Below are 144,179 nucleotides of genomic sequence, written 5' to 3' on the forward strand. Positions count from 1 at the left end.
AGATGTAGGGGGAAATGCTGGGATATTAGAGAGACGAAGGAGAAAGCCATAGTCACTTTACCTACTCAACTTTTTGGTGTAAAAGAGACTGAGCTCCTGTCTCCTCCTGCTTTATCACTTCCGGTCTGTCTGTACAGACCTCCATACCTCTGTGGTGAGCTAGTGGCTAGCTCAGCCCTCTGATCTTCAGGCAAGCTTTATTTGTACAAACAAGCTATCACCACGTGTATGTGTGTGGGGTGTTCGTGTGTGTGCCACAAGGTGCACGCACAGCACATGTGCAGAGGCCAGAGCACAAATCTGCAGTGTTGGTTGTCCTTTCACTTTTATGTGGTATCCAGGAATTGACCTTAGGTAGTCAGGTTTGAGTGGCAAGTGCCTTTACCTACTTAGCCATCTTACCAGCCAAAGAATATAATTTTTTAATCTATGATTTGTTGAATCCATGGATGTGGAACCTGTAGATATAGTGGGTTGATTATAGTTAATCTTCTAAAGAAGGTAAAATCTACCTCATTAATTTAATAAATATCATTTACAAATATAAACATTAAAATTTTAAGTAAATATCACAAATTATATCTAGCTGTGTATGAATGGAATAATTCATCGTGACCAAACAAAAACTGAGGAATAAAGATGATATAATAACAAGAAATATCTTTACATATACATTTCTTCGATCCCACCTGGTAGAGAGAGAACTAACTCACACAAGCTGTCCTTTCCACGTGTGAGGTATGGCATATTCACACCCAAACATACAGACACACAAAATAAATATGTGTAAAAATTACATTTATAAAACAATGTGAGCGGGTTCTTCTGACCTTCCTGCCTTCACCTCCCAGGCACTTGTAACTGGGACTGGATTTTCTGAAACAGGAGAGAGCCCTGAGGACTGAAGTGAGCCTGTGGAATAAGAGGCGATGTGTGGAGTCCATGTCTTGTCTGGAAATGGAAGTACACACAGCAAAGCCAGAATGGCCACTTCCTTCTTGGGAAGAAGAAAATAAAAGTGTTCTCATATCAAGACTCTAGTAAGTAGAAGCTGCAGATGCTGGGTATTGAAGTGTGGTTTGTGGCCAAAGCAAGAGCCCTTTTCCATTTAACCTACCCCCACTGCCATGTTTGGCTTGGCTTTGGCAGTGGTGCAGCTCCTGGACTAAGTCAATTATGGCCTGGCTCCCCTTGGCCAGTAACTAGTCTAGCGTGGGAGTCTGACCTCATCTTGGCCACAGAAACAATGGATGGATGTGGAGAAATTTCTGATAAGTAGTTCTTATCCATAAAGCCATAGGTGATGAAAGGAGTCACTGTGGCCCACTGCCTTTCTTCATGCGCAGAACACTGAAGGTCTACAGACATGGCTGCATCACTCATGTTAGAGATGGAACACTGGTCTTTCTCTCAGCCACCCTGTCTTCCTCCTGCAAGTAAACTCCAGGGCCCAGGAATCTCTACCTCATCTTAGTCCTTTGCCTGTAGATGTCAAGATCACCGCTGGGGCAGGGGAGAGGGACTTTCAGCAAAAGCTGCACTTGCTTGGGTGCTGGGAAGCCACTATGATTTAGCACAAGGCAGTTAGGATGTCCACTTTAGCATCAGGGCCTTGGAGGACATTAACCCCAAGCTAACCTGTTTCTACCACCATTTAGGGGTTCTTGTGATTACAACCCCAGAACAGAACCAACTTCAGATCTCTCATTCATACATTCCCTCACCCCAACCCAACCACTGACTTCCTTCCCAGGCCATAGTATTCCTGCTTTCCTAATACAAACCCCAGTCAGACCTGGCTCTTGTTCTCTTCTCATGAGGGAAGACCTCGGTGGTAAACTGCATTAATCAAGGTACTCATCAGCCCTCCCCACGACACATACGGCACCACAGAAATACTTTACATCCCCAACTAAAATTTCTGCTCAGGAACAGTCACGTGACTTGTTTTGGCCACTAAACCGCAGGCAGAAATGACTGGGACTTGTGAGTAGAGACTTGAGGGCAGCTCATGGTTCTGTCTCTTCTCCCGTCAGTGAGGACACAGGGATGGGAGCTGGGGTATAGACGGTGTGAGGAGAACTACAGCCGATGCAGTGGATGAGTGGCAAACATGGCGGGGTCACATACTTAGCCTAAGTAGCTGAGGTTAGCTCATCATGAGTTGCTCCGTCCCCACACTTCACCCTGGAGCTGGAACATGAGGCCAATGGAACAGACCTGCCTATCTGTTTCTGTCCTGGAATGTCTGAAGCTGGAGTTTGCTCCTAATTCTACCATGGCCGGCCCTCTGGATGTGCTGGGTGTTCAATACAATTGTTCCACTCCCCCAGAGGACTTGGCTTGGGATGATGTCACTCCAGAACTTCCCACTGTACAGTAAAGACACAACTCACTTGAGGGTGAGAAACAGTTTCGATCTGAATGTCCACATTACCTGGAAATACACATGATCATATAAAATTACTTTTATTAAAATAGAGAAGCTTTCTAGCATATTGCTGAATACTATATATAGTATATTATAATATACTATATATAGAATATATATACAATATAGTCTAGTATGTTGAAGACATTAGACAGAAATAGGCAATTGCAACAGAGGCTACATTAACATCAGCACTGAGGTCCTCTGAAAGCTTTAAGTGCCTACTTTTCAACAACATTTTGGTATAATAAGCATATTGCTGTATTTCAGAGGGTACATGTAACACTGAAAAATACTTCATGTAAAAATCTAAGTTCAGGTGCATACAAACAAGAAGTATTACATTAATAGCTTATTTCAAACTGTGAAACATTCAAAGTATCCAATTCCTTAGACAACATGCAAACATTTTAATACTTAGTCTGACATTTTAAATATACAAACCACATTCTTTATAATTCTATATAAAAAGAAAGTCAGACAGACATTAATCCATACTGTGCACACCACAAAAAGCAAATGTGTCTTCATGAACGGAAAGTATAGGGCTAACACATATGATTGTCATTTTACAAATATGGCTATTCACCTTCTTCATAATAAAATTAAGAAATCATGTACTATTTACATGAACTACTAATTATCTTACTTTTTGGCAATTATATAGCAGCAGCAGTTGGTTTAAAGTCTCTGAACTTGGTGAGTAATGACAAGTGGCTAATATAAAACTGCATGACACAATATACTTGGATGAGTGGGGCTGCCCCCATTCACAGGCACAAACTGGCAATGACTGAGAGGACCACCTGCAAGACAGGTACGTGAGTGCTACTTGGTTGCCTTTGCTAAGCACATTAGAGTCCTGCCTTAACTTTCCATGGAATCAGCCTGTGATCATGTCAAAGAAGCTCTCTCCCCTTCCGTACCGTCCCAGAAGTGGCTTTCCACTAAGCCCTCAGCTTCTAGACACAGAGACAAGCACAGCATAGCCTCAACCCTTACAGAACACGAAAAGGGGGCCTCCTTCCATAAAGTGACCGTCTCATTGACCAGTGACGGTAACTTTCCTTTGGAGAAGCGGACTCATCTACTGAGCAAAATGTAAACTGTAACCCAGTGGCCCACCAGCAAGAGATTTCCATTATACTGGGAGAGCCTAGTTTATCATTTCAGAATCAAGGCAAAACCCCTAACATTGGCAGATAAAAAAAAAAATACTGTGTAGGGCTAAGAGGTGACACGTGCTCTTGCTCGGCCACCAGCTAGCAGTCCTGACGTCTTTCACAAGGTGGGACAGCCGAGTCAAGGAAGGCAGTCAGGGACGTGTCCAGAGCATGTACACAGTGAGGCCCAGGCTAAAGAGGAGCAGGGAGGGGCAGGGAGACCTGCCCCCAGCAGCAGAGGATGGAAGGCTTCTGGAGACCTGCACCTGGGAAATGATAAGGGCAGAGAGGGGGACATGGGACGCCAGAGTGGGGCTGTCAGAGTTGATGAGGGACTCGATTTTCTCTGCTTCCTTATTGCAGGCCTCAATCTGCAAGAGAAAGATCCTTTCACTAGAAAACCTCAGAAAAGGTCCAGTCAAGCAAATTCCATGCACATGTCAAAAGGAGAGCGACCACAGAGACAGCTTCTTTTCTTTCTGCCTTTACCGTGCAGTCAGGTTAAGTCCAGGCCTTAACTTACTACAACATGTAAGGGCATTAATGGAAATCAGAAACTGCATGTCCACTACCCCAGTCAGTCAACAATTTTTGGTTTTGCACAGTGCTATAGCATCCACTGCCTACTTATAGACAGTGACCAGTTAGACACAGCCATAGGGATGCTTTCACTGCAGCTCTACAGCAGGGGATGGAGACAGGGTTGGGATGAGGCAGATGGAACTGCTCCCATTCACCCTTCCCATGAGTCCTCACTACCTTTACTGAAACTTGGGCCTACAGAGTGAGGTTCCAGAGTGAGAGGAAGAAGGACTTAGGGCCCTGGAGACTGCCTCTGATGGATCCTCCTCCAGACAGACCGGAGGCTTTGGCTTGGCCCATGCCAGTGTCCTACTCCTCAGGCCTTGGCTGCCTCATTTGCACAAGGGTGGGGTGGACTTAGTGTGCCTAGCCTCAGGCCCCAGAACAGACGGGCCATAGAGGCTGCCTTGCTCTTTCCAAAGTGCTCCCGTTTCCTCACTCTCGGTCCTCTCCCAGCCCTGCTTTGGGTCCCCCCACCCTCACTGTAAGTTCACCAACTCTAGATTGACAAATGGCTGCAGAATGTGCGCCGAGCCCCACCTGCAACGCTTTCGGAGAGTGGTCGACAGGAATAATCAGGATCACAATTTCTGATTCGATGCTCAGGTATCCAAACACATCACACTGTGGGACAGACACGTGCATGCGGATCTTCTGAAGAATCTCCAGAACTGTTACTGGCTTCTTGTTGGTCACCTAGGAGATATTTCCAGGACCTGAAGAGGAACCCTCTTGCTGCCTAGGCTACTCCGTCTGCTTCAGCTGCAGCTGGAGAGGCTCTTTGACCAGCGCTTGGCACCAAGTTCGGCTCTGCTGGTCAGAATCCTGCCACCCAGTGTCCAGTGAATGGGGTTTGGGCTGTCTACAGAGGTGTGCAGCCAAAATTAACCCCCATCAGAAGTACTCTGGTTTGAGCAGGGTCTTGCTGTATAGACCAGGCTAGCTTTAAACTCATAATCCTCTTGCCTCAGCCTTGCTAGCTCCATGGTAATCCTGTACCAGCATATGCAGCTCAGAAATGCTGTTTATTTATTTAGGCTCTTTCTGTGTTTGAAATAGGGTCCTAAGTAACTGACGACAGCCTTGAATTCTCTCTATGCTAGTGGTGGTAGTAGCGCACACCTTTAATCCCAGCACCTGGGAGGCAGAGAATCTCTGTGAGCTCGAGGCAGCCAGGACTACACGGGTAAAACCTGTCTCAAAAAAATTTAAAAAATTACTTATTTGTAGGTATATCTTGTATGGGTCCATGTGCATGTGTGCTGGTACCACAGAGGCTGGAGCTACAGGTGGCCGTGAGCTGCCTGACGTGGGTGCTGGGAACTGAGTCTTCAGAAGGGGCAGAAGTGCTCTGCATGAGCGCTGCACCATGGAGCCATCTTCTTGTTCTTCTAAGACAAGGTCTGTCATTGGCTAGGAGCTTGCCAAGGACCTGGGTCTGAATCTCAGAATGCACATGAAAATGTAAGAATTCTGCATGTGGTGGGACACGCTTACAATCTCAGCGCTGAGGAGGCAGAGACAGGAAGACCTGGGGGCCTGCTTGCCAGGCATTCTGGCTGGTGAGAGAGGTCCTGTCTCTAAACACAGGCAGAAGTGACAGAGGAAAACACCCAACTGAGCTGTCTCTCCAGTCCCGTAAGCACTTCTCAAAAAGCGCCTGCTCTCAACTGGAGGGAAGCAAAGTCCCGTGGAAACAGGTCACAACAGACAGGAAGGGTCCTCTAGGTAGCGGCAAGTTTCTGCCTATTACATCACTAAAGTCTTGGCTCCCAAAAGGGTGCAACAGGGAAAGGGAAAGAGAGATAGGGGAGGTAGCTCCTAGGGGGAATGGGTGCTGGGATGATGATGGGTGCAGAGACCATCTGGATTTCTACTACTGCTGGCCTCTTGGCCGTGACCATGCTCTTTGAGCTGGCAGAGACTTTTCCTAAGAAAGCGCGTGGCAGGGAGGAGCAGAGGTCAGTTACCCTGGGTGTCAACCCTTGTTCTGTTATGATCTGTATGGCCTCAGGTTCTTTATCTATGCACAGGGACAATACATTCTACTCTCCAGGATTCCTGAGTTTAGCAATGTGCTTTCAACAGTACCTGGCATATGGAGCAATTTACCTTAGCAATGGTGTCCAGTTTTACTTTGTCAAATAAAACCCGTAACATCCCAGCACACAATGGGCAACAAGCACCTGTAATGGAAATCACTTTTGTGAGTTCAGAATTAAAGCAAGGAGAATCCAAATGACTGGTGAGGTGGCCTTCATCTGTTCTTCCTGATGATTTATCTGCAGCTGTGCTCAACACCAGCCCAGGATCTTAAAGCCATCCCTCCATCCTGACACCTTCTCTGGAGGGCAATGCTCAGGGTAAGGAGGCTGAGGGCAACAGCACACCAGACCAATCTCATCTCATGCTCTGGTCCTGCTCAGAAACTTGTGCTGGGCCTTCGATGTTCTGTCTGCACAAGGGAGCTTCAGGAGTTCCGAGTGTTTGCTCACTTGAGATTTTTCAAACTACATAGCAAGGGATGAGACAGTCAGGTCTCATGCCACATTTAACAGAGTTCACCATCTCTTCACTCCATCAGGCAGTTCTGACTTGGCAGTTTGGATCTGCATGGAGCCTTATGTTCCTTCCATGGAATGTGGTCTCCAGGAGGGAATAGGCTTTGTTTGTTAACTGCTGGTCCCTGGTGCTTAAAAGAATGTCCTGAACATAGCAGAGGCTCAGCGAATCCTTGGTGAGCTACAGAGGGAGACTTGGAAGACCAGGGTAGCCTATGTGCAGGTCTGGAATGAAGGCTCTTCCACTGCCTGTCTCACTGATGAGCATAATTCACTGTCCACTGTCTACAACACTATGCTCACAGCTGTCTGTGTGAACAGAGCCTTCTGGCTGCACAATTAAGTCAACTCTCTTTGCTTCTCTCAATTACAAATGTTTGTGTTCATCAAAATACTTCCACTATCCATTCAACTACTAGTTAATTGTTCAGGTATTTTAAAATAAGTAAACCCAGCATTTAACCCAGTAATCCTAATTTTTTTTATTTAAATGCTACTTTTCCTGCTTATATATTGATGCCTGATGTAGAAAAAAACTGTTGCTTTTTTTTAATTTAAAAATAGATCCATTCATTTTATTTCTTTTTTTTTTTCATTCATTTTATTTCATGTGAATGTTTTGCCTGCATGTATGTATGTGTGCCATGTGTGCACTTGGTGCCAGAGGAGGTCAGAAGAAGACATAGGGTCCCCTAGAACTGTAGTACAGATGGCTGTGAGCCACTGTATCGGTGCTAGGATTTGAACCCAAGTCTCTCAGAGGCAGTTCTCCCCTATGCTGTTCTGATGTCAGCAGAGCAAACACTAAGGCAGTCCATAGCTTTGGAGTTAGTTCAGAATAACTGGCATGTGGGTCTCTTTAACATTTTGTTTTTCTGGACAGGGTCTTATACTGTACCGCAGGTGCCTATATCTTCCTGTCTCAGCCCCAAGTGCTGGGATTACGACTTTTCCAGGTTTACAGGCTGCTGAACTCTCTTCTCAGGGCTCATGTTCTAGGGGTGGGTCAGCAAATCTTTCTGGCCCCACCCCTGCCCCCGAATACCTCCAGCTTACCAGGTGGAATGATGGGGTTGCAGCCTATAGCTGAGAGTGAAGGGCACTTCACTGCAGCGCACTCAGCCACAGCACTGTGTTCAGAGAGGACCCCGACAGCCTGGCAGGGCCCATAGTAGTCCACTGCCACACGGTCCGAGTAGGCGGCACACACACTGCTGTAGGTCTCGCCGTTGTGCCCACAGACAGGCTCGGTGGCTCTGCAGAAGGGCTGAGGAAAGACAAGTAACTCTTAGCCGGGAAACTCCTGTGAGCACAGAGTGACCTCACTGTGGTTAGGAAGTGAAAAGACACAGGTCTAAGTTGTGGGGAGCCTCTAAAGCCCTGGAGGTGGAATTCATAATGGGCTGTCTCAGGTTGGAAAGACTTTGAAACTTGGGTGCTCATTCTGAAACATAAACAAGACAAAATATCTCCTTGCTACTCCTTCCCCCAGATTCTCTTAGTAGTCACAGAGGACTGAATAAAAAGATTGCTCTTCTCTCCTGAGTAAACTGGGAACATGGTGACCATGGGAGACGGCTGAAGGGGAGGGGAGAGAAAGGGAGGGGAACAGAGAAAAATGTAGAGCCCAATAAAATCAACTAAAAAAAAAGATGGCTCTTCATGCTGGGTGTAGAAAGGGAGGGACGGTAGAGCGATGAGCAGAGCAGATGCACTCTGTACCTATTAGACCTCAGAAACACCCCAGAGCTGAGAAGACTGAGCAAGGATGAAGAGAAGGGGGCAGTCAGAGCAGATGGTGTCTGTAAGCCGGACACCAGCTCCAAGGGGAAACAGTAGCCAGACAAGCTGAAGGGGCTTTCTCTACCATGGATGGAGAGCATGTCCAGTATTAGTGGCTTGCAGGCAAGTGATGCTGGGCCCAAAGACGGGAGTCTCCCAGCAGAGTGGTCAGCAAGAACCAGAAAGGTGGTGAGGGGCTCCAAGGAGGCTGTCCTGGAAGCTAGATTTCACAAGCCTAAAAGACTGAGGTAGGCCTGTATGAAACAAGTCTTAGAGATTTGCATCCCAATTCAACACAGCGGGAGGTAGAAGATGGGAAGCAGGAAGTAGGGGCACAAGTGGGGAGATCACTTTTCTTCCTGATTTGTTTTCTATGGCAGCCCACAAAACGGTGAACAAATGAATGGCAGTGACCAAACCAGGTGCGAAGCCTTAGTCTTTCCCTAGGAGTGACTCGAAGCCAGGGTCCACTTGCTTCTGTCCTCCTCCGCAGAGCCACACTACTCCCTTCTCAGCAGAGGACGGCACTCTGTGGTCTGGAAAGGGCATGGCATACGTGGCTTGGCAGCGACTGACATACCTGGCAGGGGCCTCTGTAAGAGAGGCTCTTTCCTCTTTGGTACAGCGTGCAGAGATTGCTGTGCTCCACGTGTTCCGTGTCACATACAGGATCTCGGATCTGCTCACAGGTGAGCTGTCTGTGCACACACTCATACTGGCTACAGCCAAATGTATCAAAGGTTGTCAGGCAAACTTGCGGTTTTGGCACACATCTGAAAAACGATGAAAGCCAGCTGGTGAAGAGAAGCATGGAGGATTGTGGTGGGGGCAACAGAGTCCTGGATGTGGGTGGCACAGGAAGCCAGGGAGAGAGACAGGGTCAATGGAGTGTATGAAAAGGGCAGTCAGACTAGAACATGGCAGACACACTGCTCAGAGGGAACAAATGGGAACACACAGAGAAGGTGTTCTAACTGGAGCCTGGTGGGTAAGGAGGAAACAAGCAGGCTATGCTGAGGGAACAGCCACAGCCAGGATGTGGAGTGGGGGAGGGGTATGTGGGGTGAGGGTGGAGTGGTAAAATAGAGGGTAAAAGCTGGGGATGTGAGTTCAACAGTGGGTGGGGTCCAGCACTGAGGTCATAGTCAGTAACAACAGATCACTTCCAGATGCTTCAGTTCTTTAGGCAAGGTCTCCTGAAACTTCCTATACTTACCAGGCTGACCTTGAACTCACAAAGATCTGCCTGCCTTCTGAATGTGGATTTAGAGGAGTATGACACCACACTTGGCGAGGTACCTAATTTTTAGCTTGATTAGCAGGAGTCTATTTTAAGAAAGGCTTCACGTTTCATACAAAAAATTCAGGCTCCTGTGCCTCCTGGATAGGAGGATTGATGCTGGGTGCTTCTGCACTGAGAGGGTACCACAGAAGCAAGTCCTTTCTAGAATGGCACCTGACAACGAAGGTATGAGAGCCAAGGGTTTTGGAGAACACTTTGTACTCTAGAGAGAAAAAACTGATCAAGTTGAGTATATAGAAATAGAGGGCTGGGGCTGATGCGGGTGCTCGGGGGGCAGAAGCACGTGCTGCACAAGCCTGATGGCCTGGCCTTGACCCCAGAGCCCACACAAAAGACAGCTGTGGCAGCCACACCTGCAGGCCCAGCCCTCCTACAGACACATGGAGGTGTGGCAGCACACACACACACACACACACACACACACACACACACACACACCTGCAGGCCCAGCCCTCCTACAGACACATGGAGGTGTGGCAGCACACACACACACACACACACACACACACACACACACACACACCTGCAGGCCCAGCCCTCCTACAGACACATGGAGGTGTGGCAGCACACACACACACACACACACACACACCTGCAGGCCCAGCCCTCCTACAGACTCATGGGAGGCAGAAACAGGAGGCCTTCCCAGAGCACCTGAAGTACACAATATAGTCGCAGAAGCAATGAGAGACCTCATCTCAAACAAGATAGAATAAAAACCAACTCCTGAAAGTCTCCTGTGGCATGCATGTCCACACTCACAAGCACACATATATACATATCATACATATATACCATACACACACCAAGAACTTTCTTACAGAAAGAGGATCACAGGAAAAATCTTGGGGGGCAAATTTAAGTAAAATGAACAAAGTAGTGATAGTCTGTCTTGATTCATGCTGTGTCCTAATGTTTAGAAAAATGTGTGGTGTTTCAGTAGATATCTGAGGGAATATAAACTTTTCTTTAAAAAAAAACCCAAACCAAAATTATTGCTTTGAACAGAGAGCACAAACCCGTGGACAAAAAGAAAAGGTGTGATGGCATTGTGCAAATAAGCTTCCTCTCCACACCCAGGTCCCACACCGGCTCCCTTTCCTAGAGGCAGCCATTCTCAGCTATGCCTTCCTTTTTCTTCAGAGATATTTCACACAGGTAAGAACCTTTGCAGACAGTGATCCAAAGGGAAGGGGGAATGTGTTTTTTCCTTTTCCTTCTTCCTTCCTTCCTTCCTTCCTTCCTTCCTTCCTTCCTTCCTTCCTTCCTTCCTTCCTTCCTTCCTTCCTTTTCGTTTTTGATGCTGGGAACTGAACTCAGAGTCTTACTCGTGCTAGGAAAGGGCTCTTCCACTCATTTACATTCTGAGCCCAATCTGTGCATTGAAAACTGGCTCAGAGGCTGAAGAGCTGGCTCAGTGGTTAGAGACACCTCTTCAGAGGAACCTTGTCCAATTCCCAGCACCTACATGGCAACCCACAAGAGCCTATAATTCCAGTTCCAGATCTGAAGCCCTCCTCTGGCATCTGAGGGCACTGTATACACATGATACATAGATCTCTCCAGCTTCAGTGCCCCAGGTGCTGGGACTACACACGTGAGCCAGACTGCTTCATCCCCTTTTGCATTCTCATCGTGTGGGGCATGAACAGCAGAGACTTGAGAAGCACTAGTCTTTGGCTGAAGAAAAGCATTTAACTTACCTTTGGCTTTTTGGGCAGGGGTTAGGATTACAGGGATCCTTGGAGACACAAGGTCCAAACTCAAACTGATGGTCTTGGAGACCCACACAGCGGGCGATGCAGGCACTGGGGTAAGTGCGTCCATTCTGTGCACACACTGGGACAAACTGATCGTCACAGTTACAGGGCAGACCTGAAGGGAGGGAACAGACTCAAATGAGCACACACACCCCTTTCTATATGTCTTGATGAAGGCAAACCACTAACAAATCATGTTAAAATGGAATTGTACATAAACTCAGGAAAAAACAAAAGCAAAACAAGACAAATCTCTCCCACAATCCTTGAACCCTGAAATAGTTTTTTTTTTTTTTTGACAGGGTCTCACCATGTGGACCAGGTTGGCCTCAAACTCAGAGATCCACCTGTCTCAGCCTCTCCAGTGCTGGGGTCTAAGGTGTGTGCCACCATATCTGGTTCTGATAGAGACTTTAAAGAGAGTTAAGTTCTATATTTATTACAGATAGTTATTTCTCTGCAAGATGGCATTGCTTTTGTCCTTTTCACTGCTACTTAATGGTTGTCTCCGACACTGACCCGGGCAGAGAGGTGGGTGTCTCCAACACTGACCCGGGCAGAGAGGTGGGTGTCTCCAACACTGACCCAGGCAGAGAGAAGGGTGTCTCCAACACTGACCCAGGCAGAGAGAAGGGTGTCTCCGACACTGACCCAGGCAGAGAGAAGGGTGTCTCCAACACTGACCCAGGCAGAGAGAAGGGTGTCTCCAACACTGACCCAGGCAGAGAGAAGGGTGTCTCCGACACTGACCCAGGCAGAGAGAAGGGTGTCTCCAACACTGACCCAGGCAGAGAGAAGGGTGTCTCCAACACTGACCCAAGCAGAGAGATGGGTGTCTCCAACACTGACCCAAGCAGAGAGAAGGGTGTCTCTGACACTGACTCAGGCAGAGAGAAGGGTGTCTCCAACACTGACTCAGGCAGAGAGAAGGGTGTCTCTGACACTGACTCAGGCAGAGAGAAGGGTGTCTCCGACACTGACTCAGGCAGAGAGATGGGTGTCTCCAACACTGACCCAGGCAGAGAGAAGGGTGTCTCCGACACTGACCCAGGCAGAGAGGCTACAGGCAGAAATGATAAGGTTCATTTTCCTGATCTGCCACTTTCCTGATCATACTTGGAAATCAAATAACTGAAGTCTAGCTTGGGAATTTCCTGAATGTTAAAAGATAATACCAAAATAATACAAAATTTTATGACTGCCTCTTTCCAAGTCATGTTTAGACTGGGACACTAAGTCACAAAAATCTCTGGTACAGTTTTGGGCTAGTGGAATCCCTTAGACTCTGCCAGTTAAACTGGCATTGTCTGAGTTACTGCAGAATGGCAGGGACCACGGGAAACATGGGTCCTTGCAGAAACACTTTTAGATGTTATTTATAATAAATAGTAAATTACTTCCAAGACTTTAGTCCACTCCTTAATCCCCACATCCTACTGTGGCTTCTCCAAACAGAATGAACAGCAGACAAGGAGCATCTGAGAGGCAACAGCTGTGGGAGCAAGGCGCTTATGCTTACGGGGCTCAGGGCAGCAGGGGGTGGGGCACACTGCATGTCTACTTCTGATGTTGCCCTCACCACTCTGCAGGGCTTTTTCCTTTTTATTTCTGATGGGCTGGCACAAGGCTAGTAAATCCTCTTCTTGTCTTTCTTCCCCACAGTGTTCTATCAACCTCAGAGAAGGAAACGAGCTGCCACTACACTGGTGAGAATGGGGACAAGCAGAGCTACCTAATACCAATGTCATTTTACTGGGAACCAAAGGTATGCCAGTTCTTGGAAAGGCAGACACTAGGAGACTAGAGAACAGTGCTGCTACCACTGCAGCGGCAGCTTCAGAGGAGAAAAGGTCCATCAGAGCGCCAGGTTTGCATCTGTAGGCGCTGGTGTCAGCACAACACCATATTCTCAAGTACTGTAAAGTCGAGAAAGCAGTGCCGGGTATTGTTTGTGGGAACCTATGCAAACAGTGTATGAGGAAGGCTGGAGAGAACCCGATGAGAAACAAACTTAGAAAGTACACGGACACCTTAGACTGCCTCAATAGGGCTGCATATGGGCTCCTTTATAAACGGGGGGAAGCAGAGAGTCAGAGAGGATGGTGTATTGTACCCAGATTTAATACTGATATTACTATGTACATTTGCAGTTAGGGCAATGCCTAGAAGAAAGATGAGTGCAAGGAATGATGGCCCCTGGAGGACGGGCTCTGGATGCCCATGGCTACCTGTGAAGGTGCTACGGTCATCATCTGAACTGTGCTCACTGAGGCACGGCCGGCCGAAACACACTAAATTGCCAGCAAAACAAGAACAGATGTTGCAGTCAATATTGAAGGATGTTCCATGACCTGAAAGAAAGAAAACACCAATCATATTATATACCAAGAAACAGACTACAGGAATGTGAGATGGCTCTGTGGATAGAGAAGCTTGCTGACAAGCCTGAAGACAATCCCCAGGACCTATGGTGGAGGAGAGAACCAATTCCCCCAGGTTGCTCTCTGACGTCCACAGATAGGCTGTGGCACGGGCACACACACACAGACACACACACTAAAAAACAACATAAATTTGTTTCAAACTTAAAAAAATCTTAAGTCTATTATATGCATGGATGCACGTGTGTGTCACAGTATGGATGTGCATGTCAGAGCACAAATTTTCAGAGTTTGTTCCTGCCTCCCAGCACTAGATTAGATTACACGTTTGCCACCATGCCCAGCATTTTTACATGGGTTATAGGGAAATCAAGTTTAAGTTGTCTCAAAGTGCTTTGCCAAATGAACCATCCCCCAAGTACCTCAAAAAGTTTTAGATCAATTCTTAAAGATGACTTCTTCTTATGAATACATAAACTAGGGACTTAAATCTAAGATACTTATTTTGAGACAAGGTCTCATTGTGTAGCCCTGGCTGTCCTGGAGCTTGCTATGTAGACCAGGCTGGCCTCAAACTCACATAGATCTCACATCTAAAAGGCAGCAGTATATTCTTAGAAACTATCTTTATTGTCTGCAGATTGTCCCTTCCCAATCCAAGTTTCCCTATATATATCAGGTTGGCCTGGAGTTCACTCTGCCACCTAGGGTGGCCTGACTCAGAGCAATCCTCTCAGTCTCTCAAGTACTGGGATTGTAGGCATGAGCCCCAGTGTCTAGCAGGGCAACTGTATGAGCATCAGCTGTCAAGTAGGGGTAGCAATGCTACTACATAAAGAGGAACTCAGCTAATTAAGAGATAATGTGGGTCAAGACTTGGCCTTGTGCAACCTGCTTAGGAGTTTAAAAAAAATGCTGGGCGATGGTGGCGCACACCTTTAATCCCAGCACTCGGGAGGCAGAGGCAGGAGGATCTCTATGAGTTTGAGGCCAGCCTGGTCTACAAGAGCTAGTTCCAGGATAGCCACAGCTACAGAGAGAAACCCTGTCTCGAAAAACAAAACAAAAAAGACGTGGCATTATGCTTGGCACACAGTCAGAGTTCACTGAGATTAACCAGCAGGCTCTTCTTGGGAGGACTTCTTTAGAAGTCCTAGTCCTTGCTGGTTGTGGTGGTGCCTGCCTGGAATCGCATCACTCAGGAGACAGAGGTCAGAGAATTATTGTAGGTTCAAAGTCAATCTAGGCTATGTGGTGAGCTCCAGGCTAATCTAGGTTAGATAATAAGATCCTGTTTCAAATAAAATACCCTCCCACCCCTCTGCCCCCCACAGAGTGTTCTGTACAATTTGAAAAGTCCTGTCCTGGAATATATGATGCATAGATTGTTCTCTTTAGCAAGAACTAATCTAATATTCTTTGTGCAAAGTGAAGATAACCAGTCTCCGACTGTAGTAAGACCAAATATGAGTATGCTTAAGACTCACTTTTTCTTTTTCCTCCAACAATACAAGACTTCTGGAGATCGATACAGTGCATCTCCATACAGTTTTCCAAGAGGCCACTTTGTCCACAGGAACAGATCTTGTAACAACCAACTTCCCCTGCAGAGGACGGCACCTGGATCAGTGTCCCCTGACGGACAATGAAGTCAGAAGCTTCTCCCAATTTGCAACCTGTATAAAAATATAGACAAAACCAAAACCGAGCTGACAGTGTTGTTCTATGACAATGCTTCACATCACACACACTAGAAGTCTTTTAGGTGTGTGTATCTCCTAAAGACTGTAAGATCAGGTTACAGAGCTAGAGAGATGGCTCAGCAGTTAAGAGCACTAGCTGCTCTGTCAGGGGACCCAGGCTCAATTTCCAGCACCCACATGGTGGCTCACAACCATTTTAACTCCAGTTGACCCAACACCCTCTTCTGGCCTCTCTGGGCACTGAGTTCTCATGGTCCACATACATAGATGCAGATAAAATACTCCAACATATAAAAATGAATAATTTTGAAAGATTACGTTTATAGAACTTTTACCAAATTAAGGAACTGCTTTTGCTCACTGACAAAAAAATATATCATCTCAAATAAAATTCTATGTTCTATGGGTGATTAAGGACTTGTACTCCGAAGTTAACTACAGTTTAGTACAAAAACCATTAGGAAGCTACATAGCTTTGGCCAAGCATAGTAGTACATACCTGCTCCCAGAACTAGGAAGGCTGAGGCAGAATAATGGCTTGGGCTACTATGTAGTGAGATCTTATCAAAAAATAAACAAATAAGCAAACAACAAAAACATGGCTTTTTACTTCTTTGGGTCAAACATATTTGAAAAATGATAAAATGTTTTAAATTAAGTATATAAACTGACTATTTCTTAGAGTACTTTTGACCAGGACAATTTTTAGTGATGGAATACAAATATACAACTATAAATTCAAAGAATAATTGAGTATTTAGATGGGCTTAAGGAAAACCCATTTTCTAGATAATGCATTTTTAATTTATCATAAAATGGACTTTCTGAGATTAACAAACAATCTGGAAGTCTGGCATGTCATATAATACAGAACAGAGACACTGCCATTGTCACTATGTCCATCTTCTAGGTAAAGAAGACACTGGCTAAGCTCTAACACAGTGTCCGTGGACACTGTGAGGTTTAGAACGCCCACCCTCTCCTTTCAGCTAGACTCATGAGTCTTAGTAACTGGCACGCTATCGTGTTATTCAAGCAGATGTCATTTAGACACCACACTTAGTTCATTTTTTGCTCCTTTTAACTTCTAAGATTTTAAAATGTTGATTCTAACATGATAAACATCTTCAACACAGAAATAGATAAGAAAGAATCACAACATTACTACAACTAAATCTGGAACAAGTGACAGAGGTAAAGACTATCAAAATTCTATGAACTATATTTTTCAGGGGCTAAATATGTGATTCAGTAGTCAAGCACATCCCTTGTAGTGTGCAATATGTAATACGTAACAAAACAATTACTTGTCTGCATTTCTTATGATTTTGTTTGTTTTGTTGTTGTTTTTTGTTTTTTGAGACAAGGTCTCATTATGTAGCCCTGGCTGTCCTGGAACTCACTCTGTAGACCAGGCTGTCCTAGAACTCACAGATCTACCTGCCTCTGCCTCCTGAGTGCTGGGATTAAAGGCTGCACCACCACAGCCAGCTGTTTGTATGCATTTCAACATAACATTAATCTTTTTGTTTTTATTGAAATAGGCTCTCCTGTTGCTCAGGCAGACTTCAAATCCCTTCTGCAGCTGGGGGTAACCTTGAACTCTGGAAACTTTAGCATCTACCTCCCAAGCACTGGGATTATAGGAATGCACGTGCTCACCAAGACTGTTCTGTTTTTGTGGAGCTGGGGAATGAGTTTCCAAGGTTTTGCACATTAGGCAAACAACTTTCCTGCAGAGCTCCAGTCACGGACACGTGAGCCTTTACAGAGAGGTCAGTGTCACAGTGAGTACAGCATTCCTCCATGTGCTGCAGAGAAGAAAAGAACTCCGGGAACAATGGATAGTCTGTTTTTCAAAAACTTCTGGCATGGATGAGAAGGTACAAAGTACTGGCTCAAGCTTCTCTTTTCTTCTGTAGTCGAGACCCTATAACCTGCATTGACAGCATCAGCTTACAATTGAAACGACAACTTCTATGTGTCTTTGTTTGAATAAATACATTTTTCATGGGAAATGCTTAAACATTACAGGAAAATACAGAAAAAGTCCCTGTAACCTGGGTGTAATGACAACTCTAATAAGAAAATACCAGCAGCATGTCCCATGCCCACCCCACTCCTATAGCCTCCATCCCTTACCTTGAACACAAGAATACGGAAGGCATGGATCTCCAGATGGACACCCTTTTCGGTTCACTTCACAGAGCTCATTGGCTGGGCAAGGATTTGGGTTACAGGGATGAGTCACTTCTTCTATGATGTTACCTAAAGCACTTGGCCCTGAAAAACCCCAAACAGATCAGTGGACCAATCTAAAAGAATAAATACCAAGTCTCCGTGTTATCTGGCTTCCTTGTGGCTGAATAAATGGAGGGCTCCCAGGCACAGAGCAAGGCCTGATTTTGACAAGCTCTAACTAAACCCTGGATTTCCTCATCATTCATCAGTTTATCACAACACAGCCAACCACTTATTTATTAGCGGGACACCTACAATACACTAGATAGTAGTGGACAAAACAGAGATGCTAACATGGGCTAATATCTGGAAGAGAATAAGGTAATTCATGTAACTTAAGTGGTAAGCAGTTCAGAGATGAGACATATTTGGGATATGGCAATCAAGCATGTATTTATGTGTAAGAGGGATACTTTTGCACTGTGAAGGACACCAAATGATAATTACATCATCACGAACCCCAGAACATAATTCTATTTACCTTCTGAAACCCTGTGAAGGAAGAGAAACACTCAAGCGCTTGTGATTTAAAGAGTGCTGCTGTTCAAACTAGAGCACCCTTTGCTTCCCTCCTGATGAATCAGCCTCCTCTGCAGACCCACTGCTCTAAGCAGCTAGGGCTTTGCTTCCTTGATGCTCAGCCCCACTCAGATTCAGCAGAACTGTGGGCGTGGTTCACCGGCCCCACCACTTTGTACAGGTTTCCGGGGAACTTCCTAGACCACAAGGGGTTCCCATCTAGCATGCTCTTTTTTCAGTACTGGTCACAAAAGTTAGGGGACATGGTCTTTTTATCTTGAGAGAACCTAACAGATACTGCCGGCTAAAAATTCGCCACCCTCTCTTCTCTTTTGTTAATAGATTCTTATTTTATTTTTATTCAGGGTGCTTATGGGTCCAAAGCTAAAAAAGATGACCCATCTGAGTTTTTCATACAATTACAGGTGTCCCCTGAGGTTAAGAAGTTGCTTCTCATCTTTCTTCCCATTTATCAACTACAGTAAGCTGGGTAAAACGCCAGTAGCCATGGTGTGACTGTAAAGTCCATGAAGTAAATCTGAGCAGAGCGAAGAAGGGCGAAAGGCCTGATTCCTGGTGTTAACGCCACCAGAAACATCCTGGACTGCTCGCTCTGGGCTTTCTGTGCTTCCATCTGTTATGTTACCAGCAGCTGGGCTTAATCATAAGGGGGAAAGGCAGCAAGCAGGCTTCTTGTTGGCCAGCCAGCTTACGGCACTGCTGCCCCCTGGTGGCAGTCCAAACACTAATTTATCCCGCTGCTCCCACTGCTGTCTAGGAGCTCCTGGAATACCTCCATGAGGGACCAGGCTCTCTGGCAGAAGCATCAGGCAGGAAGAAGCTCAAGTAGTGAGGCAAGCTCCGCTTCCCGTAGAAACTCAGCGGGCTCAGCTCCTGATGACAAAAGCTGACAGCTTCCTAGGGGAAGTTTCATGTTCTGGTGACATCATGGTCTTTAGAACTCTTGACTTGTAAAAAGTTCATACTTCCTCCAAAAGATAAAATACAACTTCTGCTTACAAATTTTAAGATGACAGTGCTAACTTGACAGGATCTAATCACCTAGGAGACAAACCTCTGGACTCCTGAGAGAGAGAGAGAGATTAGACCCGCCCTATCGGACAGCCCCATGCCATGAGCTGGGGCCCTGGACTGAAGAAGGGAAGTGAGCTAAGCACCACCTCTCTGCTTCCCAATCAGATCTCCTGCCTCATACCCCTGCCACCATGCTGCCCCCGTATCCTCAGACTGTGAGCCAGATACACCCTCTTCCTTTAAAATGCTTTGGATGAGTATTTCTGCCACAGCAACAAGAGAAGTACCTAACAGGGCTGGCAGCACCACACACAGGGTCTCATCCAAGGCAAAGGGCAAGGGCAGGGTGAGAGAAGCCCCTGGGCTGTAAGAGCAGCTGCACACACTACTTACTGAGGTATGTATCCAGAGGGATGCAGTTCTCCAGGTCATCTGCAGGGGACAGAAACTCACAGATACTTTCAGCCGTGTGGTCTTCAGGGAATTTGTTCTGGTCTCCACATTTCTTGAGAATCTCTACACAATCTGATCTTAAAAGAAAAACGCATGTGCATTGTGGGTTCACAGCGCTGCCTCCTGCCTCTGGTCAGACTGTTTCTGAAACTTCTCCGGAGGAGTTTTCCTTTAGCAAGCCCTCCCAGCTGGTTAGGAGTGAGGATGGTGAACTTCCAGCTGCACAGCAAGTTCAAAGCTAACTTCCTGTAATCTGAGATCAAAGGCCTTGTTCAAAAATTAGTTACTGCTCCAAGCATGGTATAGCTTTTCCCACCTTTAAGAGGAAACCAAGCTAGACTAGTGTGCTTCAAAGACGGCCCTAGTCTCGGGCCCTGTCAGCTGCTTCTGCTCCTTTCACTCGAACACCTTCTAGTCACCAACATCAAGGTGCTCGGCTTTAACAACCGGCTTTAAAACTCTTCTTAGTCTAGGGGCTAGAAAGATAGTTCCACAGTTAAGAGTACTTGTCGCTCTTACAGAGGACAGACTTTCAGTTCCTGGTGCCTACATGGTGGTTCAAAACCATCTGCAATCCCAGTTCTAGGGGATCCCATGTCTTCTTCTGATGTATGTTTCCAGAGGTATACAGTTCTGTGAGCACCTGACATGCATGTGGTGCATATACATATATGTAGGCAAAATATTCACACACATTAAATAAATAACCCTTTACTATTTTCCTTTAGTCTTAAGTAAGGGTCTGGTCCCCTGGTGGAAGGTTTTCTAAGAGTACATACTTCTGCCTGGGCCTTTGACTTCTCAGAGTTACACCTCAGCCTCTCTCTTACTTGGCTCATTCTCAAGTCATGTCAGAAAACTGATCAGGAGCCAGGCATGATAGCTCAGGTCTGTACTCTCAGAGCGCAGGAGGCCGAGGCAAGGAATTGCCATGAGTCCAAGGCCAGCCTGGACCACAGAGTGACACAGTAAGACTCCAAAATCAAAACTAAACCAAGTAAGAAAAAACAAGTGATGTGGACCCTGTTAATCTGAACTGTCTAGAAAACAGACTCTCAGAGAGCAGCTGAGGTCATCGTGTAGTTAGTGCGCTGCTTTCCCCAGCGGGCAGCTGTCGTCTTGGCTGTGCTGAGATTTCCAAACCATTACCAGGACCAGGACCTAATGCTACTCACTAACCCTCTCACTCATCGAGCATTTACAGGATAGCTACTGTGTGCCAGGATAATAATAATATACAGTAGGAGCTGCAAAGGACTGGAGTGGCATTTCATTTGTACTTTAATAAATAAAGCTTGCCTGAGGATCAGAAAAGTAAAACAGCCCCACTGGCCAGCCTTACAGACCAGGATATGGTAACACACACCTTTAATCCCAGCAGCCATACTAGTTTGCCATAGAAACCAGACGGTGCACGCCTTTAATCCCAGCCCTAGAGAGGAATATAAAGTGGGAGGAGACAGCTCATAGACACAGTCTCATTCTGAGATTCCTGGAGGCAGGATCACATTTCGGACTGAGGCATAGGTAAGAGCAGTGGGTGGCTGATTTGCCTTTCTGACCTTCAGGCTGAAACCCCAATTTCTGTCTCTAGGTTTTTATTAATCATGCTACAAAGGAGAAAGAACAAAGAGGAAAAAAGACAATGGTCCAGAAAGTAAATTCCTACGACAAACAGACAAGAACACAATTAAAACTATAGAGAGCCTGAGATAGCTGAGTGGGTAGAGGGGCTGTGCACCAAGCCTGAAGAACAACTTGAGCTTGATCCCTGGAAGCTACCACACTCTCACCCAGGTATCTTATTCTTTCAGAGTCTCCCTCACTCTGTAAAAGTGCTTTAAAAAGTATAAATACAGGGCCAGCAAGATGGCTTGCCATAAAGGTGCCTGCTGTGAAGGCTGAATTCAATCCCTGGGACCCTCGAATTGTCCTCTGATGTCCGTACACTCTGTGACAGGTATACAAATGAACACATACCAAATAAATAAATATAGTAAAGATGTAAAGCATAAAGCATAACTGTGCACTGAAGGTATTTAGAAACTGTTTCTTAAGCTCAATTCCATAATAAAGTACACATGGAGTTCTATGGGAATTTGCACTAAGGATAAGTTAGTATCAGCCAACGGAATGTGGGAAGGCACCATAGGAATGTCTGGTATTTGACAGGAGCCAAGAAGGAGCCTCAGGCAAGAAGGTGCGGGAGCATATTTCAAGCAGAGCAGAGTGTGAAAGCATTGCCCTGGGGGAGGGGCAGAGGCACAGAGGAGAAAGTTCTAAAGAGAGGCTCTGCCAGAGATCAGGGAGGTCGGAGCCCAAACCGCGTCACCAGAGAAAGACCCACTTACTTGCAGATAATGCTTCCTCGGGATTTACTATGGCAAGGCTTAATCTGCAGCGAACACGCAATGGCTTTCCACATTTCTGGCAGGCACTTTTTGATGTCGAGAACAGGGATGCTGATGAAGGGCATCTTTATGCTGCCTTTCTCCCACAGCTTCATGTCATTCATGGCTCCCTGGTCAGACTGAGCATTGCAGCTCCTGAAAAGTTCTGTTGGCCTGAGAAAGGAATTCAGAAGGAACTGAGACAAATTATTTCCTAGATAGAAGCAATGAATAAAATCTTCATACATTCACACATTAAGAAAAATTGATTTTCTTAAAGAGAGAGTGCATGAAATTAATCATAGGCTTCTGGCCGCAAGCACCTGAAGCTCAACGTGGCATCAAGTCACTGACTGCATATTTTAATTTAACTTGGGTTCTTAGGAAGCGGTTTAAAACTTCAAGGTGCTTTAGAAAGGACTAACATTCCCAGACCATCTCATTTTATTTCACAAAATAAATGAGTCTATGTCTTTAAAACTGAGGTATAATAAAAAACAAAATGCACATATTATAAATGCAATGTGACTTGCCAAATGTATAGCTGCTCCTAGAAAGGCATGTGAACTTGTACTGGAACATTTGTACCACAGCAGACAGTTCCCTGTGTGCCCTGTCAAATCAGCCCATGGTTTACACTCCTCATACAAAGAACATCACAATTACTTTAGCCTGTTTTAGAATTTCATATAAGTGAACTCATACTCTATTTGAGGGGCCTGGAACAGTCATCAAACCATAATCTTTTTGACCCATGTTGTTGTATATACAAGTATTTTATTCCTTTTTATTGTTAGCTATGATCTATTAATAAATGTTAATTTTTTTAGATTTTATTTATTAAGTATACAGTGTTCCTCCAGAAGAGGGTACCAGATCCCATTATAGATGGTTGTGAACCACCATATGGTTGCTGGGGATTGAACTCAGGACCTCTGGAATAGCAGCCAGTGCTCTTTAATAGCAGCCCCAATAAATGTTACTTTGTGTGAAATGCTTTTTTCTGGCCCTTTTAAAAAGTTGAGGGCTGCACTCTAACACCTACCTCATCTATGACCTACTGGAGCATGTGAAGGGTACCAACAGGATCTCATGACTGGGACCGTGGGATAGCCAAGAGGGGTTTCAGAGAGGCTCTGGTGATGATGGTGTACCAGACACCAAAGGCCTTGAGCCAGACCAGTGACTCAGAAATTTGCAAGTAAAGCAGATAGGACTAAAGGGTCTACTGAACACCACACAGTGGCTCCCAAGTAAAGCAGAGAGGACTAAAGGGTCTACTGAACACCACACAGTGGCTCCCAACGCCACTAAGACAAGTGGAGAGGCAGGAAAGATGGAGGAGCAAAATAAGTATTTTTGTTTGTTTGTTTGGTTTGGTTTTAAATTGGGAAATTCCCAAAGAATCAATAAAGAAATTATGTTTAAAATAAAGCGGAGAGCTGGAGAGATGGCTCAGTGATGTGAGAACTGGCTGCTCTTGCAGAGAACCCAGGCTCAGTTCCCAGCATCCATGGAGTGGCTCAAAACCATCTGTAACTTTAGTTCCAGGAGCTCTGATGCCCTCTTCTGGCCTACCTCAGGCACTGCATGTATGTGGTACTCAGATACAGGCAGGCAAAGCACTCATACACATAAAAAAAAATCTGAAAAAAAAGTTGAAACTGATGAAAGGGGTCTTCATGCATTACAGGCATGTCCTTTTTCAGACACGTGTCGCATAAATACTTTCTGCTAGGTTCTGTTTTTTTCTCTTTAGTGTCTGGTAGTACCTTTTGATGAGGAAAAAAATTAATTAAATTAATATAAAATACTACTTTAAAGCCAGCCATGATAGGTGCATTCCTGTAATTCTCATATTTGGAGGGAGAGGCAAGAGGATGAGGAGTTCAAGTCCAGACTCAGATGTATAGCTAGTTTGAGGCCAGCCTGGGCTACATGAGACCTTGTTTCAAACAAATAAAAGAACAACAAAAACTTGCTGGAGTTTAATCATACGCATTATAATGTATAGGTTGAGAATCTAGTTCAATGTTTGAAGACTGTACCCAGCTATGTGACTAAAACCCTACACAAGTTGGGTGTGGTGGATGGTATGTGTCTCTAATCCCAACACTGAGGATCAGAGACAGGTGATCTCTGTGAGTTTGAAGCCAATCTGGTCTATATACGGAGTTCCAGAATAACCAGGGTTATGCACTGAGTTCCTGTCTCAAAAACAAACACCCCCCCCCAAAAGCAAGAACTGTGTACAATACAGAACATTTCTACCACGCTGATGTTCGCTGATGCCCCTGGTTTTCTGGTTCTTATCCCCACAGACTACTTTTTCTTATTCTTAGACTTCATGTGTCTGAAAGCACAGAGAATATTGGGCTTCCTCTGCTGGATGTAAGCCCATTCATATTTGAGTGTCTTAGGAGTTTGCTGTCCTTCTGTAAGCCACTCCACTTTTGGAACTATTGTCATTTTTTTTCATCCCCCTGAGGATGTTTTGGAGTCCTCTCCCAGAATGGGAGATTACAGATAATGCTGGCACAGAGACTTTCCTGGACATGTGCCTTCATGTCTCCTGGGTGAATAAACACTTCAGAACAGAGCTGACAGGCCACAGATTTAACCCAGCAGGAAAGAGTGAGAACCCACACACTCTGCACACCTGCCAGGCTTTTAGTCTAGCCATTCTAATGGGTCTGAGGAAGTATTCACAGACGTTCTAATTCATATTTCTTAGGACTAACTTCTTCATATATATTCTTTTTTAAAAAGCACTTTTAACTGCTATGATGTTTTGAATTATGTATATATTGTGGAGTGGCTATATCAAACTAATACATACTAACACAAATACTTTGTCCTGTTTTTGTGGAAAACATATCAAATCTATTCCCTTAGCAATTCCACATATGTGGCGTACTTATTAACTGGAATCATCGTCCCTTTTTTCAAGACAGAAGCTCACTATGTAGCTCTATCTGTCCTTGACTTCACTATGTAGACCAGGCTGGTGCAATCACCATCCGCTCAGTGAGTCACTTGTTTAATTTAAAGAGATTACTTACAGAACAATTCAAATCAGAGTATCCTGAGATATCAAGGATAGTAAGAGGAGGAAAGGGGGCCAAGATCAGAGCCTGGAACATATCTCAGTGACTGAAGAGAACAGAAAAGAGCGTCCAGAGCACAGAAATGATCTGTTCTGCAGTTTCCACTAGTGCAGAGAGGAAAAGGAACAGAAGGCCCTAAACAGTCTCTGAGTCCCAGAAACTTGGGGCATCTTTAGGTTAGAAGAGATTTTGCAATCATATTTCCTTTCTAGGGGCCACACTAAAGGGACAGAGCATTTCAAGAAAAGAAATACAGCTTTTGCCAGATGGTGGTGGTGCACACCTTTAATCCCAGCACTCGGGAGGCAGAGGCAGGCGGATCTCTGTGAGTCTGAGGCCAGCCTGGTCTACAAGAGCTAGTTCCAGGACAGGCTCCAAAGCTACAGAGAAAACCCATCTTGAAACACCAAAAAAAAAGAAAGAAAAGAAATACAGCTTTCTTTTACCCCAGAAGGGCACAACAGAAAGTGGTATTTACTGAAAACAAGTAAATGAATGATAGTGCATCTCCATCTTCATATATAACACTTTTCTACCTGTTGTTAAAGTTCGTACAGTAAGTGAGGTTCCGACAGCCCAACTGGCAAGGTTCCCGGACATCAGCGAGACATGTCAGCATGGACACCTCCACCGGATTGTATTCACAGATGCGGTCAAACTCCTGCCAACTCTGCGTGTTCCCCCAGCTCATGCTATAAAGTTTCATGCATAGTTCCCTGGAAGAAAAGAATAAATGCAGAACGTTAGAGAGAAGCCCAATGCGTATTTGAGCTGTGCAAAACTCCAATTCTATAATCTTCATCTTTATGGACACAAAGAGAAAAGGACAACTAACTAGCTCCTGGAATTTGGAAGCAGAAAAGGCAATCTTCTCCACAAAAAATGGCCTTTAAAAAACCATCCATGCATGGTGGCTGGAGCAGTGGCTCATCAATTAAGAGCTCTTCCAGGGGGCCCAGATTTGATCCCCAGTACCCACATGGCAGCTCATAACTGCCTGTGCTCCAATTCCAGGGGACCCAACACACTCTTCTGGCCTCTGAGGGCCCTTAAACTTGCATGTGGTGCACAGACATGCATGCAGGTAAAACAGCCATCCAAGCAAAAAATGCAACCCAATGTGTATATTAAAATAAAATCATCCATGGGACAGAATGGTACTTAGAGATGGTGGAGTGGGTAAAGGAGCTTACCACATAAGCCTGGTGACCTGAATTTGACCCCCAATACCCACATAAAGGTGGAAGGAGAGAATAAACTGCAAAGTTGACCTCTGACCTCTACACAGATTCCATGGCATGTGTGCTCACCCTACCCCACCCCAGCAATAAATAAACTTCAATAAATAAATAAATTAAAAAAAACCCAAACCATTCAACCCGCTTTGCCATAACTGATAGAAAGCTAAATACTACATTTTACAGTCCCTTAAGGTGTTTCATACACTCTTAGTTCTGGTACAATTATTTTTTCTCATGTCTTTCTTATCCTCCTTCTTTTTCCAGTATATACTTACAGTAAAGCACATGGTTTTACCTCCACAAAAGTATGCTAACCTAGGTATGTTCCCCTAGTTATGCTAACCAGAGGAGGCAGAATTCTCCTCTAAAGAAGCATTTTAATGGTTTGGGATGTAACTCAGTGTGAGACTATGTGTCTAGGGTATTTAAGACCTTAGGTTCAATCCGTAGAACCAGAAACTATGGGGGTGGAGTTTACAATTAGAGTTTGTTTTGACCACTTATATTCCTTAAGATACTCAAATCTTCTACACACTACTGCAATTGATACCTGACATTCTGATCTTCAGGATTTGACAACTGCAAAGCAGTATAAGTGTTTCTACAATAAAGCAATACTGGTAGGTCATTAAAATGGTCTTATACATTGGACTTATTAGTTTAATTTTTATAAAAGTAATATATGTTCACTATAAAAATTTGACATCATTGAAATATACAAAATTGTAGCCGGGTGAGGGTGGCGCACACCTTTAATCCCAGCACTCGGGAGGCAGAGGCAGGCGGATCTCTGTGAGTTCTTTACCAGCCTGGTCTACAGAGCTAGTTCCAGGGCAGGCTCCAAAGCCACAGAGAAACCCTGTCTCGAAAAACCAAAAAAAAAAAAAAAAACCAAAACCAAAATTGTAAGTATTTCTACTGTCCCCACAGCTATTTGACTCTCATAAATACCCCTATGAAGAAGTTTTGTGTCTGTTTTATTTTTTAGTGTGTATGAATGCTTGCCTGCATGGTCTGTACACCATGTGTATGCTTGATACTAATGTTGGCAGGAAAAGTACATCAGATCTGCTGGAACTGGAGTTACAGAGAGTTGTGAATTGTCATGTGGGTGCTGGGAATTGAACCTGGGTCCTCTGGAAGAGCAGTCAGTGCTCTTAACCGCTGACCCATCTCTCCAGTCCCAAAGAAGGCATCTCTGTCCACTCTCCCTGTGTTATCTGCGTGCCTGTTCAAGGCCCTGGAGGTGCAGTATCACAGACCAGACCTGGCTCATAGGGGAGCTTGCACATTTGGAGAAGGAAGCCAGTACTTTCTCTCCCCTTTAACTTCCCATATTTGCCATGAGCAGATTATTCAACATTTCAGAGTTAGTTTCTAACATTTAAAATAGAAATTACACAAATTTCCCCAATTATCTCACAAGGTTTCAGAAAGATCACGTCTGACGAAATGGAAAGCGTTCGGCAATCTGTAAGCCCTATCCCTGAGTTGTTAAGATGGCTCAGCAGGCGGAAGGGCCTGCTGCCAAGCCTGCAGCCTGGGATTCACATGGTGGAAAGAGAGAACTGACTCTCATGTTGTCCTTTGACCTCCACATGAACCATAGCAGACCCCTCCTAAACAAATGTTTAAAAAACAAAACTCTTCAAAACCAAAACCAAGCTGGACATGGTGGCACACATTCCAGCACTTGTGAGGTAGAGGCAGGCAGATCTCTGAGTTTGAGGCCAGCCTGGTCTACAGAGTAAATTTTAGAACAGCCAAGGCTGCACAGAAAAACACTCTTAAAAAACCAAAACAAAAAACAGACAGACAAAGGATAAACAGCAACAAAAACCACCCCAAGCTCTAGCAACTCAATGCAGAAATAAACTTATTTTTGTGGGCATTCAAAAACAACTCAATGTCCCTCTCATTAATACCTTTATTAACTTCTGTACAGAATCCATTTCTGTAATCACAGGGCCAGCTTTACTTCAATTAAGCCTTTTAATTGTCTTTGTTTAGACTTTCTGTATCCTTGGTAAAATCTGATGGATTATCCTAGACATAATTTCTTTTTGTAATGGTCCATCCAATTTAAAAAAAAAGTTGTTTTATGTATGGTGTCTTTTTTCCCTTCAGAATATCTTGGTAATGTTTGGCCCCTTTCTGTACAAAATACCTCTACTAACACAAACTTCTGTTACATCCTTGTGGTGGTTTGAATGAGAATGGCCCCCATAGGCTCATAGATTTGAACATTTGGTCCTCAGATGGTGGAACTATTGGGAAGGATTAGAAGGTGTGGCCTTGTTAGAGGGGGTGTGGCATGGGAAGTCCTTCTGTATATGTGTTGCTTTTATTGGTTAATGAATAAAGAAACTTCCTTGGCCTATAGACAGGACAGAATGGAGCTAGGTGGAAAAAACTAAATTGAATGCTGGGAGAAAGAAGGCGGAGTCTGGAGAAACCATGTAACCCCACTGGAGACAGACGCTGGACAGAACTTTACCCAGTAAGCCACAGCCACATGACGACATACAGATTAATAGACATGGGTTAGTTTAGGATATCAGAGTTAGCCAGAAATAAGCTTAAGCTATTGGCCAAACAGTATTGTAAATAATACAATTTCTGAGTGATTATTTTGTGGTCTGGGTAGCCAGGAACAAACAAGCGGCCTCCACTAACAGGGGTGTGTCACTGGGGAGAGGGACTTATGCCATTCTTTCTCTGTGTTTATAACAGTGTTTCACATGAGAGCTCCCAGCTCCAGCTCCAGCACCATGCCTGCCTGCCTGTTGCCATGCTCCCCACCATGACAGTTATGGGTTCTAACCCTCTGAAACTCTTTCTTCTGTAAGGTCCTTGGCAACGGTGTCTTATCACAGCAATAGAAAGTAACTTAAGACAAGCAACTCATTACAATCTTAGGTATCGCCACTCACTTTTTAAATCTCTACAGTTTCCTCTGTTCACATATACATTATTTTTTATGCATAGGTGTAATACTAGTTGATGCTGCTATGATTTGGATGTGAGATAATTCCTTACAGGCTTTTGTGATGAAGGACTGGTCCCTGACTGACAACCCTATTCTGAGAGTTAGTAGAAACTTTAACTGAAGGAGGTAGGCCACTGGAAGAGCAACTCTGATCCATCACACCCTCACTGTGACGTTGTTTCTCCTCAGGGCAAGCTAGTGGAGCCAGGGGACTGTGGACTGAATCCTTTGAAACAGTAGACCAAAATAAATCTTTCCTCATTTGTTATGATAGATATTTTGTCACAGACCTTCCTTCCCAACACAGACATAACTTTCCATAACACAGATGCCAACCCCACTAAGGTTGTTCTAATTTGACAAAAGATTTTAACTTCAAAGTACCTGCCTTTTAACAGAGGGTCTCATATGGCTTAGGCTGGCCTTGAACTTAGTATGTAGCTGAGGTTGACCTTGATCCTCCTGTCTCTACCTGCTAAATGCTGGGATCATAGAGTCAAATCACTATGACTAGTTCAGATGGTATTTGGGAGTTTGTACACACAAGGCGAGTACTCTACCAATTGAGTTACACTCGCCACCCCAAAATTTTTTAATTAAATTACATTTAATTAATGCATGTGCATTCACGCATGTAAGGCAATAAGAGAACAACTTGAGAGTCTGGTTTTTCCACCCATCATGTGAACCCCAAGAATAAAACTCAGATCATTTCATTAATTAATCTGGTTTAGTGGCAGGTGTCTTTACCTGATAAGTGACCTTGCTGGTCCTAAAATACTGTATGATTTAAATGGTCTTCAGTAAATATTTGCTGAATAAAACAATGAAAGGTTTTGGGCTGGTGAGATGGCTTAGTGGTGAAGAGGCTTACTGTTCCTGCAGGGTTCCCCGGTTCAGTTCCCAGCACCTACATGGTAACTTGCAGTTGTCTGTAACTCCAGCTCCTGGGGATCTGGTGCCCTCTCTGGCCTCTGGGGGCACCACTCATGCACCCAAGTACAGATGTGCAGATAAAACATTCACACATAAAGTACTATATGTTTTTTTAATTTAAAAAGAATTAAAGATTTTATATCTTCTATTTATCTGTTGTACTGAGATTGCTTAAGCCCCAAGTCAAATTTTATATCTCTCAAATGCTAAGCCTAGACAACACAAGAATAACACATTTGCTAGAAATCACCAATTAGAATCCTGTTTTCTCCTGATGTTAATAAGGGAAATGAGATACTAACCTGCATGTTGAAGTGTTTGCTTTAGAGCAGCAATGCAACTTAGCCCCATCAAGGCCAGTTGAGGGGGGAGGGTGGACTGTGACTCCAGGGTGAACCGACTGGGAGCTTTCAAGAAAACACTGCCAGAGAGGATCTTGAGGCAAGGGCTGGGTCTTACACCCCTCGATGAGACCATCAACAATCTCGGTTTCTGTTTTCTTAGACATGAGAATTCTCTTGCAGGCATTTTGGCATGCGTGGTCTTCGGCTCTGTCACAGCAATACAAACCTGCATTCAGGACATGAGCGCTTTATTAGCTGGTGTACAACATACACTGCTCAGAAGAGAGCAGGGGGGGCAAGTGGAAAACAATAGCCACCCCGCACATTTCTGCAGCACACAGGGCCTCCTCAGCTCTCCATCATCCTGCAGTGCAAGCCGTGCAACGTTTCTCTTCCCAGAATTCACCACAGTCCCCAGTAAGGAGCTTTCTAAAACTATCCTTACAAAATGAAAGTCATCCCACACCTAAGAAGCCTCATCTAAATCATTTTATGTTCTTGGAAAAGATACCACAAATCAAAGTGGGCTCATTTCCTGCTTGTGTCTAGTGGACTGTGCTCTTTTATGTAAGACTGATGACTAATTCCCACAGTGTTAAAAACATTCCACTTAATCATCCCCCAGGACACCACAGACTTCTGTAAGTCTGTAGAGGCTAATTAATATACACTGTAATTTTTCATACATTGTAATTTAAATAATATGAACTCTGACAATATCTTAGTTTATTTCTGCCTTTAATTTTCTTTTCTTTTTTAATGACAGGGATTGAAGCAGGGCCTCAAACATGCTAATGAGCCGTGATTGCCTATGAACTATGGCCCCGCTCACCCAGCCTTTAATTTTCTACAAAGAACTAGAAACTGAAAGAAGACTTTCAATCAGGCTATCGACTTCAGAAGAGTTCTCTCAAGTAGTTTTCTCAGGTATCTGCGTTTGAAGACACACTCGGTTTGAAGCCTTCTTTTCTAGACTCCTGTGTTAGGACAGATGTTGGAGGTTATTCTCTTTCTGCCTTTTTTTAAACCTTCTATCTCCTCACCACCAGCAACACTTCAGTGTAGCCCAAATGTCAGAAAACACAGGTCTGCTTAGAAACACATGAGGGCCACATCTCTGATTTTCACCACACTGCCACAGCACAGAATGTCAGAAGCCTCAGACTCTGATTTCAATTAGGACCAAACAAGGCACACTGCTTTCAAGATTATAAATGAGTCTTACAATATTCCAGTATAAAGCAAGACACTAGCATCTGGCTTATAAATGGATCCTGTGTCAGTTCTTTAAAATCTGATCACCTCTAGATGAGCAGAACAGATTCAAGGATATACAAAACAGGTGTGTGAAGACATCATAGAACAGGTTCATTAGGAGGCCTTGGTTTTTCAAAAATATCATTCTCTTATTTTTAATTTTTTTATTATTAAAGGAAGAAATTTTCATTGATAGAGTGCCAGCATCACAGAACTATACAGTGTGGAACAATTGAGTACAACTAAGACTATACTTTCAGTTCTGAAACTTGCTTTGTGTTCTTTTTTTGTCTGTTGTTTTGTTTTGTTGAGACAGGGTTTTTCTGTAGCTTTGGAGCCTGTCCTGGAACTCGTTTTTGTAGACCAGGCTGGCCTCAAACTCACTGAGATCTACCTGCCTCCGCCTCTCGAGTTCTGGGATTAAAGGCGCGTGCCACCACCGCCTGGCCATTGCTTTGTTTTCTTAACACACCTTAGACTTTCTGTATAAAAAACCTCCTCTTTGTTAGTTGTAAAGTATAGAAAAATACTATTGCATCAAAATATAATGAATAGCCTACTGATACATATTGGGGTCACTTTTAATTTATTCTTATATACACTATGCATATGTACAGCCTATTATTTATTTAGTTGCAAATTTTTGTAAGTTTTTGTGCATAAATGACAAGATGGAATTTTCAGTCAAAAGGTATTATCTGATAGTCTAATGGTGATGATCTGGCTTCCCATCAAAATACCCATACCAAAGACCTTTCCCGTCTTCAAAGCAGAATTTCCTTTTCCTCGTGGTCTCCACATTACCTTCTTTCTTGGTACCTTATAGCTGTGAAAATTACTCAGTTGTACATCCAGTCTGTTAAACCCAAACACCAAAGGCATCTCGTTTCCCAAGTGAACTAGAGCACAGAACCCTACATCAATGCATCAAGTTTTGAGTGGATCATTTTATCAAAGACTGAGATGAGAAGAATCCATCCTTTTTACTTACTATCTGTTGGGTTTCTCATGGGATAAGACTGGGTATAATTGTTCACGCAGTGGATCAGCTGTGGACTAACAGAGGCACAATAATTTTCCACAGCTTTGATCTGAGATGGACCAGGAGAAGAGTCTGTTCGGAAAATGGCTTGACAGAATTCTCGGCAGTTTGTGTGATGACCTGCGTAACTGCAGCACACTGAGCCCACTACGGAAAGAGAGATGACACTGAGATACAAGCAACTTTGTTAGTGTGAACTCAGCCTCCACTGATCAGCAGTACACCTTTTTGAATGCGAGAAGGAGAGCGGTGCCGGATAAACACTAGATAAACACTAGGAGCAGCACTGTCCCGGGCTCACTGATCCACGACTGATCTGTGACCGATCTACAACAGTCACCATTCATGACTGAGACTATCTAGTCAACTAGATCCCTGGAGCGGGACAGATGCACGTTTAAGTGTTTCTGGCTGTAATGACAATCTGGGAGCACACACTGGCATTTAATACATGTCAGGGCTGCTAATGTACACCAAAGCCCTTAGAAATGTCACGTAACCAAAGCTGCTTCCCAGAATGTCCAGAGTGCCCATGCTGAGAGCATGGGACAGCCTCTTTCCCACTGCACTTGTGGAGATTTGCAGACAGGGCAAAACCAAACAAAGAAAACAAAATCACAGTGCCTCACATTTATAAAATAGGATCAGCAAAAACTAAGAGATAGCAAGGTAAGTTAATAAAATTAACAAATATATACTTTGAAACTGAAATCTCAAATTTTCTTTTTTTGAGTATAATAAGGGTTTTTTTTTAAGCTGGACCAAGTGTATTAGAGAGGTGTGTGTGTGTGTGTGTGTGTGTGTGTGTGTGTGTGTGTGTGTACGTGCACGCATGTGTGGTAGTCATTTTTTTAATTGATTTTTATTGGCCTCTACATTTTTCTCTGCTCCCCTCCCTGCCTCTCCCCTCCCCAAAGTCCCCATGCTCCCAATTCAGGAGATCTTGTCTTTTTCTACTTTCCATGTAGATTGGATCTGTGTATGTCTCTCTTAGGGTGCTCATTGTTGTCTAAGGTCTCTGGGATTGTGGAAATCTCAAAATTTTCTACACAGATTGAATATTTGCAAGAATATTCCTATACTGTCATCCTTCATTTCTCAAGAGATACAATCTGTCTCAAAGTCAGAACAAGATTGTTTGAAGGCAAGTTACTGCATTTTATATTTGGGAAATAAATAAAAGCACAGACCTATCATCACACGACCCTTGGGAGATGGGGGCACCCTGAACTGAGCAATCAGTTCTGACTGCTAACCATGTCTGTAAAGTGTCTTGCTCTCTGGACTGCTTATACAATCACAAACATATACTTACTTTCATTTCTGCTAATGCAACTGAAAAGAGCATTCTGTAAATTAAAGAAAAACAAACAAATTAACAAACAGAATTTCTAATTTTATTCCACTTCAGAATTCTATGGAAATCAGGATATCATTCTTTTCTAAGTCCAAGGCTGAAACACAGATGCTACAAAATGACTTTCTGGTTAAGAGAGGAACCGTCCCCTAACACATGGTGGGGAACAATCTGAGCTATAGACTAACATTTAACAAGCAAAGAAAGCTTAAGTGAGATGCATTACTGTGTGAAGGTGTATGTGTGGAGGGAATCACAGTGTATTAATTTCAATTTTTTATTGTATAATATGAAATAGTTTCTAGAAAGTAACCTAATAAAGGCTGCTCAGAGACATACATTATTTCCTGTAACCACTACATTTTAGAGTTGGTGTGACCTCAGACATTACCTCTAATTGTTCTCAAACCTGACTGTGCAGTGGAACCACCCAAACTTCCCGGCCCACCCGATGACAGAATCTACATTTTACACAAAGTTTCAAAGATAGTTTTCATTTAGTGTTCTTGTAACCAGAGTCCGGGAAACTCCCTATCTTTCTCCAGAGGGAAAGCACCCCCTTGGCAGTGGGAAGCTACTGCACTAGACCACAGAAGTTTTCAAAAGCAGAGCCTGAGGTCAGAATGGATGTTTCTAGAAGGATTAGATTGTTGTTCAGAAAGACCCACCCTGTATTAAGTCATTGCTTAAAAAATAAGAGAAACAAAAGAAAACTCCTTGTTCAAAAACCATTTGGATATTCAGGGCTTGTTAGCTATGAGTTAGTATCATTCATAGCTGGAAGAGAAAGACTAACATAAATGATTACCCAAAAAATAATAAAGGGAAATCAGATGTACCCTTAATGTCAGGTCCAGCTAAGTGACTGGGCCTTAGCTAGGCACGGTGGCATCTGCTTATAATCTCAGCACTTGGAAGACTGAGGCAGGAGGATCTTGAGTCCAATGCCAGCCTGAGCTACACAGTGAGCTTTGAGAACTTGTCTCAAAAGACCATGAGAGAGGCCAGGTGTGATGTGCAGGCCTTTAATCCCAGCATTTGGGAGGCAGGGGGAGGTGGATCTCTGTGAGTTCGAGGCCAGGCTGGTCTTCTACAAAGCAAGTTTCAGGACAGTCAGAGCTGTTACACAGAGAACCCCTGACTTGGGGGGAAAAAAGAAAAAAAAATGTGTGTGTGTGTGTGTGTGTGTGTGTATGAACAAGATAAACAAGTAAAAAGACCAGTGTTACCAATATTGGATATAGCCTCAAAGATTTTCTAGGCCTGGTGACTACCGCCTGTGACCCATTAGTGGAGAGGCTTCTGGGAGGCTTGTCACTAGTGTGAAGTCAGCCTGGACTACAGAATGAGTTTCAGGTCAGTCTGGGCTACAGTGTAAGTCTATGTTCAAAGGGCCAAAAGACAAAAGGTCTACCTACATTGCTGGTGGGGCTGCAATGCATGCACTTTCTCTGCCTCCAACTATCCTATTGTAGGGATAAGCCACAGGGGAGCTCTTCCTTTAAAGAAGAAATCCACAAAGCCCAGGCCTATGTGGGATAATGAACTCCTCCAGCATGAGTTATTTCCGCTAGAGCTGTAGACTAATGCAGAGAGCAGGAAAGTAAATACGTTCTCGTGTTCTGCAGTAAGCCTGCTCACATCTCTCTCCACCGTGCTCCCGGGTTACCTTCACCCATCTCAGACAACCCTGCTGGGGCTCACCAGCTTAGTGGACATGTACGGAGTAATCAAAATCAACAGGAAAAAGTAGTTTGTAAAGAAATAGCTCTCATCACTTGATGCCTGGACTAGTATTCTGTTATTGAAAGTGGGGTGGGCATTAATTAGCGTCTAGTGAGTAGAGGCCATAAATGTTGCTAAGTACAGGCCAGATGTCAATGTCAATCACACCAACTCTCAGGAACTCTGCCTTAAGGCTTACTAATTTGTTCAAGCTAGGTTTTTATTTTTATTTTTGGTGTTGTAAGACAGGGTTTCTCTGTGTAGCAGCTCTGTCCTGGAACTCACTCGCGTAGGTTGGCCTTGAACTCATAGAGACCCACCTGCTTCTGCCTCCTGAGTGCTGGGATTAAAGGCGCGTGCCACTACCACCTGGCTCAAGCTAGATTTTTTTTTTTTTTTTGGTTTTTTGAGACAGGGTTTCTCTGTGGCTTTGGAGCCTGTCCTGGAACTAGCTCTTGTAGACCAGGCTGGCCTCGAACTCACAGAGATCCGCCTGCCTCTGCCTCCCCAGTGCTGGGATTAAAGGCATGCGCCACCACTGCCCGGCTCAAGCTAGATTTTTAAAATTTGACCTTATAAGTAAGAAAAACATATCACTTCAAGGTCAGTCTTGTGATCGCTTAGCCCAAGAGAAGGGCACAAAGAAATAAAGCCTCAAGTATCAGAGGTCATTTAATTTAATGTCTCTATTTGACTGTAGCCACAGACTGAGAACAGAAAGGAAAGACAGCTGCAGAGTCCAGTTTCCCTGCTTGGCAAACAATGGCATGCATGCTAAGTTTTGCCTGCCACTTGTTTATAAAGCCTTACTGAGGCGCAGTCACACCTATTTGCTTATGTATCTTACATGGCTATGCTATGCTATCCATGCTATGACGGCAGAGTAGAGTAGACAAAGACCATATCTTCTGCTAGCCTAAAATGGACAATAAACGGGCCCTTTGCAGAGAGTTCGCAAACTGCTGAAGAAAAAAGGACAAAACTGTCTTCCAGATGTCACCTGCAGAGTATAGAAATGGTCCCCAGGCAGCTATCATTTCTCTTCATGTTCAATGATAGACCTTTCATACAAAGGGTCTCCTGAATATGTTGAATGAAAACTTGATATTTTACACAGAAGCACCATTAATGCTAATAAATACTATTTCTTTTTATTTATTTATTTATTATGTATACAGTGTTCTGTATGCATATTTGCCTGCAGGCCAGAAGAGGGTACCAGAGCTTATTACAGATGTTTGAGAGCCACCATATGGTTGCTGGGAATTGAACTCAGGACCTCTGGAAAAGCAGCCAGTGCTCTTAACCTCTGAGCCATCTCTCCAGACCCAATAAGTACTACTTCTACATCTTTACTCATTCTGTGGTTTAAAAATATGCTTTGACTGGGGCTATAGAGATGGCTCGGTGGTTAAGAGCACTGGCTGTTATTCCCAAGGACCTATTTCAATTCCCAGCACCCACATGGCAGCTCACAACTGTCTGTAACTCCAGTTCAGAGAATTTGGCACCCTCACAGAGATATTCATGCAGGCAAAACACCAATGCACATAAAACAAATAAATAAATCATTTAAAAAGTATAGATGTATCACTTTAGAGATGTAGATGAACTCATCAAACTTCTGCTATGCCCATTTTGATTTTACAAACTTACAATATTTGACTTAGATAAAAGATTCCTGCATTTGTTGTAAATAATTCTTTATCCTTTTTTAAGTCAGGCTCTCCTCAAACTCCCATTCCGTCTCCCTCGAGTTTTCAGGTGCAGGGATCACAGGGTATCGCCATGCCTGATTATCAGTAACTCTTTCAGCTGCTTGAGCTATTGCTAATTATTAATAGGACTTAAGACACATCTAGGAGTTATAGCATCAGCTCATTTTTTTGGGTGGGGGGTTCAAGACAGGGTTTTTCTGGGTAGTTTTGGAGCCTGTCCTGGAACTAGCTCTCTCTTGTAGACCAGGCTGGCCTCGAACTCACAGAGATCCGCCTGCCTCTGCCTCCCGAGTGCTGGGATTAAAGGCGTGCGCCACCATCTCCCAGCTTCATTTTTTAAATCATTCATTCTGGTGTTAATCCATTAAGTCTTTTAAATGTCTGACCGCCATCTGGTGGCAAGAGCAGGAAGTAAGGGTTTCCATTAACTAGTGTGGAGCCCTTTCTGTGACCACACCATGGTACCTCCACTGGACTCACCATCTTACTTAAGAACAGATAAAAACTACAGTGGTACTGAAGAGAGGGTGTACCACCACCTCAGAAACCCAAGGAATGAGTCAGAATACTGGGACTGACAGGGTGACCATCTCAATAAGAAAACCCTACCTAAGAAAGCACTGTTATCCAGTGCTGGTGGCAACAGCTTTGGACGCATGGTAGGTAGTTTACCTGCTGTGAAGCCTTTCTCCTTAGGCTGGGGCTGGGCTCCCCGTCCAGGTCCCAGGGTGTCTCCAGCATGTTTCTAGCAGTGTTTCTGTTGATTCTGTTCTAAGCCTATGTGGGTTTCTCCTCTCACATGCGAGACCACAAGCTCTTGGCAGACAGGGGCTCGATCACTGAGGAAGTTCCTTACACACACTGATGCATTAGCTCAGTGTAAATCCTCAGCCCAGTGGGAGTTAAGTAAATGGATGAGAGACAGACACAAAGACAACTGCAGAGCTCTGCTCCAGGAAGCCAGAGTTCAGTACTCACTAAGATATTCTTAGGAGACAAATCTTTTCTTTAATGTCCTCCAAAGGGAAGTAATACTTTTATTACTTATTTATTTTGTTTTTTGAGATAGGGTCTCTCTACATATCCCTGGCTGTCCTGGAACTCACTACATAGATCAGGGAGCCTCAAACTCATAGAGCTTTGTCTGCCATTGCCTCCCAAGTCCTGGATTAAAGACATACAACACCACAACTGGCAGTAGACAAATCTTCGGGGTTTAATAGCCAGTGAATCATGGGAGATGTTGAGAAAGAGGAAAGGGTAAACAAGTCTGTTGGCTTTTAGTTGGTTACATCTGGGAAGACTGTACTCAGTAACTCAGCGAGAAGTGTAAGAAAGATAAAAAGTGTCTGTTCTGGAGTGTGTGTGTACATGTGTGCACGTGTGTACATGTGTGCACGTGTGTACATGTGCTATCTTATGGGAGTAAGGAGAGAGAAGGAGGGTAGTGAATACCAGAAAATCAATAATTAATTTGGTTGGTCAGGTGGGGTGGTGCATGTCTTTAACAGATCTCTGTTAGTTTGAGGCCAGCATCGTCTACATAGCAAGTTCCAGGCCAGCCAGGGCTACACAGTGAGATCTTGTCTCAAAAAGAAAGTTAGCAGAGAAGATTCTGGAACCATCATTAAATAGGGGTAATTAGAGCTATGGGGTTAGGGAAGCAGCTCAGTGGTAGAGCGTGATAGACTAGGTTCAGCTCCCAGTACCGCAAAACAAGTGACGAAAAACTATGAGGGGTGAGCCAGCAGTGGAAGACCATTTAAGATGCCATGAGATCACAGGTTAGTCTGACATGACCAGGCCCTTAGGAACACGCTTACTCAGCTAAGGTAGGGATTGGAAAGAAAATGAACCAGCAGCAAGGAGACTAAGTAGGAGTTGCTCCCCTCTTGGGACAATACTAAATGACAGAGCAGAAGGACACGCAAGTGCAACCCTAGCAAGTCTCACCACTGTAAGCCAGTACTGCAGGACCTAACGGTTTCGCTCTTTTTGGAGCTCATCAGCTGCAGGTAACGGCTCAGACCTGATACTTATACCTTTGCTGAGATTCACCATTCCTAAAGCTTCCTGTCACAACCTGCTATTTACTACATCTCAACCACTCCTGGCATTTCCTCAGCATTAACTAACACATATGTTCTAGTTAAGTCCTTAAGGCTTTATAAAGGCAAAATACCACCTGATCTTTTTGTATGTGCAGGAGCAAGCATACATGAGCTCCTGAGCCACATCTCCAGTGTGTGTTATTTTGTTAAAATAGTTAAAAGCTGAGTGGGTGAGGGACAGCACAGCTGTCCAAAGCTCAGGCTGTGACCTGCCACAGCAGACCCACTGCAGCAGACGGCCATGCCACCACAGTTTAGGGATCCTCCAGCGGCTGGTGAGAACCTCCCTTCCTTTATGGCTCTAACACAAAGTAAGCCTAGAGTCAAGGTTAATTTAAGAAAAAGGAACAAAAATGTGATACAAATGTATCTTCGAGCATAGATTTTACTGTAATACTTGCTAAGGATACAGTACAATCCTAGCAGGCATACACAGCCACACACTCAACACTGGCGCCCAGCGGCAGAGGGAAGTGCATGCTAATTGACCATAGTGGTAAAGGCTGGAGGAGGGCTTTATATACACATTTCCTTTCTACACATAAAACATCACTGGCAACTTCGTGGTACATGATGTGGGAAAGAAACTTGATTATATGCTATTCTGAACTGTGAGCCATGTGAATATTTGAAAAAATAGAGTTTGACACATACCTGCACCTTGTCATACCTAGCTATGTGCTGGCAGTGGTGCAGACAGAGCTGGGACTGGGCTCACCTTTGGTTCTGTGGTCCAAGAGTCCCTGTACTGTCTTTATCTTAGCATTCCCACAGAACCAGTGGCCATCAGCAAAACAATTGAGTTGTACTAGTAATTATTTAACTCAAAACTTTTGTCTTAAAATTTTATTTATTGTTTTATTACTTTATATGTGTGAGTGTTTTGTCTGTATATCCGTATGCATTGCACAAATGTCTGGTGACCCTAGAGAACAACAGAGGGTGTCAGATCCTGTGGGGTTGGAATTACAGATGATTGTGAATGGCCATTTGGGTGCTGGGAATCCAACCCAGGTCCTTTGCAAAGCAACAAGTGTTCTTAATCACTGAGCCAACTCTCCAGCTCCTTAATCCACTTCCTCCCTCCCTCCCTCTCTCTCTCTTTCTTTCTCTCTCTCTTTCTTTTTAAGGCTAATATTCTGAGAAGTATCTCTCTCTGGCTTTTCTCACTGTCACCTTCTTTAAAGAAAACCATCAAAGAACTAGACTGAAGAAAGGAAGTAAGGGACAGGAAAACTGTCCTGGACCTGGAGCAGAAGCCAAGAAAGCAGGAGCATGGAAGGCTGAAGGCAGCTTGTCGCACTGCACTTCAGTGGTGTGAACAGCAAATGGGAAGGCCACATGCCAAGTCAGTGACAGGGAAGTCTGGCTTTAAGGTATGACATGGATTTACAGACCTTGAACTGAACTAAAACGTAACTCATAAGCCATCAGCAAGTCCCTGGACATTTTACTACCTCCCATCGTTTAACAATACTTATTCTGACAATCAAGGAAGAAAAGAGACATTACATTTGTTTATGCTGTGGAACATTTGTTTAATGATGCAAAGATGTGTTGTATTATTTTACACTGCATTTGTTTAATTCTGTGAAGCTGTGTTACTTTGCCTGTCTAAAACTCCTGCTTTAGCTGAACAGGAGAGGTATAGATGGGACTGCCAGGCAGAGAGAATAAATAGAAGGCAAGAAAAGGAGGAGAGGAGGACTCTAGGGGTCAGTCACTCAACTACACAACCAGCCACAGAGTAAAAAGTAAAGAGAGGTATATAGAATAGAGAAAGAATAGAATGGAGGCAAAAGGTAGATGGGATAATTTACGTTAAGCCAAGCTAAGATTGGGCATTCATAAGAAAGAATAAGTCTCCGTATGATTATTTGGGAGCTGGTTGGTGGGCTCCTGCAAAGAGTTAAAAGTAAAATCGGACTCTAGGTGCTCTGCATGTTATTTCAGGTTCTAGCACTGTACGCCACGAGCCTTTCTTGACCTGTCCCATACTTCCAAGTGGCTCAAGGACCATGTTTGTGAAAAAACTCAGGAGAATCTGAGAAAACTGTGTGTTTGTTTGTTTGTTTTGGTTTTGCTTGTTTTTGTTTCTATTTTTATTGAAGCAGGGTTTCTCTGTGTAGCCCTGGCTGTCCTGGAACTCTCTCTGTAGACCAGGCTGTGATTCTGAGGGAATAATCAAGTTAAAGGTTGGTTTTGGGAGCTCCTAGAACAAAACTTGGTGATCTCACTCAAACATACATAACTCTTAAAGAAATGTTATCTAAGGTGTTTTTATTTTACAATTACCTATTTGTATGTGTGTGTTTGTGTGTATATATGCATGTGTGTGGGTGAGTGCATACCACAGCATGAGAGTAGAGGCCAGAGGTCAACTTACAGAAGCAGGTTTTCTTTCTACCATTTGCATTCTGTGGGTGGCACACAGTAGTTGTGCTCACCAGCAAGCACCTCTTTCCCCACTGAGTCACTTTCCCAGCCCAGATGTTCTTTAAGCACCAAAAGAGGGATTCTTTTCAGGTACTTTTTCAGGGAGTGATCAAATGAGAAAAGATCATCACTCAGATCTTTCACTCTTAGCAGAAATTCAAAACAAAACAAAACAAAATAAAGAACAAGAAGGAAAGAAAAGAAATTCCTAGGGCATGGTGATACACATCTTCAATTCCAGCGCTTGGAGGCAGAGGGCAGAGGGCAGAGACAGGCATATCTCTATGAGTTGAGGCCAGCCTGGTCTACACAGTGAGACCTTATCTCAAAGGACAAACAAAAATCTTTAAGAAATCATTATTTTTTGCGTGTGTATATGACGTGCATGTAATGTATGTGCATGTGTGTGTGCACATGTGTGCACGCATGCAGTGAGTAAATGAACAGTGCATGTAAGATGTGAGAACAACCTCTGGTGTTGATTCTCACCTTCCACCCTGTTTGAGACAGTTTTGGTGGTTCCCTAGTTGCACATGTCAGGCTAGCTGGGAGTGAGATTCTGGAGATCCTCCTGTCTCCCACTTTGCCCTGGTAGTACTGGAATCACAGACATGCACACTTTTGAGCTGCTTTACCTGTGTAGTCAAACTCAGGTCCTCACGTTTGCATAAGCATTTTATTCACTCACCCACCCTCCAGGCCCACTGAATTTTCAGTTAGCATAAAACAGGTTTCATTGTTACAGTGTCTCACACACATTGATACACATATATGTATATTTGTGTTATGTGTGTGCATGTATTATTATAATTTGTTCTTACTTGTCCCCCTACTCAGTCAACCCACTCCCTCCGCTCGAACTATCATAACATTGCATTATTTCTTGTAATCTTTTTGGATACACAATTCTAGGTTGATAGCTATTTTCTTTCAGAACAATGTAAACATTGTCTTCTGGCTTCTTATGTTGCTACGGAGACAATAGCAGTTGGCCATCTTTGAAAGAGAAGATTTTTTTAACTTATTATTGCAAGAATTTTTTTAATGATGTATGTGTATAATGTGTGGACTGGATCTCTTGTAGCCTGGGCTGGCTTAAACTCAAAATTCAGCTGAGTATGACCTTTGAACTCATGACCTTTCTCCTCTATCTCAGAAGTACTTGGATCACAGAAGAACATCCCCCAGCTTCCACTTTATTTTTATTTCTTCAACTAAAATTTTATTAAATTTTTTCCCAATTCTATGTGCTCTGTGTATTTTTAGGATTCTGTTTCTTAACCATATTAAATATCTGTATGGTCTGCATGTGATCGTTTCTATAGCAGAAATGCCTTGAGGTCTGGCTGTTCTCTGATGACCTTATTTTCTAGTAAATTTTATTGTGACTGTTTTTTAAAAACTGAGTTGCTTATTTCCCTTAGATTCTTATCTGCAGAGAGGATCTGTGTTACTTGTTTTAGGCATCTAAGAAAGGACTACGATTTTAGAATCATTTTTGATACATTCCCAGCTGGAGATTCTCTAAGCATTCACTTTACATGAGTGAGACTTCAAACTCAAGTTATCAGTACCAGTTTTCAAGAGAAACAACACTGAGAGAAGCAATATATCCCTCTACAAAAGAAGGAGATGAACACTCTTGTCATCCTGTATTGCAAGTGTAGCCCTTTTGGAGCCAGATTTGTTGGTGAGAAAGGGAAGAGACCTCAAATGGGTTTTCCATCTTCAATTGGTTCCAAGTGCACGAGACTATAAAGCTATGGAAACTGACTCAGCACACGTTCAAGTCCTCAAAACAACGTCTCCTCGGGGCCTCACTCTCTAGACTGTGCTTACTGAGTGCATTCTACACCCACAACACAGATCTAGATAGTAAGTCTGCCCTCTGTGGGAAGATGAGGACCTACATAGTACCTTCAAGCACAGGACGATAGTAAGAGTATTCCAGGACACTGGGCTTAAACGATTAGGTAATTATTCTACATCTTTTGACAATGTCATCTCCATCCAACCCATCATGACAAACCCTATTAACGATTCTTCATTTAAATCTTTGAATTCCTCCCCTCTACCCGTCTTTAAAGTGTTGATTCTTTAAAAAGTTAGTTGCTTTTATATAGGTAAGTAGAATCCTTAATATACCTTTGACAATGGAATATAATAGAATCTTTACAACTATAAAAAGTTCCTTTTGTCTGTGTATTGTGCACACACAGTTGACTCACAGAATTCTTACTGCTCAGTATTCTAATGACATAAACTACATCTATTATAGGACCCCTCCCCCCCCCCACATACCTTTTTATTTAAAACTTGGCAGGTTATGGTGACAGATGCCTTTAATCCCAGCACTCAGAAGGTAGAGGCAAGTGGATCTCTGTTAGTTTGAAGTCAGCCTGGCCTACAGAGTGAGTTCCAGGACAGCCAGGGCTACATAGTGAGACTGTCAAGTTTTGTCCTTCTCTTTGCCCCTTGCATGAGCCACATGCATTTTTCCTAGCATGCCTTTGGTCCACAGTCTTATTACCAACCACACCAACTCATCATTGTTTTGCAAAGTTTTTCCTGGAACTCCCAAAATACTGGCTCTACTTATGATTTCCTAAGTCCTCATGCATACAGTATATATTTAAAATAGTAGTTTTAGGCTTATTTATCATAATTTATATGTATAAGTTTATGTATGTATTGTACTACGGTATGCCTTGTGCCTGGAAAGGCCAGAAGAGGGCATCAGGGAGAGTTCTGTATGGCCCTGTGGGTGTTGGGAATTGAACCCAAATCCTCTGAAAAAGCAGGAAGTGCTCTAAACTGTTGACACATCTTTCTAGCCCCAGTATATATTTTAACTAATCTGACTTAATTAGATAAACTCCTTTATTAAAGAAGTTAAGCTATAAACATCTTAACTAAAATTTTGTTTTGTTTTGAGCTAGGTTCTCAGCATGTGTCTCTGGCTGGCTTGGAACTCACCAAGATTCATGTCTCCGCCTCCAGAGTGCTGGGATCAAAGGTGTGTATCACCATGCTCAGCTAGGTTTGGGGTTTGTCTTTAAAGATTTATTTTATGTAAATGGTGCTCTATTGACTTTAGATCCCACTATAGATGGTTGTGAGCCACCACATGGTTGCTGAGAATTGAACTCAGGACTTCTGGAAGAGTAGCCAGTGCTCTTAACTGTGGAGTCATTTCCCCAGTCCCCTTAGCTAGGTTTCTAACTTAGGTCTGACTCTGAAGTCTGTGCTTTTTCTAGTTAGATAAATCTGCCTTTCAAAATTTCATTAATATTGCTGATGTTCATTAGAAACCAGACTATAAAATCTGATGTAAAATGCTCTATATTTAGTTGGATTATCTTAGGTTGGTCTGAATAAAACAGAATCTTAAGTGGCAATATAGTCTTTATTTATTAAAGTAAATTTCCTAGGAAATTCCCTTAAAGGAACCAGGAACAGTTTTCCAATGAAGATAACAGGATCTTCTGAATGTAACCACCCAGTCTCTAAATCTCTACTCAAACCACCTAAGATCTGTTCTTCAGGGTAAATGTGGCCCCTAAAACCACAACATGTAGGGATTCATCTTACAACCATCTTAAGGCTAAGGAAAAGACATTAAAGGTCCATTTTATAATTTTTTTTCTGATGTTAACAGAGAACCAGCAAGATAAATAGACTATATTTTGCCAAATTTACCCAATTCACCCTAGGGATCACAGATGGTCCTACGGCTAGACTAGACTTTAGCTGGGATTTGCTTTGGGTGTAAAATGCAGAACCAGCTTCCTGAATTAAAATTCTACTGCCTCTCATTATTTCTAAATAATATGTAGGAAATCAAACCAAGTTTTGAATTATGTTGAATAATTTGAGCTTATAATAAAAAAAATAAGGAAGAAACACATTCTATAGATTTTTGAAAAATAGTTGCTGAATTAATTCTACATCAGATAAAGAGAGGCAGGCAGGGGTGAAATCTGCTCTTATCTCTACCGTAGCACAGTGTTTATCTCTCTTACCTTTCCTGTCTCGGCCTTCATCAACACACTGCAGACTTCCTAGGGCAGTGCAGAAATCCAGACAAGAGAAGGAAGCACACTAAAGTAATGGAGGACAGGCTACAGGAGATGGACAGTGTCAGACATCATGTGGAAGAAAAGAAGGAATTGTCACAGTTAGACACGTAGTCAAGAGAACCCAAATGGTCATTTCAAAGGTAGAGGTAAGAAAACATTTAAAGAGACTCTTTACTTCTTTATAGCAGGTTTTTTTTTTTTCAACAAGAACAGAGGGAAGCTGAAGTTAACTTGAAACTTGTCTTCAGAGAGCAGATGTAACTTAGCCAACAGAACAAAGGGACAAAGGATAATCAGACTCTGCAGTCTAAAAATGTTAATGAAGAGGTATAATTACAGACCCCAAGAAAAGAAAAAATAACCAGAACTTTAATATGGAAGCATCCAGGAATTACTGTTTCTCCAGTACACAGATGTTAATGGGCTCCCCACTGTCCAGATAGTAATGTGACGAAGGAGACGTGCATTTAAGTCTCTTAATTACATGACCGTACACTCTGAAAAGTGATACAAGTGTCACACTTGATGATTGGGTTCCAGAATATGGGCACCCAAAGGAGTTTCGCACATGTGCACGGGGCAACTGCCTCCGCTGCTCCCACTCCACCATTGGCCCACTGGGAACACAAAGCTGGAAACCCATCCGGAGACAAGGGTCTCAGATCTGCAGCATCTCCTCAACATGGGTGTTCAAGTGTGAAGTGCTCGTCTTAGCAGTTTGAGTTCCTTAGTTTACACTTCTTCTTGATATGCAGTTTATAAAAATGGACACCAAGATGGGTCCACAGATAAAAAAAGGGCAAAAGAGGATAGAGAACCTATAAAAAATGACTTCAGAATCTTAGTACAGTGGCTTTGTTAAGATAATATTACAGATGAAATCTGTGAATGAGAGATTTAAAGAATTTCTTTAAAATTAATACTTAATTTCAACAAACCTCAAAGTCAAAACACTTTAGAGAGTAAAAGATGGTTTTTACCAAGGCTAAAATTTCTGCTAAATTAGAATGTAATTTGTTTAAAAATAAGTAATTTTTTAAAAAATTAAGTGATTTTTGTCAGTTCTGAGAACACTGGAATAGTCTATCCAAATCTGACAAATAAGACACATACCTCATATTCTTTTCTGCAAACTTTGGAAATATCATTCTTTGACGATGCCTAAAAGCAAACAAAAATCTTCATTAACTTACTATGCATGCTATTTATTTTGCATGCAAAATAAATTAGTGTATGCTAATTGTTGGTATACTATTCTTTATTCATCAAAGAAAACCTTATACTCAAATATTTGGAAGTTCCTAGAATACAACAAATCTTACACAATGTTTTAAAACAAATAGCACTCCAGCACTTACTTAATATGCAGAGCTCCGGCCTAAGCTCTATGGTTTGTTTCAATCTCACATAACAACATGGTTCTTTTGTTATTTTGGAAACTACACAACTTTGAAGGAAATATAAATCAGAGGTCTTTTAAAAAGCTGAATTCCATGCTAGTGAATTTCCTTGGGAAGCTCTGCCAGGGCACTTATATTTTGCTTTTTCTTTAACCCTTCATATTCAACATTTTATACTATCTCAAGCCAATTTCCTCAGAACAGCACCCCATATAACGGAGAGCGCAGCTGCAGAAGCACACAGCAGCAGTCAATCAGCCACTCCTCCGGTTCCTTTTCAACAGTGTATGAAGAAGACACTACCCTCTCTATCGTCAGAGGCTGAGCTCAGAAACACAGCATGTTACTCATCATAATGAAGTATGTGCTTGCAAAACAAGGCAAAGCAAATCTGCTGCCAAGCGGTTTTTCTTCTACACGTCATCAGGTTCAGCGTAGAGACACTGCTCAAGAGTCATGGGATTGCATCCTTTATTTCACTTCCTCCTATTCTGTCACCTAATCCTGTGCAATTTTTAGCAAACTAACTGATAAGGGTGGGGGAGGTGTAGTTGGGGAAAGGGCAGGAAGAAGAATGGCTGGCAACTGCTTTATGTCCCCAGGATTTTAGTTCAAATACTATATAACTCAACTTTGCCTCAGTGTTTGGAGGGGAGTAGCAGACAGCTAGGCTATGTGCTGCCCAAACACCGCAGTGCAGGCTTAGACAGCTTTGTGTATAAAAGCGAAGGTGAGGCTGGTACGCTGGCTTACTCCGATAACCCTAGCACTTGGGCGGCAGAGGCAGAAGAACTGCTATAACCTGGGACCTGTCTGATCTACACAGGAGTTACAGACCAGTCAGGCCCACACAAAGACCCCTCCACAAAAACAGCACACAAGAACTGCAACAACAGAAGGGAAGGTAACACTGGCATCTCACAAAGCCCAGAGCAAGCTCCAGCTATGTTTACAGGTCAGTTTAAATAACCATTTAAACAGTTAGCATCCCAGTTAGGGCTAAACCACCACTTGGAGTAGAGAAGCCAGGAAGCCAATATTACTAAATCCGAGAAGCTCCTAAAAAACATGCAGTGAACTCAGGGGCCACCCTGAATTTGTAGCAGAGATGCGCCTATCAAAGAGAAGCCAAAGCTTACTAGAGGAGTCCCGTGTCTCCAGAGCAGAGACAGGGTAGGGTCACATGCTCAGAGTAGAGCCATGATGAAATAGAAGGGAAGAGGAGCACAGAATAAGCCACTGCCACTGCTCTCATCCAACAGTACCCTAGCTTCACATGACCATTTGCAGCTGCACTGACTCAGCATGTGCTGTGCAAAGGACAAAATGCCTTGGTCCCAATAAACTCTTCTGTGTGTGGCAGAGAGATGAAAGAAAGAAAAACGGAGCTGGACAGATGGCTTAGTGGCTAAGAGCACTGGCTCAATTCCTAGCACACACACATTGGTTCACAACTGAACACAGCCGCAGTTCCAGGGGATCTGCTGCCTTCTCTGGCCTCCAGATGCACAAAGTACACACGTGGTACACAGGCATACAGGCAGTCAAAACACCCATACACATAAATAAATAAATTTAGGGAAAGACAGGAAAAGAGAAGGTTGAGGATTATACATGTAGTGGCCGCAACTGAGACATAACCTAATGCTAAGTGTGTAGTTTCTGCAGGTCACCTCTCCAAAGCTGCAAAGTAGACAAGGCAGCTAAAACTCAAACTGTACTCCATGGTGCTTAAGAGCCTGATTGTCAGGTGTTACCTGCTTGCATGCCTGTCGACACTCCAAGCCAATAGCCAGTTCACAGCAGCCTAAGCCAACCCAGCCATCAGACTTCTTAAACACACCTGAAAAACAAAATGTTCAAGTGTTTTGGTCTAAGTATCAATGAAGACAAATAGTATACAAAACTAATGGATATTATTACAAGACAAAGTGAATGTCCATGAGGAAACTAGTTCAGACAGCAGGGCCTAAAAACGATTATGTACCTCCCCTGGTCCTAATTCCCAGTGATGTCAGTTTCCTTGGGGTACCACACTACATGACTATTAGGCCCTTTGGTTTTATCCCCTTTTTTTTGCCCTGAGCTTGGTCATTCTCAATCCTGGGTAAACAGTATGTCTATGAGAGGACATGCAAAGTAAGGAAAGCCAGGGAGAAAGGCCTTTTCCTTATTTCATACCGTGAATCACATACAAATATTCTGATACAATTTAAGCAAATAGCCAAAAAATGAGCGTGTGCATCTTTTGTGTTAAAATATTAAATATGCAGAGTAGCACAAACTCATTATCTTATTTTAAAACTGATACATAGAAAACATGCAGGATCAATTTCTACGAGCCACTCCTGGCTTTGATGGGCACACCTAATCATTTCAAATGACTATGTATTATTTTGGTTTAGTTTGCTTCCTTGCTTCAAACACTCTCACTCTTAGACTAGTGAACAGAATTTGCAGGGATCATAAGCTGTGCGAGCTGTTATTCATAATGCAGTACATTGCTATCCCCAAACACCCAACAACCTCAGAAAATAAAATTATTCAACAAGCTCTTTTGTTATTGAATCTCTGCTATATACAAGCTACTCTATTACATGGGATATGAAATTATAAAAAAAATAGATAAAATATACAAGAAGCAGCTCATTGTGGAGACTGTAGTTTGGGCTGAACAGAAGTGCACTGCTCAGTTTGTTTGCAATGCAAACTTCTGAGAATACTAAGAAACTCTTTCAAGCTAAGAACACAGGGCATATTCCTGTTTCCTAAGCATTGGCTTTAACCAGGGCTGGAAAATGAGCTTCAATTCCAGAAGACCAGGAATGTCAGGCTACAGAATTTAGGCTTTATTGCAATGGAAGCAGAAATCCCTGAGTTATTCTTTCTGAAGGAGATGAGAAAGACAGAAATAATGTGCTGAGCCGGGCGGTGGTGGCGCTCGCCTTTAATCCCAGCACTCGGGAGGCAGAGGCAGGCGGATCTCTGTGAATTCGAGACCAGCCTGGTCTACAAGAGCTAGTTCCAGGACAGGCTCCAAAACCACAGAGAAACCCTGTCTCGAAAAAAAAAAAAGAAATAATGTGCTGAAACATTAATCATAAATTTATAATATATAGTAACTATTAATTATGACTATACAATATTCTATCCCAAGAATATAGTGACAAAGACTTGAACTAGAAATAGAAGAGACAGACACAAGGTCTTGCAAAGGGTGTGTTAATGGGACTAGAAAGAAAAAGCCATCAAAGGTAATTTTCAGGTTTCTGGGCTAGTTATCTTTCCAGCTAACTTTGGTTTTGTATTTCAGATGTTACTTGAATGCTGAGGTCCAGGCCATGGTGTCAATTAATCACACAAACGGCCAATTCCCTTCCTAGGGCCGACTAGTTAACAACTTAGCTGCCCAGTGTGGAGAGAGGAGGGGGAGTTCCACATACTAGAGCAGCCATAGTCCCTACAGCAGGGAAGAGGGAGCAGGGGAGAGAGCCTAAGGTCTAAAGCCAAGGTGACATTACAAGGAGGTAGCAGTCAGTAAGATCACATGTTACAGGAAACTCAGAGTACAAATGCTGTAGAATATTATTTAACTATATAGAGATGTGTTACATTTGGTTTCGCTACAGAATATGACTGTAACTCTGTAAAGGTGTGTTACATTTGTTTGTGCTGCATTTGTTTAACTATGAACAGATGTGCTGCTGTTTCACCTTGCCACAAGGCAGAAGCGAGAGACCCACCCCAACAAGGCAAAAAGGAGTACCAGCTCCTGCAAAGTCGGCCCCTGAACACACAGGTGCCATGGTGTGCATGTGTCCATGTATACATGTTCATGCACACACGTGCATGCACACACACATACAATGCAATAAGAAATAAATCGTTTTTAAAATCCTATATACAAATCAGGTTTAGGACTATGGTTCAGATTTTACATTAGTAAAATTAATTTACTTACCTGGCAAAGATGAATTCATACAACTCCAAATTTCAACCTGAAATTGTAATCACCAAAATGCTTTTATGCAAATAACTAGCTTTTATACATGATAATCTCTACAGAAATTTTGCACAGTTAATTGGATTATGGATGAAACCATATAACCATAGGGATAACTCCATATTTAAAAAAATAAAAATAATAGCTGGGCCAGTGTGATGGTTCAGTGGGTAAGGGTGGTGCTGCCAATCTCTGGGACTCTCAGACCCTCGTGGCGGAAGGAGCAAACCACCTGCACACACTGTACTCTGATCTTAACGCACTTGCCATGGTGTACACACATGCGCATGCATGCACACACCAAGTGTAAAAATGATAACTACTGCATATGCCTTTCTTGTTTTTCCATTTAAAGTACTGGGAATGAGCCAGGTTACTCGGGTTTCAATCACAGTCAGCACTGTCTGACCTTCAGCACTTCGCTCTTGCACACAGCAGAGGCCACTATATCTACAGTTCTCTCACAGAAGCTTGTGCGCTCTTGGCCTGGCCCACACACATTTCACACAAAGAAAACAGCCCAAACCCCGGAGACGTGTCAGACTTCCTCATTCAGACTTCAGGCCGTGTATCAACAAGAGTGTGACAGAAATGGAGGGTTAGGAATCAGCCACATATTTTCTTATCTCAAATTCAATTTTCCAAAATCCAAATAAACATTGAATTTAGTTATTACGGATTTCATAAAATTAGTCAAATCACTGATAGAATTCTAAATTCTAGATGAAATACAGCAGTGAAATTTAAAGACTGGAATACATTGGTAGTTAAGACTATTGTATTCCCAGGTACTAAAACAAGGATAAAAGGCGAAAGACACTAATCTATTTAGCAGTTCATAAGAAGATTATTTTGGGTTTAAAATTTTATTCTGATCACATATTCAACCACTCTTGAGAAGTGTGATAAATCTAAAAGTAACTCAGCCCATGGCTTCATGTATACAAAAGCTGTCACAGTGATGTAGGGCTTACCATCGTTTCTGGGCAGTAGTCTGGGGCTCTCTGCAACAGATGTTTCAGTCGGGATTCACTCTTTGAGGAGAAAATCTATTTGACAAAAAACCCAAAAAACAAAAAAACATAACAAAACAAAACAAAAAGACAAAAACCTTTGAGCTTTCTTTCTGTTTCTTTCTTTCTTTTTTAAGAAAGAAGAGTTTTCTAAAAGTATCATCCTCTAGATATCCCAGTTTCCTCGAAGGCTATGTTTTATAGAAGGAACTTTGGGAGGGTTTTATATCGAGCTGAGGTAAGATCTGTTTTACACACTTGTTCTCACTGTATATCCCAGATAGGTCTGAATTCAGGATCTCCTACCTCAGTCTCCAGAGTGCTAGCATTATACATCCAGCTTTTGAGATAACATCTCTCATAAGATTATTTGATTAATTTGGGAAATAATCACGAAAAGTCCAATTACATCAAGTTGAAACTCTTTTCTATTACCCTAATGTGGAGAAAAACAAGCTAAATAATACTATTATTACTTAGCTACTTGTCTCCATAACTAGCAACTATAATTAAAAAGTAACAGGAATTAGAATATTACCATTTTGTAATATCTAGTGAATTAATGCATTTAGGCAATTATCAACAGTAACTATTAAACATCACAAGAAGGGACACCTATATCTATTATCATTCAGAGGGAAGACCTGCCAAACAAAACAACCAAAAAAATCTTCCAGTTTGATCAAAGAGTCTGGCTTTATTTCATAAGGCAGATGCAAATCAAATGTGGTTGTTCAATTTAAATGTAAATCAAGCAAAATTAAATAAAACTAGAGTATGGGGACACACCCCTGTAACTATAGCACTTGGACTAGACTAGACCACATTGACAGTGTGTACTATCATACACACACCAAGGGGAAAACTACATTGGATATAGTGGTAAAGGCCTGTAACCCTAGCCCCTGGGAAGTGAGAGGAGGAGGCCATCCCTGGTGCATGAGTTTGAGTCAAAAATTAAATAAATGAAAACTCGAGTTCCAGGTTTCTTAGGCACATTTCAGGTATGTGAGGGCTAAGTCTTGTTTCTCAACTTGACTACATTTAGAAGTAACTAAAACCCAGGTATCTGTGGAAGATTTTTCTAGGCTGTACTATTTGAGGTGGGAGACCCACCCTTAAGCAGGATCATCTGTGGTCAGAAGATTCACCCTCAATCTAGGCCACACCTGGCGGCACCCCACATAAAATGACATGGAGAGGAAGCTGCTTTCTGTCTGCTTGCGCTCCCTTTCACCTGAGTTCATCTCTCCTGAGCCATTCCTTCACTCACATTGGATGCTGCTTCCTCAGGGCCCCAGTGTGGACTGAAAACTGACAGCTCTTTCAGACCTCCCTGGGTCTCCAGCACCAACCCAAGACTGCCAAGACCTCCAGTCTTGTGGACTGAACAACTGCAGGATCCTTGGCTTTTCTGTCGGGAAACAGCCACTGTTGAACTACTCAGATCACAGCCTGTAAATCTGGCACTCTCTCTCTCTCTGTGTGGGCAGGAAGGAAATACAGAGAAAGTTATACTTTTAAATAATCTCCTGGGGGCTGGAGAGATGGCTCAGCGATTAAGAGCACTGGCTGTTCTTCCAGTGGACCTGAGTTCGGTTCCTACATGGCAGCTCACAATCATCTGGAACTCATGTTCTGTCCCCTGCAGGAACCAAGCATGCAAGTGGTACACAGACATACATATCGGCAAAACCCTCAAATGTAAACATAAAAATAAAAATAACTTTCAAAATCATCTAGTTTCTCCTCTCTATTCCTCAAAAATAACAAAAGCAAACACAAAATAAATAAAAAAGTCCAAGCTCCCGAAAAAAGTTAGAACACTGGTGAGATGGGCTGAGAGCATAAACAATACGCTCTGAGAGCGGACAGCCTGTTTGGCCTTGCATCACAGTTGTGTCTTAGTGGCTAAGTATGGACCGCATAACGCGGGATGCTGAGCGCTCAGTCTCCCTTCCTCCAATCACTGGTGTGGAAACTTTAGTAAGTTAGTTAACTCCTATATCTCAATTTCTTTACTTACAAAATGAAGGTGACATTGTCTCCAGTCTATTACTACAAATATTTGAATAACGACTGAGATCATTACTTCTTAAGCTCTAGAGAACTTCTAAAGCTACACAATCGCCCTAAGATGATGAAACAAAAAAGCTAAGACTTTACAAAGAGATATTGCTTCAGTAGAAGTTGCATAAAAAGGCTCAACCAGAAAACAAAATCTTAAAGAACAAGACAATGAATCCGTGGTCTGCACAGGTCTAACAACTATTAACACCTTACATTTGTTTTAACTATCTCAGATGTGCGCTATAATTATTATCAGCAGCTTGATTACTTTAGGACTCATTATAGATAGTGAGATTATTTGTTCCTGTACCCTAGCAGGGGCTTGGAATAAGCTCAGTTGGTAGAGAGCTTGCCCAGCATGTCCACAACGCCATGTCCTAGTTCCAGCACTGCATGAAGTAGGTGTGGTGTACAACAATAGTCCCAAGCCTGGATACATGAGACACTGTCAGTGAAAAATCCCCAAACAAAAATACCCCGAATTAAATCTTAGCATGTTATCTCTTTAGAATAAGGGCTCTGTCACATCTAACCACAATACCATGACCAAGGTCAGGATCCCAATACTGATAGAATACTATCAGTTTATGTCCAGGTCATAATCAAATTTCACTAATTCATCTCACTAATTTTTGTTATGAAATTTATTTTTTATTCCAGGATCATTCAGTGCACTTGGCTGTCAAGTCTCTTTAGTAAATTTGATCTAGAATCATCCTTCAGCTTTTCTTTGCTGGATAACAGTAGTCTTTTTAATATAACTGATATGTCTAAAGAGTATAGGCCATTGTTTCAAGGGACCTCAATCTGGGTCGGCCTGACTGTTCCCTTACGACTCAGGTTATGAGACTATGATTCTTTTTAGTGCTTCAGGTCAGCTAACACATTATTTGTGATGTAAACTATAAGTTGATGTATAAGACTTTTCCAAAAACAAATTTAATAAATGACTTATCTGATTGTGCCCACAATTATTATCCAGCTTACCTGTTCACATACATCACGGCACATTTGGTTATCCTTCGAATGATTACAACATACAGCACCTAGGGAGAAAAGGAAACAGGATGTCTCACGGTTAAACAACATCATTGTTCAATAGGCTGTTTTTTTGTTGTCTGTTTTTGAGACAGGTCCTCCTGATATGCACCATAAGATGGCGTCCAAACTCCTCATCCTCCTGACTCAGCCTCCAAAATTCTGGTGTTAGAGGCTGTACCTAAGGCATGTACTATCACGTCTGGCTGTCATTACTCATTTTAACTGGATCTTCAAGGTGCATCTATTATAACCAAGATGCCAAAATAGAGACATGGTCTTTGCTCTAGAGAAACTAATAGGAAGGAAAGACTGTCACATGATAAAAGTAGCTACTATTATTGTGTACTTTCCTTCTTCTTCCTCCTCCTTTTTTTTTTGGTTTGTTTTTTCAAGACAGGGTTCTCTGTGTACCTTTGGTGCTTGTCCAGAACTAGCTCTTGTAGATGAAGCTGGCCTCAGACTCACAGAGATCTGCCTGCCTCTGCCTCCCGAGTGCTGGGATTAAAGGCGTGCGCCACCACTGCTTGGCTATTGTGTACTTTCTATGTGATACATTTTCTACTAAGTTTGCTTATATATTTTTCAGTCATTAAGATTACTACAGACAATATTTTGTTAACTGTAACACAAAGCTAAACTGGTTTTAAAATAGTGAATTTTGTTTAGGACTTGTTGAATCTAAGGTTCCTGCAGGATATTCTGATGGAAACTCTGGTAGAGTCCAGAGTCAAAGCCTGGAGTACAGCCCAGCCTAAAGATCCAAATGCACACTTTCTGCCATTTTCTAAGGAGGCAGCTCTCTCTTCTGTCTCTCTCCCCCCCTCTCTCTGCATCTTTGTCTCTCTCTTTTTGTCTCTCTCCCATTCTCTCTTCCCTTACCCATTCCTTTTATCTCAATAAACTCCGCACTCAAAAAAAAAATTCAAATGTGCAAGTCATGAGTATACAGTGTAAAGGGGTAGGATGCTGCCAGGTAGTTTTTACTGAGAAGTAAACACAGCAGCAGAGCCTAATGAACAGCCACAGCTGAGCCACATGAAGGGAAGGAAAGGGGGCTGAAATAGAGCAGGGAGAGAGGGCAGCCACTGAGCAACAAACACTACAAGGAATGTCAAGTGCCCACAGAGACAGAAGACAGACTGAAGGCTGGAAAAGAAAATGAGTTTGCTTAGAAAGCCACCTGCTGGCTGTGTGTGGTAGCCCATATCTGTGAACCTAGCATTTGGGCTGAAAAAGCAGGAAGACTCAGAATTCAAGGCCAGCCCAAAAATAAATAAATAAATAAAAATTAAAAGCCACCTACTGAACATCTCAGATAATTTCTTTTTATGTATTCACTTGCTTATTTATTTTGCATGTGTGAGGTGAAGGAAAGTAGTCAACATATGGGAAGAAAACTAAGAGGAAGAACTGTCAACAGAAGTTCCTTGAAAAAGCCACTTTTAGTTGAATATTCTACAGACTGATTAGGACTTCCTGATTGTGGTAAACCCAATTATCTTGAGCTATCTTTAGTCCTTAAGAGTCTTGTATCACCCACCTCTGTACCAGATATGATATCCTTTGACTATCACATAAAATCTTTGGAATATATTAATTTAGCAGATCGTTAACCAGCTTTAACTAACTCGCAAATGAAAAGTGTAATCAAATAAATAGCATCTGAAACCTAGAGTAGAAATCTCCCCGCTCTGTTACAATCAACTGACCTACTGTCCCCACCGACATGTTTAGTAACTATAAAAGCTACTGACTCATTACTTTCTTCTGTAGTCTCACTATAGATGAGTGGACCGTATCATCTAGGGTAACCAGAACCCATGCTCCTGGGCCATGGTCGCTCACATTTAGCTCAGAACATACTATTTCTTATTCCCTTTGGAGCAGGAACATGTTCTGCTTGCCAGAGCAGCACCCAAGAAACCAAGTTAAGTAGAAAGTTTCAAGATGGTGGCATGTGCTACACACTGCTGTCAGGTGAGGTGGCATTCCTATTAGTCACAGTGTTTAGGGTTCTAAAAGATACTGTTATCAGTGTGAACCAGTAAAGGCAAGACCCACTTCAAGAAGTACACACTCCCTCTTCCCAGGATTAGGCTGAATAGTGAAGAATCTGGGTGGCTTTTGTTCTAGCTCTTGAGAGGGAAGATGCTAGATCCTTGGAATTTCCTCAACAATAGGTGAGCACCTCTGTTATGATAAGAAGTAACCCAACTGCAAAGCTTCAGGGTAGGGACTAGTCAGGTCTAAAAGACTAGCCTGAGACTGGAGGATTGGGATTTGAGTCATTTATCAACTTGACCTCTCAGTCACTGGTGGTGGTGGGGGGAATAGAGATTGAATTCAACCACTGACCAATAATTCAGTTAATCCTACACAATGGAAGCAGATAAAGACTCTGACACAGAAGTTCAGTAATGCTTTCCTGGTTGGTGACTACGTTAATGTGCTGGAGAGATTATATATATGTAAATGGACATTGATTCTGCTGGGTCTGGTGGCATTGCCTTTAATCCCAATAGTAGCATACAAGGTCAGCCTGACCTACACAGCAAGCTCCAGGCCAGCCAGGGCTGTACGTGAGACCATTTCAAAACTAAACTACACACACACACACACACACACACACACACACACACACAGAGAGAGAGAGAGAGAGAGAGAGAGAGAGACAGAGACAGAGACAGAGACAGAGACAGAGAAAGAGATATTCCCTGAGAATCAAAAGGCTGCCAAGCTCAACACTGGAAACAGTTTCTCCACAAAGCAATGGTGGGGCCTGTGGTCTTACTGGACAATTGGTTTTCATGAAAGACTACTGTGGGAGAGCTTTCTCGTGGGAATTCTATATGAAAAGCTTCTGTGAGTTCTCAGTGTGTGACTGAGAGACTCGCAAACACAGCCTGGTTGTGTGATGCAAACAGGCAACCCCAGCACAGCCTGGTGTGTGATGCGGACCCGCAACCCCAGCATAGCCTGGTGTGTGATGCGGACCTGCAACCCCAGCTCTCAGGAGCCTGGGCAAAAGGAACAGAAAGGAGTTAAAGGCCAGCCTGGGCTACAGAGGGAGTTTGAAGAGAAAAATTTTAAATCTAAAAATGGAAAGAAAAGTCTAAACACACACGCACATCACTACGTTTCAGAAGGAAAAAGTGCCTTGTATTAAGTAGTCTTACTTTCTCCGGGGAAGGCCCAAGCATTCCTGAGACCCTCACGGCAGCGCTGCATCTCCAAAGGCTCTGCCTGCAGCCCCGCTGACGGCGAAGGCCCCTTACCTGACCTGTTGTGCTCTTCTGAAGTGCTCTAGAAACTGGCACTTTCTACTGCCCTCTAACACAAAGGTCATATGAGGGCAGAAAATGCAGCTGATTTTGAGCAAAGATAACTCAGGGTAACATATGGTCCCAATAATCATGGGCTTAACAAAAAGAAAACAATCAGGTAGACAGGAGTCTGATTTGGGCATAGGAATTTGTGGGGAAAAAAAAGTTCTTGAAGCAAAGGTCTATTTAAAACAGTCACAAAATATACTCTAATAGCAACTGGAGGGTTTATATAAAATAAAATACAGACCCCTCCATTTTACATTTAATAGTAAGGGTCAAATTTATTGTGGCGTGACTTTCAAATGAGAAGTTTCCAGAAAGAAACAGCACCTTCAGCTGACCGACCATTCTGCAGTGCTGACCAACAGTTGGCATCAGTGACAGTGGACAGGTTGGAGTATCGCAGGTCCAGAGCCTAACTACAATTTATCTTGGGCTATCTTTAGCCCCCAAAGACCCTGTGATTTTGGAATGTATTAACTTAACAAAATCCTAGTTTTCACAACCCAAAGGCTAAGAACGCCACCATACAGCATCTCAGGCCTACAGAAGTTACTTCTTTGCTGCAACCCACCTACTTGATGTTTCCACCAATGTATTTGAAAGTGCCTTATTTATGACTTTCTTTGTTCTACTGCTATAAAAACTTCACCAAATTGTTACAGCGTTGGAACATGGAATTTGGGGTAACCTAAATCTATGTTCCTGGGCCATGGCCACTTTTATGTGGCTTCAGAATAAACTACTGCTTATCCTTTTTGAGGTGACAGTTGTGTTTTTGTGTTGGCACAAAGCTAAAACTAAAAAAATATATATACACACACAAAAAAGAAAGAAACCACAAAATTTGAAAAATAAAGATGAAAAGGAAAATGATTTCTACTCCAATTGTCCCACCGCAATCTCTGCTGACATTCTGGCATATTTCCTTCTAGCTTTTCCAAAAGCTTTTTCTGGTACTTCTGACAAAATAGGATGAAAGAGGGCAGCCTGGAGTCCTGCAGTAATAACCCCTTTCCCTCTCAACCGAGCATTCCTCTCTAATAGTACACTTCCGCCCCTGGGAGGACTGCCACCTCCAACAGACGTGGGAGCCGCTGCCCCATCACACTGCCCCTGCTGATTGGGAACAGTAGACATTACTGTATTAGTGAACACTTTTCTTACTTTTAAACAAACAAAAAAAGCCTTTTTTATAATCGTTAACACTACATCCTTTTCAAGAAATAAGTGTACACCTATATTCCCTTCATATGCTTTCACCGAGGATATGAAAAATCTGAATGCAATTCAAGTAGCAATTAAAGGACTTTATCTTCTTTAGAATAATTAAAATGGATTAACTGGGTCATTATTCAGCTATAACTGGGGTGGCAGATGAGGAGGGGAACAAACAATGCACAATGCAGTGCTTAATGTTTTCTACAAGGCAAGCTACTCCAGAAACACTTTGTTTCATAATTTGATTCTAATTTGCTTATTTGCTAACCCAATTTGTTGTAGTTTAAAGCTCTGCTCATTGCCATAAAACGGACCTGGGCAAGGGGAGAAACGTTCAAATAAAGCCCGAGACTGACATGAGAGTAAAAGGCACAGGTTTTGCCCTCATTAAAGAGACACAGATGCCATCTTGCAGTCTTAGTCTCAGACTCTGATTATAAAATTAATGAAAACCAACGGGAGATGCTAACGGCCTCGTTTGCTGGCTTTAAGAAGGAACTGGTGTAGTCTGGTAATATTCGAGCAGAATTATCCAATGATCTGAAACACCAAGGCCTGGCTGAGGCTGGAGACCACAAGCAAACTACAGAGAGGCGATTGGGACAGGCACACGCTCCAGCTACACTCGGAAAGTGCAAGTGCTAAGGCCAGAGAGCACTTAAGGAAGCAGATACGCACCATAATCTAAAAATAAACACCCTTAGGATTACAGGCTTTTTGAAGTTAAAAGGGATTTTGCCACAGAAGCCTCCCAAAAGCTGTAATTCAATTTTGTCATTGCAAAGCTGTTCCTGCTTTCTATGCCAAAGAAAACAGGTCCTCCAATAAATACATTCTAAAGAACTACTAAAACAGAATATGTACATATGTACATATTCATATATATCCTACACTACTGATAGAAAAACAGAATCTGGGCTAATACCAAAATTATAAATAAAAAGATAAATTTAAAGATAAATTCTTATTTTCAGTATGTGAAATCTTTTAAGTAAAGTTTGACTTTTAAGACAACTTAGAAAGTGATAATCACTAAAAATATTTAAATACCTGTAACTTTAACTTATAAATACAGCCATGCAAACTGTCTCACTTACTTCCTAAAAAACATATAAGATGAGCACTGTGCTACAGACCTTTATTTAATCTTAGCACCCAGGAGGCTTGGGTAGGAAGGTCACTATGAGTTGGTGGCAAGCCTGGGCTACAATGCAAGACTGTCTAAAAAGACCATTTAAAAGCCCCTCCACTCTCCCCAAAACAAAGAAAGATATGCATATATATGTATTTATTTATATATTTTATCAGCCAAGGAAGAGCCAAAAGTAAATGCTTAACCATACACCCAGCACACAGTCAACACTGCTAGTGTCTTGTCACGCTCCATCTGTCTAGACACACATAACCAGATGCACAGTTTGCTTCTGCATTACAGACACCCCCACTGCTTGTCAACACTGCAGTGTCCTCATTTGGTTCTAATAGCAATAAAAGTTCCATGTTATTTCTCCCTGTTTTTAAAGATACGGTGATGTCACTCTTAATCAGCAGCCTATCTCCTGCTGGTCGAACTCTAAATTTCCACATCTTTCCCTAGTTTTCCCTTCCTTAAACTTTAATTATTTTAGTGAGGAAAATGTACATCTACTTGATCACATCTAACCCACAGTAAGTCTTTCTTCTTTAATTTGGCTGTTGATTTTCTGGTTAATCAAAGTGTCAGACGTGGAACCTTTAACCCTCATCTCTTCTCTGTCGTTTCACTTGGGTATCAGACAGTGACTGTAAGCCTCTGGTACACTGTTCAGTTAAAATCTGCTCACTGATTAAAAATTAACATATCTATTATATTATGCCTTTAAACTTTATTTATTTAATGCGTATGGGTGATTTGTCAGCATGTATGTATGTGCGTGCACCTTGTTTGTGCAGTGACCATGGAAGTCAGAAGGTGTCAGATCTCCTGGGACTGGAGTTAAGATGGTTGCAAGCGGCTACATGGGTATTAGGAATGGAAGAGCAGCTAGTACTCTTAACTGCTGAATCATTTCTCCAGCCTTCTTGTTAACTATGCCACCCAAAGGCTTATTTTATTTATTATTTATGTGTGTGCGTGTCTTTGTGTGTATGTTATATATAGGTGGGTGCTTACAGAGGCAAGAAGTGGGTGTCAGATCTTCTGGAGTTGGAGTTACCTAATGTGGGTACTGCAAACAGAACTTGGGGCCTCAGAAGAGTTGCAAATGCCCAAAAGCACTGAACCATTCCTCCAGCCCCATATAATTGCCTTTTAACAGGAAAGAAAGTACAGGGCATCGTCTCTAACTTCATCATCTCAGTACTAAATTACAGTGATGCTCTCATAATTCAGGAAACAGCTTGATTTAAAATATATCTATAACTGGAGTCAATCAAGTGCCCAGAAGGTAAGCAGCCACTGGTGACAGGCTTACAGGGTCAACAGACTTGGAATTAGGGATGCTGATGAGCACACAGAAAGTGCAGGAGCAAAGAGGAAGTGTAAGAAATGCACACAGCAGCATGGCAGGGAAGGGCTCTCTCACGCAGGCTGCTTCTGAGCAATTTTCCACTTTCTCTAGGGCTCTGGAAGGTGAAGAGTGTGCTGAAATGCCCCACCCCTGGTGCACGCAATTTCCTTAGATGCTACATAAGAGCCCCGGATCTCAGCCAGCTATCTCGTTTCCATTCCTCGTCATCAGACGCACCTGACTCAGATATTCGCTATTAGAAACAACTAGGGGTGACTCTTCTGAGGATTCCTAGTTGTCAGGATTCTTGGGGAATTCCCTTCCTCATTCTCCAGGGCTCCCATCAGAAACAAGGGATCTAATGGTGCAAAACTTAGTTTCTAATGACATTTCTTGGTTAGAATGTCTCTTTCAATATTATATATATATATATATATATATATATATTTAAAATTTTGTTGACACAGGGTCACATAAAGCATGCTAACCTCCGCCTCACTATATAGAAAAGAATGATTTTTAAACACCTAGTCTTCGTGCCTTCATCTTCCAAGTGCCAGTATTCAGGTGCGTGCTATCACACCTAGCTTTAAAAAAAAAAACTCATTTATATGTGTGCACACAAGTGGGCGCACATGTTGGGAGGTCAGAGGTTGATGGCTGAGGTCCTCCTCAGTCACTCTCCTTTTCTTTGAGACAGAGGCTCTCCCTGAGCCTGGGCCGTACCAGCGAGTTCCAGGGATCCACTTCTTCACCCACCACCCAGGACCCAGTGCTGGGATTACAGACATATGCTGGCGCATGACTTTTCGTGTGAGTGCCCCAGCTCTGAACTCAGGGCTTGGGCATGCGTCACAGGTACTTTACTGACGGAACCATCTCTAGCTGTCCTTGTGTGCCATCCCCACCCATTGCTTTTGAGACACATTCCTCCCACAAAGAGCCAGGATGGCTTGGAACTTGCTATAAGCCCAGGTGGGTTTTAAACTTGCAATTCCTCCCCGCCTCACCCACTGAGTGTTGGAATTATAAGCACATGCCACCATGCCTGAATCTTGGCAATATTCGTGTTATCTCCAAGCTTTGTAGCATTTGCCATATCACGTGTTACATGCTTAATGAAATCAGTTTTTTTCTCAAATACATTCTTTAGACTTGAAATTTAAATCGATATGTGCTAATTAAACCATGTATTAGCAATGTAGACACTCTGCAATTCTTGGGGATTTATGTGTTTCATTTTAAGACATGGTCTCATTAGGTGGTCCAGACTGGGCTCAAATTTGAAATTCCCCTGCCTCTCTACCTCCTTAGTTCTTGTATTACCACTACATGCCACCATGCTTAAAGCTCTGGTGATGTTAAAAGTCTGAGCTTCCCACTGAACTGTAAGCCCCACAAAAGGAGAGAACATGTCTATTTTTCCACACCACTTTGTAACTGGGGTTGTGATTTCCAGCACTATTAAATAGCAGCTTAACAAAGACTTGGGGCAGTCAGCTACTCCTAATATCTATCTTCAACACATACAAAGATGGACTTCTCTCTTCCCCGACTCTGGCCCCCAACACTTTCCATGGCTGGGGACTGAACTCGGGCTTTGTGCATTCTAGATGCTCTACCTCTGAGCTACATCCTCAGCCCCCAATGAAACTTTTGGCTTTGTTCCTGCCTCTCCTGCCAATTCTCCTCAGTACTGCTTTCCCCATCTCTCCTACCTTAGAAAAGGGCATCACTTTTATCAAGCTCTTTAAGATAAAACAAGCAATAACCTGTAATTCTTCCAACATTGCCCACATTGATCTGTCAGGATATCTTGACTCCCTTTTGCTTCCACAACTTCCCAAGTCACCATTATCTTCTTTGAAATATTGGAGCTCTATTGTTGTGGTTGTGGTTGTTTTGTTTTTGAGAAAAGGTCTCGTTATGCAGCCCTGGCTGTCCTGGAACTCATTGTGTAGATGAGGCTGGTCTTGAATTCACAGGGCTCCACCTGCCTCTGCCTCCCTAGGTCTGGGAATAAAGGCGTGGGCCACCCACACCTTTTTGAAACACTAATGGATTTCTAGTAACTCTTTACTATTTTATATATAATTACTACTTTATTTCTATTTTATTTCGGGTTTCAGAAAGTGTGATCTGAAATATAAATCTATGGGGCTGGAAAAATAGCTCAGTGGCTAAAATATACATCAAGCTATATCTCTCTTATGTAGAATTCTTGATTTCTCTTCATACACAGAATAAAACCAGATGGTTCCAGCAAAGCTAGGCACCATCTAGCCCTAGCCTACACTCTGGGTCTTATGGCTCTGTTCTTCCTACGGATGCAAGAGAGGAACTCCAACTACGGTATGCCAGGACAAACTGTAGGATCTGGTCTGTCACTAGCCCTTACTCTTTCCACATCATGGGCCAAGATAGTCAGAGGGAAGAAAATCTGCTTCTTATTACTTTCCTCCAGAGAGGCGTTTCCTTTTCCTAACTTAAAATTCATAACATTCTTTTCCTGGATTCTAGGCTATTACATAATCCCTCAAATGTCAACTCCTTGAAACTTGGCCTTTAATGTTACCCGTCTTTCTCTTTTTTGTATTATTACAAAACATCTTAAATAGAAACAGAACCACTAAGGTGCTATAGACACAGACTCCGAGCCTGCAGCGTGGGCTCTTGTCCCATCCTCTAATGAGACGATCAGGGAACAAGCTGCAGCACACCCTTACCTTCACCCCAGGAGAAGAGTCAGGGCAGATAGAGCAGAAGGGGTCAGTGACCTGGAAAGCTTTGTACCAGAGGAGACAATCTTGGATGGGGATAATGAGAGGGAAATGAGACCGTCTGAACAGGACTACAAACCAGGCCTTCACTGGAACACAATTTAATAATTGTGTTCTCAATTTCTGCTTCAGACCTTCTACAGACCCACAGTGGAAGCTTTTGTCCATTCTGTTAGCCAATGTCCTTCACATAAGAAACCCACACTATATGCTTCCCAGAATTTAGTGCGAGAAATGAGACTCAATTTACTATCGAACGTGGAATTAACTCTTTTTATCAAATAATGCAAACCGTATGAAATCACAGATGTCTTGGAGATGGAAGGGCTACTGGAAATAACTAGCCCAGTGTGTTCCATAGTGTTATAAAGAAAGTTAAATAGTAGACGATTTTTCTTCTTTCTACAGCAGTTTTATTGAGATGTAAATCACGTCTTGTGAAGTTTACCCTTCTAGGGTGTGTTAATTCAGTTATTTTCAGCAATTCAATCATACAACATTTCTATCACCCCCAAAAGAAACTCACATCCAGCAGGCGTTCTCTGACGCCTCAGCAAATAAGGGTCTTTGTCAAAGGACTTCTCGGGTCTCTTGCTGTGAATGCACAGGACGGGCTGCAGTGCAGGGTGTTTCACTCACACTCGCGTGTAGCTTCAAGGTATCACTCTGTGATCTATGCTGGCCTGGGTCTTGTGGCATTCCTGCCTTAGTCTTCCAGGAATTACAGGTGTAAGCCACTACACCTTGCTTGTCCAAATACATTTAAGAGCTAGCATTTTGGTGTCTGCTATGCTAAGTGTTACTTACCTCAGCTAATGTTCACAGTAAAATCTCAAAGAGAGGTTCTCAGTTTTTCTAATGTTGCGACCCTTCATGTTGTGATGTGCCCCGACTATAAAATTATTTTATTGCTACTTCATCACTGTAACTGTACTACTGTTGTGAATCATAATGTAAATATATGTTTTCTGATGGAGTTCGGCCACCCCTGTAAAAGGGTTGTCGTGTCCCACAGGTCTGAGAATCGCTGATCTAGACAATACCATATATAAAAGTGTGAATATTAAAGTTAAAAAGATTAAGGCTAAGTAACTTGCTAAGGTTTTCCTCGAGGCCCTACTCTACAATAGTAGGAGATAAGAAAGGGCAGCTAGTATTCTACAGATCATATCTTCGGGCTAACAAGAACACAGAGAGGTAAGCTGAATTCGTCAAGAATTTATAACATTCTTTCTTTTCTATTACTTTCCTTACTAGTGTATAGCTAAATCTAGAACTCAACTAGTTAACTAATCCTGACAAAATCCCTCCCTTCTTCAAATGCCTGCCTTTATAAACAAAACAACAACAAAAACCCCACAATGTTAATATTATACACTTTCTTAAAAACCTTGTTGAGGCTGAGTTTGTTTTTCGCTATGCGCCTCACCCTCTATGCAATACACTCCTCCGTTACATTTGTCATACAAATCCCAGGTATCTTTTGATGGCTAGTATAGGTAGTAGGCACTTGGTCTTTCTCATCTTCTAGGTGAATGTCACCCCCTCCTCTGTGCCCCTGCAGCCCCGCTCTCACCTCTTCGCTGAATATGTTTGCCTGAATTGGAACTCCTTCGAGCTCCTATCTTATGCCACCTCTCGGGCCGAGGTCTCCCGGGAAGCACAAGTTAGTGTCAAGTCCGAAGGCTGAGCAAGGGCAGGAGCATCCTAAGCGGCCAAGCTTCCTACCCATCTCTGATGGACTTAACTGCTTGCTCTAAGAGAGCCCAAGAACACTCTCTGCTCAAGGCGGCCGGCAGGCCCCAGGGTGATTTACCAGTTTGTAGTCACCCCGTCCCAGCACCCGGGGATCGGACGGACAGTGCACCCACATGGCAGCCTTGTGGAGCTCACCGCCACTCAGGCCAAGTCAGTCAAATCAAAAATGACAACAACTGTCCGGGCAGCGGTAAGAGGGCGGCACCTACGAATCCCGTTCGCGGGTCAGGGCGATCCGGAGCCCAGGCACCTCCTTGCTTTCTGACAGGGTCGGGCAGGGCAAGGGGCCCCTGTCTGGGAGGTGACACAGCAAGGCCTCGAACCCAAGTCACCACCCCTCGGGTACGGAAGATCTCCAGCGCAGAGACGGCAAGGAAGGGGAGCGGCCTCCGGGTGCCGCCCCGGCCCCGCGCTCCAGACCCGCAAGGGTCCAGACCGCCCGCGGGTCTGGGGGCGCGCGCACCCCGCCCCCGGCCCCGCGCCATCTTGGGGCGCTGAGACGCTTGCTCGGGACCGCCCCGCCCGTGGCTCCCGCGGCTACTCACCCGCGCTGCCCGGAGCCAGGCCCCCCGACACCTCCACGACCCCCGCCGCGGCCAGAAGAAGCAGCAGAGCGCCTCGCGGGGAGGCCCGGGCGCTCGCCATGTCCGGGCCGGGCGGGTCCGAAGCCGCGGGATGCTCGGACCCAGCCTGGCCACCACAGCCGCTGGCACCAAACCCCGCCCCTAGCTCCTTCGGCCTCGGGTGATTGGCTGCGGCGCTCCGAAGCCCCGCCCTGACCGCTCAGCGTTTCCAAAACCTCCCGGGGGGCGGCAGCGCGCCCTGGACCCTGGCTCTTTGTTATGGGCCAGCTGTGTGTCGCCTTCGGCCTCAGGCTCCCGGGCTTCGTTCTCCGAACGGGAAGTCAGAGGCTGGAGACCCCTTTGGAGCGCCTCTGCCGCCTGCTGGGGAAATAGGGGACCCCAAGGCTCAGAGGCGGCTGCTCTACAGGTCCGTCTGAAATCCAAAGGCTAAGTCAACTGAACCGCAGCGGGTGCACCGCTACCTGCGTCCTCCTGGATACTCAACATCCTGTCCAAGTGCTACCTCGTCCTGAAGAAGGAGTGTGTCAGCTGGCCTCCCCTCAAAGTCAAAGGGCTCTGCTGAAAGGCTACGAAATCACAGGGTGGCCCCACTGTGCCAGTTCACGCACTGTTAATATCTTTTCCACCCAGAGAAAAGGGCAGAACAACATTTATGGCTAGACTTGGAGAGTCTGGAAAGTCATAGTTTTTGGAGATGGATCTTCCCGTGCCACTCTAAGCATCTACTATGGAGAATGTTCCAGAGGGTCTACTAATCAAAAGCTAATTCACTGGGGTAAGAGCGCCTCTGCTCTTTCTGACTGTCACCCTTGAACAGATCCATTTTAGAGTTACCTTGCTGTTCAGAAGTGAAGCCAATTGCTTGTTTCCACTTTCCTCTGTTCAGGGCACTAAACGCAGTGATCAGATGGTAGCAATGACTCTAGTGGAAAGAGCAAGGTCTTGATGCACCACTGGGTTCAGATTGCACACTACTCCCGACTAGCCCCGTGTCTGTGGGTGAGGACATTTTATTTCTGAGGCTCCTAGTCTCCCCCACTCTGGCCTTCTTAATAAGATTAACGTACATACTGTGTTTGTTTATTTATGTTTATTTAACTAATTATGTATTTTGGAGACAGGATAGCATAAAGCTCAGGCTGACCTTGAACTTACTATGAAGCCAAGGCTGGTCTTGATTTCCTGATCAAGTGCTGAAATTATAGGCACCCAGCTTCGTAGTGTATTTCGAATGTCTGAGACAGTACCTGGCACAGTGAATAACGTGGGCACTCTGAAACTGAGAGATCTTAATTTGGGCCGTGGGACTGATTGGCTGAACTTATTTCCCACCCTGCCCTGACCACTTTGCACTTCTTTAAAACAATGGACTTTCCCTTTTAAAACACTTTTTGAGGCTTTTATACATGAGCACTGTATTGTGTCACTGCTAGCCCACCCTCTTCCCCTTTCAACTAAGGTTTTACTTCTTTTTTGCATTCACTTCTTTTAATTTTTTTTCAAAAATTTATACTTCCTCCCCTCCTCCCATTCCCCTCCTGCTCCCCCACTACCCCTCCTTCCTCCCACTTCCTCCTTAAGAGTGCAGGGTACCCTGCCCTGTGGGAAGTACAAGGCCCTCCTCTCTATATCCAGGCCTAGGAAGGTGTGCATCCAAATAGACTAGGGTCCCAAAAAGCCAGTACATGCAGTAGAAACAGGTCCCAGTGCCATTATCGATGGCTTCTCAGTCCGTCCCCATTGGCAGCCACATTCAGAGGGTCCGGTTTGATCACATGCTCGTTCAGTCCCGGTCCAGCTGGATTTGGTGAGCTCCCATTAGATCAGGCACACTGTCTCAGTGGTGCGGTCCTGACTTCCTTGCTCATCTTCTCCCTCCTTCTGCTCTTCAACTGGACCTTGGGAGCTCAGTCCATTGCTCTGATGAGTGTCTCTATCTCTATCTCCATCTGTTGCTGGACGAAGATTCTATGGTTGATATTCGAGATAATCATCAGTGTGATAGTGGGGCAAGGCCAGTTCAGGCACCCTGTTCTCTGCTGCCCAAGGACCTAGCTGGGGACATCCCCGTGGACACCTGGGATCCCCTCTAGAGCCAAGTCTCTTGCCAACCCTAAATAGCTCCCTTAATGTAAATATCTTCTTCCCTGCTCCTATTTCTGCCCTTCCTCCATCTCCACCCTCCCACTCCCCCAAGCTCTCCCCAGTCTTTCCCTTCTCCCTTCTCTCTCCCCCTCTCCCCTTCCCCCAACCTCATCTTCACCCCTACCCCCACCCCCATGCACCCAACTTTTGCCCGGCAATTTTGTTTGCTTCCTATTTCCAGGAGGATCTATATATGTTTTTCTTTGGGTTCACCTTCTTATTTGGCATCTCTAGGCTTGTGAACTATAGGCTTAATGTCCTTTGTTTATGGCTAGAGTCGATGCAAAATTCAAGGTGTCATTGTTTTTTACCGCTGAGTAGTACTGACATTAAAATTCTAATTAACCCAATTAAAAAATGGGGTACTGAACTGAACAGAGAATCCTCAACAGAAGAAGTTCAAATGGCCAAAAGACACTTAAGGTCATGTTCAACTTCCTTAGCGATCAGGGAAATGCAAATCAAAACATCTTTGAGCTACCATCTTACACCTGTCAGAATGGCTAAAATCAAAAACACCAATGATAGCCTTTGCTGGAGAGGTTGTGGAGTAAGGGGAACACTCATCCATTGCTGGTGGGAATGCAAACTTGTGCAACCACTTTGGAAATCAATGTGGAGGTTTCTCGGGAAATTGGGAATCAACCTACCTCAGGATCCAGCAATACCACTCTTGGGAATATACCCAAGAGATGCCCAATCATACTATAAAAGCGTTTGTTCAACTATGTTCATAGCAGCATTATTTGTAATAGCCAGAACCTGGAAACAACCTAGATGCCCCTCAATGGAAGAATGAATAAAGAAAGTGTGGAATATATACACATTAGAGTACTACTCAGAGGTAAAAAACAATGACATCTTGAATTTTGCAGGCTTTACTTTTTAGGATAGTTTTAGGCTCATAGCAAAGTTGAATGGAAGGCACAGAAAGTCCATGTCTCCTGCCTTTCATCTGCACAGCCTTAGCTATTACCAACGTCCTCCACAGCGGTCTATCTAGGGCAGTGCACATCTGCCACACCAATAGGATTTACTATTGGGACTGTGCTGTCTGTGTGCTTTGACAGATGTGCGTTTATCCACCATTATTCCTTTTAACTCTACACTGTAGCTATTAGAAAAACTACGTGGTTCACTGTGGAGCCCCCACTGTATTTCTGTCTGACATTGCTCGTGTAATGTTTCGCTTAGAAATGATTGATGATTGGAGATCAATATGGTTCTTTAAAAGGATGTAATCACCAGTAATTGATTGTTCTGAGGCAAACAGCCATCGCTCTGTATTTTAGCTAAAGAAAACTCATTAAGTCTCTCCTCCCCAACACTGTTTTTAGGACTGAACCTGGGGCTCACACGTGCTCAGCAGGTGCTGTGCCACAGTGCAATGTCCCCAGCCCCTCCCACAAATCTTTTGGTTAATGGTTTTGTGGTGTATTTTCCTTGTGATTCTATCCTTCTTTTTTATTTTCTTCTGAGACAGGTCTCCCTTTGTAGCTCAGGCTGGCATCGAACTTGAAATCCTCCTGCCTTAGTGTCCAGAATGCCCCAGTCCCTTACATTTTTCAAGTATAGAAATTCTCTTTGTGTTTTTCTATGTCTCTATTCTCCTCCTCATGATATTCATGCCTCCCCCTTTTCTATTTTTCATAACATTATTTTATAATGGCTATTTGATGTCCTTGTTTGATAATTCTATCATCTCTGTGTATATTTATGTTGATTTTTTTTAGTTATGAGTAATATTTTCCTTTTTCTTTACATACTGGATAGATTTTTGGTTGTATGACATACACATGAATTTCGTGTTTGGAGTGCTAAGTGTGTGTGTGTGTGTATGTGTGTGTGTGTGCTGTGTGTGTGTATGTGTGTGTGTATGTGTGTGTATGTGTGTGTATATGTGTGTGTATGTGTATGTGTGTGTATGTGTATGTGTGTGTATGTGTGTGTGTATGTGTGTGTATGTGTGCGTGTGTGTGTATGCGTGTGTGTGTATGTGTGTGTGTATGTGTGTGTATGTGTGTGTGTATGTGTGTGTGTGTGTGTGTGTTGTGAGAAATGCTACTCTTCTTTTTTCTGGCATGAAGTTAAGTTGCTTGAGGATCTCCTGAGATCACACATCTGTTCCACCAGTGTCACCACACTTGCCTTTTATGTGATTAAATGTGTGTGTGACACGTGCTTTCAAGTTCAATTCTGCTAATTCCAACATCTGGGTAATCCTGGCAAGGATTTCGAGTGGCTGCTTTTCATCTCGATAATTGATTGCGTTTTCTAATCTCTTCATGACTAATACATTTTTACTTTACAATAGACCTAGGACAAACTCCATAAAAGCCTGGTCCCCACTCCTAGGACATGGCTTGTCACGGCAGCAGGAAAATGGAAACTAGAAATAGAACCAGATGGACAGCCTAAACCTGTAAATAGTGCGCAGCCTGTGAATTTAACAATCTACACATTGGAAATGATAAAAATAACTCAAAGCCAAATCACTAAAAATTATTCAATCCCAAGAACAGGAGGTAGAGGGAAGATGAGAAGAAAGGAAGTGGGTCGTTCAGTGTCTGATGTGTAAGTAGTTGGATTCCAGAAGAGAGAAGAGGATTGAGAGCAGAAAACGACCAGGAGACTGGTACCTGACACTCCCCAAAAGCACCCTAAGAAGAACAAATTCAAAGAAAGTTCACCCTAGAAATCATAATCAAACTGATGGATAAGGATTGAATGACTGACTAATTATAAGATGGTAGGAACCACACAGAATATGTCTGACATTTCTTCAGAAATACTGGAGGTCACTCAATCACCCCCCTTGCCATGGTCCTAGTCCACCATTCCACCTTGCCAAGACTGTTGAAGTAGCTTCTTAATTAACCTTTATTTCATCCAATAACCTCTGTGGTCTCTTTTCAATAAAGCAATTATAGTGACCCTTTTAAGAAGCCTTGTTTTTCTTCTGTAGAACTTTCCAAAGCCTTCCCACCGCACTGAGAAAACAAGGCTCAGATGTATTATCACAGGCTCTCTCTAATCTGCCCTCATTTCTCACTGTCCCTCTGATTCACTCACACACTCCAGCCACATCTTGCTTGTGCCGTTGCTTAATTTCTCCATGCGACTCTATTTTGGGTTCTTTGCATGGTTCTCCTGCTTCTTCTTGGTGAAAGGAAACGGATCACAGTTTTGGTCAAAACTAGAGAGAGAGGTCCTAGCTCCTCCCCACCATGTGCAGAACATCCGATGCCCTCTTCTGGCCTTTGTGGGAAATTCACGTACACACACACACACACACACACACACACACACACACACACACACACGGTAAAACAAAAGCCAGGGGATGTACATATGTACATTTAGATTTTACTGTGAGGCAATTACAAAAACTAAGAAATCTTCCCTGAGGGTAGCTGTTCCTCCGACTTTCCTCACTTCTAGTTTAGGATTTCTTGGATCAATTTTAATTCTTCATGGCCCACATTATACTGTTCCAGACTGAGGGCATGACATATGTGCACAACAAAGATGCTGCGTGGGAGAATGCTGGGATCAGTCAGACACAGCCCTTCACAGACTTCTTAGTCTCCAGTGATGTGAGTCCTCTGGCATGGGAGAAAATGTTAAGAGGAGAAAAGGGTTTGCTTGTGAGGGAGGGATGTACCAGGTGGGGCACGGAAGCCCTAGGAAGGAGACCTGGACCTCATTTTCTACGTGGAACTCAAGGAAGTGTCAGAGCTTAGGAAATCTCTCTCCACCCAGCGCCTGAGGGCACTGAACGGGAGCAGCACCCAGTGTATGACTTTCCTTGCTCCCCACAGAAGAGCAGATGGGTGTTTTATATGCCCCTCACTAATAGCAACGTAAAAGTTTAGCAAGCCAAGATTCTGAGAGACCTCCAGTTCAGAAAGAGGGGAGCCTAGAGCTGTTGTGACCAACTGGAAACCAGATGAGGATGCAGGTGTCAACAGGGGCTGATAGTAACAGCTGAGGACCAGATGTGTTTGGCTTCGGCTCTGTGCATTTCTCTCGAAACTGGAGAAGATGTCGGAGAATGGCCTTGACTAAATTAGGATTTTCCTGAACTGAGGTTAAGTTTCAATCAGCCGGTGGGAACGGGATGTGCAGAGGCAAATGTTTACCCATTGAAGATCAGAGAGCACCATCTAACGCGCGTTGAAATGTTTACCCACTGAAGATCAGAGCGTACCAACTAACGCGTTGCTAGGGAGCAGCTTCCCAGCCAGGCACGACATTTTCCCGTTGCGCATCACGCTTGCTCTTAGTTTCATAACCGGGGCTGTGGCCTTGGAGAACAAAGCCTGCCTGTTGCCTTGGAGCAGAACCAGCATAACTGAGGCCTGTGGGTTCTTCTAGTGAACTCCCAGAAAAGTCTGTCCCCCACGATATCCAACACAATGTTATAGAATTCACTCTCCGACCTGAGGTGCCCGGACACTATTCTGCCAGCCTCCAAACAACTCTCCAAAGACATGAGCACATACACCCGGACATTTCCTTGTCCTATACTCCCTTCGCTTATTCATTTTTACAACATTCTAACATTTTTGGGGGGCTGGGAAAGGATTCAGTAGTTGAGAGCCTAGTTTGGACGTGGCCCTCATTTCACGTGTCTTACAACTGCCTTTAACTCCAGCTCCAGGGTATCTGCTGCCCTCTGCTGGCTCCTCCAGGCATCTGCACTCACTGCACACGTCTCCACCTCCCTCCATAAACACACCACGTAGTTACAAACATTTTGTTGTTGTTTTGGGGGTTTGTTTCCTGTTTTTGTTTTTGTTTTTTGAGACAGGGTCTCACAATTCAGTCCTGGCTGTTCTGGAACTCACTATGTAGACTAGGCTGGTCTCAAACTCACAGAGATCAGCCAACCTCTGTGTGCTGGGATGAGAGGTGTGTGCCACTACACCTGACCTTTAAACACATTTTAAAGCATTTTAGGGCTGAGGGTGTATGTAGCTCAGTATTAGAGAATCTGCCTAGCATGCAACCCTCGGTTCCACTTCCAGTACTGGAAAAAAGAAGTGATTTTATTTTATTAGCAATAGAATCCACAACCAGGCAAGAGTCTGAGACAGAGTCTCACTATAAAGCGTAGACTGGCCTGGATCTTGATCCTTCAGCCTTGAACTCACAGATATCAGCATATGGTGTGATGAACGGTCCAAAGGCAAACCATCCAATCAGATACCATTGCTGTTTTACTATACTAAGAAGTGTGTGTGTCTTTATGTCATTAATCTCAATCTGTCCTGTATATTACATCATTACATTTTTTTAGTTTATTTCTGGTATTGATATCACTGACAACACAAAACTTTTTTTCTAGTTTTTTTCTTTCCTTTTTCTCCCCTGACAGTATCTCACAGAGCCCAGGCTGTTCTAAACTCACTATGAAGCTAAAGGATGACTTTGAACTCCTGACCCCCCTGTCTCCACAGCCAGTTGTGACTTTACAAAACTTTGAAACTCTCGTGGTCCAGTAATTGTTACTTTGTAAGTAAATTTAAATCTGGTGAGAAGCATCTGACACAGTTAAGCTTCCAAAGATTTTTATTCTTTCCCTCTCCTCACTGGTAACTTGTGTGGGTCAGTAGTCCCAGGAAGGAATTAAAGCACCACATGCTAGGACTACAATGTAGTTTAACACTAGAATATCTACCTCATGTCTGTATGAGACTTGAATTCCACTCCCAGAACCAGAAAAATAAATAAATGAATAAATAAACACAGACATGTTCAGGCCAGACATATACTCATCTTTCCTCACACCATAGAATTCAAATCTTTGAAGGTTAGAACCTAGGAGATGAACAGTTAAGAAATTCTCTGGGGTCTGGAGAGATAGCTCAGTGGTTAAGAGGGGTCCCTTCTTATACTGGCTAGTTTTTATGTCAACTTGACGCAAGCTAGAGTCATCTGAGAGGAGAGAGCCTCAGTTGGGAAAATGCTTCCATAAGATCAAGCTATAGGCAAGCTTATAGGACATTTTCTTAATTAATGACAGATGAGGGAAGGCCTAGTGCTTTGTGGGTGGTACCACCTTGTGGCTGGTGGTTCTGGGTGCTGTCTCTCCAGCCCCTAAAATAAGAAAACAGAAGGAGCAAGCCTGTAAGCAGCACCCCTTTGTGACCCCTGCATCAGCTCCTGCCTTCAGGTTCCTGCTCAAGTTTGAGCTCTTGACTTGCCTTCTCTCCACGGATTGTGATGGAGGACATTTCAGCAAATAGACCCTTTCCTCCCCAAGCTGCTTTCCGTCATGGTGTTTCCTCATAGCAGTGGTAACCCTAAGACACTGCTCTTGCCCAAGACCCGAGTTTGTTTTCCAGCACTGCATGGTGGCTCCCAACTGCCTGCAACTCTCGCTCCAGGGGACATGCTGCCCTCTTCTGGCCTCCATGTGTACTTGCACTTACGTGCAGACACATATACAACAGACATATGTATAATTAAACAATGAAATAAACCTTAAAATTACATTAGATTTTTACCTATGTGTAGAAGTGTTTTGCCTATATGTATGTCTGTGCATCACATGTGTGCCTAGTGACGAAGAGGTCAGAGAGATATGGAATCTTTTGGGATGGGATTGTAGAGAGTTGTGGGCTACCACGTGGGAGCTGGGAACTGAAGCCTAGCACTCTGGAAGGGCGGCCAGTGCTCCTAGTCACTGAGCCATCTCTCCTGCCCTTAAAACTTTTTTTTTCCAAAAAAGAAATTCTTTGGTTCATTACATTTGTGAGCCTGCATCTTAGGGTTTAGAGTAGTTTCTTGCTGAGTTTCTTCCTCCCAAATCTCTGGTCAGTCTCTCTGCCCCCTTTTTCTGGGAAGGTTTTGGAGATTTTTGGAGATATTATCTCATACAACCCAAGCCCCAAACTTGATATGCAGCTGAGGCTGGTTTTGAATACCTGATCCTTGGCCTCCACCTCCTTAGTGCTGAGATCACAAGTACGCATCTTACATTATACTCTGGGGCAGTCTTAAATTCTTTTTGAGGCAGGGTCTAGCTCACATTGGCCCCGTTGTAGCCCAGACTGGCCCAGAATGCATTATACTCTCCCTGATTTAGCTTCCTTGGTGATTAGATACAATTGTAATTACTACCCCCCAGCTTTAGGTTTTTCTTGGTTTGATGTCTCAGTTGAGAAATTGCTCCATAAAGATCCAGCTGTAAGATGTTTTCTTAGCAATTGATGGGGGAGGGCCCAGGCCATTGCGGGTGCCATTCCTGAGCTGGTGGTCCTGGGTTCTACAAGAAAGCATTCTGAGCAAGCCATGGTGAGCCAGATGGAGTAAGCAGCACTCCTCCATGGCTTCTTTTTTGTTTTTTGTTTTGTTTTTGTTTTTGAGACAGAGTTTCTCTGTGTAACAGTTCTGGCTGTCCGGGAACTCTCTTGGCAGACCAGGCTGGCCTTGAACTCATAGAGATTTGCCTGCCTTTGCCTCTCAAGTGCTGGATTAAAGGTGTGCACCACCACCACCCAGCCTTCATGGCTTCTGCATCAGCTCCTGCCTCCAGGTTCCTGCCCTGTTTGAGTTCCTGTCCTGACTTCCTTCAGTGATGAACAGCAATAGGGAGATGTAAGCCAAATAAATGCTTTCCTCCCCAGCTTGCTTTTAGTCATGGTATTTCATCACAGCAATAGAAATCCTAAGCAAGGCAGCATACAAATACTGTATTTTCTGCAACAGTTGCCATGTGCTTCTTTCTCTGCTATATTTATGTCTCTTATTTTGTGCTTGGCTATGTCTTATATCTCTTTGCATCTGGCTGTATTTTAGAAGTACTTGGGATAAGAATTAGGGTAGAGTCCAGATAGTCTTAATGGAATTAGCTAATAGAAAGATTATATAGGGGCCAGGGGTGTGATTTGCTTGGTAGAGAGCTCCCCCTTGTACCCATGAAGCCCTGTTTTTAATCCCTGCGTAAACTGGGCATAATGATAGAACCCAAGGAGGAGGTAGGTGGGGCAGAAGTCCAAGGAACGTCCTTGGTTACATAATGGATTTGAGCCTAGCTTGCGGCCATGAGGACCTGCCCCCAAGTGTGCATGACCAGTTAGAAAAGAAATGAAGTTGAGAAATGAAGTTGATTATTTTGTTTGTAAATCAACTCTTTTGGGTATAATTTTCATGAAAAAAAAAAAAAGAACATCCTGGAACTGGAGAGATGACTCAGAGATTAAGAGCACTGGCTACTCTTGCAGAAGACCCAGGTTCAGTTCCCAGCACCAACATGGCAGCTCACAACTGTGTGTAACTCCAATTCCAATGTCTGTAACTGCCCCCTCCAATCTCCTGGTCTCTGAGGGCACTAGGCACACATGTGGTACACAGACATCCATGCAAGCCAAACACCCATGCACATCTTATTTTAAAAATATTTTTAGATTTATTGATTTTAACGTGTGAATGTTTTTCTTTTGTGTATGTCTGCACTCCACGTGCGTGCCTGCCTGATGACATCAGAAGAGGGCGTGACTCTCCTGGAACTGGAGTTGCAGACTAGAGTGAGCATCTATGTGGACACTGGTCCTCTAAAGAGCAACTACTGGGCCATCTCTACAGCCTTCTACACACATTAAAATAATAATAATAATACCATTCTACAGGACCTTTTTGTTTGTTTTTTATTTTGGTTTTGTTTTTTCAAGACAGGGTTTCTCTGTGTAGCCTTAATTGTTGTAGAATTCACTCCGTAGACCAGGCTGGCCTCAAACTCACAGAGATCAGCCAGTCTCTGCCTCCCAAGTGCTGGGATTAAAGGCATAGGCTGCCACCATCTGATTAAGTAGACCATTCTTAGATGTGATCCGAATGGGTCTTAAGAAATAAGTGTACAAAACCAAGATATGAAACACTCCTGCTACATCCCAAAGCGTCCTGTGTTCTTGCAGTCCTGGCTCCAGACAACAACGTTTGTGCTCCTGCTACTGTGTCTTGGTTTTGACTTCTCTAGGATCCAGTCACACACTGCACTCTTTGTGTGTCTGGCTTCTATCACTTAGTACAATATTTTTGAGACTATCTCATTTTTACAACCAGTTTTGATAGTTTTGTGTTTTGTCAGTTTTTGTCTGAGTTTTCTGTCCTGCCTGGTCCCCTAGCCGTTTAGTCCCAAGAAATCACACAGAGGTGTACATTAACTATAAACTGATTTGCCCATTAGCTCAGGCTTCTTATTAACTCTTATAATTTATATTAACCAATTATTCTTGTCTATGTTAGCCACGTGGCTCGGTACCTTATTCAGTGAGTCAGTCACGTCTTGCTTCTTCTGTGGCAGGGCCAAGACTGTGATGACACGGATGCCAAGGCTTTGACAGATGCTTTTTATTACTTAATTTCCCAAGAGGAGAACACCACACTGCGCACTGCCTGCAGTGTGGGGAGGGACAAGGAAACACAAAGGCTGGGCCAGGAGTAAGAAGCAGGAGTAGGGGGATCACAAGAATATATTAGAACTTTTATGATTCATACAATGCAAAGCAGTACAGGATAATGGCTCAGGACTGGCTCGTGGACTGACATTTGTGAGGAAGTATTAGGGGGCTCAGTAGTTCAAGGCCAGCCTCAGCTACATAGTGAAGGCAGCCTAGACCCACGTGAAACCCTGTCTCAAAAACCCATAAACCAAACCAAACCAAATACAAACAGCAGCAACATCAATGATAAAACCATGTTTCACTCTCAGAAAGCCTATAGTATCGTGTTAGTGTCTTAATACACGCACTGAGCCATTCCCCTATCTTCCCAAGCCCTTGGCCCTTTCCAGGAGTCAGACTTTCCAAAGAAAACATGAACATTAGTCTGAAGATATTCGTAGGAAGTGATCATGCCATGGATCCAAACTCCTGGTGTCTCCCCATAAATGCTTGATTTGAGGCAGAAACTGCCCACCTGCAAGAATGAACACAACCCATTCATTTACTGAGCGGGGGAAGCTATTGGAAAACACGATTTGAGAAATGTAAACCAGCCTGGTGAGAGAGGTATTATGTGGCAGTGTGGACCAGACTCCGTGCAGTCTTGGTGAGTGCAAAAAGACGATGTGAATCTTCCCAAATGTAAGTAAAGGACCACAGGAGGCCCCAAACAACACAGCTTCCCCCTAGAAGTGTCTTCCCTGCCTCTCTCCATCACCCTCTGAGTGCTGCAGGTGAGCAGGATGGGCACCAACCGGACACTTACTGGAAGTGTAGAATCTTGGACCCACCCACTTCTGAGCCGCTGAGACCAATCTGCGTTTTCACAAGGTCTTCAGAATTTGAGATGCAGATAAAAGGAACTTGCCGGATTCCCGGCCCGCAACTTTCAAACTGCCCACCAGATGGCAGGTTTGCAGCAGGCAACCCTTAGCTAGAGCCATCAGGCACTCAGGGCTCTTTGTAATCATCAGGGAATTCATGTTAATGCACCCTTGAACTTCTGGGAAATGAATGGCAGAGCTTGCACAGGAAACCCTAATCAAAGCGTGGCAGGTCGCCCTCGTCAATTCTTCCCGTGCCGATAGTCTCCATATTTCCCCCGTGCATTGTGAGTGAGAGGAATAGCCACACATTCTTCATTTTACAAAGAAACTGAGGCCCCTAGAGACGAGACCGTCAAGAGCTCAGGGTAGAAACACTGTTGGACAGACCGGGAGGGCAGCTGTCTGGCTGAGAGTTCCTTACACGGGCAGGCAGCCTGGCTACCTCTGCCAGATCCCAGTTGCTCTTTGAAGAGCTCTCTCTTTTCCTCGGGAGAGCTGGAAGTAGTGATGTACACTCAGTTTGGACCATTAATGGGCTGCTCAGCACGCGCCGCCCTGGACTTAGCCTCTAAGGGAGCCAAGCATCAGCCTTAATGGGGAACATGCGGGACCAGTTCTGGTTTCCAAGGAGTACCCTGGCATCGCGATGGCCTGAGTCAATGGCTCGCCCTGGCTGAGGCTCCTGACTGCTGAACAACTCCCCCTCAGTCTGTTTTGTTTTCCTTTTCCATCTCTAGAAACAGTCACTTGAACAAGATCTCTGTTTCTCTCTTTTTCTCTCTCTTTTTTTTCTGTTCTTGATTAAGAATACATTTGGATTATATAGTCTCATTGGAGCTGAGGCTGTTGGAATCTGAAAAATATACGCTCAGACTATAAGAATTTAAAAATATTTTGGGAAGGTGGGGTGGTTTGAAAGAACATGGCCCGCATAAAGAGTGCACTATTAAGAGGTGTGGCCTTGTTGGAATAGGTGTGGCCTTATTGGAGGAAGTGAATCACTGTGTAGGTGGGCATTGAAGTTTCCTATGCTCAAGCTGTGCTCAGTGACACAGTTCACTTCCTGTTGCCTGAACAAGATGTAGGACTCTCAGCTCCTTCTCCAGCACCATATCTGGCCATGAAGATAATGGGCTATACCTCTAAACTGTAAGCCACCCCAATTAAATGTTTTTTTCCCTTTATATGAGTTGCCATGGTCATGGTATCCCGTCACAGCAACAGAAGTGAAACAGGCAGTTACAGTTCTCCTTTCTATCCCATTGGTAGCTATTGGAGGAATGCTAAATTAGAATTGTCATTGTGCAAAACTTGTGAGAGTTCTTCGGGTTAAAAAGAGAATAGCCAAGCAGCACTTCTGAGGAGACTGCCAAGGAATGCAAAACCAGCACTTCCTCCTCATGGTAACTTTATCCACAATAGCCAAGATGAATGGTTGAAGAAAAGGTGGTGTATACACCCAGTGGAATACTACTAAGCCATTAAAAAAGGTGGACACCCTGTCATTTGGGCAATGTGGATGAACTTGAAGGGCATGTGAGCTGTAAGTCTCAAGCTGCCTGGGGAAGTTAAGACTGCGCAAAAGTTAACCTTGTGCTCAGGCTGCCAGGGTGGAGAGGGGAGTCATCTTGCTGGTCCCTGAGCCCAACTTCTGTGAAAAAATCTCCAGATCTAATCACAGACATCTGAAAAGGTATGTCTGTGTTGTCCAGCAGCTGCATCCCAGGAGCGACTGTGTCCAAATCTAATGGCAGCAGAGGCTCTTCTGTTCATGTAGAATGTTGACAGTCTCGGATTAAAAAGAGAGTGACCATACAGTGCAGCAACGTTTCTGAATAGATCTCCAAGGAAAACAAAGGAGTAAGGAAGCCCAACGCATTAGAGGGTTTTATGAAGCATATTTGAGGAGAAGAAGAGAGGAATGTTCTCTCTTGAGTCAGGACTCCCGGCTGTACTCCTGGGGACTACTCTAGGAGGTGTGGATTCGGAAGAAGGAAAGTACATCATGGGGGTGGGGGGCTGCCTTCCTAGGACTCACTCCCGTAACCCTGCTGGATATACTAGGGAGAATTCTCTGCTGTAATACATTTAACACACACAGTTTTTACTATTTCCAAGGCTTTGTCTTAATACAGCAAGTCAGTAGGAGCGGAGCCTGAAAACAGGCAGGAATGAGGCAGAGAAAAAACTGCAGCTATGCAAAGACACCAGCAAAGAGCCCCAGCCTCCCCCACCCCCACCTCCCTTAGTGGGTCATCTGAATTAGGACCACTTTCCTCGCCTTTGTAGAGGCCCCAGCCCACCTCTCAGTGGTAAGGTGGTTAGGATAATGCTAGATCAACAAACTCTAAAAACCAGGTTCTCATCTCAAAGCTTACCCTGTGCCTGCTGGGCATGGTGGCTCACACCTTGGGAGGCAGAGGTAGATGGATCTCTGTGAGTTCAAGGCAAGCCTGGTCTACATAGAGAACTCCAGGACAGCAAGGGCTGTGTGGGGACAGCCTGAATCAAATACTTGGACCACATAGTGAGGCTCAGGTCATGAAGGAAGCTCCAGTAGATCCCATATCCAAGGACAAGTGACAATTTCAGTATGCTTGGCTTTCTTTCTAGCATCTCCCCTTGGAAGGTTCACATGAGGTCCTCGTCTTTGCCCATAGTTTAGTGTATGATAAGCAACTCCACCTGAGCAGAGCCTCTGCTGCCATCTGGATTGGGCACAGCAGACGGCTGGGGAGCAGCTGCTGACATGAATTCAGGTACCCATAACATTGCTCACCAAAGTGTGTTCTCAGGAACCAGAGAGGGTGGGTGAAGGTGCGTGCCAAGAAAGCCTAAACCCAGAGCCCACATAAAGATGAAAGGAGAGAACCAATTCCACAGAGATGTCCTTTGACCTCCACAGATGTCATGGCATGTATACACACAAACAATAATAGTAATGAATTAGAAAAAATTAAAAATAAATTTGTACTTAGATACAATTGCTGTCTCCTGCACATGACATAGAATACCTGTGGTAAATCCAGGGAAGGAGGAACTGCGCAGGCAACTTAGGTCAGGGATTCTTTAGGGACTGTCCTACTGGAAGATGACTTTCACACAGTCCCACTCCCCAGGCCTGGATCCACACCAGGTGTCTCAGTCAATTTCCCCTTGCTATAATGAACTAACTACACGAGGCTGAGTGCTTTTTACAGAGATTTACTGAGCTCATGGCTTTGGATCCCTTCTCTTCCCTTTTCTTTCTTTTGGAAGGCAGGATCTCACACTGTAGCCCAGGATAGCCTATCACCTACTATCTAGACCAGGCTGGCCTCACATTCCTAGTAATCCTCTCGCCTCAGCCCTTTCAGAGCTTGGATTACAGACGTGAGCCGTTCTTTCTGCCTTCACTTGTTTCGTTGTGGGTTTTGGTCATTTTGGTTTTTTGAGACAAAATCTCTGGCTTGCTTTGTAGCTGGCAGTGGCCTTAAATTCCTGATCCTCCTGCCTCTGCCTCCCGAGTCCTGGGATTATCGGTGTGTGCCACCACTCCCACTTTTCAGGTTAATTTTTTAGGTTAGCATACAAGGTGATGGGTTTGCCTTGGTGTCTTCCATGCTGTATTGAGTCATTGTTCCCTGTTCTCACTCGTCCCCCTCCCCGCCCTGATGCTCCTCCCTCAGGCCTCTCTCTTCTCCATCTGGTTCTTTCTCCCCTCACTTCCCTTCCTGCTTCTCTGCCATGTGGGTTCCTTTCCTTTCTCTCTGTCCATCTGTTTCCTTGGTTCTTATTTGTGGCTCTGTTTGCTTATTTCAATTTATGCCACAACTCACCCAATAAAGGATTAAGGAAACCCCCAAATACATTTGAGACCCCTAAAATAAAAACAGATTGGGAGGAAACGTAGCAAAGGGAAGCAAAAAAGAAAATATAATGATTACAAGACCAAGTTGGGTGATGTACAACTTTGATTTCAAACTCAAACGCAGGTAGATCTCTGTGAGTTCAAAGCCAGCCTGGTTTACGTAGTGAGTTTCAGGACATCCATGGCTGTATGGCAAGAGTCAGCCAAAAAAAAAACTGCACAAAAATCCATTCATTTCTTTTCTTTAATGGAATTCCTGTGAGCAGGCTGATAGGAGCCTTCAATATCAGAATATTAGTCAGGAGTAGTCTGTTTTTCCTGGGATTTCCATACAGCAGGAAGAGTTACCCAGAACTTCCTAAACTAGACCTTTTGTGAGATCTTCCACTGCCCTCTCAAGTCCCTTGACATCTTCACTGTGGTCCCCAACTTCAAGTTTACCCTTATGTCAGCATCCAGGGGGTTCCGATGAGACTGGCCCCATCTTCAGCATCAGAGGCTAGCCCTGCCAGGCAGTCAGGTTCTCATCAGCTGCTGTTTGGTTTGGGACTTGAATGAGTACCATCAGACCAATCCCTATAATCAGAGGTTCCACTCTGGCCTGCCAGTTCTCAAATAACCTCTCAGAGACTTAATTATTTATAAATGCTTGGCCGATGACTCAGGCTTATTATTAGCTAGCTCTTACATTTAAATTAACCTGCATTTCTTATCTATGCTTTGCCATGTGGTTCCTGGCTTGCTACCTCATTTTCTACATGTCTTGTTTCTTCAGGGGCTGACTGGTGTCTCCCAGACTTATTCTCCTGTATCTCTTCTTGAATTTCTTGCCTGGCTCTATCCTGCCTTGCCTTAGGCCAAAGCAGATCTATTTATCAACCAGTGAGAGCAACATGAATTCACAGCATACAGAAAAAACACCCCACAGCAAATCCCTGAACCACAGACATTTTTTCTCTGGCTGTAGGAACCACAGGTTTTTATCCCATGAGTGAGTCTGGAAACAGAAACCCCACAGATGACAAGAGCCACAAAGATCCAACCTGAGAATGAGATGGTCTTGGAAGCAAGGAGCTGTGGCTGACTGAGCAGGCCGGAGTCTGGCTTGACTTTGAATAAAGCTACAGTGTTTTTTAAGTGAGTTTGAGGAGAGTCCTCTTTTTACCTATCAAATATGCCCTGGTTGTTGTGGTACCCAGCCTTTACTGCTGTTGGGACTGCCACTGACCATGCATGTGTCCAAACCTGCAAACCACAGTCCACCACTCCTGTGCCGGAGCCAGTGGGGAAAATGCTAGGCTGATCTGAGGATTATTATAGCCATTTTCTTTCCCCTACTTTATATGTATGTGATATATATAAGTATTCCCTCACAGACAAGTCCTATCACTGAGGGACAAACTCCTTTTCCTAGTGCTAAGAAGTATTTCCAGATGGTGCCGTTGGTCACTGTGGTAGCATACATGATATTTTGCAAGCTTATCTTTTATAAAATTGTTTACTTATTATATATATAATATATATTATATATGTGTGTGTGTGTGTGTGTGTGTGTGTGTGTGTGTGTGTGCAGGTACACACATATCACAGCATGCCTCAGAAAGTTGGAGGACAACTATTGGGCGCTGATTTTCTGTTCTCAGAGGGGTCCAGGGCCCAAGTTCAGGTCCTCAGGCTTACACACAAGCACGTCTACCCACTGAGCCATCTCACTGGCCCTTTCCATGTCAAACACAAACACTGAACAAAACCAAAGCGCATGGATAATTCCAAGGCACACACCACAGTCAGCAGTTCCTCACATCACAAGTGGAGGACAGCAAGAACCAGGTTTTGCATCTGTTTCCTAATGGTTCATGCCGATGTCTTTCCAGAGATGTGCAGCAGCTTCTGGTCTTAAAAGAGTTGAGCTGTGATGACGCTGAGGTTGAGCACGAAACCGCCAGCCAGCCAGCCAGCATCTCCAGAGATGTGAAGGCTTTTCCTTCCAGCCTCTTAAATAGAAGCTTCTACTGCTTATGAAACACTGACAGAAAAGCAGGTTCATTTTTAGTGTCAGTCCTGGGGTCCTGACTGGACCTTGGGGAAGTCACTGCTCTACACTGAATCGCTCCTTTTATAAGTACAGTGGGGACTTTGGAAGTCCTACATTCTGGCAACCTGGATTCAGTGACAGTCACTCAGTTATGGGCTTCTGAGTCACCAGGTTCCTCACAGCAGCCCTCACATCCTTGTTCCTCAGGCTGTAGATGATGGGGTTCAGCATGGGGGTCACCACCCCATAGAAGAGGGAGATGAGCTTGTCTGCAAGGTCCTGCTTGTCTGCCCCCAGGGGGTCCTTGGACTTGGGCTTCCCGTACATGAAGAGGATGGTCCCATAGAAGACGATGACCACAGTGAGGTGGGCAGAGCAGGTGGAGAAGGCCTTCCTCCTCCCCTCAGCGGAGGGGATCCTCAGGATGGTCACAAGGATGAAGACGTAGGAGACAAAAATGAAGAGTACTGGGATTGCCAAGAAGATCATGTTGGCTACAACCATGCTGATGACATTGATGGTGATGTCGGCACAGGCCAGTTTCAGGACAGCCAGGATCTCACAGGTGAAGTGATTGATGACATTGTCCCCACAGAAGGGCAGTCGCATTGCCAAAGATGTCTGCACTATAGAGTTGGTGATACCACCTGCCCAGGAGCCGGCAGCCATGGGCACATAGGCAGCCTTGCTCATGATCACTGGGTACCTAAGGGGGTTGCAGATGGCCACATAGCGATCAAACGCCATCATACTCAGGAGCACACACTCCGTGGCTCCCATGGCAAAGGAGAGAAACATCTGCACGGCACAGGCTGAGAAGGAGATGCTCTTCCTGGGGGTCAGGAAGCTGTCGAGAATGAGGGGGACCGAGGAGGTGGTGTAGCAGATGTCCAGGAAGGAGAGGTTCCCCAGGAAGAAGTACATGGGCGTGTGCAGGTGGGCGTCAAGGATGGTCACCAGGATGAGGACCCCGTTGCCCAGCAGGATCACCAGGTACATTGACAGGATGAGCACAAAGAACGTTTTCTCCAGCTTTGGGTGGGCCGAGAGGCCCAGGAGAATGAAGCGGGTCACAGGGGAGGTCTCATTGGATCTGTCCATGGTACGTCAGTTCTGAAACCTGCAGGAACTCAGAAATCAGCATCAACGTTCTCTTACTCCAAACGCTCCTGGACAACGAAGCAAAAGCCTCACTCTGCCAAGCTGCTGGAGACATCCTGACAGCCCTGGCATCCCTGTGGAGTTATTCACGTCTAGGAAATAAAGGGAGATAGATATTTAACTTCCTAACTTAGTAACAAGTTAGGTTGCACTATCCTTCCTGCAGAGCACAACTTAGAAAGTGGCAAAATGTATAAAATGATGCTCTCAAGCATTGGAGAGAAAATAAGAGAAGTTATACAGGCAAGATTATGGGGGAAATGAGGGTCCAAGCTCTTGAGGCTTTTGCGGCCTCTGGAGGTCACCAAGAAACCTTGGCACTCACCCTCACTGGCAGTCTCGTGGAGAGAAAGGACAGGCTTCAAAGCACAAGGGCCGGTGTCCAGGGCACCCATCCAATGCAAACCTCCTCCCCTTGTGATGGAACCCCAGGGCAGCACCACAGGGCAGGCATTTTGAGTGCTGTTCCCAACTTCAGAGCCTCTCAGACTTAGGACCGGACTGAGAAGGTCCCAGGCCTTTAGTGCTCTCAAATTCACAAAAGAAGCGGACTCAAACCTCTCTGAAGGAAAGATAGCATCACTCTAGTCTGAGGTCATCCCTGCGAGCAGCTTTTCTAATACAACTGCTGCCACATATTTTAAAGGAAATAAGTTGTGAGGTGGGGGATGGTCCAGTGGATGAGATTCTTGCTGAGCAACCATGAATATCAGCGTTCAGATACCCAGAACCTTAATAGAAAACCGGATAATCATAATGGCTCACATGCAATCCCAGTGCTCAGGAGGCGTCGACCAGGACTCCCTGTGGCAAACAGACTAGAGAAGCTTGTAGCATGAATAATAAAAACCCAGAGTCAGATATTGGGATTCAACCTGAAAACCAGAAAAGCAAAGCAGCCAAGTCATTAGAGAAGTCTTACCTCTACCAAGGCTGGGCAACTTCAGACTAAACAGACTAAGCCTCTCTCTCTTCTCATTTTAGTGCTGGGATGAAAAGCGTATGACTCCCTAGTACTGAGATTAAAGGTGTGGGGCACCAGCACCCACACCTGGATTTGTTTCTGTATTGATCTTGAACTTACAGAGATCCATCTCCCTCTGTCTCCCAAATTCTGGGATTCAGGCTGTATACCATCACTGCCTGACCTCTAGTGACTTCACTTTGCCCTTCTGATCTTTAAGCAAGCTTTATTTATTAAAACATAATAAAATATGACTATATAAGCTAGCCAAAGGGACCTGTCACAGGTTCCTTGGGAGAACCTGCCTCAGTAAATGAATGAGTAAGACATCTGATGTCAACCTCTGGCCCCCACATACACGTGTCCATGCACACATGTGTCCACACACGTGAATACATGAGCATAACACCACTAGGGAGGGAGAGAGAGACAGAGAGAGGGAAGGAGGGAGGGAAAGAGAGTAAAGTCTGTAAGTAGACAACACAAACGAAGGCCAGCAGAAACCCATTGTGGGGGCAGCGACAGTCAAGGTGATGGCTCTATGGCACTGACACCTCTTTGAGAAACAGCCCTGCCACATTGGTATCACAGTGCTGAGTCCTAGAAGCCTGTAGACACTCTCTCCATTGGGTTGTGAGGGCTGGGAGGGCAGCCCTTGGCCCAAGAGCTCTGACCACATTTTCTCTCATCTTGTGTTCTGCTTTGCTCACGCCAGCGCCTGTGCTTCGCTCCTGATGATCAACTGAGCCCTGGCCTGCTCTGCTCACTCTAGAGACGCTTGATGGGCACCTCAGAGTTTTAAGTTCCTCTCGACACCAGGATTTGTTTAGTCCAGTAGAGAAAATCAAACCAAACCAAAAGAACCCTCAAAACAACAATGAAAACTTGTGTGTGACCTCAGGCATCTGATCTTACTACCACTGTCTCTAAAACAGTTGTGAACTTCCCAGACAGTCATCCCTACAAGGGCGGAGAGCAACTCAGTCCCTCCCTCAGTCCTTACTGTGAATCTGAGACACTGCTCCATTTGTGCTTAGACTTAATGACTGTCACCATGTCAGGGCCACCGCAACTCAGCCTGGGTTAACAGACACTTACTGGACATCTCCTTTGGGCTAGACATACTTCAGGTTTGAGGAACATTGCGGTGAAAAAGGCATGGTCCTGGACCCTAACGGATGATTCTAGTAGGGAAATAGTTGTGAAATTAAATAATCACACGGGCATCCATATCACTGTTATCAACAGAAAACATCATATTGCCGCAGTGATCACAACAGGCCTTGACCACACTTAGCAACCTATTCACCTGCTGCTGGTGGATTTTCCTTCCTACACTCCCGATAAGCCTGGAACCCAGGCTTCACTGTCATTCTGAATTGTGCTTCTCTGTCTAGCCTTGCTGTCTGGAACCCCATCCCCAAAGGCAGTGAATCCCTCTCCTACACATCACCCTCCTCTGCCCATGAACGGCTGCATGTCAGCATGAGGATGAGCAAGAATCTATCTTTTTCTCCTAGGGTTTAAAAATATATAATATTTCTTAGAGGCAACATATCATCCAGAAATCAACCACAAGGTTGATAATGTGAATACTTTCCAAGCTTGAAGACAGTCCAGGGTCACGGAGTATGTTGTCCGTGTAGTATATGGGCTGGGCAGGGCAGTACCCAGCTGGGTTTTCCATTCTCCCTTGGTCAGCCCTCATGTCTCCCCCAGAATCCAGGTTTTATAGAGGAGACATTTCCTTTAATATCACCAGCACCAAATCAAGAAATCCAGCTCGTTGGTACCATTGCACTGTGGACTTTACAAAAAGAGAAAATGCCCAGTGGTTTCAGGTGAGTGACAGAAGACGGCTTACCAGGGTGGGGTGACTGGCCAACTTTCCCTCAGCTCTGGTCTTAGGGACTCCTGCAGCTGCATGGGTCTCTGTGATCCCGTGGTAACACTGCCTTGGGCCCCTCTTTTGTAGGCTGAATTGAATTATTGTTCTGCTAATGAAAGTTTGGCATTGTTTGATCAAAGTCTCCACTTACCTTTCTTGGGAACATGTTGACCAAGAGTAGCTAGCTGCTTTCTCAAAGAGTGGGAAAGAACTAGGGTGAGGGCTCAGAATGTGTGATGCCCTAAAGGTCAGGCTGGACCTCTCCTCTCTACCTACCTCTTCTGCTCAGGGCACAACCTCCAAAAGTTGGGACATTACCCTTAGAAGTTAATTTAAATTCTAGTTAGTTCTTTGAGACTGTTTTTTAGTCCCCGAGGTCATTTAAAACTCAGAAAGTATGTGTCCTTGGCTTAGAAACTTTGTATCCTTCTGGGATAACATCCCTAAGATCCAATTATCTGGAAGGCACTAGAAGAAGTTAGCTAGCTACTTCTTTTCATCATTTCCTTCCCTCTCTTCTCCTTCTGAACAACATAATTGGTCAGTAGTGTCCAAAACTGTTTAGCAATTATGCAAGTCTCCAAGATCCTCTCTCCAAGATCTTCAGTGCTATGGCCAAGTCCTCTTAGCCCTGCCAGCCTATGCTGGTGCAGTGGTTTGGGGGAGATATCTGAGTGAAAAATTACATTACATTTTTATCCTGTTAAGTTAAGCACTGTGAAGCAAACGGCTATGATCTCGCTTAGTCCTCATTGGGCATCCAATAAAATGATTGTCCATCTGGTTGTTTATCCCTTGACCTCATAGGAGTCACTGACTGAGTGTGACCCAAGGCTAGAGAATGGGCTCATTGCTGTGGAACAATCTCTATGCGCTGTAAATATATATTACTTTTCATTGGTTAATAAAGAACTGGCTGGTGGTCCCGATGAAAAACTCCACTTACAAATGGCATCCAAACATCTGGCACCTACATTCATCCGAGAAAGCTTTTTAAAAAAGGTTCTAAACACACTAAAATGGAGCCAAACTCAGCTTCCTAATCTCATATCTCCCCCGTTGGTCTCTGTAGAAATACATCTCCCCGCCGCTGCATATGGGCTTGAGCCACCAGCGCAAGCCTCACCAGTATGCCATGAGCTAAGTCACATGGCAGGTTCTGGCAGTTGCTCATGCAGGCCTTGGTGCAGAGAGGCATCTCCTGGCCATTGCCTGTGGGATGGAGTCAGCGACCAACTGCCATGAGCTAGTACCATACACTAAATTGAGCAGTGCTGGCGGTTGACATAATTTAAGATTCATCTCATGTGATCAAAAAGCAACACAGATGCTCAGTAAAGACAGATACAGATGGGGGGGAAAACCCTCTAAATTGGTTACAATGTGTTTAAAAATATACATAGGCTTGGGAGAGAAAAAAAATATACAGTCATAGATTTAAAAATAATAAAGTGAAGTCCTTAAAAAAGGAGTAAAGTTAAATTTTAAAAAAATCGTCCCATCAAGATAGGAAATCCACAGGGAGTCTGGCTCCTGTGTGTTATTGTGCTGTCTTTGAAACTTTTGACTCTGATAAACAATGGACAGCTGCTGAAACACATTGGATTATGGAGGCTGCTGGTTTAAACCAACCTATGTTTTAAAAATATCTCAACTTCAAAATGGAAGTCAAAAGATGATGAGAGGCTAGGGATTCATTCCAGGTTGATACGGGTCAGGTTTGATTGGGGAAAATCCTGAAAATCCTGGATACAGACATAAAGAAATAAACCTAGAAAAACTACAAAATGTGTAACATATATTTTACCTGCTCAAACATAAAACTAAAAATCATCTTTGGCTGGCTTGTGTACAACACAATCTATTCTTGTATTAATGCAGATATGTATGTTACCTTAAAAGTTTATCTATTTTCAGAGCAAGGGGACCAGACACCAATAAAAATGGATGGCCGAGGTGATTCAGCATCTCAAAATGCCTCTGTTGCAGTTTCCTCAGAATTCTGCACCCAGAACAGCTTCAAGGCTGCTGGCTGAGATGGTCCAGCCTCCCAGACTACTCCAGCCAAGACTTAACTGTAGTGAGCCGGACAGGATCGCCATTACAAGATGGCGCCGACATCCTGTCTTGTTGGAAATAAACAACTCCATATTTGGCTAAGCCTTTGAGAGCTGCGTGTCCCCCGCTTCCCGCATGCGTGGTGGATAAGGGTCCCTGGGCCTATCCTGATGCAGTCTGGTGTCAGCTGTTGGTGTCAGCCAATCACAGGGCGACCCATGTGCCATTTTCCAGATATAAGCAGCTGCCTTAGTGCACTTGGGCCCCCTTCGCTTCATGCTCTCTCTCAACCAAGGGCACTCCAATAAAGTGTGATCTGAGAAGAATCCTCGTGTGGTGGTTGTTCTTTCTCGCTGGTCGAGAAGTCCGCCGCACTTAACTATTACTCTAAATTTTCTCAGGGTGCCATGCCCCCAAATAACAGAAAGCTATCTTGCGAAAACAACGCCCACATTTCCAAAAGATTGGTTGTGGGTGTTTGTCATCATTTAAAGGGGGTTAGTTATAAGTTGTTATAGATCATAGTCAGGAAAAAAGCTAAACAAAGGAGTTAAAGTTGAAGATCTCTTTCTAAAAGAAAAAAGGGGGATATAACATAAAAATGATGAGATAAAAGGGTTAATGATTTAATCTACTTTAATTAAAAAAGAACTATTAATCTCAAAATATTTTACATTGGTATGAATTTTGGTTTATTGATACAAATTTAAAGTTATTTCTACTATCCTATATGTATATTTCTACTCTTGTTTGTGGTATTATGCCTATAAAACTCATTTTAAAATGTAATGTATAATTAAGGAATACAGGCTAGTAATTTGTCATCTATAATAATCAAACTTGTAGTCATATTAGATGTATTTTCAAGGTTAAACAAATATATTTAGATAGACAGATGGTCTTCAAACACTTCAAAGACCTACAGAATCTGGTGGTAAAAATGTTTTAATAATATAAGACTTTTCTTAACAGTGAGACATGTCTGCTCCTGACAGCACCAATTTACTTCAGAGAGGATGATGGCTATTGAAGAAACTCCATATGAAGTTTGTTTACTTTGTGGCAAAAGCTAACCAATGGGCAAAGAAACTGCCATTGACTCAATTGCTGACAGTTTACTGTCCAAGCTGAACCAACAGGATGCAAAATAAAGGAACTGCCAGACTTGGCCAAGACAAGGTACTACAGCCCTTCAAAATTCCCTGCTTCTCAGAAATGTCTGACATCTAGATATAGTAGGCCTGTAGGCCAAAGATGGATGCTGCAATATTACAGAAGAACTTTGGGTAACTGTCCACGCAGCCAGATGTCCCTGTTTTTAGGTAAGAGTATACCCTTCTGGGCCTTTGATGGAGTTAAGAATAAATAATTCAAGTTTCCCTTAGTTATGATAACAAATAAATTAGGTATAAAACTTTAGGCTCACAGAGATAAGAGAGATAATAGAGTGTTTTCTCTAATTCTGCCTAATACAAATGGATTGGTTGTTGTAACTTTAATTCTTACTTGATATCTATTTTGTTATATATAGTTTTACTATGTTAAAGTTAAAACCTTCCTTTTTAACTAGACAAAAGGGGGAAATGTTGTGGAACAATCTTTGTACACTGTGACTACGTATTACTCTCATTGGTTAATAAAGAGCTGACTGACGGTCCCAATGAAAAACTCCACCTGCAGTTCATTCCTTTATTCTGTAAACTTTTCATTTTTATGCATCAATTAATTAAGTTTTGAGACAAAGTCTCATGTAGCTCAGGCTCCTGGCTGGCTTTAAACTCCTGAATTTCCTGCCTCCCCCCTCACAAGTGTGGGGATTCTAGGCTTGGGGCACCATACCCAGTTTCAGTGAACATGAGCCTGTACTCCAATGAAATGGAAACCTGTACTTAGAGCCAGGGCTGGCCATTCGGGGAGTGCGCCCTCCAGTAGCAAGGAGGCAGGAATGGCAAGGTGGCTGGGGATAGGGCAGCTGCCTCACTTGGAATCAATCCATCCTCAGCATTGGAAAACGGGCAGGAGAGAGGAGGTATGGAAGGGAGAAGAGAAGTGAAGGGGAAAGAAAAGAAAGATTGATTTACCAAATGGGAAAAGCTGTGCTTGGGTAAAGATTAGACTGCCTGGCTGCTGGGAAATTGGGGAGGAGGCAGTGCCACACCTTCTAGTGTGGAGCGTGCACTAACTGGCTCACTGGAGGGGCATACCTCCCACCTCCAGTCCCGATGGGGGGAAGCCCTGCATCCTGCACAACCAGGAGATACTTGGGCTTCGATTTATCAAGACCAAGTTTAATGTGTCAGACATCCTATTCCACACACGTGTGTGTGTGTGTGTGTGTGTGTGTGTGTGTGTGTGTGTAATTGTGTTTTGCCAAGGATAAGTAGTCTGAACCCCAGGTCCAAGCATTTCCGGAATTGATGGTTACATTTGTTGCATTCTCCTTAAGACAAATGTGGGCCCGACATCCCCTTGGAGGTCACATACCTTCCCATGTTTCTCGGGAAGGTTTCAATGCAGCTTGAAGAATTTACAGATTCGGCCGGGAATCATGAGGAACAGTGTACCTCCAAGAAAGGAAAGAAGCAAAGTCTAGAAGCGGGTGCAGTAAGGTCAGGGTGAGGGGAGGGGCCAAAGCTCCGCCTCCTGCAGGCCCAATGCCAAGTGGAGGAATGAGGATCACAGGTGAGTCTGGCTGTCTGAATGCTCAGCTAGCAAACCGTCCTTGCCCGGGTCACAGGTCTGTCCTAGGTAGCCTAGCTCCCCTGACTTTCCACGTCTGTCTCTGAGAACCTACTTATTTTGTTTCCTTGCTCTGTACCAGGACAAACTTCAGTCACAGGGACCCACTTGACCCAGGGGGGCAGCAAGCACACAGGTTGTCCAGTGGCAAAGAACCCCTCAGTCTGTCTCTCGGGGATCTTGAGATGCTAACACATTGATATAAGGAAGGGAGGGAGAAGGGACAGCAGGTAATACAGAAGGCAAAGGCTGGAAGCCTAAGTTGGAACAGCGGAGATTGGGGCGTAAGGACGGGCGCAGAGTGTAATTAGTCCAAGCCAGAAGCTGAACAACAAGGCACAGGTGTGTGTGTGTGCTTGTCTACTTGTTTGTGTCCTCAACAAGCAGCTCTCTTACCTTCCAAACATCAAATGGGGATATTAGAATTTGTTAGCTGTATCTCCCCACTTTCAGACGCTAGTCAAAAGTCTGGTCCACCATGCCTTTGATTAGCCTGCTGTAAAGGTAGGAGAGTTCTCACAACCCCATCTTGGGCTCAATTGTATGCTAGCGTGGCTCACAAAAATTTCATTTAATAGTTTAATTATTATTTGTTTATTTATTTATTTCTGTTCGCTTACTATATGACCATAATGCCCATGCCCACTTCATAGGCTTGCTGGGAGCAATAGAAGGCACAAGATTTGGAAAATCATTAGTGGCACCTCTCACTGACGCCAATGCTTCACTGGTATCACAAGCATAATAAATCCAATGTACCACAAACTCCTCAAACACAGAAAGGTTTACTAGTCATTTATTTATTCGCAGACACTAATGTGGTACATAATTCAGAAATTATGTACCAAAGATCCAGAACCAACCCTGTAGCTGCAGCACCCCTGCCTGTCCACACAGGGCTTCTCCTCATCTTCTGTGAGGCTAAGCTTTCAAGACTCAGGGTCTGGTTTGTGGGGGACAGAAACCAGCCACTTCTATTCACTGGCTAGAGTTATCATAAGACAGACGAAGGAAAGAAAAGCACGCTAATTTATTCAATATAACTGTTCCTGACGTGCAGGCTTTTTTTCTTAAAAAAAAAAAAACTTCACGGACTGGAGAATGGCTCAGTAGTTTAAGAGCATTGGAGCCTTCTTCTGGCCTCTGTGGGTACCATGCAGATACACACAGGCAAAACACCCATACCCATGAAATTAATGAACCTAAACAGTTTTATTCTTACTTTTAGTTATGTGTCTATGTGTATGCTCAGGCATGTGAGTGCAGGTGCCCTCAGAGGCCAGAAGAGGGTGTCCAGTCCCCTGGAGCTGCAGTTAGAGGCGGCTGTGAACCACCTGACATAGATGATGGGACCCGAACTTGAGTCTTCTGGAAGAGCAGCGTGTGCTCCTAACTCCTGAGCCATCTCAGCTCTCCAGCCCTTCTGCAGCTGTATTCTTGTCGTTTTGTTTGTCTTTCAAGACAGGGTTTCTCTGTGTAGCCTTAGCTGTCCTAGCTGTTCTGGAACTTGCTCTGTAGATCAGGCTGGCCTCAAACTCACAGAGATCTGACTGCCTACTGAGTGCTGGGATTAAAGGCGTGCACCACCACTGTCCAGCTTCCCTGGGGAGTTTTTATAAGAGGAAGAAAGGCTTACTCTGAATGTTCATTTAAGAAAGTTTGATAGAAAATGGAAAGTAGTTGTGAATTATACTGCAGGAGGGAGAATAACTAATAACTAATATAGTTAGTTATTAGGAAGCAGTCAGATCACTTGGCAACCTGTGTTAGCTGGTTTTATATCAACTTGACACACAAATTAGAATTATCTAAAAGGAGGGAACCTCAACTGAGAAAAAGATCTGGCTGTAAGGTATTTTCTTAATTCATGACTAATAGGGAGGGTCTGCCCCCCTCTGGGTGTGTCCATCTCTGGGCTGGTTGTCCTGGATTCTACAAGAAAACAGGCTGTGCAAGTCAGGGCAAGCCAGTAAGCGGCACCCCTCCATGGCCTCCGCATCAGCTCCTGCCTCCAGGTTCCTGCCCTGTTTGAGTTCCTGTCCTGGCTTCCTTTGATGACGCACAGTGATATTAAAGTGTAAACCAAATAAACACTCTCCTTTCCAGTTTGCTTTTTGGTCATGGTGTTTCATCAAAGCAATAGGAACCCTAACTAAGACACACCCTTATGGCTTTAAAAGCATTTGTGCTAAGTTTGTTTCTCTCTCTCTCTCTCTCTCTCTCTCTCTCTCTCTCTCTCTCTCTCTCTGTGTGTGTGTGTGTGTGTGTGTGTCTGTGTGTGTGTGTACATGTGCCTGCTTGCACACACAGGGCTCACACAAAGGTAAGAGAATAACTTGTTGAAGTAGATTATTTCCTACCATATGCGTTCCGGGTATTGAACTCAGGTCACCTTACTGAGTCATCTTTTTGGTCTCCACTCCTAACTTTTAATTTCTCTTTTCTGAGACAAGGTCTTGTGATGTAGCCCATACTAGCCTTGAAATGTGATCCTCCTGCCTCATCCTCTCAAGTTCAGGGGTCACAGGCATGTACCACAACAGGAAGAAGAGTGAGAGAAGGTACTAGGTGCTTTCCTGTGCATTCTTGTTAATCAGCTTTTAATAACTGAACGATATGACCGAGAAGGTCAACTTATAAAGAGAAAATGGTTCAGAGACGGGGGCGGGGTTCTCGTGTAGCCAGTTCTGATCTATAGGGCCAAGCATGACTTTGAACTTCTGATCCTCCTGCCTCCACCTTCTGAGGGCTAGTTTACAAACACAAGCCATCATACCCATTTAGGTGATGCTGGAAAATGGAGCCAGAGATTCCCGCATGTTAGGCACTCTACCTTCTGAGCCACACGCCTGGCCCCGAGAAAATGTTTTTAGCTCACAGGCTTCAGCCCACGGTTATTTGGCTTCTGGACCTGTGGCAAGCCGACTGGCCATGGTGGGGAGGATGTGGTGGAGGACAGCCACTCACCCCGTGCTCAGCATGCAGTGTCTCCTCCAGTCCCATGCCTAGACCAGCACACCCGCCACTAGGTTCTGCCTCTTCAGGTTTCTACCAGCTCAGTAGTACCAAGATGGGATTAGGTGAACAGCAATGTCTCCTGGGGGACATTTCAGATCCAAATTGTAAGTGCCATCCTCAGTTTAAAACACTTAGTAGCCCAAGAGTTCGTATTTGGGGAGCATGTCCTGAACCTGGCAGGTATTTTAGCCTTCACTGGCTCATCTCTCCTCTGTGCCTGCTATCCAGATAGCTCTCTAAATCTCACCTTCTCTAACTTCTAAGTGTTTCCCAAGGCTACCATGGCTTCCATGCCTATTAGTTTTCATCCTGGACTACGTAGGTCTGCACACCCTGCAGTCCCCTGCCTCCCGGACAGCTTTATAGCCCACTCAGTCATATCTGGTCTTCCCATAATTCCACTCTGCTGGTACTTCTCTAAGGACAGTGCCCCACTTCTGTCCCTGTGCCTCCCATCCACCCTGATGTGTCTGTAGCAGAGAGATGGTCTGTGGTGATGGGAAGGTTGGCGGGGAGATGGGAGGTTGGTGATGGTGGGGAGAGTCAGCAGGTCAGTGGATGGATGGGGAGACCCAGTGGGTGACCGGGCAAACCGCATCAAGATCCCCAAGGCTCAGCTTTTCTTACGTGTAGGTTCTCTGAGGTGACAGAGTCACCTTGAATCAATCCTTGGGATAAACCCCAGGAGGATTCTGGGAACCCAGCACCCGAGAACTTTGTTGAGCTGAACTTTGTGTTGAGAGGAAGCTCCAGGTAGATTTCCACGTGTTTAATTGGGCTCAACTCAGAGCCTCTCACTAAACTTTAAATTGCTTCTGGGATGGGACCTAGCCCCACAGCAACCCTGTCCTAAGCTCCGTGGAGAATCTGGAGCCCCTGAGAGCAGGGTGGAGCACAGAGCTGCTGGGTCTAGTGGCTGGGTGTGGTTCACTGGTCCCAGCACAGCACCTGTGGGTTGGGGACCCCAGGGAACCTCGGACTCGAGAATCAGTACCCCCCTCTCCATGCCGCTGAGCCCTAAGCTCAGGCATGAGCTTGTAAGGCCAAGATTGCATCTTGGAGTCCCTGACCTTCAGAGTCATGTAGAGAAGCAGGAGGGGAGACAATAGTTAAAGAGTTTATGTCATGACAAGACTGCACATCGAGCTGGTGCTGGGACACCTCTGAGAGACGGGTCTTGCTTGGCCTGCTTGGTTATGGCCGGGTAGCACCCAGATGGGCAGGTGACTCAGAGCTAGTCACCTGTCCTCACCTTGGTACACTGGCCACATTGCCAGCCCACCAGTCTGCTCCCGGAAGTGATGAACACAGCTTGATTGGACCCCACACTGGGTAAGTTCGAGATTACTCCTGGGTCAGCTCTCCTCTAGCTGAAGGGAGGTGCATGGAGTGGGCTGGGCTAGGATTGGATGGACAAGACAGCGATTTGCTCCGCTCTGAAGGTTGCAGCTTGCAAAGGAGCAGGTAGGTATGCTTGTAAGGGCCTGGGAGGCTGACTTAGGATCAGTGAGAGAAAGAAGTTAGAGCAAGGCAGATTTTATGTCCCCAAAGCACTCTATCAATCCAGACTTCCTGACCAAGGTACTGCACCCCACCCCTCAAACATTTGAGCAAGATTACAAAACCAGCATGGAGAAGACCCCTATGAAGGAGACTTCAGTGACTGGATTGGCAATCTGGGGAAATTTTGCCTTCTGATGGCTTTTCTTAAGACGTTGTTCCTTATCCCCAAACTACTGATCTACTGAGATTCTGAACACTATCATGACTGACTAGGAAACACACACACACCACCACCACCATCCTTAGGACCACATGCAAGCCTCAAACCCCTCCTGACCTCTGTACTGCTCCAACTCTGTCCTGACAGGGGCTGAGACAGGTTAGTGACATTTCTAGGCCTGCTGTCTATCAGTGCTTGGGGTGTTTGTTTGTTTTGTTATTTTTTGAGACAGGGTTTATCTGTGTAGCCCTGGCTATCCTAGAACTCCCTCTGTAGACCAGGCTGGCCTGAAACTCAGATTTCAGCCTGCCTCTGCCTCCCAAGTGCTGGGATTAAAGGTGTGCACCACCATGCCCAGCTGTGTCTTTTTTTAAAGACGTGTTCTCACTATGTATGTAACCCAGACTGTCTTCAAACTCATGATCTAGCCTTAGCCTCCTGAGTGGTGAGATTATAGGTGTGCACCACCATGCTTGGCAAAGAGATTTAAAATATGTGTGTGTGTGTGTGTGTGTGTGTGTGTGTGTGTGTGTGTGTGTATCAAACAAATTAGAAACAGATTGCCAAGAGTTTTGTTGTTATTTATATTAAGTGAGCTTTTTTGTTTGTTTTATTGGTGGTGGTGCTGTTTTTCAAAACAGGGCCTATCTACATAGCTCTGGCTCTCCTGGAACTTGCTCCATAGACCAAGCTGGCCTCAAACTCAAAGAGATCCACCTGCCTATACTTGGATGATAAGCATATGCTACCACACGAACTGGTTTTGGTTTGTTGAGACCAGGCCTCATTCTGTAGCCTGGTCTTGAACTCATGATCCTTCTGCCTGCTCAATTCTCTAGATTTATAGGCTTGAGTCACCACACCCTGCAATCAGGTAGGTTTTTGTTTGTTTTGTTTTTTAAGCTTTCCAGTTTTATTCTAACTTCTTATTTGTTTTTAAAATTAGCTGATAAAGTAATAGATTTTCATATGGATTTTTAAATACACATTTCATTTCTACTCATCTCCTTGTCCCCCTTACCCCCTTCCCTCTTCCACTTTGTTCTACCACTATCCCCAGGCCTCTACCCTTAAACCCCCCACCCCCTGTAAGTCGCATGGGTTCCTTTCTCGCTTCCTGGCCCTTTCCCATGCTTGCTCTCAGTTGTTTGCTCTGTTTAACAATCAGAGGCTAGTATTCGCTATGAGAGAGAACATATGACATTTATGTCTGAGCCTAGGCTACCATGCTTAAAATAATATTTGTCCACTAATCAATTTTCCTGAAAATTTCATTTTTCTTTATGACTGAATAAAACTCTACTGTGTGTATGTACCACATTGACATCAGGGTTTAGGTATTTGTTTGTTTAGATTTAGTTAGTTAGTTAGTTGGTTGGTTAGCCTTTTTGAGACAGGGTCCTACTAGCCTTGCCTGGCCTGGAACCCTCTATGTAGGCCAGCATGGCTTTGAACTTGTAGCTATCTTCTTGCCTCTGCCTCTCAAGTGCTGTTTACAGGCATGTACTATGCTTGAAATCAGTGCATATAACCGGTAGTAGGCAGCCAGCTCACACATCACTTTGTCTCTCCTGTGCAGGGTCTATGACAGTTGGTGTTCTGAAGCAATTTGGAAGCAGAATTGTGACCATCTGTGGCACAGGTGCTGGCTCCGGGAGGCAGAACAGGTTTGCACATGTGTGTGTCTGCAAACCTCCAAATGGTGTGGGAAGGCCTTTTTTCTTGCGTTTTCTTCTTCCCAGTTTCAGTGTGGGGACTCAAGGGCCCACCCTTCCGGAGCTAAAAATGTGGATTTTGAGGAGGCCCCAACAATCAGGTAAGGCTCTATATCTCTGGCCACATTTCCAAGCAGTTAAGATGCAGCTAGGCATGGTCATGAGGGAAACAGGGGAAAATCTCCTTCTCCCAGCCTGCATTGCTCAGGGGACAGGGACTCTTTGACTTAGAGACAGAGCTGGAGGGAAGGCTCAATGGTTAAGAGTTCATATTGCTTTCCTGGAGGCCCTGGGTTGGTTGTCTGTACCCACATCAGGCAGCTCACAACTGCCTTTAACTCCAGGTTCAGAAGAGCCAATGCTCTCGTCTGGTCTCTGTGGCACACAGACAGCCACTCAAACACACACACACACACACACACACACACACACACACACACACACACAGAGAGAGAGAGAGAGAGAGAGAGAGAGAGAGAGAGAGAGAGAACCATTAAGAAGGTAGAAAACTTTATGTTTTTAAACAAGTATATTCTCAGTGTAGGAACTAAAATTATAACTGAACTTGGTGTGTGAGAAAGACCCAGGTTCAGAAGTACAGGCAAGAAGCTATGTAATGGCCAGGGTCACTGAACTGTGATTGCCCAAGGTCTCCAAACATGCGGCACACAGAATTATCCTCAGGGTGGTCCTGCTCTCCTATAACATGCAGGAAACAGCATATATCAACATTCGACATTACTTTAGCTGTCCAAGCAGTATTAACTACAGAGATATCATTTACATCACTAAATTTAATTTTTTTCCAGGTCTGCCACATAGATGGGCTTTTAGACAACTTGGCCCTACGGTTGAATCTCAGAGAGTTTTTGTTTTGTTTTGGAACAAGGCCTGCCTGACTATGTAGCTGAGCTGGCTTCTAACTTGCAGGCCTACCTCAGCCCCCCAAGTGCTGGGATGAAAGGTCTACACCACCAGCCCTTCCTCAGAAGCCAGTTTCTGGATGCTATGAAAGGCATCGTGTGTTGACTCCAGCAAGTCAAATAATGAGCGTGCATTTTCTGCCTTCGGTATTCCTCGGGATGAAAGACAGAGTTTGAAATGGAAGTAGCCAACCAGTCCACAGTGACAGAATTTGTACTGCTAGGCCTCTCTGCCCACCCAACACTGGAGAAAACGTTCTTTGTGCTCATCCTGTCAATGTACCTGGTGATCCTGCTGGGCAACGGGGTCCTCATCCTGGTGACCATCCTTGACGCCCACCTGCACACGCCCATGTACTTCTTCCTGGGGAACCTCTCCTTCCTGGATATCTGCTACACCACCTCCTCGGTCCCCCTGGTCCTGGATGGCTTCCTCACTCCCAGGAAAACCATCTCTTTCTCAGGCTGTGCAGTACAGATGTTTCTCTCCTTTGCCATGGGAGCCACGGAGTGTGTGCTCCTGGGCATGATGGCGTTTGATCGCTATGTGGCCATCTGCAACCCCCTTAGGTACCCAGTGATCATGAGCAAGGCTGCCTATGTGCCCATGGCTGCCGGCTCCTGGGTGGCTGGTGGTGCCAACTCCTTGGTGCAGATCTCCCTTGCGGTACAGTTGCCTTTCTGTGGGGACAATGTCATTAATCACTTCATCTGTGAGATCCTGGCTGTCCTGAAGTTGGCCTGTGCTGACATTTCAATCAATGTCATCAGCATGGGGGTGGCCAACGTGATCTTCCTGGGGGTCCCAGTTCTGTTCATCTTTGTCTCCTACATCTTCATACTCACCACCATCCTGAGGATCCCCTCCGCTGAGGGGAGGAGGAAGGCCTTCTCCACCTGCTCTGCCCACCTCACTGTGGTCATCGTCTTCTATGGGACCATCCTCTTCATGTACAGGAAGCCCAAGTCCAAGGACCCCCTGGGGGCAGACAAGCAGGACCTTGCAGACAAACTCATCTCCCTCTTCTATGGACTTCTGACCCCCATGTTAAATCCCATTATCTACAGCCTGAGGAACAAGGATGTTAAGACGGCTGTAAGGGACCTGGCAAGTCACAGATGCCTCACCTAGAGAGGGAGGGACATAGCCTATAACCCACACGTTCTGATGGCTCTCACTTGAGAATCTTCATGCAAAGTAGTGTCAGCTGACAGACAAGTTTCCTTAGAGCCAATCAGAGTGTGGTCCACAGACTGACATCACCTGGGAGCTTATTGGCATACAGAGTCCCCAGGCCCACAGCCATTGACTGGGAATCTTCATTTTAACAAGATTCTCCTGGGGATTTATATGCTTTCTAAACCTGGAGAAGTCTCGGTTAGGAGTATGGACTGGAGGCTATGGTGTGTTGTCTGGATCCCTACTCCTGCCCAGAGATGAAGTGTTCATTGCATCACCACTGGGTCTGTCAGTGACTGACAACATTCGTTGGGTTTCTCTACAGCGCCGCCCCCTACTAAGGAGAGCTACCACACCCACGGTCATGGTCTCTTCTCAGGTTGGCCCACTCTGTAACCCGTCAGCAGTAATACAAAGGCTTAGGTCTCCCGTTTATCCCCAAAAGCCATGCTGCAAGCACTTCTCCGTGGCAGCCCGTGTTCTCCCTCTGCTCCCTTCAACAGCTCCCACAGAACACGTCCATCAGAATCAGCTTCAGGGAAAGCCAGCCTGCGACACAGAACAACCAGCACAGGTGTGTGAACAGTGTGCGTGTCACCCCTGTGTGCCCTTTGCGGCCATTGTCTGTGCTTAGAGAAAAAAAGTCACTCCCTCAAAAGCATTTGCTAAATGAAATCCTCTTAATTGTTTTAAAGACAGAGTCTTAGGATGCAGCCCTGGCTGGCCCTTCACACACAGTGCTGAGCTTGAAAGTCCCACGAATAAGGACTCTTAAGACACCCAGGTGACTTTGCCAATGCTGCCCTTTAACTTGCCTTCCCCTTGCTTGAAGACAGGGGTTCATGTGTTGCTGTGGGTTGCATGTGCTGAACATCCTTATAAAACTGGGCTAAGGTGAGGACTCAGATGGGAGAAACATTGGCCTCCAAGAAAGTGGAAGCTGTCTCTGGATTGAGGCATGAGTGGGCTGAGGGCTGAGGGCCTTCATTTCCTTAGAGAGGTGGCAAAGCCCTGGTCAAGCTAAATCCACACACTTCTGTGGCAGCTCTGTGCACCTCCCCTGTGGCACCGTGGGAGAGGGTGCCTATGTTCTTCAGGTGACAAAGATGCTTGGGAAACTGATGCCAACCTCCTTCTCCTCACCAAGAAATTATTAGTACTAGGGCTTTTCTAAGGATTTAATTTACTTTTTTACTTGTGTATGCATGTGAGTGTGTGTGTGTGTGTGTGTGTGTGTGTGTGTGTGTATCAGTGCAGGTGCCCAGGGGAAGCAGAGGATACAGGAGAGAGCAGCCGATGCCCTGGAGCTGGAGTTACAGGCTATTGTGTGGTCTGAGCCCCCTGACTCGGCTGCTAGGATACTCGAGACTTGCTCTTAGCCACTGAGGTATCTCTCCAACCTTATTCTTTTAATTTTTCAAAAGGTATGCATGGGGTAGTTTCATGTAGCCCAGGCTGGCCTCAAACTCTCTATGTAGTTCCTTCTACCTCCATCACTCAAGTGCTGAGACTTTAGGAAGCCACGGTCTGTTTTTATTAGCAAAGCCCACTACTTTCTTCTAAGGCCAGTGCTCATGGGTTGCTTTAACAGAAGCAAAGCTCCAGTTCAGAGCTCATTCTTCTGCCTCCCTGCCCCTCCCTCCCTTTCTCCTTCCTTCCCTCCCTGCCTCCCTTCTCATTCATTCTGAGAAAAGCTTCCAATCCCTGGCCCTGTGTAAAGAGACACACATGTATCCCATACCAACTGACGCTCAGCTCTCCGGCCCCAGATGAGGAAATACTTGGTTGAAGGGCTTTGACTAAGCAGGCCTTAGCAAAATTCTAGTCACCCTCTGGACTTCTGATGTCAGAGCTACTCCTGTCTGAGACTAGATCCTGTGGATCCCTCTCCAGCCCCAGTGCTTTTTCTGCCGTCATGGTCTCTGTTTGGATGTGCTACACTGTAGCCGCAGGGAAGGTTGCCCCAATCTATGGCAGAAAGAGTCCCTTCCTTACTGGGATCCAAGATGCAGGCAGAGTCCCTGCTGACTGAGAGGATGGATACCTACCATCCTCCCTGACCATCATGGCACGAAGCTTGCTCACGTTAGATCAACTGAATTAGTTAATAATGTTTAGTTATAAATAGTAGGAACCCAAAGTTGAGCCAGTTTAAACAAAGGACTGTATTTATTGTTTATTCACTATTTACATTTCACAGATCCATCGTGTACGTGTATGTGCATGCACGTGTGTGTGCATGTGTGTGCATGTGTGTGTGTGTATCATAGGTGCCATGGTGCATGTGTGGAGGTCAGGGGACAACTTGGAGTTGTTTCTCTCGCCACACGGGTCCCAGGGATTGAACTCAGGTTGTCAGGCTTAACAGCAGGTGCCTTTACCCACTGAGCTGTCATGTCAGCCCCTAGTCATTATTTTATTTTGTGTTAGTTTATTTTATTAGAGATAGAGTCTGGTTATGTAGCCCAGACTGTCCTGAACCTACATTCTGTCTGCTTCTATATCCTGAGTGCTTAGCTTATAGGCATGTAGCATGATGCCCGACTACAACTGTCATCTTACTAATGTATGTGACCAAACAGTGGGAGGGTAGAGAGGCTGGCCCACAATAGACAGGAACAAAAAATAATAAATTCTGCGCAGGAATTCTCTGACTCCTTCTCTTCCTCCTTCTAGGAGAAATGATTTATCTAAATTCTCTACAAAAGATATAACAAAGAGTAGCCCTATTTGAAAATTGATTGACAAGTTATTTTTGGTTTTTATTGTATATTCATGTTGCTCAACGTATCTGTCTGCATTGTAGAATAGGCTGCATTGTACATTGAGATATTTAAGCAATTTTCAGGTATAGGATGTATTGTCATTAACTATGGTCACTAATCATAATGTGCCGTAGAGAACATAAACCCATTTGTCTCATCTAATGGAAAGCTTGTATCTTTGGATCAACACTTCCTCAGCCACCACCTCCAGTCACGACACTACTCTGTTATGGTTTGAATGTATAATGTCCCCCACCTGCTCATGTGTCTGAACAGCTGGTCCCCAGCTGGTGGCACTGTTCTGGGAGGTTGTGGAACCTTTGGGATTCTCACCAAGCTATCAAGAGTGGGTCCCAGGAACGGGTGATAGGAACTAGGAGATCCCAAGCTCTATCTGACTGGTCAGCCTAGCCAAAGTGGAGAGTTTCTGGATCAGGGAAATCTTATCTTAAGATCCTAACCCAGTACAACAGAGAAAGATGCCCTGTGTCTTCCTCTGGCCTCTGGATTGTGGATACAGGGATGTGCACCCAAACTCTCATGTGCTAGTAACACACACACACACACACACACACACACACACACACACACACACACACACACACCACACGTTTGAAGTCACTGATCACATGATTAACTCAATGTTCAGTTTTTTGAAGGAATAACAAACTATTTTCCAAGTGACTCTAGATAATATTCGTCCCCACCAGAAGCTTAGAAGGATTCCATTCTCTTCACACTTTGTCACTGCTCATCAATGGCATCCTGGTTCTGATGTGATGTTACCAGGTCAGGGTGCGGAGGGTTTACATCTTCCTGATGAGGGGTGACGTTGAACTACTTTTCCTGTGTGTCAGCTGGTTTGAGTTTTGTCTGTTTGATTGTGTTGAGACAGAGTTTCAATGTAGGATCATGGCTTGCCATGCCCCTGCCTCCACAGTGTTAGCGTTACAGTGTGCAAACCATGTCCCTGCCTCCTCAGTGTTAGTGTTACAGGTGTGCACACCATGTCCCTGTCTCCACAGTGCTGATGTTACAGGTGTGCACACCATGTCCCCGTCTCCACAGTGCTAGTGTTACAGTGTGCACACCATGTCCCTGCATCCTCAGTGCTGATGTTACAGGTGTGCACACCATGTCCCTGCCTCCTCAGTGCTGGTGTTACAGGTGTGCACACCATGTCAATGCCTCCTCAGTGCTGGTTTAACAGTGTGCACACCATGTCCCTGCATCCTCAGTGTTAGTGTTACAGGTGTGCACACCATGTCCCTGCATCCTCAGTGCTGGTGTAACAGGTGTGCACACCATGTCCCCGTCTCCACAGTGTTAGTGTTACAGTGTGCACACCATGTCCCTGCATCCTCAGTGCTGGTGTTACAGGTGTGCACACCATGTCCCTGCATCCTCAGTGCTGGTGTTACAGGTGTGCACACCATGTCCCTGCCTCCTTAGTGCTGGTGTTACAGGTGTGCACACCATGTCCCCGTCTCCACAGTGCTGATGTTACAGGTGTGCACACCATGTCCCTGCATCCTCAGTGCTGATGTTACAGGTGTGCACACCATGTCCCTGCATCCTCAGTGCTGGTGTTACAGGTGTGCACACCATGTCCCCGTCTCCACAGTGCTGGTGTTACAGGTGTGCACACCATGTCCCTGCCTCCTCAGTGTTAGTGTTACAGGTGTGCACACCATGTCCCTGTATCCTCAGTGTTAGTGTTACAGGTGTGCACACCATGTCCCTGCATCCTCAGTGTTAGTGTTACAGGTGTGCACACCATGTCCCTGCATCCTCAGTGCTGATGTTACAGGTGTGCACACCATGTCCCTGTATCCTCAGTGCTGGTGTTACAGGTGTGCACACCATGTCCCTGCATCCTCAGTGCTGGTGTTACAGGTGTGCACACCATGTCCCCGTCTCCACAGTGCTAGTGTTACAGTGTGCACACCATGTCCCTGCATCCTCAGTGCTGGTGTTACAGGTGTGCACACCATGTCCCTGTATCCTCAGTGCTGGTGTTACAGGTGTGCACACCATGTCCCCGTCTCCACAGTGCTGATGTTACAGGTGTGCACACCATGTCCCTGCATCCTCAGTGCTGGTGTTACAGTGTGCACACCATGTCCCTGCATCCTCAGTGCTGGTGTTACAGGTGTGCACACCATGTCCCCGTCTCCACAGTGCTAGTGTTACAGGTGTGCACACCATGTCCCTGCCTCCTCAGTGCTGGTGTTACAGGTGTGCACACCATGTCCCCGTCTCCACAGTGCTAGTGTTACAGTGTGCACACCATGTCCCTGCATCCTCAGTGCTGGTGTTACAGGTGTGCACACCATGTCCCTGCATCCTCAGTGCTGGTGTTACAGGTGTGCACACCATGTCCCTGCCTCCTCAGTGCTGATGTTACAGGTGTGCACACCATGTCCCCGTCTCCACAGTGCTAGTGTTACAGTGTGCACACCATGTCCCTGCATCCTCAGTGCTGGTGTTACAGGTGTGCACACCATGTCCCTGCATCCTCAGTGCTGATGTTACAGGTGTGCACACCATGTCCCTGCCTCCTCAGTGCTGATGTTACAGGTGTGCACACCATGTCCCTGCATCCTCAGTGCTGGGGTTACAGGTGTGCACACCATGTCCCTGCATCCTCAGTGCTGGTGTTACAGGTGTGCACACCATGTCAATGCCTCCTCAGTGCTGGTGTTACAGTGTGCACACCATGTCCCTGCCTCCTCAGTGCTAGTGTTACAGGTGTGCACACCATGTCCCTGCCTCCTCAGTGCTGGTGTTACAGGTGTGCACACCATGTCCCTGCCTCCTCAGTGCTGGTGTTACAGGTGTGCACACCATGTCCCCGTCTCCACAGTGCTGGTGTTACAGGTGTGCACACCATGTCCCTGCCTCCTCAGTGCTGATGTTACAGGTGTGCACACCATGTCCCTGCATCCTCAGTGCTAGTGTTACAGGTGTGCACACCATGTCCCTGCATCCTCAGTGCTGGTGTTACAGGTGTGCACACCATGTCCCCGTCTCCACAGTGTTAGTGTTACAGTGTGCACACCATGTCCCTGCATCCTCAGTGCTGATGTTACAGGTGTGCACACCATGTCCCTGCATCCTCAGTGCTGGTGTTACAGGTGTGCACACCATGTCCCCGTCTCCACAGTGCTAGTGTTACAGTGTGCACACCATGTCCCTGCATCCTCAGTGCTGGTGTTACAGGTGTGCACACCATGTCCCTGCCTCCTCAGTGCTGGTGTTACAGGTGTGCACACCATGTCCCTGCATCCTCAGTGCTGATGTTACAGGTGTGCACACCATGTCCCTGCCTCCTCAGTGCTGATGTTACAGGTGTGCACACCATGTCCCTGTATCCTCAGTGCTGATGTTACAGGTGTGCACACCATGTCCCTGTATCCTCAGTGCTGATGTTACAGGTGTGCACACCATGTCCCTGCCTCCTCAGTGCTGATGTTACAGGTGTGCACACCATGTCCCTGCCTCCTCAGTGCTGATGTTACAGGTGTGCACACCATGTCCCTGCATCCTCAGTGCTGATGTTACAGGTGTGCACACCATGTCCCTGCATCCTCAGTGCTGATGTTACAGGTGTGCACACCATGTCCCCGTCTCCACAGTGCTGGTGTTACAGGTGTGCACACCATGTCCCTGCATCCTCAGTGCTGGTGTTACAGGTGTGCACACCATGTCCCTGTCTCCTCAGTGCTGGTGTTACAGGTGTGCACACCATGTCCCTGCCTCCACAGTGCTGGTGTTACAGGTGTGCACACCATGTCCCTGCATCCTCAGTGCTGGTGTTACAGGTGTGCACACCATGTCCCTGCATCCTCAGTGCTGGTGTTACAGGTGTGCACACCATGTCCCTGTATCCTCAGTGCTGGTGTTACAGGTGTGCACACCATGTCCCCGTCTCCACAGTGCTAGTGTTACAGTGTGCACACCATGTCCCTGCATCCTCAGTGCTGGTGTTACAGGTGTGCACACCATGTCCCTGCATCCTCAGTGCTGGTGTTACAGGTGTGCACACCATGTCCCTGTATCCTCAGTGCTGGTGTTACAGGTGTGCACACCATGTCCCTGCATCCTCAGTGTTAGTGTTACAGGTGTGCACACCATGTCCCTGTATCCTCAGTGCTGGTGTTACAGGTGTGCACACCATGTCCCTGCATCCTCAGTGCTGATGTTACAGGTGTGCACACCATGTCCCTGCATCCTCAGTGCTGGTGTTACAGGTGTGCACACCATGTCCCTGCCTCCTCAGTGCTGGTGTTACAGGTGTGCACACCATGTCCCTGCATCCTCAGTGCTGGTGTTACAGGTGTGCACACCATGTCAATGCCTCCTCAGTGCTGGTGTTACAGTGTGCACACCATGTCCCTGCCTCCTCAGTGCTGGTGTTACAGGTGTGCACACCATGTCCCTGCATCCTCAGTGCTGGTGTTACAGGTGTGCACACCATGTCCCTGCATCCTCAGTGCTGGTGTTACAGGTGTGCACACCATGTCCCTGTATCCTCAGTGCTGGTGTTACAGGTGTGCACATTATGTCCCTGCATCCTCAGTGCTGGTGTTACAGGTGTGCACACCATGTCAATGCCTCCTCAGTGCTGGTGTTACAGTGTGCACACCATGTCCCTGCATCCTCAGTGCTGGTGTTACAGGTGTGCACACCATGTCCCTGCATCCTCAGTGCTAGTGTTACAGGTGTGCACACCATGCCCCTGCCTCCTCAGTGCTGGTGTTACAGGTGTGCACACCATGTCCCTGCATCCTCAGTGTTAGTGTTACAGGTGTGCACACCATGTCCCTGCATCCTCAGTGCTGGTGTTACAGGTGTGCACACCATGTCCCTGCCTCCTCAGTGCTGGTGTTACAGGTGTGCACACCATGTCCCTGCATCCTCAGTGCTGGTGTTACAGGTGTGCACACCATGTCAATGCCTCCTCAGTGCTGGTGTTACAGTGTGCACACCATGTCCCTGCCTCCTCAGTGCTGGTGTTACAGGTGTGCACACCATGTCCCTGCATCCTCAGTGCTGGTGTTACAGGTGTGCACACCATGTCAATGCCTCCTCAGTGCTGGTGTTACAGGTGTGCACACCATGTCCCTGCCTCCTCAGTGCTGGTGTTACAGTGTGCACACCATGTCCCTGCCTCCTCAGTGCTGGTGTTACAGTGTGCACACCATGTCCCTGCCTCCTCAGTGCTGGTGTTACAGGTGTGCACACCATGTCCCTGCATCCTCAGTGCTGGTGTTACAGTGTGCACACCATGTCCCTGCATCCTCAGTGCTGGTGTTACAGGTGTGCACACCATGTCCCTGCATCCTCAGTGCTGATGTTACAGGTGTGCACACTATGTCCCTGCCTCCTCAGTGCTGGTGTTACAGGTGTGCACACCATGTCCCTGCATCCTCAGTGCTGGTGTTACAGGTGTGCACACCATGTCCCTGCATCCTCAGTGCTAGTGTTACAGGTGTGCACACCATGCCCCTGCCTCCTCAGTGCTGGTGTTACAGGTGTGCACACCATGTCCCTGCATCCTCAGTGCTGGTGTTACAGGTGTGCACACCATGTCCCTGTATCCTCAGTGCTGGTGTTACAGGTGTGCACACCATGTCCCTGCCTCCTCAGTGCTGGTGTTACAGGTGTGCACACCATGCCCCTGCCTCCACAGTTCTGGTGTTACAGGTGTGCACACCATGTCCCTGCATCCTCAGTGCTGGTGTTACAGGTGTGCACACCATGTCCCTGTATCCTCAGTGCTGATGTTACAGGTGTGCACACCATGTCCCTGCATCCTCAGTGCTGGTGTTACAGGTGTGCACACCATGTCCCTGCATCCTCAGTGTTAGTGTTACAGGTGTAAACACCATGTCCCTGCATCCTCAGTGCTGGTGTTATGGGTGTGCACACCATGCCCCATTACTTCTATTTTTGGAGAAACTAAACTGAGACCACTGCCTGTCCTGAGTGTGGCACATGCCTGTGACCCCAGTGTTTGGAAGGTCAATGCAGGAGGATTGGAACTTCAGGATCATCCTCGGTAATTAGCAAGTTTGGAGGCAGCCTATGCTACAAGAAACCTAGTCTCAAAAAGCAAGGGGACAAACAAAAACCCTATGACTAGACTTAATTGTTGATTTTTTATATAAAGAGCTTTTACTTGCCAATGAGCACAGTAATTGTTGGCTCCTAAATAATCCATTCCCATAGCATACTATCTACAGTTTTAAATTTTACTTAAATTTTTGAAAATTTTTATTTATGTGTACACATATACACATCTGCCATGTGTATCTAGGTGCCCTCAGAGGCCAAAGAGGAGGTGGATCCCCTTTATCTAGTGTTAATTTTCTTTTTAATGCTTTTTATTAATGCCTCCAGGTGTATTGTCTGCATGTGTGTCTGTGTCATGGGGTGCCGGCGTCCACAGAGGCAGAAGATGCCATCTGAGCCCTTAGAACTGTAAGCTGCCAGGTAGGTCCTGGGAACTGTACCAGGATCTGCAAGAGCAGCCAGGGCTCTTAACCACTGAGCCACCTCTCCAGCCCCTCCCCCTTTAAAGTAAGAGTGTAAAGGCTTTTACAAAAGGATCAGAATGAAGACCTCATCCAATTTTAGACAGGCATCTGGTTTATCTTCCTAACATTTGAGGACAGCAATTTATTTCATTAATTTGCCCTTAATGGGTCCATTCAACCACTCAACTAAGTTCAGGCTGCGTAATTTATTTACCTATTTAAATTGTGTATGTCTGTATGTTTGTGCAAGCTTGTTCTGAGGGGGTGGACAGGTGTGTGGGGGTGCACGTGCACCTGGGGGCTGGAGGACAACCTCTGGTGTCACATCGAAGGAATGCTGTCCACCTAACTTTGGGACAGGCTCTTTCATTCACGTGGAGTATGCCAAGTGAGCTAGTCTGGTTGGGCCCCATAGATCTGCCTATCTCTGCCTCCTCAGTGCTGAGATTTCAAGTATGAGCAACCGTACCAGGCTTTTCTACATGGGTTCTGGGGATCGAACGCAGGTCCCGCGGCTTGCAAGACAAGAGCACTAGACTAAACCATCTCCCCAGCTCCAGTTTGCACAGTTTAAATAAAGCTGAGATAACTTCAGGGTCATCAGTTGGCTTCTTTGTGCTGCTTGCAGCTGGGAGGGATGCCTGCCCTGTACAGCCAGCAACCTGACACGGAGGGTGGACCATGTTGTGAAGGAGATGGGTAAAGTTAGTTCAATGGGAAGGGGGAATATTAGAAGTACTTCTACAGTTCTCCAGAGGTAGCGACAACTGTTGATGGCAGTATCCATCTGTGAACTCAAGCCCTTCCTGTGTCCTTACTCACACATCCCTTGGTTGTGGGAAGGGCCTCTTTTTCACCCCCAAATCCTTAGTAGCCACCCCAGGGCCTGCCCCAAGCAAGAGGATAGTTGGGGACATTGGGACAAAGCAACCCTCAGTTCTTAGTCTCTAATGTTATCTTAAACAGCTGCTCGGGGTTACTGGATGACCAGGGTGCCTGTCTCAGCTATGGGGACCGTCATCCTTTTTGTAGTCAAAGCGCAGTTAGGATTTTGTTCTTCCCCTATTCCCAGGAAGGGAGGCAAGCATAGGACACTAGGCAGGATCTTCCTCATCTAAGGAGCACCCCTTTAGTGAGAGTTCGGATTCACACAGACCTGTCTGCTACTGTCTAATTGGATTTATGGAACATAAGCCCCCAAGCCCGGTGAGCCCTTACAGCAAATCTTAAATTGCCTCTGGGATTGAGACTGGCTCCCAAATAGAACTCTGAACTTTTCCAGGATCCTTGATAAGCCCTCTGGAGAGCCAGGTTAGGGCAGAGGGCAGAAAGCACAGAACACACAGGCCGGGCACAGTTCCAACAGCAGCTGGTAGCGGCCCCTCCAGTTGTCTTTCATTTTCTTTTTTTCCCTGGGAGTGGGGAAGGGCAGCTAGAGTCAGGAGCAATACGGGCCCCTCCAGTTACCGCCAAGTGTTTATTTCCTTCCTTTCGCTATGCCCTCTTACAGAAAACTATCTCATGAGGTAGTGAAACAGATTTGCCATGTGTTCCAGGCCAACAGAAAAGGCTGGGCCAGGCAAGAACAATAGAAGTAGGTGAAACCATCCTTTTCCTAGCCCAGGGAGCTTCCAGCCTCTGCCTCACCAGGAGCCCTTCTGCCGGGTGAGCGCCCATCCCCGCCATGGACTTGCTTGCCCAGTGGACACAGGCAGGGTTCTCTCTGTGGCCAGACCTTCTTCAGGTAGGTGAGAGGAAGAGCAGAAGTGGAACCCAAGGACAGATGGAATCCAAGGTTAGACCTGGGTTCTGCCTTCCACATCTCTCAGGTTCTTTACAGAGGGAGTCCCAGCTGGTGGCAGGGATAGGGCAGAGTGGGGGGACATAAGTGGAGGGGCAACTATAGAAGGAGAAAGTTTCTGCTTAATACAAGGCAAACTCTAATTATCAAGGCTGATTGATGAAAGAATGAGGGACGTGAGATACATATCAGGTGTTCAAAAACAATTGGGACTTTTTCTCCTGGAAGAATCATGTGGTTGAGGAAGAGCAGTTACTTCACGGAGTCCTTGGCACAGCGTACCTCTCCTTTGCATCGAGCTGTCTCTGCGGTGGCTTACATCTCTTTTGCACAGCGCTAACATCTCTCAAAGCAGATCTCTTTTCCCAGATACTCCCGATGCCTACAGCCCAGCTTCTCTGACAGCTGCACGAGGATAACTTTAGCCTGGGTCTGGTTTCTCTCACCCATTTTCCCGAGCATCAGTCAATGATACAGAAGTGGAGCAAAGATCCCACTCACTCCACTCAAGCCCGGCTACAAGGCAGGTTTCTTAGAAGAGCAGTTCTCAGCCTTCCCTATGCTACACCCCTTTAATACAGTTCCTCATGTTGTAGTGACAATAAAATTATTTTTGTTGCTACTTCATAAGTGTAATTTTGATACTGTTATGAGCTATAATGTAAATATTTTTTTAATTTATTTATTTATTATGTATACAATGTTCTGCCTGCATGTATGTCTGCAGGGCAGAAGAGGAACCAGATCTCATTACAGATGGTTATGAGCCACCATGTGGTTGCTGGGAATTGAACTCAGGACCTTTGGAAGAGCAGCCTGTGCTCTTAACCACTGAGCCATCTCTCCAGCCCTAATGTAAATATTTGATATGCAAAATATCTGATGTGAACCCCTACAAAGGGGACTCGACCCACAGGTTGAGAACGGTTGTCTTAGAGGAGGGGATGACACATCTATTGTCCAGGAATGTCCTAGAGAGAGCGAGAACAGCTTCATAACTGGGCCTTCTGTCCTCAGCAGACATGGTCTGGCACAAATGGTAGACAAGAACATGTGGGATGAGATAGAGTCTAGGGGAGAATGGGGAACCCCTGGTCCTGTCCCAGCCCTGGGGTTCTCTGGGAGCTTCAGTTTCCTCATTGTTTTAAAACACGCTTTATCTTTATTTCTTTGTATGTAACATGCACACACATATGTACAGTGCTCACGCAGAGGTCGGAGAACAACTTGAAGGAGTTAATTCTCTCTTTCCATCTTATGGGCCCTGAGAACTGAACTGGGGCTGTCATGCTTGGCAAACAGTGCCTTTGCCCCCTGAACCAGCTGTCTGGCCCCAGTGTCCTCATTCTTAACTCGAGAAGTCAAGGCTTAAGGCCTTCTCTAACATACAGGTCTGCAGTTCTGTCCCTGCGGCTCCTGGCTCTCTCCGTCAGCCTGGGCAGAATTGTCCCACCTGCTCTGCAGAATGCATTACGACGGCACTGCGGTGGCTTTAATGGTCAAGTACAGAAGGGGCTGAGTTAGGGTCTGCAACTCAGACAACTGCTCCAAAGCACAGTCCAGCCACAAAGGAGACATGGAAGGCACAGGACACTTGTCCCTCAGAGGTGTGGAGCACCGAGGCCAACTGTTGAGCTATGGGAGAGAGGATACAGCTGTGCTTCTGTAAGGGCCACCATGCCTGGTGGCACACAGACTCTACCTGGATAGTGCCACCCAGCGACAGCATCCATCAAGGTCACAAGAAACAAAGATCAAGCCAGGCACTGTGCAACAAATAGAATTAATTCTGGCTAGACTCTCACTGCCTGGCATCTGCCCACTATCCTATCTCTCTATGGAGCTAAATTATTAGCATAATATTATTGTGAGAGTACAGAATGAAGCTAGAGGGCAGAGATGATGCCAACAGCTAGCATTACCGAGAGTGACAGCAGCCTATGAGAGTGGTGGAATGGTTCTGGAACAAGCAGGGGTAGCCAGAGGAGTCTGTGTCCCTCCCCTCTTCTGGAACCATGTAGCATTTTAAAGACTTCCTCTTTGTGGTTTTCATGTAGCCCTGCGTGCATAAAGAGACACATCCCTTCCTTCAGGCATGCCGGCTCCACCGGCCTGACTATACCATGACTTTCCATGTATCATGGTTGGTTAGTCCATCAGAGGCCTTTTCCTGCTTGAACCAATGCGTTGGGACCTCTCTGGTAACTTGATAATGAATTTTATCCCTTCAACACTGATTTTACACGCTGGTATCTAAAGGGTAAATCTAATTATACCTTCTAGAAGCATGCCCATAAGCTGGTCCCGGTATGTGCTTGCTGATTCCGTTTTCATGAGAGGGAGAGAGCATGAGAAATGGAAGTGGCCAACCAGTCCATGGTAACTGAATTCATCCTGCTGGGGTTGTCAGATAACCCAACACTGGAGAAAACCTTCTTCCTGCTCATCCTGTCAATGTACCTGGTGATCCTGCTGGGCAACGGGGTCCTCATCCTGGTGACCATCCTTGACGCCCACCTGCACACGCCCATGTACTTCTTCCTGGGGAACCTCTCCTTCCTGGATATCTGCTACACCACCTCCTCAGTCCCCCTGGTTCTGGATGGCTTCCTCACTCCCAGGAAAACCATCTCTTTCTCAGGCTGTGCAGTACAGATGTTTCTCTCCTTTGCCATGGGAGCCACGGAGTGTGTGCTCCTGGGCATGATGGCGTTTGATCGCTATGTGGCCATCTGCAACCCCCTTAGGTACCCAGTGATCATGAGCAAGGCTGCCTATGTGCCCATGGCTGCCAGCTCCTGGGTGGCTGGTGGTGCCAACTCCTTGGTGCAGATCTCCCTTGCGGTACAGTTGCCTTTCTGTGGGGACAATGTCATTAATCACTTCATCTGTGAGATCCTGGCTGTCCTGAAGTTGGCCTGTGCTGACATTTCAATCAATGTCATCAGCATGGGGGTGGCCAACGTGATCTTCCTGGGGGTCCCAGTTCTGTTCATCTTTGTCTCCTACATCTTCATACTCACCACCATCCTGAGGATCCCCTCCGCTGAGGGGAGGAGGAAGGCCTTCTCCACCTGCTCTGCCCACCTCACTGTGGTCATCGTCTTCTATGGGACCATCCTCTTCATGTACAGGAAGCCCAAGTCCAAGGACCCCCTGGGGGCAGACAAGCAGGATGTTTCTGACAAACTCATCTCCTTATTTTATGGGGTGTTGACCCCCATGCTGAACCCCATCATCTACAGCCTGAGGAACAAGGATGTGAAGGTTGCTGTGAGGAACCTGGTGACTCAGAAGCACTTAAAGCAGTGATGGGGAAGGGGTTGCCATGGTTCCTGTGTGTCTGAAATGCCTCGTTCAGGGATTGTGAGGGAAGTGGGTTAATTTCTGGTTCTGTGTACATCAGGCTTCTGCTAGGAACGACCACTTATTAAGCATAGACTTGCTAGGTCCTACAGATCAGTTTGGGCTGAGTTCTTCTTGAGTGCCAGAGGCTGGATCATCAGCTCCTTAGACTAAAGACAGTGGCTGTATTTTAGTCCAATTACTGGCCTTGAATCAAGAAAAAGAGACTGTGAAAATCAAATATTCTTTCTATGCCAAAAAACCCCAATAAAACTTGGTGAATAATGTGCTTCTTTCTTTATCAGTAAAGACTAGTTGGGATATGTGTGTCACGTTTGTTCTTGTTGTTGTACAGTTCCCAACTGTACAATTGGGAACACACTGTGAGAAAAACTCAATTCTTATTATATTTTGATTTAAACAGAGTCTTGCTATGCAGCCTAAATTTGTCTTGAATATTCCACACACCCCCCAGTGCAGAACATTTACATCTCTTCCAAGGGTTCTCTCACGCCCCCTTGTAGCCACTCCACATCCCCAACCCCAAGAACTCCTAAGTAATTTCTAGAAAGTTTTGTTTTCTAGAAATTTCAGACACTAGATTGTGCATTTATTTTTATGTCTGAGGTTTTTTTCTTTTTCTCTTTTATGTTTTAGATGTTTATCAGTGGTAACATGTATCAAGAAAAAGGGGTCATGAATTCAAGGGGGAGCACAGAAGAAGCTGGAAGGTGAAGAGGGAGGAATAGATATGATACAAATGCAGAGTGCAGTGTACTCATGCATAAAATTCTCAAAAAAATAAAAGTGTGATCTATATCTAAAGCCGAATTTAAATGGAATATTGAAGCTTTAAATATATGCCAAAATTTATAACTTTTCACCTTGACAAACTAGAAAAAGAACAAAATAAATCTAATGTGTGTGGGGAAGGGAATTATAATACAAACTACAACAAACATAATAAATGGAAAAGAGACAATAGAAGACATTAGCAACCATCCCTTGCAACCTCGGAGGATCTCTGATGCACAGACTGCGGCTGCATAGAGTGGACCACGAGGTGAGTGACCAGTTCTCCAGCTGGGCAGCCCAGTCTCTAGGCCCTTGGTACCAGGGCAAAACCCTGGGCCTCTCTCCCCCACCTGCCTCAATTTCACTGCTGGCTAGCAGGCAAGCCATCTGCAGGCAGGCTGCTTCAACACCCCACCCACATTGATTGGACCTTGTAAATTACAAGTCTCACTCCACCTCCATACCTACCCATTCCTGGAGACACTGCCAGCACCAATTGGAAGACATGGGTAGGCACCAATGCAAGAATTCATTTAATAATCTAAAAAGCAACATGGTAACACCAGAACCCATACATACAACATACAACAAGATCTAATCATCCTAGGCCAAAAGAAGCACAAGAAAATGACCTTAAATATAACTTTATGAAGATGTTAGAGACACTTAAGAAAGAGATGAAAAATTCCCCTAAAGAAATGGAGGAAAAGACCAATAAAAAACTGAAAGAAATCAATAAATCTCTTAAAGAAATCCAAGAAAACCAAGAAAAAAAACCAATCAAACAGGTGACACAAACAGTTCAAAGAGTTCAAGATTTGAAAACTGAAATAAAGGCAATAAGAAAACTCAAACCAAGGGAATTCTGGAAATGGAAAATCTGGGTAATTGAACAGGAACTACAGCTGCAAACATAACCAACAGAATACAAGATATGGAATCTCAGGCATTAAAGATTCGATAGAAAAAAATAGATTCATTGGTCAAAGAAAATGTTAAATCCAACAAATTCTTAACACAGAAAATCTGGAACACCATGAAAAGACCAAACCTAAGAATAATAGGGATAGAAGAAGAAGAAGTCAATTAAAAGGCACAGAAAATATATTCAACAAAATCATAGAAGAAAACTTTCCCAACCTAAAGAAGGATATCCCTATGAAGGTACAAGAAGCTTACAAAACAGCAAATAGACTGGACCAAAAAAAAAGTTCCCTTGCCACATAATAATCAAAACATCAGACATACAGAAATTAAAAAAGAATATTAAGAGCTGCAAGGGAAAAAGGTCAAGTAACTTATAATGGTAGACCTATCTGAATTACACTCGACTTCTCAATGGAAACTATGAAAGCCAGAAGGTCCTAGAGAGATGTGCTACAGACACTAAGAGACTACAGATGCAAACCCAGACTACTATACCAGCAAAGTTTTCAATCACCATCGATGGAGAAAACAAGATATTTAAACAAAACTAAATTTAAACAATATGTATCTACAAACCCAGCATTACAGAAAGTACTAGAAGGAAAACTCCAACCCAAAGACGCTAGTTCCGTACACAAAAACACAGGCAACAGATAACCTCACACCAGCAAATCTCAAATAAGGGAAACACACAAACACTAACACCAAAAACTAATAGGAATTAACAATCATTTGTCATTAATATCTCTTAATATCAATGGACTCAATTCACTTATAAAAAGACACAGGCTAAGAGAATGGATAACAAAGCAAGATACATTCTTCTGCTGCATACAAGAATACCTCAACCTCAAAGACAGACATTACCTCAGAGTAAAGAGTTGGGAAAAGATTTTCCAATAAATGGACCTAAGAAATAAATGGGTGTAGTTATCCTAATAGTTAACAAAATAGACTTCAAACTAAAATCAATCAGAAGAGATGGAGAAGAACACTTTATTCTCATAACAGGAAAAATCCATCAAGATGAAGTCTCAATCCTGAACATCTATGCCCCAAATACAAGAGCACCCACATATGTAAAAGAAACACTACTAAACCTCAAATCACACATCAAGCCCTACACACTAATAGTGGGAGACTTCAACACCCCACTCTCCCCAATAGACAGGTCAACTAGACAGAAACTTAACAGAGAAATAAGAAAACAGATGTCATGACTCAAATGGACTTAACAGACATCTATAGAGCATTTTGCCCAAACACAAAAGAATATACCTTCTTCTCAGCACCTCATGGAACCTTCTCTAAAATTGACCACATTCTCAGTAACAAAGCAAACCTCAACAGATACAAAAAAAATTGGAATAATCCCATGTATCTTATCAGATCACCATGGCATAAAGTTAGAAATCAACAACAGTAATTGCAGAAAGCCCACAAACTAATGAAAATTGAAAAGTATTCAACTGAATCACCCTTGGGTCAAAGAAGTTAAAGACTTCCTAGAATTCAACAAAAATGAATGCACATCATACCCAAATCTATGGGACACTGTGAAATCAGTGTTAAGAGGAACGCTCACAGTACTAGGTGCCTACATAAAGAAAGTGGAGAAATCTCACACAAGCAACTTCATAGCACACCTGAAAGCTCTAGAACAGAAAGAAGCAAACTCACCCAGGAGGAGGAGACAACAGGAAGTAATCAAATTGAGGGCTGAAATCAATAAAATAGAAACAAAGTAAATAATACAAAAAAAAATCAATGAAACAAACAGCTGGTTCTTTGTGAAAATCAACAAGATAGACAAACCTTTATCCTAACTAACCAAAAGGCAGAGAGAGAACATGCAAATTAACAAAATCAGAAATGAAAAGGGGGACATAACAACAGACACTGAGGAAATCCAGAGAATCATTAGGTTATACTTTGAAAAACTTGTACTCCACAAAATTGGAAAATTTTAAAGAAATGGATAATTTTCTGGATAGGTACCACAGACCAAATTAAATCAAGACCAGATAAACAATTTAAATAGATGTATAACCTGTAAGGAAATAGAAGCTGTCATCAAAGTCTCCCAACCAAAAAACATCCAGGGCCTGATGGTTTCAACACAGAATTCTATCAGAACTTCAAAGAAGAGCTAATACCTGTACTCCTCAAATTGTTCCACACAATAGCAACAGAAGGAACATTTCCAAACTCTTTTTATGAGACTACAGTTACCCTGATACTACCGAAACCATACAAAGGCTCAACCAAGAAACAGAATTACAGCCCAATCTCCTTCATGAACATTGATGCAAAAATACTGGTAAACAGAATCCAAGAACACACCAAAAAAAATCATCTACTATGATCAAGTTGGCTTCAGCCCAGAGATGCAGGGATGGTTCAACATACAAAAATCTAACAATGTAATCCACCATATAAACAAACTGAAAGAAAAAAAAAACATATGATCATCTCATTAGATGCTGAAAAAATTATAAAATACATCATTCCTTTATGATAAAGGTCTTGGAGAGATCAAGGATCCAAGGAACATACCTAAACATAATAAAAGCAATATACAGCAAACCAACAGCAAACATCAGATTAAATGGAGAGAAACTCAAATCGATTCCACTAAAATCAGGAAAAAGACATGCCTGTCCACTCTCTCCATATCTGTTCAGCACAGTACTCAATGTTCTAGCTAGAGCAACAAGACAAAAAAGATCAAGGGGATACAAATTGGAAAGGAAGAAGTCAAACTTTCACTATTTGCAGAAGATATAATAGTACACATTAGTGACCCAATTGGGAGCTCACCAAGGCCAGCTGGACTGTGACTGAAAAAGCATGGGATAAAACCGGACTCTCTGAACATGGCGAACAATGAGGGCTGATGAGAAGCTTTTGATCCTACTTAATGTTCTGGCTTTGTGGGAGCCTAGCCAGTTTGGATGTTCACCTTCCTAGATATGGACGGAGGGGGGCGGACCTTGGACTTTCCACAGGGCAGGGAACCCTGACTGCTCTTTGGACTGGAGAGGGAGGAGGAGGGAGTAGGGGGAGGGGAGAAATGTGGGAGGAGGGGGAGGGAAATGGGAGGCTGGGAGGAGGCGGATACTTGTTTTTTTCCTTTTCTTAATAAAAAAAATAAAATAAAAATAAAATACAGACAACTGTGAAAAAACAAAACAAATTCAGTGAAGGAACTCATACAGCTGATAAACACCTTCAGTAATGTGCCTGAATACAAATTCAGTGAAGGAACTCCTACAGCTGATAAACACCTTCAGTAATGTGCCTGAATACAAATTCAGTGAAGGAACTCCTACAGCTGATAAACACCTTCAGTAATGTGCCTGATACAAGATCAACTCCAAAATATCAGTAGCCCTCCTTGCCTTGGCAGAATGGGGGGTGGGAGGGCTTGTCTCTTAAAGGGACAAGACAGACCATTACACCCATGAGACATGAGAAAGGAGCAGAGACTAGGAGGAGGGTAAAAGGTGGGATAGAGATAGAGGGGGTGAAGAAGGTGGGAGGAATCCCCTACAATACATTTTTTGGTTTTTGTTTGTTTTCGTAAATGCCATAACAATATCTAATACATGGTATGTTATTGGTTTTTTAATTTTTTATTATTTTATTATTTTTTTTTGAGACAGGGTCTCATTATATAGCCCTGGCTGGTCTGGAACTCACTGTGTAGATCAGGCTGGCTTTGAACTCACAGAGATCCTTCTGCCTTTGCTTTCCAAGCGCTATGATTAAGGATGTGAGCCACCGTACCTGGCTTGTACACTAATATTTAAAAAATTAAAACCTGCTAAGTAAAAATAAGCAAATGTTGTCACTTCCTAACTCATACCATACACAGAAGTTAATTCACTGTGGATCACGGATCCAAACCAAAGCTAAAACTATGAAATTTAAAATATAGAAAAATACCTTTATGACTAGGGGTAAGAAAAATAATGACAAAAAATGATAGGGTTGATCAAAATATAAGACATCAGTTCAGCAGAAGACACAGTTATGAAAATGAGTGCATATGCCAGGCATGGTGTGTCATTGAGGCAGGAGGATAAAGGGCTCAGACCAGCCTGGATGACACAGCAAGACCCCAACTCAAAAGAGACATAAGCCATGACCTGGAAGGCCATGTGCAGCTCACATAGCTGGAGAAGGTCAGATTGCAGAATGGATAAGGAACAAAGCGTGTTCTTTAAAGCAATGGAAATGAGAATAAAGGACATAAAAGGTCTAAGTAGATAATGCCCAAAGGAAGATACACGAGCAACCAGTTACCAAATTAAAAAAAAATACTCAATATTCTGTGGTCCAGAAACGCAGATTAAAGCCACAGTGAGTTAGCACTACACCTTCCACGGTAGCAAAACTTAAAAGACTGACAATGGTGAACACTGGCAAGGCTGTGCTGCTATTAGAACCCTCGTGCGCAACACCTTTGTAAAGGACTTGCCAGGTTCTTATAAAAACTAAGTGTGTGTCCCATGGTTTGATCCAGCAACCTCATCCCCAGGTGTTTAGCCAAGAAAAACACAAATGTATACAAAACACTTGTCTATGACAATCACTAATAGCTTTGTTCATAAAGACTCAAGATGGAAACAGCCTAGCGGACAGCCAGCGAGGAGGATGGGCAGATGAACCTGGAGTGTCCGTGCAATGGAATATTACTCAGTAGTAACAAGGAATCTGGTACATGCACATCGTTCTGTGATTCCTGTGTCTATTCTCAACATAGAGCTGACAGCTTTGTTTGTTTGTTGTTTTTTCAAGACGGGATTTCTCTGTGTAACAGTCCTGGCTGTCCTGGAACTTGCTTTGTAGACCAGGCTGGCCAGAACTCACAGAGATCTGCCTGCCTCTGCCTCCCGAGAACTGGGATTAAAGGCGTTGGCAGCTTTGACTTTATTATACCAGAAGCACAGTTTAGTCTACCTTCACGTAATTTCTACTCCACTGCCTCCTTCTTGAAGTCTTTCCTAAACAGCTGTCCCTGGCCATGCTATGAACCACATGCAGACAATCTGATTCCTCTCTCTCTCTCTCTCTCTCTCTCTCTCTCTCTCTCTCTCTCTCTCTCTCCACAAGTTTTCTCTGTAGCTTTAGAGCCTGTCCTAGAACTAGCTCTTGTAGACCAGGCTGCCCTCAAACTCACAGGGATTCCCCTGCTTCTACCTCCCGAGTGCTGGGATTAAAGGTGTGTGCCACCACCACCCGGTCTCTTGACCCCCACATCTTGTATGGACTGTGCAGATACGGTGCAGAGACACCCCTGTAGTAATAGGGGCGGCGGGGCTGCGTTCCCAATATCCCAGCCGCCTGCCCGGCTAGCTTATGTCCCGAAATAATTACATAGACATTGTATTTTTTTAATTACTGCTTGGCTCTTAGCTCTAGCCCTTATTGGCTAATTCTGATATCCCAATCAACCCATCTCTAATAATCTGTGAGCATCGGTCTTACCGGGAAGATTCTAGGCCGGAGCTTCCCGGGAGCGGGGCATGGCGTCTCTCTCTCGGGCGTCTGCTCCGGAGACGAGAGCTGTGGAGTCTGACTTTACTTTTTCTTTCTCCCAGTGTTTTGTTCTGTTTACTCCTCCCACCTATCTCCTAACCAATGAGAGCCAAGTAGTTTTTTTTAATTTAACCAATGACCTTTTTCTATATAAGTTTTTAGTTTTTTACTTGGTTTATGTGGTAAAAAGATCCATTTCAAGATAATATTATCTCTCTGCATTAAAATTTCTGTAGGAGAAATTTTTGATGGTAATATGACGAGAATACAATCGAGCTCTGGATTCACTCTGTCCACATGTGTCTGTTGTAATTTCTCCTCAATCATTGTCAGTTTCTTTTTTGCTTTAGCTGTTAATTCTCTGGGACTGTTTAAATCTTTATTACCATCCAAGGTCTTGTTCAAATGAATTATTAGATCAGGTGTTATCCCAATAGTTGGTCGTAAACTGGAAATGTCTCCTAACAGTCTTTGAAAGTCATTAAGAGTCCGTAGGCGATCTCTCCAAATTTGTGTCTTCTGTGTCTTAATTTTTTGCAAACCTATTCTATAACCTAAATAATTAACAGAATCTCCCTTCTGAATCTTTTCAGGAGCAATTTGCAATCCCCATTTAGGTAACAGTATCTGTATTTTTTCAAACAGTCTGTTTAAGGTATCTATGTTTGAATCAGATAACAATATGTCGCCCATGTAATGGTATATTATAGATTTGGGAAATTTTTTGCGTATTATTTGCAATGGTTGGTTTACAAAATATTGGCATAGGGAGGGGCTATTTAACATACCCTGGGGGAGGACGGTCCAGTGGATAGGTAGTTACAGTTTTCCATTGTTATGATAAAAGATAAAATAGATATAAATATTATAACTATGATTCTTGCTTAATAACTGTTTTGCTATATGTAATTTTATTATGTTAAAGTTAAAGCCTTTCTTTTTTGTTTAAACAGAAAAAGGGGAAATGATGTGGGAGTGATTTTTTATTAATAAAGAAACTGCCTAGACCCTTAGGTAGGCGGAGTAAACAGAATGGAATGCTGGGAGAAAGAAGCTGAGTCAAGGAGTCACCATGGTTCTCCCACTCCAGACAGACGCAGGTTAAGATCATTCCTGGTAAGCCAGCTTGTGGGCTACACAGATTAATAGAAATGGGTTAGATCAATATGTAAAAGCTAGCCAATAAGAAACTGAAACTAATGGGTCAGGCAGTGTTTAAAAGAATACAGTTTCCGTGTAATTATTTCGGGTAAAGCTAGCCGTTCAGGCGGCTGGGTGCGGGGACTCAGCCCGCAGCTCCTACTACTACACACCCCCTCTTGGTCTCTAATATAACTCTACAGATCATGCACCCTGTTAGGTCTAGACCCACCCATTAGAACATCTCATAGGACACTTGATTGGAAATGGCCCATGGGCCCCTTCCTCTCTGTCTCTTGGTCTCTGCCCACTTGTGGTGCTCAGAGGCCATCAGGTGGTTTCCTCTCTTGCTGTTGGCCCGGTGAGGCCCACCGAGATACAGATCTGGCAATGGCACACCACTTCTGTCACAGGTCTGGTGTGCTGCCTCTCCTGGGTCACACTGAAGCCTAACTGCTTTCCAGGCTGGGGCTTCCCTGGAGACTGCCCCCCCCCATCTTCTCAAAGACATTTAGCCAAACTGAAATTTGCAGAAATTCAAGCGAGGAGTTGACGTGTCTACCCAGAGGTCCCTTGGCAAGAGTGGGAGTTTCCAGCAGGCACGGTGGAAGGAGGAGGCTCCGGGAGGGCTTCAGTGTAATTGGATCTTGGGGACATTGTCCCAAAGGGTTAAGAAGTTTCTTGACTGTGCCATTCCATTTCTGAACTTTTAATCACTTCAGGGAGTGCAGAGTTCCACGAACGGCGCTGGTTTCGAATCAACACCGAATGTAGTGGCTCTCATTAGGGGACACGGCCTGAAACAGAAGGAGACCAAGTGGGAGAACGAACTTGGAGTGTTTTCTTCAAATCAGAAGTGGCGTCTCAGCCCGGGCCCCTTAAGTCGCTGCTACTATTTCCAGCCTGGACGCCCTACCTTAGCCTCAGGCGCCCCTTTGGAGCAGTTTCTAATTAAGGTAAGTAAGGATTCTTGTAAAAACCATCCTCAACCTTCATTAGCCAATCGGCATTCCTAGCATCTGACTTTCTACAGTGACTGAGTTTGAGAAGGAAATAAATGAAGCAGTCTCAGTGGCACCACCAAGACTGGGGACCAGGCTGAACCCCCCTCCTGAAGCTAAAAACCCTGAATATCAAGAGACTTCTAAGGTCTGTCAGCCTGAGTTCATGGACTCACCAGCTTGAGAGACTGACCCCATATCCAAGATGGTCCCATCTCACAATGACCTCCCACAGACTCAGGCAGTTTAGCAGGAGATGGACACTACCATATGAGTGAGAGAAACCCAGAAGGATGCTGCTCCTTCCGTCTGCAGAATCTTCTGCTGTTCAATGGCCCTGCAAACACAGAGCAGGCCGTCTGAGCATGTAGGGAGCTCTTCCGCTCCAGCAGAAATCAAGCCAGAACTTCAAGGCAGAGCTCGAGCGTTGTTCAGGGAAGGACCTAGAATGGGAGAGAAGGCTGAGCTAGATTACTGAGAGGCATGGTCACTGTTGGAACAGCAGTCCGGGTGAACCACTGAATCAGGAGTCTTGAGGACTGTTATGTCCACTGACGCCTGTGAGGATGCCCACTCAGAAGAAAAGGAACCTAGCAATATCTCTCTGTCTCTCTGTCTCTGTCTCTCTCTCTCTCTCTGTCTCTCTCTCTCTCTCTCTCCTGTCTAAAAAAACTAGGTTCCCAGAAATTGTGAGCCACTATATATCAGTTTATCTTTAAGAAACACCAGATTCAAACTATTTGGGGACATATTAGAATTTCCAGAGTATAACATCACCTAGGAAAATGCTCGCTCTTTGTAATATCTCTCTAATACCACATTTCCTTCTCTTTAAAGACTCAGTAGAGTTCTGTATTTCCAAGAGAGCTTCTGTGAGCCCAGTTCCCACTGATGTCCTCTGTAAAAGCTGTCTGCTTCCCATCTCTACTGGGCAGTGAGTCCCCCTAAGCCCAGGCCATGGGTCATTTATGATCCTCATAGCAACTGTTACACCCACCTGCTGACTGATCAACAAGAATTTTTGTGGCTGGATATTCAGACATATTGGATAGATTAATGGAGTCTGGATACATGGATAAATGTTTCCAATAGGCAGAAAGCCCTGGGGCTGGCGTTATAGGAAGTCTGGAGAGTAACAGAGTGTGTTTTCTCTGAGAAGGCCCCAGACCAAAGCAATGGTTTTGGCAAGTGTGGTGGCTCACATCCCAGCACTCAGGATGCTGAGGTAGGAGGATAGTCATGAGTTTGAGCTCAGTCCAGGTTAGCCTCAGTGAGAATGAGACCTACCAAACAAAAGCAAACGGAACACAAAATACATAAACACAGAAATGAAGGAAGGTGGGGAGGGAAGGAGGGAGGAAGAAAGACAGGAAGAGATGGAGGGAAGGGGAGGGAAGGAAAGAGGGAAGGGGAAGGAGGGAGGGAAGGAAAGAGGGAAGGGGAGGGAGGGAGAACTTTTAAGGCAAGGACCAATACTTATGTCTCTAACACAAAGCAGGAGAAACACAAATGATGGAGGAAGGTCATTGGTTAAAAAATAAAGAAACTGCCTTGGCCCATTTTATTGGTTAGAACATAGGTGGGAGGAGTAAACAGAACAGAACGATGTGAGGAAGAGGAAGTGAGCTCAGACTCCACAGCTCTGCTCTCTGGAGCAGAGACGCCATACTCCGCTCTCCCGGGCAGACGCACACAATGAAGCAAGCCGCCAGGTCAGACATGCTGAATCTTTCCCGGTAAGACCGGAGCTACACAGTTTATTAGAGATGGGTTGATCGGGATATCAGAATTAGCCTGTAAGGGCTAGAGCTAATGGGCCAAGCAGAATGGGCCAAGCAGTGTTTAAAAGAATACAATTTGTGTGTTGTTATTTCGGGGCATAAGCTAGCCAGGCGGCCGGGGTGCTGGGGACGCAGCCCCGCCGCTCATATTACAACACACGAAACATATTTAGTCCCTTCTCTGAGTACACTTTCTAGTAAATTGCCATACAGGATACAACATGGACAAAATCAATGCTTTGTGTATCATTTTATTGATCAGATCATTAAATCATCGGATTTGTAATGTTGTTGTTTTTAACCCCCAGTTGTTGCCATTGATTTTGTTGCTTCTTTTTCTTGCAAAGAAATACTTCTGTAGGATTTCAGAGCTGTCTTTTAATCACTCTGCCAAACTGGGACTGCAGACCTGATGGCCTAACCCAAAGCAAAGTAAAATGTTCGGCTTGGAGCCAAGCATAGGCTTCAGTTGACAGAGACCACACAGAATGGAGAGGAACAATCAGACCTCCCCTGTGACCCGCTTCATTCTCCTGGGCCTCTCCGCCCACCCAAAGCTGGAGAAAACCTTCTTCCTGCTTATCCTGCTGATGTACCTGGTGGTCCTGCTGGGCAACGGGGTCCTCATCCTGGTGACCATCCTTGACGCCCACCTGCACACGCCCATGTACTTCTTCCTGGGGAACCTCTCCTTCCTGGATATCTGCTACACCACCTCCTCGGTCCCCCTCATTCTCGACAGCTTCCTGACCCCCAGGAAGAGCATCTCCTTCTCAGGCTGTGCAGTACAGATGTTTCTCTCCTTTGCCATGGGAGCCACAGAGTGTGTGCTCCTGAGTATGATGGCGTTTGATCGCTATGTGGCCATCTGCAACCCCCTTAGGTACCCAGTGATCATGAGCAAGGCTGCCTATGTGCCCATGGCTGCCGGCTCCTGGGCAGGTGGAATTGCTGCCTCCACGGTTCAAACATCCCTTGCAATGTGGCTGCCCTTCTGTGGGGACAATGTCATCAATCACTTCACCTGTGAGATCTTGGCTGTCCTGAAACTGGCCTGTGCCGACATCACCATCAATGTCATCAGCATGGGCGTGACAAATATAATCTTTCTAGGGGTCCCGGTTCTCTTTATTTCTCTCTCCTACACCTTCATACTCACCACCATCCTGAGGATCCCCTCCGCTGAGGGGAGGAGGAAGGCCTTCTCCACCTGCTCTGCCCACCTCACTGTGGTCATCGTCTTCTATGGGACCATCCTCTTCATGTACGGGAAGCCCAAGTCCAAGGACCCCCTGGGGGCAGACAAGCAGGACCTTGCAGACAAGCTCATCTCCCTCTTCTATGGGGTGGTGACCCCCATGCTGAACCCCATCATCTACAGCCTGAGGAACAAGGATGTGAGGGCTGCTGTGAGGAACCTGGTGACTCAGAAGCACTTAAAGCAGTGACGGGGAAGGGGTTGCCATGGTTCCTGTATAATCCTTCAACAAGGATGTACAATAAATCCTAATACACAGAAAGGCCCTGATGAAGGGGACGATTTCAATGGCAATTCTCCCACCTCGTCCTAGAAGTATTCCCCAAATGTGCACAACCGTTTCATTGAACACTCTGGGTATCTCACATCACTTTTAAAGCTTTTTAAAAAATTATTGATGGGTTAGTGTGAGAGTTTATGTGCACCACATGCGTGAAGGAATACGCAGAGGCCAGAAGAGGGTGTCAGATCGCTCTGTCCCCAGGTGGCTATAACTGCCATGTGGGTGCTGGGAACTGAAGCAGGTCCTGGCAAGGACAGTAAGTGCTCTTAACCACTGATGTGTCTCCAGCCCCACGCCTCAGGCTTGTTCATGAATACTAGCAATATAGAGGTCAAGAAAAGATGACTGTGCAGTCGGCAAGATGCTCTAGCTCGGGATTTCCACTTCCACTCCTCAGATTCTCTGCAAATATTGGCCATAGCTGATGAGTCCCTGCCTCCCTCCCTTCTTCCCTCCCTCCTTCCTTCCTTCCTTTGGGAGGACAGAGTCTCATGGTGAAGCTGAGGCTAGCCTCAAATCAGGATCTTCCTGCCTCCTACCTGTGTCTTTACTTTTACATTAAGTTGTCCTTTGATATACCACACAGCGCAGGACCTGGTGACAGCTACCTTTATCTGCAGTAATGCAAATGCTTAATAAATGTCTTCTGGATTGTTCTCTTCCTGTGTGTTCATAATTAAGCTCTTGTCCTGTATCAAGATCCTTGCCAGAAGTCATTGTTCCCTCAACACAAATAGGAGAGTGGGGAAGCTTTGACAAACTGATACCAGGTTTAAAAAATCATATTTTTTCTTTTCTTTTTTGAAGGTTTTTTTTATTATATATAATTTGTTTATTCCTAGTTTTTTCCCTAGATAGCAGTGAACATCTCTTATGAGTCACTAGAATAAAATGCAAACTGAGATAATCAGAATATTGACATCAATCCAAAGGGAAAGGACAGAACTAAGGATCAAATAAGTGGTCTTCAAGAAAGGAAAAGAGAGAGTAATGTACACACACAGACACACGCACAAATACACAGACACATAGGCACACACCCAGACACACGGGAACACATGAGAGAGGGAACTTGAGGGCTTTGCCATTGTCTTGTCAATGATATTTTCGTGGAATTAAGAGGATGTCCCTTAAAAGGGACTGGGTGTCCCATAAATCTGAGTACATTGTGTCATCAATTTCATTGAATTTTAAGAAGTCTTTAATTTCTCCCTTTATTTCTTCCTTGACCCATTGATGATTCAGGTAAGCGTTGTTTAATTTCCATGTGTTTTTGGGTTTTCTGTAATTAGTATTGCTGTTGACTTCTAGTTTTAAACCACGGTGATCTGATAAGGTACATTGGATTATTCCAATTTTTTTTGTATTTGTTGAGATTTGTTTTGTTACCGAGTATGTGGTCAATTTTTGAGAAGGTTCCATGAGATGCTGAGAAGAAGGTATTTTTTTTTCTGTTTGGATGGAATGTTCTTTAGATGTCAGCAATCACTGGTCATTAATATTCCTTAACATAAATGGACTCAACTCACCTATAAAAAGGCACAGGCTAACAGATTGGATATGAAAACAGAATCCATCCTTCTTCTGCATACAAAAAACACATCTCAACCTCACAGACAGACTTTGTCTAATAGTAAAGGTGTAGCTATCCTAATATCTAACAAAATAGACTTCAAGCTAAAATCAACCAAAAGAAACAAAGAAGGTCATTTCGTATTAGTCACAGAAAAAAATCCATCAAGAGGAAATCTCAATACTGAACATCTGTGCCCCAAATACAAGGGCACCCTCATATGTAAAAGAAACACTTCTAAAGCTTAAATCATATATTAAACCCCACACACTAATAGTGGGAGACTTCAACACTCCCCTCTCACCACTGGACAGGTCAATCAGACAAAAAAAAGAACAGAGAAATAAGAGAACTAACAGATGTTTTGATAACTCAAATGGACTGAACAGAGTCTCACATGTTTAACGACTTAATCAGGCATCAGACTTAAAAACTACTCTAATGTACTTCACTAAAGACATTCTCAATACACACTAAAGCCGTGTAGACAGCAGCCATTAATACAATGAGGCTGAGTGGCCCTTGCTGTACTAAAGCTATAAATTTGTCGGGGGACATGAGCCTGGCTCGCACAGCCACAGGGCCACCCCTACTCTCATGGGGAGTGAGAATAAAGAGGAAACAGAAATTCGCTCTAAGATGTTCGTTCACCTACCAGGTTTTGCTTCCGGAGGGCTAAGAAGAGACAAAGGGAAGCTCCCCACCTAGCGGGTGTCTGGAGAGAATCTACCTGACAGCTTGATGTCATTTTCACACAGCAGAACTGAGTTACTCTTTCACCATGCATGGCAGATTACGAAACATTGCTCATAAACTAAGTTTAAGCTAAGTGTGCTGGTCACACCTGTAATCCCTGTACGCTGGAGGCTGAGGCAGGAGGATTGTGACCTGGAGCCAGCCTGGGCTCGTAGTGAAGTCTCTCTTAAAATGAAAAGAAGCTGGGGAGAGGGCTCAGTGAGCAAAAACACCAACCGTGCAAGCGTAAAGACTGAAGCTGGATCCTGCCAGGACCCACACCAGAGACAGAGACAGAGGGGCCCTGGAAGAAGCTGGCTAGCTAGACTAGTCAAAGCAGTGTGCGTGTGCTCTGGGTTCGAGTGAGATGGAGGGTACATGAGGAAGACATCTAATGCCAATTTTTGGACTCTACATGTGTACACATGCACACACATGCACACACGCATGCACATGCATATGTATACACATATACATATGCACCACACACGCAAACAAGAAAAATAAAAAGAGAATACAGAATTTGGATTTGGCATTGTCTGGATTCCAATAAATACATATGTTCTGAAAAAGGAAGCCAGAAAGAAGGGGGACAGAGAGAGACAGAGAAAAAGACAGGAAGGAGAGAGTGGTGGAGGGAGGAGAGTAAACGGTTGTGACTGGGTATGTCTGTATGTTCCAGCGACACTTCCACGGGTTCATTACCAGAAATCCTCCACACCCTTTGATGGGAGTCCGCTGTGAATGTCCAAGAAGGTAGAAGCCTGTAGCAGCCCCTGAGCATCCGTGGTTCAGGACAACAGACACTGAACAGTGACTTCTCACTGGTGACCATGAACAGATTGCCTGACCTTCTTGGCTCTTCTCCACATACAGCATCCATTACCTAATGGCTTAGTCACTGTTCTCTGGCTGTGATGAAACACCACAACCAAGGCATTTAGTTGGAGGCTTGCTTATGGTTTCAAAGGATGAGGGAGTCCATGAGTGTCACATAAGGAAGCAAGGTAGCAGGCAGGCGTGGTACTGGAGCAATAGCTGAGAGCTTACATCCTGATCCACAGGCAGGAGAGAGAGAGAGAGAGAGAGAGAGAGAGAGAGAGAGAGAGAGAGAGAGAGAGAGAGAGAGGGAGGGAGGGAGGGAGGGAGAGAGAGAGAGAGAGAGAGAGAGAGAGAGAGAGAGAGAGAGAGAGAGAGAGGCCGTAGGCTTTTTGAAATCTCAAATATCAGTAACACATCTCCTCCAACAAGAACACAGTTCCACTAACTGAGGACCAAGCATTCAAACAGATGAGCCCACAGAGGCCATTCTCGTTCAGACCACCACCTAAGCACCTGATTTTACGTAGATCAGATCCCATAAGCAAGTGCTTTGCAGACGGCAGGAACAACAGGACAGAGGGCTTACTAACAACACTGTGACGCCACTCAGTGCCCTGTGCTGAGCAAAGCGGAGTGAGAACAGTTCCTGTCAATAACGGTAGACACAGGATGAATGCGAGGCTCGGAGGAGCTGCTGGCCGGAGACAGGGCCGTTATGGGAAGTGACATTTAATTCTGAGAAGATCAGAAGACACAAAAGAAAACTGAGAAAGTAAGTTCAGTTTTGAGAGTACATCTTAAATTTTTATTAAAATTATATGTAAGTCTTCTTAAATGTATTAAGAGTTAATTGCCTACAATAAGGATACATACACACACACACAGGCTAGTTAAGGATGACCTCAAACTCCTGATCCTCCTGCCACTAGCTCCAGAGTGCCAGGATTTGGGCATGTGACACCTGGCTCAGTTTTAGGACTTTTTTTTTTTTTTCTTAAGACAGGGTCTCACTGTGAGACCGGGCTAGCCTTGAATTCACAAAGATTCACCTGCCTCTGCCTTTCAAGTACCGGGATTGGTGTGCCTGGCTTAGGGTGCATGTTCTTGAAATAGAATTTCATTTTTTTAACATTAGTCTATTAAGCTGGGGTTGTAGCAGAGCCGGCTGAAACATTGTTGCCGCTGCAGATGCACAAGTGTGACATCTGGTGGCCATTTAGGCCAAATTTAGGCAGTCACAGAGTCCTTAAGTGAAATTTAGCCGAGGTTCATCTAAGTAACAAACAACACATAAAGCTTTGCTCAGCCAGCGTTGCTCCACGCCTCCCGAGAGGGGCAACTCAAGTGTTTCCAGATTATAGCTGTTCCTTTTGTGCCTACCCCATCCTCCTGTGCTCTCCAGCAGCGGCTGTCCTGTCCTCGTTCTACACAGCAGACACCTGGTCTCTTCTGTGTGGTGGCTGTTTGATTGCAAGTCTCTCCCTGACAGCTCTAACAGCGCCCCCTCCACCTGCGCCATAATCACCCCATATCTGTTTAACGCCAAACAAATAAACAGGACACACGGAAAAGCCAGCAAACGCCTCTGCTCTAGGTCAGTGGTTCTGTTGCTGTTGTTGTTTCGTTTTTTTCTTCCTAGAAGTCAGTCCCCAGAGAGTTTTTCCACGAAAAACTCCAAATTTAAGGTTTCTCTGCTTTGGTTGAACCATGGAGTGTAGGGATTGGAGACACGATGCAGGTGAGAGATGGGGGAGGGGTTTCTCTGCTCAGCTGACCTTCATGCTCATCCCCTAGGGCCCCTGTTTCACTTCTAGCCTCTAGTTAGGTGCAAGTCATCACTGCAAAGGAAAAATTAGAATTTTATAAGAATAATTCTTCCCATACTCGGGAACAACAACAACAAAACACCAGAAAACTTTGGGAGAACACATTCTAGAGATAATAAAGTGATCTAGTTAGTCAGTTAAGGAAGAAATGACAAAAAGAAGAAGAAAAGAAAACTCAAAATAACTGAAAAGAAGTTGACAAATTTTCAGAGTTACCACCTTAAGATATTTCAATTTCAGATGATCTCCCAGATTAATGTCACTGGGGGGGGGGGGAGCATTCAGGGAACAAAAAGCTTTAGGATTATTCAAATTATTTGGGAACACACGCATACACACAAATTTCTTTCAAATTCCTTTAACTAGCCCAGCATAGCACTGGCATCAAACTTGATAAAAACGGGACAAGAAGGAAAGGCCTCAAGAGCCACCACATTAACAGATGTCACACATAGGTGTAATAGAATTCAGCAACACATTAAAAGAGTAATAACACTTTGTGTGTGTGTGTGTGTGTGTGTGTGTGCGTGTGTGTGTTGAAAGCACATGCAGTGTGTGTATGCAGAATCGAGGACCAGGACATTGGCCATCTACTGCATCGCCTCGGGATAGCATCTCTCACTGAACCTGAAGTTGACCTTTTTGGCTAGGCTGGCTGGCCAGTGAGCTTCCAGGACTTTCCTGTCTCAGCCCCTCAGCGCTACAGTCACAGTTGGCTAGGCTGGCTGGTCAGGGAGCTTCCAGGACTTTCCTGTCTCAGCTCCTCAGCGCTACAGTCACAGTTGGCTAGGCTGGCTGGCCAGGGAGCTTCCAGGACTTTCCTGTCTCAGCTCCTCAGCGCTACAGTCACAGTTGGCTAGGCTGGCTGGCCAGGGAGCTTCCAGGACCTTCCCGTCTCAACCCCTCAATGCTAGAGTCACAGGCATGCGCAGCCTTGCCCAGCTTGTTACATGGATGCTGGAGACTCAACTTAGATCCTCACGCTTGCAGAGCAAACACTGAGCCAACTCCCAACCCTCTATTTATTTTCAGTGTAAAGATAAAACAATTTTAAGTCATATACTGACATAATTCCCTACACTCCTATGCAAAGAGAGAGAAAATCATCTCAATAGACTTCCCAAAGTTATTTTAAAAGATTAAAACTTTTGAATTTTAAATCATGCTAATAAAATAATTGATAATTTTTTGTGAATGCTTCTAGTTTTAAAAAAGTTAGGAATTGTAGTTAATGCTCAAAAAAAGTAGATAAGATTCATTATAATAACAATGATCTGAAAATATCAACTGACACAGTCCAAGGGGTCTTGAAATGACACAGTCTGGGGGTCTTGAAATGACACAGTCTAGGGGTCTTGAAATGACACAGTCCAGGGGTCTTGAAATGACACGGTCTAGGGGTCTTGAAATGACACGGTCTAGGGGTCTTGAAGTGACACGGTCTAGGGGTCTTGAAATGACACGGTCTAGGGGTCTTGAAATGACACAGTCTAGGGGTCTTGAAATGACACAGTCCAGGGGTCTTGAAATGACACGGTCTAGGGGTCTTGAAGTGACACGGTCTAGGGGTCTTGAAATGACACGGTCTAGGGGTCTTGGAATGACACAGTCTAGGGGTCTTGAAATGACACAGTCTAGGGGTCTTGGTTGGGTTTGCTTTCTCTGCCACTTACAGAATCTGAGCACAGCACGTAGCAGTAGAGAGATCTCAAGCACCATAGGCAGAATCGGCAGCTGAACGAAGGCATTTATTGTGGGCGAGGAAATGCATTCAGAGACACACAGAAAAAGACCCTCTTCAAAACAGAGGGAGGGCTCAGGAAGCCAAAAGCACCAGTCTCTCCTTGAGGGCTGGGATTTGAGGCCTCTGAAGAGTCTTTCTCTCCCGAGTAGGGTCAGTTTGAAGACAGGTGGCATGCCCAGAAAAACCATTGTATTACAGACTAAGAAGAAATGCAGACTGAAACCAAAACCAAGGAATAACTTTAATATCGATATTTAATATTAATATTTAATATTGATAACTTACATATTAATTTGTTTATGCTTAGTCAAAACTGGAAATTAGCCAAAATGGGAAATTTTTATGTTTTATTTTTAATTATGTGTATATTTTTGTGTCTCTGTTGCCCATTTGAGTACAGTGCCAGAGGAGGCAGAAAGAGGGCGTCAGAGCCCTTGGAGTTGAAACAGAAGGTTGAAAGTCACCTGAAGTGTGTGTTGGGATTTGAACTTGGATCCTTTGGAAGGGCAGCATTTGTTCTTTTTTTTTTTTTTTTTGGTTTTTTTCGAGACAGGGTTTCTCTGTAGCTTTGGAGCCTGTCCTGGAACTCCCTTTGTAGTGCAGCATTTGTTCTTAACTGCTATGTTATTTCTCCGGCCATTGTTTTGTTCTGTTTTTAAAGACAGAATCCTGTATTGTTCAGTGTAGCCTTAATCTCTCTGTGTAGCCAAGGCTGCTTTTAAAGTCGTGATCCTCCTGCCTCTACGTTAAAGAGCTAGAATTACAAGTGTGCATCCCTACGCCCACCCCAAGCTTTCAAAACGGGATTTTTAAAAGCCATAGAGGACTGGCAAGATGGCTCAGTGGGTAGAAGCTTGCCACCAAGCCTGACAACTGAGTTAATGCCAGGTTGGAAAGAAAGAACCAACTCTTGAAAGAGTCCTCTGAGTTAACATCTGTAGGTTGTGTGCTGTGTGCACGCACGCGTGCGCACACACACATACACACTTAAAAATAAATCTTTTTTTAAAGAATTATTTATTTATTATATATACAACATTCCTTCCATGTATGCTTGCATGCCAGAAGAGGGCACCAGATCTCATTATAGATGGCCGTGAGCCACCATATGGTTGCTGGGAATTGAACTCAGCACCTCTGGAAGAACAGTCAGTGCTCTTAACCTCTGAGCCATCTCTCCAGCCCCCCTTAAAAATAAATCTTAAGGAAACAGACTGAGGTCAATAAAATTAAACAATAACGTGGGATCTGGGAGTCAGAAGGAGCCATCTTGCCATTGAGGGCCAGGTTTGGGCCACCCCACAGTGTCAGATTTGTTGGCAGGACTTTGGGGGTGAGGTTTCCCTGTCTTCAAGGAGGAGCTGGGAACTCCATGTCCCCAAGGAATACGCAGGCTTGTTTCACTAGCTTATGCTGGTACTAAAGGGCTCAGATTGGTTAGTGGGTCACATCTCAGTTCTACTGTGCAGCCTGCAGGACCTGTCCCACCTCAGGGTGACAGCTAACCCCAATACAGGAAACGCAACAGCAAGACAGAAGAGCAGACAGAAAGGAAACTCCCAAGAAAAAGGCTTCTAAAGAGCACCCAACGAGCCTGAAGTCAGCACAACATGTCTCTGGGATAAAATCACAAGCTGAACATCTGCGCACGGTGAAGAAGAGAAAGCGCCCTGTGACGCCTTCCCAGGGGAATGCCGGGTCAGAGCGACTGTGGTTTCCTTTCTGTGGAGGTCGGATGATGAAAAAGACCTAATGTGTTTAGAAAAGGAAATGGGACTGGAACCAGCTCTGCCTCAGCCCACACCTCTCAGCGCTGGGAGTGCTTGCTCTGCTAGGGCCTCCCTGCCGAAGAACAAATCCTTCTCTCAAGAGATTTCAGAACAAAATGGGAGAGGCAGTGTGAGCAGGGGCTGATGAATTGCCCCATTCTTCCTCCCAGCGCAGCTTTCACCACCCAGCAAGACTCGATTCTTCAACAAAACAAACCTATGTGTGCCCAGGCTGGCTGAAGCATTCCAAGCCAACAAAACAAACCTCTGTGTGCCCAGGCTGGCAGAAGCAATCCAAGTCCTGTCTCTTTAAGTCACCAAGTGTTTGGGAGCTCCCACCGCTGCTTCCCAGAAACACTAAAGTTTACAGGCCTCACACAAGCCAGGTCTGGCCAAAAGAAAACAGAGAGGTAGGAGGTGTGAGGGCCCTGGCAGAAAGGCTGTGTGTGGCAGAGGTTGGTTCGCAGCCTCCCGGCTTGACCACACTTCAGTGCGCTGGAGATCCTGGAGAAAGAATTTGAGCTGTCTCTTGCTCAGCTCTCACCAGCTACACACTTCCCGGCATCCAGCAGTCCAGTGAAGAACTCCCACGGTTCCAGCTCTGGAAGCTTCTTCTGCTTTCCACTCAGCAGCACCCCCACCCCACCCTGACCCCGGCCATCATAATAATGTTTTAACCCAATGACACATCCTACAAGAAGTAATATTTGACTTTCTATTTCGGACAAAAGCATATGTATTAGCTTACTTTTTAACACTCCATAGTCTAGATGGAGACTGTCCTGTGGAAGGAATAGGAAATGCTTGTCACGGACAGATGACGTAATCACCAAGCCAGACAGATAGATATACAGACTGGTAGAGTCTTCTGAAGACCTCCATGGGTTCTGCACATGCGTTCCTTTTCTTAAAACATGCTTTGATACACTTACATGTTTAGTTTATATTTGTCCCAGACAGTATTTCCTGTGGTACAATTTTATTAGTTGTTCTTTTAGCGCAAGATCACCTTAACGGCCTACAACATGGAAAAAATGTTGAAGAAAACACCATAAAGGAGACTGCTTCTTCGGAGCCAGGACCCAGCAATACCACTTTTGGGTATATACCCAAAGGATGCTCATTCATACCACGAGGATGTGTGCTCAACTGTGTTTATAGCAGCATTGTTTGTCATAGCCAGAACTTGAAAACTACCTAGACACCCCTCGGTTGAAGAATGGATAAAGAAAATGTGGTACATTTACACAATGGAGCACTACTCACTGGTAAGAATTAATGATATATTGAAATTTGCAGGCAAATGGATGGATCTAGAAAACATCATATTGAGTGAGGTAACCCAGACCCAGAAAGGCAAACATAACATGTACTCACTCATAAGTGACTTTTACACATAAAGCAAAGAAAAACCAGCCTACTATCCACAACCCCAGAGAACCTAGATGACAAAGAGGACCCTAAGAGAGACATACATGGATCTACATAGAAAGGAGAAAAAGACAAGATCTCGTGATATTGGGAGCATTGGGGTCATGGGAGAGGGTAGAATGGGAGAGGGGAGGAAGGGAGAGAAGTGGAGAAAATGTATAGTGCAATAAAAACAATAAAAATACTATTTAATAAAAACATAGGAGAGTATTTCTTTGAAAGAATAGGTCCTTCAGGTTCCTTCTTCAGACCCCTCCATTACTGAGTCCTTATTTCTTTGGTAAGTAGGTTAGACTTGATGACGTCACCTTTACACACAGGTTCGGATGACTTTCTTGTTGTTTCCTACACAGCTGCACTCTCATCCTTCCGTTGCTAGAGTTTTCTCCTCTTGTCATTGAGATATCATGGGTCAGAATAAAACATACAGCTTTCCCCATTAAAATAAATGAGTTTGGGCAGGTGGTATAGCTCAGTTGGTAGAGTGGTTGCCTAGGCTGCAAAGAACTGTGGGGTCCACTCCCCAACAGTGCATAATAACCAAACCTGGTACCACGTGCCAACAGTCTCAGCTAGAGGCATGAGGAGCAGGAGCTCAAGGTTACCGGTAGCTCTCACCCAGCCTGTAACAGGAGGCCCTGTCTCAGGGGCAGAGGGAGTGGATCTTTAAAGTATATACTTAGCAGTGCATACTTGCAGTCTCAGCACTTGAGAGGCAAAAACAGGAGGATCACCAAAAGTTTGAAGGCCAGACATGGCCACACAGTGCAACGTGTCTTAAAAAAGGGGGGGGGGGGAGGTGGAGATGGCTCAGTGGTTAAGAGCTCTGGCGCCTCTTCCAAAGGCCTGGGTCTCATTCCTAGTGCCCAATGGTGGCTCACAACCATCCGAAGCTCTAGTTCCAGAGGATCTGATGGCCTCTTCTGGCTTCTCTGGGTACCAGGCAGGCATGTGGCCCACAGACATACATACATACAAAACACCCATACAAACACATTCCTAAAAGCTTTTAAGAGAGTAGATTTTTTTCTTCACGTAAAGACCCCGCCACAGCAATGAAGTACCTTTATATGAAAAGGTATGGTTTGGGGTTAGCATTGTCCTGCAGAGTGAAACTGAGTCACATTGTCCATGATGGGCTTGGGGCAGTTATTTAATGATGGGCACCTCCTTCAGCCAATGGCCTTTGACAGGCACATGGTATTTAAATAACTTAGGATTCTGTTGATGTGAGACAAGATTGCTCCTGGCAGCACCTATCTATTCCTGAGAGAGTGTTGAGCACCAAAGACATTCCACCTGGAGCTTGTTTTCTTCTTGGCAAAACTGGCCTTTGGGCAAGGAACTGCCCCCTGCATTGACCACTGACAAAATGCATGGTGTCCAGACAAGACAAGCAGGATACAAGCAAAAAAAACTGCCAAACCTTGCCAAGACAGGGTAAGATGGTTTTGAAAATCTTCCTGCCTCTGAAAATGGTCTGTCAGTTTCTCTAGGCCTTAGCCAAAGTTGGCTGCTCCAACATTGAAAATGAGACTTTGGGCGATTGCCCCAGCAGCCAGTTGTCTCTGTCATCTGCTGCACATTTTGGAAGCTGCTTGATTGCACTTCCTGCCTACTCAAGTAATATTATCTCCCTTCTCAGGCCTTTGATGGGGTTGAAGATAAGATAGTTGTAGTTACTTTCCTCTTATGATCTAGCCAAGCCATTTCTAACACTTAGACTCCTTAGGATAGAATGATTATTGAAACACTTAGCATATATTTCTTGCTTAATATTGTTTATACTGGTTGTAATTCTAATTGTTATACCTGATATCTGTTCTTATTGCATATAGTTTTATATTGGGTTTGGAACTCTCTTATTTAGACAAAAGGGGGAGGTGATGATGAACCTCCTTCAGTCAATGGCCTTTGAGAGGCTGGACCAGGTGGGGCATGACTTTTGGGTACCAAAAGGCCCATGGGAGCACCTGCACATCACACCTGGATGTCGGACCCATTCCTATTTCATCATTGTGATCTGCGAGTTTCCCTTTTAATAAAGAAAAACCTTAGTATACCCTATTTGGTGATAGTGTGGGATTATTTGATTCGCGTTCCCCCCATCTGACACTTTCCTCAGCTCCATATTTGAAGTTTTTTTCTCTCCCCACTTAAGGTTGTACCCTCAAATACTGACACAAACAACCCATAATCTTAAAAGCGTTCTTTTAACCACCTGAAAATTTATCAGAAAATATATCTGGAACACCAGGAGTTGACTTTTTCTTCTAAAAATAAATGCTGGGACTGGAGAGATGGCTCAGCAGCTAAGGGGACTGCCATTCTTCCACAGGACCTGTGAGTTTGGTTATCTGGGGAAGTAACTTTTGAAACACCAACTTTTCAAATGATTCTACTTAGTTATTCTTATTTGATGTGTATGTGTGTGCATACGTGTTGTCTACATGTATGCCTGTGCACCACTTATGTGCCTGGCGCTTGCTCTCAGAGGCAGAAGAGGGTGTCAGACTGGAGTCTGCATGGTTGTGAGCCTGCATGTGGGTGCCGGGAATCAAACCCCGTCCTGAAAGGCAGACAGTGCTCCTGACCGCTGAGCCATCTCTCCATTAGTTGTTGGCTTCCTTCACTGTTGCGCTCAATCCTCTCATCTGCGTCCCCTTGGACATTGTACTTGGGGGCCAATATTTACCCCAGCTGAGTCTGAAACAGTGCTCCACAGCGCCTCCAGGTGTAGCCAGAGAAGTCTCCCTGACCCCAAGTAAAACCCAGCAGCTGGCCAGTATTTTCACCAGTTAGGAATTAAAGGAATTTAGCCATAGAACTTGAAAATAAATTGAGTCTCTTTTTAGCCATTTTTTGTTTTTAGTAGAGACCAAGATCCCATTCATCGCAAAGCGTTTTCCTAGGTATGAATGCCTGTGTCTGCGCCAGGAATCACAATGATTGACTGTTACCCATCCTTGGGTGGGGCGGGAGTCCTGGCTCCTTTTTTTTTTCTCTAAAGCAAAGGAAAAAACAACTGAGCAGAAACTTGTGCTTTCAATAGCTTTCTGTGGGAATGTAGATGAAAGAGGCTAGTTTTTAA

At 44.7% G+C, this 144,179-nt stretch overlaps 5 protein-coding genes across 6 annotated transcripts; 3 read left to right on the forward strand and 2 right to left on the reverse strand.

The window, feature by feature from the left end:
* Window positions 1-2,821: 2,821 nt before the first annotated feature.
* On the reverse strand, window positions 2,822-68,461 carry Reck (reversion inducing cysteine rich protein with kazal motifs). Of its 2 annotated transcripts, XM_075967339.1 has the most exons (21): window positions 68,293-68,461; window positions 56,120-56,178; window positions 53,024-53,098; window positions 52,008-52,044; window positions 49,804-49,889; window positions 47,760-47,807; window positions 34,536-34,569; window positions 33,170-33,367; window positions 30,880-31,147; window positions 25,948-26,127; window positions 22,266-22,478; window positions 19,855-19,991; window positions 17,809-17,949; window positions 15,451-15,639; window positions 13,811-13,933; window positions 11,526-11,697; window positions 9,100-9,292; window positions 7,794-8,004; window positions 6,289-6,362; window positions 4,717-4,872; window positions 2,822-3,965 (listed from the first exon to the last, which is right to left on the reverse strand). In XM_075967339.1, the coding sequence occupies exons 1-21, from the start codon at window positions 68,390-68,392 to the stop codon at window positions 3,747-3,749; spliced, it is 2,913 nt and encodes a 970-aa protein (XP_075823454.1). In that variant the 5' UTR covers window positions 68,393-68,461; the 3' UTR covers window positions 2,822-3,746. The 2 variants fall into 2 exon arrangements, with proteins under 2 accessions (XP_075823454.1, XP_075823456.1); XM_075967341.1 differs by lacking the exons at window positions 49,804-49,889; window positions 52,008-52,044; window positions 53,024-53,098; window positions 56,120-56,178; window positions 68,293-68,461 and adding an exon at window positions 46,590-46,688 and having other exon boundaries at window positions 47,760-47,791.
* An 18,317-nt stretch (window positions 68,462-86,778) lies between these two features.
* LOC142847362 (olfactory receptor 13C7-like) lies at window positions 86,779-87,738 on the reverse strand. The gene has a single exon (XM_075968068.1). The coding sequence runs from the start codon at window positions 87,736-87,738 to the stop codon at window positions 86,779-86,781; it is 960 nt and encodes a 319-aa protein (XP_075824183.1).
* A 15,266-nt stretch (window positions 87,739-103,004) lies between these two features.
* Window positions 103,005-103,958, forward strand: LOC142847364 (olfactory receptor 13C7-like). The gene has a single exon (XM_075968069.1). The coding sequence runs from the start codon at window positions 103,005-103,007 to the stop codon at window positions 103,956-103,958; it is 954 nt and encodes a 317-aa protein (XP_075824184.1).
* A 13,511-nt stretch (window positions 103,959-117,469) lies between these two features.
* LOC142847365 (olfactory receptor 13C7-like) lies at window positions 117,470-118,426 on the forward strand. The gene has a single exon (XM_075968070.1). It carries the CDS (start codon window positions 117,470-117,472, stop codon window positions 118,424-118,426), a length of 957 nt encoding a protein of 318 aa, XP_075824185.1.
* An 11,709-nt stretch (window positions 118,427-130,135) lies between these two features.
* Window positions 130,136-131,095, forward strand: LOC142847366 (olfactory receptor 13C7). The gene has a single exon (XM_075968071.1). It carries the CDS (start codon window positions 130,136-130,138, stop codon window positions 131,093-131,095), a length of 960 nt encoding a protein of 319 aa, XP_075824186.1.
* The last annotated feature ends 13,084 nt before the right edge of the window (window positions 131,096-144,179 follow it).

This window comes from Microtus pennsylvanicus, chromosome 3 (genome assembly GCF_037038515.1).
Source record: "Microtus pennsylvanicus isolate mMicPen1 chromosome 3, mMicPen1.hap1, whole genome shotgun sequence".
NCBI classification, from domain to species: Eukaryota; Metazoa; Chordata; class Mammalia; order Rodentia; family Cricetidae; genus Microtus; species Microtus pennsylvanicus.

Coding starts and splice junctions, on each gene's coding strand:
- Reck (XM_075967339.1), bottom strand. CDS start 68,392: ATGGCGAGCGCCCGGGCCTCCCCGCGAGGCGCTCTGCTGCTTCTTCTG. Junction 49,890..52,007: donor TATGAATTCATCTTTGCCAG/GTAAGTAAATTA, acceptor TTTGTTTTTCAG/GTGTGTTTAAGAAGTCTGAT. Junction 34,570..47,759: donor TTTGCAGAAAAGAATATGAG/GTATGTGTCTTA, acceptor TTTAATTTACAG/AATGCTCTTTTCAGTTGCAT.
- LOC142847362 (XM_075968068.1), bottom strand. CDS start 87,738: ATGGACAGATCCAATGAGACCTCCCCTGTGACCCGCTTCATTCTCCTG.
- LOC142847366 (XM_075968071.1), top strand. CDS start 130,136: ATGGAGAGGAACAATCAGACCTCCCCTGTGACCCGCTTCATTCTCCTG.
- LOC142847364 (XM_075968069.1), top strand. CDS start 103,005: ATGGAAGTAGCCAACCAGTCCACAGTGACAGAATTTGTACTGCTAGGC.
- LOC142847365 (XM_075968070.1), top strand. CDS start 117,470: ATGGAAGTGGCCAACCAGTCCATGGTAACTGAATTCATCCTGCTGGGG.